Here is a 117797-nt window from a genome sequence, read left to right as displayed (position 1 = left end):
GCTTTTGCTATTGCAGGTAAACTGATCACTGAATCCACCCTAGAATTTCTTTCCATTTGAGATATAGCACAGAGTCCTAGAAGGAAATGAGTCAAGAGTTTTGAGTTTTGGGTACCAGGCATGCCACTACCTACCTAGGCAACCGGAATCAGGTCCTCAGCTGAGAAACTCTAAAGCGCCGTGATTCTTCTTCTTTTTAATCAATTCAAGTCATTAATTACGTAAACCTAGATGAAATATAGCTTCCCTTTTTGTTTCAGGAAGTAAATATTCATGGCTAAGATGATTAAACTGGGTTTTGTGTATGAATTAAACAGAATATGGATGTTATGACTGAGTTACATGACTCTTTGGTCTCCAGGAATGTTTTTCATTAGGAGCATGTATCAAATTCTTTGCGTATATTTATAATTTACATCAAAGTGGATTTTTAAGTGTAGAAAAGATTAATTTGCATAAATTAATATCAATTTTGATTAAAATTTGAATAGCTTTAGAAAACTAGAATATTTATTTAAGATCAGTTTAGGGAAACTGTATTTTTTTGCTTTTTGACCACGGCATTATACATGAATAAGAACTTGGTAAATAATGATAATTAATTATAATAGCTGCCAGGCAGTTTGAAAAGTGCGTTTTACACATTAACTCAGTTAAGACTTACAAGCACCCCATGAAGTAGGTACTGTTATTTCCTCCACTTTATAGATAAGGAATCTGGAATTCAGAGAGATTAAATAACTTGCTTAAGTCCTTGAGCCTAAATTTGATCCCAGGTTTATCTGACTCTGACTGGCTCATTATCAGTATTGCTTCCCTAGGGAAGAACGTTCTCATATGAGGTGGCTAAACACTGGCAGAAGAAATTGACAAGAGATTTGGGGAGAGTTTGGTGCATGTTGTGTGAAAGCAGGGATCTTGAGTAGATTACCTCAAGTGATTCCCATCTATCCCAAAGTTTGTACACCTGGAGCTGCCAGTTCTTACTTAAATTTAAAATATTATTTGTTGTAATTTATGTAACAAATGAATATCCATTAATCCTGACATTTGTGTTTTTATTTGCAAGAGAATCCTCAGTATGTCCTTCTGATCTCAGAAGATCATTCATTACAAGCCTATTCAAATAGTACATGCAAACTGCTATCAAAAAAACTAAAACTCAACTTTATTGTAACATAGCTTTTTGCCTTTACAATATGGTCCAAGAATATTATGCCTAAAGCACTTTTGATAACAATATTCCAATCTATTTCATTTGGATTTATGTATCACTTAGTGTTTTTATATATAAAGGTACTTATCTTTTCTCTTGCAAGTCATTATTACATAGCAATTTGTTAGTTCCAGGTTACTGAACACGGAGAAAAATTCTAACATTGCATGAGATATCTTATAATTTAAAAATTTTCACTGTTAGTTTCAATTAGTCTAAGAAGTGTTTTTTTACCCCCAATTAAATTTCAAGTAATATGCTGAATAGATTTCATTTAATAGTCACTCATGATTCAAAATTATAGTATGTTAGCCAGCATTAATTTATGTTCCCTCAACTTGGGCCTTTAAATAAAGATATGTTTTTAGACATTGACTACAGTATACAAAAGGAAATTGTCAATTAATATATCTGCTTTCTTGAGGTCAGTAGATCACATTAGTGTAATTTAGCCATAGAAACAAGTGTTATAAAAATAGTACAGTAAAATAAAGCAGCTCTATCATGAAACTGAGCCATGTTTGGCTTTTCTATAGAGTTCCAAATCAAGTAAGTCACAATGAGAGATTATTTCCGCATAGAAGAGAATTCTCACAAAAGTATTGCATGAAAGAAGAGCTGTGTCTTAAGTGTCTAAGATATAAGAATTCTGTAGGGAAGTAAATAGGGATGTGGACTGAAGGGCCAGGGAATAATTCATGTACAAATAATCAGCACAAAGCATCAACCCTGGACACGGGTTTTGGCCCAAGGCTGGCAGATTACCAAAATTGGTACAAGTGGACTGCAGGGAAGGGTTTGGGAGGAAATATGCCCTAGTGTCTGCTAGAAGCCATCTGGTGATAATAAGGGAAGCCGGTCTCTGATGACAGAGCCAAATTACGTGGGGGAAAAAGAGAGAAATTCACAAGGAAATGGAGCCAGAGTGTGACTGAACTGAACCTAGAGCCCTATCCACCTCTGGACTTCCATTTGTGTGAGTCAGTAAAATTCCTTCTTTTTAAGGTCTTTTGAGATAAGTTTCTGATACTTGCAGCTAAAACATCTTAAAGGAATTCTTGACATGTTAGGGATCTTTACCACCTTTTCATTATATGTGTTGTAAATATTTTCACTTCAGACCATAGATTATCTTTTGTTTACCTATCAGACTTTAAAATCTATTTAAAGTTATGAAGATTAAAACAAGTGTGGTATCAGGGTTCAACTAGGAAGACGGATCAGTGAAACAGAATATTTAACTCAAGAGACAGATTTAAGGATAGAAAATAATTTACATTAAGATAAAGTTGAAAAACGATGAATTTTTATTAGTGGTGCTTTGTGACTCATACTACAGCAAAATAAATTGCAATAGATTAAAGGTGTAAATGTCAAAAAGTAAAGCCATAAAAATGCTAAAATGAAAAATAAAATAACTTTATAATCCTGGCACAAGAAAGATCTTTCTAGGCCTGATGCAAAAGGTAAAAACCATACAGGAAAAGATATGATTACATTAAAATGTGTTCCATTTTTCTTGTTTAACATTTTTCAGTTGTGAAAGTAGTATATATTCATTGTGAATTCATTGTAAAAACATAAAAACATCAAGCAATACAGAGTTGTATAAAATAAATAGGGTCTCCTTCTTTTCTTCAATCCCTTACTTCATAGGTAACTATTTTTAATAATGTGGATTATGTATTTCCAGACCTTTATCAATACATATATACACATATAGTGTGTGTACCTAAATACATAACTTTTTCAAACCAAGAATCATTCTTAGTAATATTTTGCATCTAGTCTTTCTCCCTGAGCACTATATCATGGACATCTTTCTTTGTCAGCATATATAGAGCTACTTTACTGTTTTTAACATCTGCCTTGTATATTCCATTATATGAATGAACGATAACGTATTTAATCAACCACTTACTAATGTATATTTTGGATTTTTCTAGCTTGGGAAACTTCCTTACACAAAAGGTTGTAATAAATATATGAAGGTATACTATTATTAATATAACCATTTTTTTCAAATCAATAATAAAAATATAAGCAGCACATTTACATAAGAAATAACGTAAAATATGATATTTATATGGGAAAAATGGACAAAAACAATGCAGGACAATTCAGATGAATACAAACAGCAAATAAATATATACAAATATATGACAAATAAATATTTGCATTTACCGGTAATAGGGAAAAACACAAATTAAAACAGTGAGATATTACCTTTCATCCAGTAGATCAGCAAAGAGGAGGGGGGAAAAGGAATAAAAAAAGAGAAAGTAGTGGTGTTGGGAAAAAGGCATTTTTATAAACTAAAAGAGAAGTGTTAATTCGTAGTACTTTTAGCAGGGCAATTTGACAGTGTTTATTAAATGGCTTAAAAGTATGCATAACTTTTATCCAATGAGTCTATTTGCAGAAATTTTAACGAAGAAAGTAAGGCTACATCTTAGTTTTTAGTTAAGGTAATTACAGGATTGTTTAAATCCAATAGTTTAAAAATAATTTAAAATAGTAAATGTTCAACAACTTAATTGTAAAACGTCTATGAGATGGACTCCTATGCATCATATTAAGAATCATGTTGAAAATATATTTTTATATGGAAAAGTGCAGGCTAAAAAATAGTATGCACAGATGATTGCTTTTTAAATTAGTGGGAATATGCATACACGTATGCATAGAAAAACACTGCCACTGAGATTGGTGAGGTCGCGGAGAATTTATTTTCTTCCATTTGCTTAACTGTATTTTCAACGAACACATATTATAATCATCTAACAAAAGCTTAAAATGTTTAAATGAAGGCTATGTTAAAATATAAGTGTATCAGAAGTAGACTGTGAAGGAAACAAAAGCAAACGAGAACAGCAGGATTGCTATTGGTAAGAGAGGTTTGCTTACTTTTTAAGAGAACAGCAAATGACTCCCTGCCATACAAGGATGTGTTTTTGAGACTATTATCTCTTTATTCTCTTTGAGACTATCATCTCTTTTATTCTTTATTCTCAAACCAAGTGAAAAGAGACCAAAGCAATAGGAAGAAACTGGTAAGGGCCTTTCACTGATCTGGAGGGTAAGGGGTAGTAAGAAAATTAAACCTCAATTAACTCTTGAAGTAATTTTGTGTAGCAGGAGAATAGTATGGACTTCATTAAGCTGGAGAAAAACCTCACTGAGCTCTTGTTACCAGAGGAATTTTGAGACTAGTTTGGCCTGACGTGTGGGGACCATCTTGGCAGGAGACCTTTTATAAGACTTATATTCAGGGTCAATTAGAAAGAAGCCTTCCCACTTGGTCTGGGCGTAAACCAAAATATGATATATTTTGAAATGTGGTAAAAGTATTATATTTAGCTTATGTGTATGCTTTCAGTAAAATCTTGCCTGATAGGGGTATTATCTAAATAGAGTATTTAACAATAGCCCCTCTATGTTTCATATTAGAGAGAAGAGGGATGTAAAATGTGTTAATCTACCTCTTGGTTAATCATCCCTTCTCCTGAAGTCCAGTTTTTGGATTGTGTGGCCCTAATCAACATAACACCAAACATTATTTATAACCATGAAGCAAAGGAACAATGACCACAATGCTGAATTTGAAACCTGAAACTACATCAAACCCAGCAAAACTATTAAGCACATACATGATTAATGGGCAAGTGCCTTTTGCAAGTTGGGCTGTTATGTTTAGATTTTTGGCTATAGCTTGTTATAGCGTACAAATGGTAATTCTCTGTTTGATAAATCTACAAGCGATGACCTCTTTCAAGTGCGTCATGCAGTGTGTTCTACCTACAGACATCACAAATGAAAATTAATTCCCAGGACTTCCTCCTCAATATAATAATGTAAACAAATGTAAGGTCTACTAATTTATTTGCTTAACACTGTTTGCTAAATACCTATACTGGCTGATGTAATCCATGACATAGTCAGATGTCAAGGTTGGCTGCCAGATAGGAAACTTTGGCTTCATGAGAGATGAAGTGACCTCATCTCCCTCTAAACTTGCCAGATCCACTCACATAGGCAATTGTTTACATTTTTAACTCTCTGTAGAAAAATATACAGGAGCTTACTATTTGACACCAGTCTTCCCGTACTTTCTTTGTAGTCTGAATCTTACTGTTGCGTTTTTAGCCTTGGCACTGTGATTTATGACTTTAGCTTTGGATTCTGATTTTAGTTTATTTTGGATCCTACCTTTGTCATACTTTTTCATTTTTGTTCCTTCCTGACCTGGTATCTTAATTCAAATTTCTGAACTTGACAAGCTCCACCGACACACCTCTTAAACTGAGATATTATTTCCTAAGTCCTAGAGACTAAAACCACAGGGGAAATATTAGCTCAGCTAGAAAAGCATATGTCTTAGTCTCTAGATAGGATCTCTTCTTAGGTGGAGGGTCCTCACGTAAAAACCAAAATTTGTTAATCCAAAAAACATTGTGCAAGAATTATCTGTTTGTCCAGGCTTTTCCCCCAGGGAGACAAGAAGAACCTGCTAGACTAGTTGCCATCGCTCAATTAGAAAAGACGTTTACCACACACACTTGAAACCTGTCTGTCGTTCATTCAGCGCTCATCTCCTCATTTACTCTCCTGATACAGACACACTGGCCCACACAGCTTGTCTGGTTCTCCGTTTATTCGAAGGAACTAAGGTTTCCTTGTACCTTGGCTCTGTTCTGGTGTCATTTCACTGTTAAAAGTGTTCTGATTTTATCACCACCCATCACTCCAGAGAAATTTATATCTGTGAACACGTGAATAATAAAGCATCAGGTACATGGTTACTTGGTATGAATTTGGCTGAATCACTCTTAGCTTATTGTGAGTAAATGAATTTAATGTTAATTTGTTTGAATTATAATGTTAAATTATTAACACCCATAACATGGGCCTAGAGCTGTTTGGATTACTTAATAACTGAATATCTGAGAGTATCACTATAATGCTATCATATTGTAAATGTAAATGTCTTCTTTGGTACAATTTGAGAAAACCTTAAGGCCTTCAGTTTCCCACCAGCCTGTCACAAGGCATGAAATTCCACTGGAGGGACTCATTTCTTTAAGTCTTTGAAAGGAGCTCAAGACACCTAATAAAATGTATTTGTGTATGTATGTGTGTGTGCACGCCTGTGTATTTCAAAATGTTAACAATTATCTGGAGACAGTAGGATTATTATTGGTTATTTTCATCATATGTTTCCCTATTTTCAAAAATTTCTATATTGAATATGTACACTTTTACTATCAGAAAAAAAAAGCTATAAAAATGTTTACACATCCAAGGATGGTAAAAATCTAAAGCTACTCTCAGCAGGTAGCACCTAATTGAATATGTATTTCTCAAATCTTCTACATTAATGCCAGGTAGCTAGAAACCAGACTCCTTCAGAAATTGGTATAAGATCCCAAAGGAAGTAAATCTTGATATTGATAATGTTCTTGTTTTTAAGCGGAACACATATTCTTATAACACATTCTTTGGTATGTATCAAATGTCACACTAAAATATTTTTTAAGTTAAAAAAAATTCTGAGGGCTTCCCTGGTGGCGCAGTGGTTGAGAGTCCACCTGCCGATGCAGGGGACACGGGTTCGTGCCCTGGTCCAGGAAGATCCCACATGCCACGGAGTGGCTGGGCCCATAAGCCATGGCTGCTGATCCTACACGTCTGGAGCCTGTGCTCTGCATCGGGAGAGGCCACAACGGTGAGAGGCCCGCCTACCGCAAAAAAAAAGAAAAAGAAAAAAATTCTGAAAGGGTCAAATATAAACTTATTTTCCCAGTATTGCCTAGGACTGTCATGGCAGGATTCATGCAGATGGACTTCTTTATAGATAATGCTGCTATATAAGTAGCATTTATAAAAATATTTTAGAATGTGTAAGACCCATATTAGGCTAAAGTTTACCCCATTTTATGGTAAAGTTTAAACAACTGAAATTCAACTTAAAGTTGTGATGATAAGCATCATATGATATTTACTCACATCAGATTAATGCTCCTTTTCAATGTCAGGTAAATTGATCCTTGATTTCATGGGAATCCAAGGATTAAAGAAGGGCTAGGGCTTCCCTGGTGGCACAGTGGTTGGGAGTCTGCCTGCCGATGCAGGGGACACGAGTTCGTGCCCCGGTCCGGGAAGATCCCACATGCTGCAGAACGGCTGGGCCCGTGAGCCATGGACACTGAGCCTGCACATCCGGAGCCTGTGCTCCGCAATGGGAGAGGCTACAGCAGTGAAAGGCCCGCGTACCGCAAAAAAAAAAAAAAAGAAGGGGTAGTTTCCTCCAAGGGTAGCTAATTGTCTATTGCATTTTCACATATATTCATGGAAAATTTATTTGTCTTCCATTTACTTATTCATCCATTCATTTACTCATGTATTTCCCACAATGTGCTAGGCATATGCTAAATTTGTGCTAGGGATATTGTGGTGAATAAACCAGACGTGGGCCCTAACCTCAGTTTATAGTCTGGTGTTTCTGGCATGCCACTCTTACCAATTGTATCTTGGGTTTTTTGTGGGGGGTTTTGAGATATAATTCACATTTCATAAAATTTATCTTTAAAGTACTGATTGTGTCTTCATTCATTTATTCAACTCTTTATTTAGTGCTAGTTACATGTAAGGCAGTGTGTTAGATAAGTGAAATAGATATAGACCCAACCCTCAAGAGTCTTACAGGGAAGATTTACTAGATAGTAAGAATGCTAGAATTCCACTTCTTTATTTACAGTGATTAATCTTTTACCCCCCAGTTTTACTGAGATACTGACATAAATCACTGCATCAATTTAAGGTACGGCATAATGATTTGACTTACATATACTGTGAAATGATAACCGCAGTAAGTTTAGTTAGCATCTATCATCTCATATAGATACAATAAAAGGAGAAAGCAAAAAGAAAAAAACAAGTTTTTCCTTAGATGAGAACTCTTAGGATTGGTTAATCTTATATCATCTTTACCTATCACATACCAGGATTAATTAGAATTAATCTATGCTTATACTGACTTTCCCCAGAATTGATGGATGATTTTCGTCATTTTTGGCATGAAGTTTGTTTTTGTTTTTCTTTTTAACTTTTAGCCTTTTCTTTCTTAAGATTGATGGAACGCAGATCCAATAGTTTGAGTGCTCCACAGCTTTCCCTGTCACTAGGTATAGCCAGTATGGTTGATGTCTTTGTGAAGCTAGTACTCCAGCTATACCCAAGCTTTAAGGCACAGTCACCAGGGATCTTATTAAAATTTAGATTGTGATTCAGTAGCTGTGGGTTGGACCTGAGATTCTGCATTTCTAGTAAGTGCACTGGTGCTGCCCACACTGCTGGTTCGTGGACCCCACTTTGAGTACCAATGACTTAGACCACATTTCTAGGGCTAGATCTGCTGAGCCTCTTCCTCGGGTGTTTCTGTTTGAGGGCTGCCATGTTCCTCATTCAACACAGTCTCTCCCCATCTTGGCAGCACCTTAGCCCCACAATCCCTGCTCCAACTACCACCCCGACCCCGCCCCTGCCAACTCCTCAACTGGTTTCTTGTTCTTAGGACATCAAGTACTTACCTGTCTCACAGCTGTCTGACTAGAGGCCAGTTCCTAGTCTCAGTAGGAACCCCTTTGTTCTGCTTTTCCTTGAGGTGCTGTCACCTGAAAGAGAGGACTGTACTGCCTCCCTCCTTTCCTTCCTTCTTCCTGGGAGACGCAGATCCTCTGTTTGTATTTATGGCCCATTAACTACCTTTACCTAAGAGATAAGAAAGAGCAATGGAAACCAGCTGCCCTTTGTTCAGACCATATTCCACTGACTTTGATAGCTTTTCCCCTGCTCTCTATTTTCATCCAAAGTTTGCTGTTTATTTTATAGGTTTGGGAAAGGTGGGTATAGCTCAAGCCTTGTTTTGATCTCGGTTGGAAATCCTTAAGCTCTTGAGTGATTGGTAAACATTTCAGAAGCCAATAGCTACTAGACTTTGTGTTAGCTGTTTTAGAGTCACATAAACTTTGAGAATAGGAAGGCGCTTTCAAGTTTTACTTCAACCCCTTCACGTGACAGTTAGGAAGCAGAAGCCCATGGAGTTTCTGTACCTTAGCAAAGACTGGGATGCTGAATCCCCACACCATTATTATTATTATTTATTATTATTATTTTTTTGCGGTACGTGGGCCTCTTATGGTTGTGGCCTCTCCCGCTGCGGAGCACAGGCTCCAGACGTGCAGGCTCAGTGGCCATGGCTCACGGGCACAGCCGCTCCGCAGCATGTGGGATCTTCCCGGACCGGGGCACGAACCCCCGTCCCCTGCATCGGCAGGTGGACTCTCAACCACTGCACCACCAGGGAAGGCCCCTCCCACACCATTTAAATTGTGCTCCATGGTACTTAGATGTGGCTGTGCTGAGTTGCTTTTGTTTGGAGCAGTGGAGGCAAAGCCTTTCTTCCCTCCATACCTTAACTGAAGGAGCTCTATTTATGATACTTTCATCTGTTCCACATGCTAGACTTCCAGCTGATATCTTATTTGAAGAATGAGTTTTATATATAAAAAAATTTTAAACCATTTTATTTCACCATGCTACCTGCAAATTTATCTTATTTCACAGTCATATCTTTCTATTTTCATTTAATTGTAGAGTGTGAGCCAGATCTAAAATTCTACATCTGTAGAAAAGCTAAGGAAAGGAAGTCTGACACTTAGAACATTTAACTATAATATTAAATACTCCTTAGTAGTGGAATTTTATGTTAGTCATCAACTCATGCTATGAAACTATAAAATTTACACTTAGAAAGACAGAACTTGCATTACCCATTCAATCTCCATTATATTTTCATGATACTTTTCCAACCCTTACACTGGAAATTAAACATAGCCATTGACTGATTTTCTCTTGAATCTTGTTAAATTTAACAGCTTTATTGAGCTATAATTCATTCACCATATGGTTAAACTTATGCATCAACTTGACTGGGATAAAGGATGCCTAGATAGCTGGCAAAACTTTTCTGGTTGTGTCTGTCAGGGTGTTTCTGGAAGAGATTAGCATTGATTCAGTAGAATGAGGAACGTGGGTGGGCATCGCCAAAACCATTGAGGGCCAGAATAAAACACAAAAAAGAGAAAAGGGTGAATTCCCTTTGTCTTGAGCTGGGATGTCCAAACTAGGACCTACACCATTGACTCCCCTGATTGTCAGGCCTTCAGACTCAGACTGAATTACACCACTGGCTTTCCTGTTTCTTCAGCTTGCAGACAGCAGATTATGGGACTTCTCAGCCCTTGTGAGCCAATTCCTATAATAAATTGCCTCTTATGTATATCTTTATATATATCCTATTCTGTTTCTCTGGAAAATCCTGATTAATACACCATATAATTCATCAATTCAAAGTATACAACTCATGCCTTTTAGTGTATTCACAGAGTTGTGCAACCATCATCACTATGTAATTTCAGAACATTTTCATCACCCCAAAAAGAAATGCTGTATTCTCCATGCCCCTTTCCCCCAACCCCTGGAAACTACGAATCTAATTCCTGTCTCTGTGGATTGCCTATTTTGGATATTTCATATAAGTGGAATCATACAATATGTGGCTTTTTGTGTCTGGCTTCTTTCACTTAGCACGTTTACAAGGTTCATCCATGTTGTAGCATTTATCAGTGTTTCAGTCCTTTTGGTGGCTGAATAGTATTCTGTTGTATGGATATATCACATTTTATATATCTCTTCATCTGTTGATGGACATTTGAGTTGTTTCCACCTTTTGGCTAATGTGAATACTACTGCTATGAAGAATGGCATATAAGTATTTGTGTGAGTACTAGTTTTCAATTCTCTTGGGTGTATACCCAGGAGTAGAATTGCTAGGTCATATGATAATTCTATGTTTAACTTTTGAAGGAACTACCAAACTGTTTTGCATAGTGGCTGCACCATTTTACATTCCCAGTAACAGTGTACAAGATTTCCAGTTTTTCTACATTCTTGCCATATATCTAGAATATATGAAGTATGCCCTTATCAGATAATAAGATTTGCAAATATTTTCTTTCTTTCTATGGTTTGTCTTTTCACTTTCTTTCTTTCTTTTTTTAAATTGAAGTATAGTCAATTTACAATATTATATTAGTTTCAGGTATACAGCATAGTGATTCAGTATTTTTGCAGATTATACTCCACTATTGGTTATTACAAGATAATGGCTATAATTCCCTGTGCTATACAGTATAATCCTTGTTGCTTATCTATGTCTTTTCACTTTCTTGAAGGTGTCTTTTGAAGCAAAAAAGTTATACATTTTGTAATATCCAATATATCTATTTTTTCTTTAGTTGTTTGTGCTTTTGGTGTCATATCTAAAAACCATAGCCTAATCCAAGGTCCTGAAAATTTACACCTATGTTTTCTTCTAAGAGTTTTATTTAGCTCTTACGTTTAGGTCTATGATCCATTTTGAGTTAATTATTGTATATGTTGTAAAGTAGGGGTCCAACTTTACTCTTTTGCCTGTGACATCCATTTGTCCCAACATCACTTGTTGAAAAGACTTTTCTGTCGCCATTGAATTGTCTGACATCCTTGTTGAAAATCAGTTCATTGTAAATGTCAGGGTTTCTAGACTCTCAATTTTATTTCATTGATTTATGTGTCCATCCTTATGCCAGTACCCCACTGTTTGGATTATTATAGCTTTGTACTAAGTTTTGAAATCAGGATGTATGAGTCATCCAAATTTTTCTTCTTTTTCCAGATTATTTTGGCTATTCTTGATCCTATGCATTTCCATATTATTTTTAGGATCATCTTTTTGATTTCTACAAAGAAGACAGCTGGGATTTTGATAGGAGTTGTGTTGAATGTGTAGATCAGTTTGGGGAGTATTGCCATCTTGGCAATATTAAGTCTTCCAATCTATGAACATGGGATGTCTTTCCGTTTATTTGGGTCTTTTAACATTTCTTTCAACAATGTTTGTAGTTTTCAGAGTACACAATTTGCATTTCTTTTGTTAAATGTATTCCTAACTATTTTATTTTTTGATGCTATGATCAATGCAATTGTTTTCTTAATTTCATTTTTGGCTTATTCCTTACTAGTATATAGAAATATGATTTTTAAAATTTATTTTGTCCCCTACAACCTTGATGAACTTATTTATTAGTTCTAATAGTTTTGTGGATTTCTTAGGATTTTCTATATGCAAGATCATGTCATCTGCAAACAGAAATTGTGTTCATTTTTTTCTTTTTATTGCCTAGTTGCCCTTGCTGGAACTTCCAATTCAATGTTGAATAGCAGTGGCAAGGGAATTCCCTGGTGGTCCAGTAGTTAGGACTCCCCGCTTTCACTGCTAAGGGCCTGGGTTCAATTTAACCTTCAATGAACTGAGAAGCTAACAGGAATCCTTAGAGTGGTAGTTCCTCAGCTTGGCCAAGCAGAGTTATCTGGGAAACTTCATAAAAATACAAATTCCCAAGTGCTATCCAAGGAATTCTGACTGAGGAGGGTTTGTCCTTGGCATCTGTGTTTTTAGAAACTATAGTAATTTGTTTCTCTGACCCCTTTGATCTGTACCTCTGTTCTGAATAATCAGTTTGCTTTGAAAACCTGTTTGTCTTCAGAGAGGAGGTAATACACTGACTCTTGAAGCATTACTGAGTTGCAGGTGAAGTTTCACCCAGTCAGCCAAACTATAGAGTCATTGAAGTCATCTAAGAGGATGGCCTCTCTCATATCCCTGTTATCTAATTGGTTGCCCAATCTTGTCAGTCACACTTCAGGAATATCTCTCAAGCCCATCTCCTCCAATTTTCCCACTTCTTAAGGTATTCATCCTCCTGTACCTGGTCTATATCAGTTTATCTATTTGTTCTCTATTTTTTCTCTGTAGCTGTCTCCACGCTGCCACCAAAATTATCTCTTATCTATCACATTATATCTTTGTTGAAAAACCTTCAATTGCTCTCTTTGGTCATAAGATGAAATCCAGACTCCTTTGTTTGGTGTAAATACCCTTCACTCCCTGACTCTAGCGCACTTTCCCAACATCAGCTCATGACACCTTTCTCCTTGTACCCCACAGTCTTTCACTACTACTGACTTCTTTGTCCCCATTTCTTGCATAATAATCTCTGACATTCTTCAAGATCCAGCTTAGATGTCCTTCTCTGTGATGTTGCCCCCAATGGTCCTCACTGACTTACTAACTTATTCCTTTGTAACTATAACAGTGCCTGCAGAATGACCAGTGTGATCCCTGATAGGTACAGAAAGAAAAAATTAGAAATTTAAAAATATATCTGTGTGTGTGTGTGTGTGTGTGTGTGTGTGTGTGTAAGTTTTTAAATGCAAAGGCAGGGCAGTTCAGTGGTTAAGAAAACAGGTTCTGGAGCTAAACTGCCTGGGCTTAAATCTTGATTCTGCTACTTGCTAGCTGTCTTTGATTTGGACAAATTACTGAACCATTCTGTGTCTTGGGGACTTCCCTGGCAGTCCAGTGGTTAAGATTTCACACTTCCACTGCAGGCAGTGCGGATTAGATCCCTGGTCGGGGAACTAAGATCCCGCATGCTGCGAGACGTGCCCCCCCCCCCCCAAAAAAATTCTGTGTCTCAGTTTTCTCATCTGTAAAGTGAATATCGTTCCAATCATTGATTGCTGCATTACCAACCACTCTAAAGGTTGGTAACTTAAAACACCTCTTCATTATTATCTTCCAAAATCTAGGGGGATGACTGAACTCACTGGGTGGTTCTCATTTGGGAATCTGTCATATGCTTGTAGTCATATGGTGACTGGGAATGGAATTATCTGTAGGCTTCTTCACTCTTGAATCTCACATCTGGGCTAGGAGGGCTGTAATAGCTGGGGCTCCTCTGGTATTTCTCTCTCCACGTGTCTAACTTGGGCTTCTTCTCTTGGCATCTGGCTTCCCCCAGAACACAGTATTTAATAATAGAACATCAGAAGTCCCAGAACATTACTTCTGCTTCATTATATTAACCAAGTAAGTGACTAAGGTCAGGTCAGCTTCAAAGGACGAGGAATTAGATCTCCTGATGGGAAGTATGTCAAAGAATTTGCAGCCATTTTAAATCCATCGTGAATATAATAATAGTGCCTACTTCAAGGTTGTTATGAGGATTAATTGAGTTAATGTTTGTATAGTGCTTAGAATAATGCTTGGCACTTAGCAGTGTCATATAGTTTTAGCTCTTTATTATTATGAACATGAGTGTAATTGATAGATGTAATATATTTGGTTGTATACTCAATTTTCTTTTCTATGATGGAAGACATATAACATTTGAGGACTGCTCTGAGATATCATTTACCAAGTTTTTTTGTTGAGTATTAGTGTCCTTCTGAACGTAATACTGTGTGAATCACTCAGGGTCAGGGACTTTGTCAAAGTATTTCTTTATTCTCCAGTGCTTCGTACAGTGCCCAGCACATGATAACTGCTCAGTGATTTTTTTTTTTTTTTAATAAATGGGTGGAAAGAATGAATGGAATATGGTAACATTGCCTGGGATCAGTGGGGTTTCCAGGACATAGAACTTTCAGCGCTAAAACCAAGAAACTCTCAGGGAAACCAGGGCAAATGGGTCACATTAGGAATAAATGAATGAATGCATTTTCAAAGAGACCAAAGTTGAAACTTAATGGTGGAGTGAGGTTACTTAGGCCAGTCCACCAAAGCTTGGCAAACTCATAAATCAAGTTGAAACTTTTTTTAAGCATTGGAGTTTTTTGGTTGGTTTGTTTTTCTTTATATGAAAACTTACTTGAGCACAGTACATATTAAACAAACTGGGCCCTGGTTGACGTGCAGGACAGGGCACCTAGAGCTTTGGCTTTGGCCTTTTTTTCCCTTCCCTCGCTCCCTTTAGAGGCCCTTAGAGCATCTCCGAAAAATCCTGGGGCATTACTTTGAAAGCCACTTATGTCGTAAATCATAGCTCCAGGGCCTCTTGAAGTCCCTGAAATCTGATCATTTGGCTCCTGTTAAACTTATATTCTGCAGCCTGGATCCTCCACCTGGCAGGAGGGGTAGGAGATGGGTAAGGCAGGTGGACAGCTCCAGGGCAACAAAGGGGTAGAAGAGGAGCTTTCTAGAACAAGAAAAGAAGCTGGGCCAGACCTTTACAGGCTCTCCCTGAAACAGGAACAGGGCCATTTATGAAAGGGAAGCAGTATCAGCACCAGGAGAGCTCAGGGGCAAGAAGGGTGAAACAAAAGGGGCCAGTTGTTTGTGCTGTCATTTGCAAGTCAGGAACTGATTGACTTCATAAACATTTTATCATACCTGACTATTTTATCATACCTGACTAGTTTTTGTGTATATTAAGATCCTTGTACAAGTGAATAATCTTTTTTTTTTTTTTGGCCACACAGCGCAGCTTGCAGGATCTCAGTTCCCGACCAGGGATCAAACCCGGGCCACGGCAGTGAAAACCCAGAATCCTAACCACTAGACCACCAGGGAACTCTCAAGGAAATAATCTTTGTCACAGTAATTCCACTTCTAATAATTTCCACTGAGGATACAATCACAAATGTGTGCAAAGAAAAAAAGATATATACAAGGATATTCATTGCAGTTTTATAAAAGTAAGGTACTCCGAGAAGAAGAGATATGTGAGTTGAACATTAAAAGGTGAATACGAATTAACCAGGCCCTTTGGGCCAAGAATAGAAAGAAGACAAGGTGGTCCATTTAGGGGAAACAGCATGTACCAAGGTATAAAGATGTGACGGGTTTGGTATTGGAGAACTTTAAGAAATTGGGAATTATTGGAGCAAAGGATACACTGTGAATGGGGGAGAGGATGAGGCTGAAAGGGAGGAAAATGTCAGAGGCAGAACAAAATTATAATTCATATTTTAAAAAATCACAGTAATTTTACTCTTTGAGTGAAAAACAGGTTCTTTAGGTTGGCATGTGTACACAGAGAAATAAGAAAATCTAACCCTGTGTGTAGGAAATTCAAACCAAGGAAAGTAGTGAACTACCCTTGAGTTTAAATGTTGTTTGAAACAATAAAGTAAGGAAGATTCATGAGTCACGGTACTTTGATGTCAGATACAATCATCTCTATGTATGATACATTGGTCAAAGTTCAAGCACTGGTTATCTTTATAAAGATATTGCTCTTCTGTTTACAAAGTCTTCTCAACAGTTCTAGAATTATTTGGCTAATGTTTTGTTTCTCATGCAAAAAGTTATGCTTTTAACCAAGTTGATTGTAAAACAAAAATTTGCCTATTGTTAATAGATTTATGCTATTTGCATAATAAAAATTGCTCCAAATTTACCATTATCATATTGACTCAATCATACTACACTGTTGCTGTCACTGGCCTGTTTTTAAACTCCTCTTATAGGAGTTTAACAGGCAAAATCAACATCTTTTTGCTACTTCTACTACTAAATAATCTTCTCAACGTTTTTTGTCTCACCTCTTCTCACCACCTTATTGTTCTCTAACTACAAAGCACTCACCCAGGGGCTTCTCTGGGGCTTCCCTGGTGGTGCAGTGGTTAAGAATCCGCCTGCCAATGCACGAGACACGGGTTCGATCCTTAGTCGGAGAAGTTCTCACATGCTGCGGAGCAACTAAGCCCGTGCGCCACAACTACTGAAGCCTGCAAGCCTAGAGCCCATGCTCTGCAGCAAGAGAAGCCACCACAATGAGAAGCCTGGGCACTGCAATGAAGAGTAGTCCCCACTCACTGCAAATAGCCAAAAGCCCGAGTGCAGCAGTGAAGACCCAACACAGCCAACAAATAAATAAAGTAATTAATTAATTAAAAGAGAAAAAAAGCTCTATAAAAGAAAAAAAAAGCACTCACCCACCACCACACCACTTATTGCATCAACAGACACTGGGTCAATGTCAGTCCTTGATCATAGGTGGAAGGTAATCAGACTCACCTGACTGGTGAATTGAAACAATTGCATCTTAAAATCTCCCTCTGTAGACCTCAAATATTTAAGTCTCAGAGGAATGCAACTGGTTCTGAAGGAACAATTTATGGTGGAAAAACCTGTCTCACCACTTGGAATCCTAAGACTATAGAATTTTAAGGTGCACACGAGCCTGCATTTCAGAAATTATCCAGCTCCTTACAGATGAAGTAATTGAAGCCTAGGAAGACAACATAGTAACTGTGTGACCTTGGGCAATTTACTTATTTTCTCTTGCCTTACTTTTCTTATCTATTAAATCAATCTTAGAGTGTGGAGAAAAGGGAACCCTCCTACACTTTTGGTGGAAATATTAATTGATAGAGCCACTATGGAGAACAGCATGGAGGTTCCTTAAAAAACTAGAAATAGAGTTGCCATGTGATCCAGCAATCCCACCACTGGGTATATATCTGGAAAAGACAAAAACTCTAATTTGAAAAGATACATGTACCCCAATGTTCATAGCAGCACTATTTACAATAGCCAAGACATGGAAGCAACCTAAATGTCCATCAACAGATGAATAGAGGACTTCCCTGGTGGTTCAGTGGTTAAGACTCCGACTTCCAATGCAGGGGCTTGCAGGTTCGATCCCTGGTCAGAGAGCAAAGATCCCACATGCCTGGCAGCCAAAAAACCCAAAGCATAAAAAAGAAGCAATATTGTAACAAATTCAATAAAAGACTTTAAAAATGGTCCACATCAAAAAAAAAATCTTAAAAAAAACCCAGATGAATGGATAAAGAAGATGTGGTATATACATATACAATGGAGTATTACTCAGCCATAAAAAGGAATGAAATCATGTCATTTGTAGCAACATGGATGAACTTAGAGATTATGATACTGAGTGAAGTCAGACAGAGGAAGACAAATATATGATAGCACTTATATGTGGAATCTAAAAAAATGATACAAATGAACTTATTTACAAAACAGAAATAGACTCACAGACATAGAAAATAAATTACAGTTACCAAAGGGAAAGGGGGAGAGGATAAATTAAAAGTATGGGATTAACAGATACACACCACTATGTATAAAAGATAAACCACAAGGATTTACTGTATAGCACAGGGAATTATATTCAATATCTTATAATAACCTATAATGGAAAAGAGTCTGAAAAAGAATATGTGTGTGTGTGTATACCTGAAACATGGTGAATCAACTATACTTCAATTAAAATAAATAAATAAATAAGTAGATCTTAGCAGTACCTATACCGCAGAGGTTTATTATAGGGAATAAATGAAACAATGCAAGTGAAGAATTTAAAGCAGTGCTTAGCCCAAATATAACATTCAATAAGTATTGTTATGATTATGGATAAAACAATGAACAAGGGGTCCTGAATCTGCTATTCATTTGCAATGAACTCAGAAAGTTCCTGAGTTTTCCCCATCTGTGAAATGAGGTTAGACTAAGTCAGTGTCCAAGTTGTGCTGTAGAGGACTGCTAAGGTTTTCCTGAAGGACTGCAGGGGAGAGGATGGAAGACCAGCTGGCAGACATTCAACACTCACCCTCCTTCAACCAAAACTGTTTAGCTTTCATCTTACTTCTTATATTTTTGTTTTAATAAAAGAGTTCTGCTTAAAAAAAATGAATAACTACTTAATGAGATCATCTTTAAGGTTGTTTCAGCTCAAGATTCTATGACTTGGCAACAATCTCATTGTGTTCCCCTGTCATTCTGGTTTCAAAATAAAGACAAGGGTTTTAAAGTTTTGAGGATAAGATCAACATATGACTATAGCACAGAGCCAGGACAGAACTCTAGGTTTCCTGACAGTAAGGAAGAGACATGATAATCTCTTGAGGTTGATGTGAAGGAGATACTCAAATGATTAATGCTCAGTAATGGTTATGGACATTCTTGTATCTTGTTTATGGGGAAACAAATTCTTCATTTTTCCTTCTTAGTTTCTTCTTGAATTGTTCAAGGGATACATATTCTTTTGAACAGTGTTGATGACTATCTACTCTATGATTACCACATTTATTACCCAATCCTTTTCTGGACAACTAAAGATTCAAGTTTGCTGAATTAAACTTTACTGAAGGGCTTCCCTGGTGGCACAGTGGTTAAAAATCCACCTGCCAATGTAAGGGACACGGGTTCGAGCCCTGGTCCAGGAAGATCGCACATGCCACGGAGCAACTAAGCCCGTGCACCACAACTGCTGAGCCTGCGCTCTAGAGCCCGTGTGCCACAACTTCTGAGCCCACATGCCACAACTACTGAAGCTCAAGCACCTAGAGCCTGTGCTCTGCAACAAAAGAAGCCACTGCAATGAGAAGCCCGCGCGCCGCAACTAGAGAAAGCCGGCGTGCAGCAATGAAGACCCAACGCAGTCAAAAATAAATTAAATAAATTTAAAAAAATTAAAAACTTTACTGAAAAAGAGAAACTTAAGGAGAGATTTCACTATCACTTTTTAATTTTAAATTTTTATTGGGGAATAGTTTATTTACAATGTTATGTTAGTTTCAGGTGTACAGCAAAGTGAATCTGTTATACATATACGTATATCCACTCTTTTTTAGATTCTTTTCCCATACAGGCCATTACAGAGTGTTGAGTAGAGCTCCCTGTGCTATACAGTACGTTCTTATTAGTTATCTATTTTATATATAGTGGTGTGTATTCACCATCACTTCTATTCAGATTTATTTTTTTTAAAGCTTATTGAGTGGTTATTGCTGTACTATTGAAACATCCAGGTGAGGATTTATACATTTCAGATGCAATTCTCTGATAGAGTTCTAACTTTCAAAGACCCTCACCCCAATTTCAAAGGTCTAAGCAAAAAAGAGGTTGTAGGTGTATCAAAATATTAAATAAATGAAATTTGTTGGTGTGCAATAAGCTTATGATATATTTTCTATTGGATTAACTATTACAATAGTCTTGTTTTCAGACTTTCTCCGGATAAAAAGTGTTTAGATTTACATGTACTGACTGTATCAGATTCCAGTATAAAAATTCCATACTGTTCTTTCTATTTTGCCTTTTCAAGGGTCTTTGAACTAATGTTTCCATTGTATAAAAAAGTTCAAGGGCATTGATTTTCATCAGATGAGAAATGTAACTCCACCCCAATGTTCATAGCAGCACTATTTACAATAATTGAGTGCCCATCAACCCAACTGCCCATCAATAGATTATTGGCTTAAGAAGATGTGGTGTATATATATATATATATATATATATATATATATAATGGAATATTAGTCATAAAAGAGTGAAATATTGCCATGTACAGCAAAATGGACCTAGAGAATATTATGCTTAGTGAAATAAGTCAGACAGAGAAAGATAAATATTATATGATATCACTTAAATGTGGAATCTAAAAAATAATACAAATGAATTTATTTACAAAACAGAAACAGGGGCTTCCCTGGTGGCATAGTGGTTAAGAATCTGCCTGCCAATGCAGGGGACATGGGTTCGAGCCATGGTCCGGGAAGATCCCACATGCTGCAGAGCAACTAAGTCACAACTACTGAGCCTGAACTCCAGAGCCTGCGAGCCACAACTCCTGAAGCCCAGGCGCCTAGAGCCCATGCTCCGCAACAAGAGAAGCCACCGCAATGAGAAGCCCGTGCACGGCAACAAAGAGTAGCCCCTGCTCACCGCAACTAGAGAAAGCCTGCGTGCAGCAACAAAGACCCAATGCAGCCAAAAATTAAAAAATTAAATAAATTAAAGAAGAAAAACAAACGGAAACAGACCCACAGATGCGGAAAACAAATTTATGGTTACCAAAGGGGAGGGGGGCAGATAAATTAGGAGTATGGGATTAACAGATACACACCACTATATATAAAATAGATAAACAATAGGACCTACTGTGTAGCACAGGGAACTATATTCAATATCTTGGAATAACCTTTAACGGAAAAAAATCTGAAAAAATGTATAACTGAATCACTTTGCTGTATACGTGAATCTAACACAATACTGTAAATCAACTATACTTCAATTGAAAAAATAAGAGAGAGAGAAAGAAATGTAACTCTAAAAGATATGCAGTTTTCTACTGTGTAATTTTTTAAAATTTATTTATTTATTTATTTATTATTTTTTGGCTGCAATGCGTGGCATGCGGGGATCTTAGTTCCCCGACCAGGGATCAAACCCGCATTCTCTGCATTGGAAGTGTGGAGTCTCAACCACTGAACCACCAGGGAAGTTCCTCTACTGTGTAATTTTTTTTTTTTTTTTTTTTTGCGGTACGCGGGCCTCTCACTGTTGTGGCCTCTCCCATTGCGGAGCACAGGCTCCGGACGCGCAGGCTCAGCGGCCATGGCTCATGGGCCTAGCCTCTCCGCAGCATGTGGGATCTTCCCAGACCGGGGCACGAACCTGCATCCCCTGCATCGGCAGGCGGACTCCCAACCACTGAGCCACCAGGGAAGCCCTCTACTGTGTAATTTTAATTCTCCTGTAAAACACACCGAGTTCAGACTCTGTTACAAGGCATTGCAGTCAACACAACAGATCTGAATGTAAATGAAATAACATGCTTCTGAATTTTCATGAAGATTTTATTAAAGCCTAAATTTCATACCAATATTCTTACATATGCATTATTTTCATATGATGGAAAGTACTGTATATACAATGAAAAGGAAATCTTTTGCCTAGCCCTGACTCCTGTCTCTGGGTTCCCCTACCCAGGGATGACAATTAGTCCCAGTTTCTTATCTATACTTTCAGAGATATTTAATGCATTTTTCTGCTATAAGAAAGCAAAACTTCAATACACATTATTTTATTTGATCCTTACAAAAATTCTGTAAGGTAGACAGAAGAGGTTTTCTTCCCGATCACAGAAATGAAAATGCAGGCTCAGAGATGTAAATCAATTATTATAACTCTGTTCTACAGCTAATAATTTGATCACATAGTCAGGTCTTTATTAAGCACCTCTTGAATCCAGGCACTGGGCTGAGGGATAGAGATAGGATGCCACGTTCAAATGCATTATACCTCAATGTTGTTTCTATTACTTGGAGTGGTTCTTGAATGCTTCAGTGCAAAAGACTGAACGTTTTAAAATTTGGGGGAGGTTTTCATACAATGTAAGCATGATTAATAGAGAAATCTTAATTCATGAGTATAATATACCCAGCACTATTCTGCAAGAGCTGAGGCCAGAGGAAAGAGAAAAGTAAATGCTGGCTTTTCTAACTATAGTATTTGCCTGCCTAGGCATCTGGGTTTTCATTTTAAAGATCTCTTAGGAAACCCCAACTGTTACAAGGAAGTGTTGCTTTTGGTTTAATGTTTATCCTGCTAGCGCACTCCACCCTTAAATGATCTTAGTGACTAATAGGACTGGAACCGGTTCTCATTTACCAGATGCAAATTCCACTTACCAGCTTGTTTTTTGTGCCTTCTGCTGATTTGCGGTCATAGGCAAAACTAGACTAAAGAACTTCTTAAGATAAATGAGAATAGGCAACGATGCAGTTGGTCTTTAATTTTGAAATTGGCCTGGCGCAGTGGCCTCACCTAAAAGTCATAGGGTCAGTTGGTCTGTCGGTTGGTCTTCTGTTCCCTGACAGTTAGAGGGTCCTCCCTGGCCACCCGCAGTGACTCAGAAGGCAGCTGCAGAGAACAGGAAAGCCTGAGATTCATGTGACAAACCATCGGCCTTCACCAGGGCCAACAAAGCAGGTGGGTGTCATCTACCCCACCCCCTGCCCCCCTCCCCTGCCCCTCAGCTTTATGTTGCATTTCTGGATTTTTTTTTTTTTTCTGTCTCAAACAGCTCTGAATTTTCTCCTTGACCTAGTTTCATCTGTGGAAAAATTCTGTCCGAAAGGGACTGCTGAGATGTTGTCTGGGCCTGCATCCCTGAAGAAGGCCGACAATCTGTTTGCACACAAAGAATGGAAAAAATGTTTCCGTGCTTTAAAGATTACTGAACACACTCTTTCCAAAATGAATCAACTTCTTCCAGCAGGGATCATTTTCACTAATCGGGAAAACAAAGCTGTCCATATTCAGTAGCCAACCTCTTGATTTCAAAAGAGACCACATGTCCTGATAGTTTTTTGCAGTTTTTCTTGGCCAGGTTTAAGTCTGTTTCCCAAAGTGTGGCCTGAGGGCCACCTACATTAGAATCACGAAGGTTAAGGAATCATTATCGCTAGAGAAGGATCCAGTAATCTATGATTTTTTAACAAGCACTGCAACTCATTTTTATGCATGAAATTAACTCAGCTAAATCAGAGTTCATAAGCCTTCACTGGTAACATCAAATGAGACAGTCCTGGGGAAGAGGGTTGTTAATACCTCCCCTGTTCTTACCTCTCTATTTCCCCCTATCCCTGCCAAAATGCCATTTCTGATAATATTGCATGGTCACTATAGAAGGAAATGGAGGAAAGAAGAGCTAAGGAACCAGCAGTATTCTCACTCGATTGTGCTGGTGTAGGAATATTTCTGTCGACTTAAGAAAAACCTCATAATCTAAAAGTTGTGAGTTAAGTTTTATTCCAGGACCTTACTGAAGACTATAGCCTGGGAGACAACCTCTCAGATAGCTCTCAGGAACTGCTCTGAAGCGGTAAGAGAGGAGCCAGGATATTTAGGAGGTTTTTTTGCTGGAAAAAAAGAAACCATGTAGTTGAACATCAAAAGATTACTGCTAATCACAAAGAACAGACATCTCAAGTTAATGATTTTTGTGCTTTTCTATGAATCTATGTATGGGAAGATGCAAGCATCTGGGTTCATTGATATTATTTCTTAGATATGCATCTTAACTAAGTCCAGTATCCAAAGCACAGAATGCTTCCTGTTTTTCTCTATCCTGAATTCCCCTCAGGGCGCACTGTCCTTAGTAGGTGGCTGAAGTGGCTGATGGCCTGATCCTTGTAGAACTGGGATGGTAAGCAACATTTTGTGTTTATTGGAATGGTAGACAACATTCCCTGTCCACAGTTCCCTGGCCTGTGCTGGGAATGTGAGAGGTCAGATTCCCAAGGTGGCCAAACAGGAGAAAAAGAAGACAAGCAGTACATCCAGCACTTTGTCTATGTTGTGCCCACCTTTGGCAAGAAGAAGGGCTCCAATGCCAGTTCAAGTCCTTTGTAATCCTGGTGTTCTCTAATAAAGCCCCTTAGTCCAGTCAAAGAAAATGAATGATTTCACAAATGCCTTAAAAATAGGCATTTCTAAAAGGACTAATTTTAGAAAGCAAAGGACCAGAATGCTTAAGAATCGTCCACAAAGCCTGTTAAAAAATGCACATCTGGGCTTCCCTGGTGGCGCAGTGGTTGGGAGTCCGCCTGCCGATGCAGGGGACACGGGTTTGTGCCCCAGTCCGGGAGGATCCCACATGCCGCGGAGCGGCTGGGCCCGTGAGCCATGGCCGCTGAGCCTGCGCGTCTGGAGCCTGTGCTCCGCAACGGGAGAGGCCACAACAGTGAGAGGCCCGCGTAGTGCAAAAAAAAAAAGCGAATCTCCCCTTCTCCCTATTCTAATTAAGTACATAAGGTGTGGGGTCTGGGAACCTGCATTTACTAAAGCACCTAAAATGATTCTAATGTAAATTGATCTGGGGGCACATTAGGATATCCCTTGTTTAATTTCCTGGAGCAAAAATAGACCGGAAAAGAAAGACATTTGCAGTGTCCACAGGAGATTTCATAACTAGAACAGCAGTTTTCAAAGTGTGGTCTCAGACCCATGGAGTCTCTGAGAATTTTCAGGAAGTTTGAAAGATCAAAAATGTTTTTATAATAATACAAAGATTTTATTTGCCTTTTTCCTGTGTTGACTTTTGCACCCAGTGTCCAAAATCAATGTTGGGTAAAACTGATGGCCTAGGTAACCTACTGAATTTACTGATAGAAAACATAGGAAGAATAGCCTAAGGGGAAGGGAAGACTTTGATGTGGGATGTATTGATTTTGAGGAGCCTATTGGACATCCAGATGGAGTTGGTCTGTAGGCATTTATGGACCTGGAGCTCAGCAGAGAGTTCTGAACTGGACATATATGCAATGGATAGTAATTACTCTTTACATACACCCTAAGTCTCCTGACTAGGTTAAATCTCCATGACATTCTCTTTTTGTCCAAGGATACACAGCCAGGGATACACTTATCTGTCTATGTAACCTTGGGCAAGTTAAAAAAAACTCTCTGTTTCTCAATTTTCTCATCCATAAAATGAGGATAAAGAACTTGTATTATAGGATTGCTGTGAGGATTAAAGAACTTAATAGTGTTAAATGCTAAGAATAGTGCATGGTACGCTTGAAAATAAAATACTGAAAATGCAGACTGCTTTTTTCTATTTGACCATTAGATGTCGCTCAATATCCATGAAATGTAAGAAACCAGCTGTGCATTATTAAGTTCCTGCTTGGTCCTCCAGGGCTTGCCCCTCCAGGGCTTGCCCCTCTCACTGTCTGAATCTGCAGTTTGCTTAGTCATGTACTGGTATCTGTGCGTCAGTTGTCTTGCTGTATATAGCCAGAAATCCCCTCAACCATCCAGAAAATGTGTTATGCAAATGTCCAATTTTGCCAGTTAGGTCAGCATACAGTAGTTGAGCCTTTGGTTTATGACATACCAGGATGAAAGCACTCCGTGGCAGAATTCCCACTCATCTTTCAAGGTCCTGCTCGAATGCTACCTCCTCTGTGGAGCCTTATCTGACCCTCTTCCTTAACCCAGAGCACTGCAGGAAAATCTCTGTCACGATACTTTTGTTATTGTGTTTGTTTACAAATGTCTCCCCAAATTCTAGAAAAGATTCCAAATCTCCTTCTTAATAAAAGAAGTGCACACTAAAACTACAAAGAAAAAGCCATTTTCACGTAGGAGATTGGCAGATAGCCACAAATTTGATAATATATTTGGTTTAGGGTAACAGGCAAACCCATACATTCTTAGTGGAAGTGTACACTTGTTTATACTTTCTGGAAGACAATTTGGCAATCTGTCAAAATTTTAAACACAGCAATTCTTTTTCTAGACGTTTTTACTAAAGGTGTATAGTACTTGCACACATGCACAAATATCAGTGTAAGGAGATATTCACTGCACGATTGTTTGTGGTAGCAAAAGGCTAGAGGTGACCTAAATGTCCATCAACAGGCACTGGTTAACTTGTACATCTTACAATGAATTACCAAGCAGCTGTTAAAAGAAGGGAGTATGTTTATAGGAACTGATACAAAATCATCTGCAAGATGTATTATTAGAAAATTGCTAGGTGGGGAAAAGTGAAGAAGTTGTAACAGTTAACGTTTATTGAGCACTTTATTTATTTGATTTTTTTTGTGGCCATGCAGCATGCAGGATCTTAGTTCCCTGACCAGGGATCAAACCCGTGCCCCCTGCACTGGGAGTGCAGAGTCTTAACCACTGGGCCACCAAGGAAATCCCTGTTGAGCACTTTAAAATGGAGTTTCTCATTTAATCTTCATAGAAACCCTCAGAGGTTGGAACTTATCACCACGTTATAGATGAGGAAACAGAGCAAAGTTAAATCATGTGTCCAAATTCTGGCTATTGCTTGGAAGAATTGTTACTTAAACCCCAGTAGCCTGGCTTTCAGGGCCCTTGCTCTTAATCAGTGTACCACATTTATGTGCAGGGGATATATATAGGTGCCATGTTTTCTAAAGGCAGGGTGTGTGTATGCGCCAAGTGGATTCACAACAGCCTGTTGCAACTGCATCCGGCAGGAGAACTGAGGGCCAATGGATGAAGAGTGGAAGGGAGAGTTTTTTCCCATTCTACACAAGTGGTTCTCAGCCTTGGTTGCATATTAAAATCACCTGGAGAACTTTTAAAACTACTGTTCCCTTTGCCCACTTTAGGTCAATTAAGTGAGAAACTGGAAGAAGGGCCCTGTCACTGGCATTGTTTTCAAAGCTTCCCAGTTGATTCTAATGTGAAGTTGGCATTAAGAACCACTTTCTAAACCCTCTTGTACCATTTGAATTTTTTGTTAACAATATTAATTGTTACTTTAAAAAGAATCTCAGGGCTTCCCGGTGGTGCAGTGGTTAAGAATCCGCCTGCCAATGCAGGAGACACGGGTTCGAGCCCTGGTCTGGGAAGATCCCACATGCCGCAGAGCAACTAAGCCCGTGCGCCACAACTACTGAGTCTGTGCTCTAGAGCCCGTGAGCCACAACTACCGAAGCCCGCGCTCCTAGAGCCCGTGCTCCGCAACAAGAGAAGCCACCGCAATGAGAAGCCCGGGCACCGCAACGAAGAGTAGTCCCTGCACGCCGCAACTAATGAAAGTGTGTGCACAGCAACAATAGAGCCAACATAGCCAAAAATAAATAAATAAATTTATAAAAAGAATCTCACAAGGGAGCATTGTGTCTTATGACACAGGTCTCAGGAGAACAGATCTCAGGTTGACACATTTCTATATTGTGCTAAAAATTCTCTCTCTAAAAGATGACATATGAGACTGGTTAATTTAGCAAAAACAAAACATAGTTTTTGGGAGTTCCCTAGCAGCCTAGTGGTTAGGATTCTGGGGTTTCACTGCTGTGGCCTGGATTCAATCCCTGGTCAGGGAACTGAGATCCCACAACCTATGTGACACAACCAAAAAAAAAAAAAAAAAAAAAAAAAAAATATATATATATATATAGTTTTTACCAAAATCCTTAATATGTATACTTCAGTTGACAGATTAGCTATGACCTGATATAATCTTTGAGTGTATTCTGTTTCCTTATAATAATATGAAAAGCTTTCTGGCCTCATATGACCTTAATACATTGTAGATTTGTCAGCTATATCTGTTTCTTGCTAAAAGAGTGGCCAATGAAATTATTTAAATATATTTCATTTTTATGTTCCTGACATTTTCATTCCTCCCTCCTTCATCATATCACTTCTCCGCGAAAGCATCTTTGTGACGTCATCGTGCAAAAGAGCTGATATTCCATAACTCTGAGAAGTTAGCAATTTTCACATAAAACACTTTCAGAAATGAGTTAAGTTCATCACTAACAATTGCGGTCTCTGTTTTATTGACATACAACAGCTAAAGATGGGCTTTCCAGAAAACTCCAGTGAAAGCTTTACTAGGGGTAGAGTAGAACACACACCCTGATACCCAGGAGAAGAAAAGTTCATGCCTGGCCAATGATTAATAGGTCGTGCGTTAATAAACTGATAAGGCTTGGGATGAGGCGGAGTAACAGTGGCATATGATGCATTTTGGGCTGACTTGAGAAGGGGAAGGGAAACGTTGGCCTGAGGGAAGAGGGGTGGAGCTGAGTATGACAGCTGGCAGGTAGGTGATCAAAGGCCCACTTACACTGCCCCAGACGCGTGGGTGTTTCCCCCCAAACCGCACAGCAGGTGACTTCTTGAGCATTATATAGGCATCCTCTGTCATATTTCTTTCTCCCCTTGGGGAAAAAAAGTCCCGGCATTCACCAGCCCCTGTTCCCATCTTTCTTGAGAAGTGCTTTATTTTCTTTTTTGGCTTCGTAGTGCAGGTTTCGGGGATCTTAGTTCCCCACTAGGGATTGAACCTGGCCCCAGCAGCGAAAGCTGCGGAGTCCTAACCACCAGGCCGCCAGGGAATTCCTAAGAAGTGCTTTAAAATCACTTTTCATTGGTTGTGTATTTCACAACCTGCGCAGGGGAACTGAGGCACAGTTAAGAGACTTTCCCACGCCGTAAGTGTTCTGGCTTAGCACCACAGTTCAGTATAGAACGTTGAGTGTAATCCTGGTTTCATAGTGAACTTTGGTGTCATCAGATGAAGACTGAATTTTATTTAGCCACAAGTGGATTACTTGACCCACTTAATATTTGTTCTCATTTTTACACATTAAAAAAGCCCTTTGGTGAAAGGCTCTCATTTGCCTCTCACATGGTCATTGCCGAAAAATGAGAAACTCAATTACATCCTGAAATTCCTTGCTGACTCAACAATAGACCTAAAACAATAGTACGCTAAAATAAAAATAGAATTATGAAAAAAATGCTATGTGAATTTAGCACAGAATACTTATAACCAATTTATTTGTATACATTGCCAGAGCGGCTAGACATTTATTTAAGAAACAGTTATTGAATACCTGGCCTTTCCTTTTTTTTAGCCACCCCTGGAGGCTTGCGGGATCTTAGTTCCCTGACCACCAGGGATCGAAGCCATGCTTCCTGCAGCGGAAGTGCAGACCTCCAGGGAATTCCCTCCTTTAATTTTCCTCTTGATTTATAGTTAATAAATATATTTGGATCCTATGCACCCTTTGCGCCAGTCACTGTTGTAGGCACTTATACATCACCTCATTTAAGCTTTCATTTAAGTGGCTTCCCACTCGGATTCCCCTCCTCCTGACTGCCTTTTTCCTTCTTGTAGCCCATGTTTTGCCTTTTCTCTATTATTTACTCTGCTGCCATTATTCTTCTCTCTGTTATCACACTCTGTCCTTGGAAAACCTGCTATTTTTTTCTGTAGCACTCCAATCTTTTTCCTTTTTGCCTGTCTTTCGTATATGTTGCTCAATGTGAAGAACATGCAGTGGGAACACACAAATAGGTTTCCTTAAAATACTTTAAAGTTCTAATTACCACTAACAATGTATGGATTTTTGGTGCTTCACATCCTCACCATTAGCTGTTCTGGTAGGTATGTGGTGGTATAACATTTGGTTTGAGGTTGTATTTCCCCGATCACTAATGACGTTGAGCATCTTTTCCTGTGCTACTGGCCACTCACTTACCTTCTTTGTTGAAGTGTCCATTCAACTCTTTTGCCCATTATTTTTCAAAGAGTTGGGTTTTTGTTGTTGTTATTATTCCGTTGTAGGAATTCCTTATATACCCTAGATACCTGACCTTTATCTGATATATATTTTGTTAATATTTTCCCCCAGTGTGTGGCTTACCTTTTCATTTCCTTAAGGGTGACGTTTGACGACCAGAAGTTTTTAATATTGATGAAGTCCACTTTATAAGTTTTTCTTTTGTGGTCATTGCTTTTTGTGTTTAATCTAAGAAATTTTGCCTAATCCCAAGTCATGAAGACATTTTCATGTTTTCCTCTAAAAGCTTTATGATTTTAGCTTTTACATTTAGGCTTGTGATCCATCTTAAGTTTTGCGTATGCTGCGACGTAAGGGTTAGGATTCATTTTTTTCCTTATGAATATTCAGTTATTTCAGCATAATATATTGAAATAACTTTACTTCTTGGATTGCTTTGGTGCCTTTCTTGAAAAATCAAAGGCCATATAAGGATGGGTGACTTGTATTTTTAAGTTATTTTTTGTTATTGATTTTTCATTTTATCATATTGTGATTTTTCTTAATTAACTTATTTTATTTATTTTTGGTTGCATTGGGTCTTCGTTGCTGTGTGGGCTTTCTCTAGTTGTGGCGAGCGGGGCTACTCTTCGTTGCGGTGCGCAGGCTTCTCATTGCGGTGGCTTCTCTTGTTGCAGAGCACGGGCTCTAGGCATGCAAGCTTCAGTAGTTGTGGCACGCAGGCTCAGTAGTTGTGGCTCTCGGGTTCTAAAGTGCAGGCTCAGTAGTTGAGGTGCACGGGCTTAGTTGCTCCGCGGCATGTGGGATCTTCCTGGACCAGGGCTTGGACCCATGTCCCCTGCATTGGCAGGTGGATTCTTAACCACTGCACCACCTGGGAAGCCCTTATATTGTGATTTGAGGATCTGGTTTATATAATATAGTAAGTCTCCTACATATGAACAAGTTCCATTCTGAGAGTGCATTTGTAAGTCCAACAAAGTTAGCCTAGGTATCCACCTAACACAATTGGCTATATAGTACTGAACTGTAATAGGTTTATAATACTTTTCACACAAATAATACATTAAAACCAAACACAAAAAAGTATAGAAAACATTTTTAATCTTACAGTACAGTACCTTGAAAAGTACAGTAGTACCAGCTACATCACCACTGCTTTTATGCTTGCTTCTGGACATCCTGGGCTTGAAATAAAGATACTGTACTCCTGTACTCTATACAGTACTGTAGAGTAAAGTACACAAAAGCACAACCATTTGTAGAGGATGTACGCAGGTGACAATGTACGCCAGACATGTGAAGTAACTTACATTATTGGACATGCGAACACATGTTCGCATCTTCGAAAGCTCTAAACTTGAAGGCTCATATGTAGGGGACTTACTGTATTGATTTTTTATTTTTGGACACTGTCTTTGGCTTAGTACATTGTCAGTTTTATTAAATGATCCTCCTGTGCTTAAAAAATATAATTTTTCTCTCATTGTTGGTTGCAGAGTTCTATATCAATCATTTGAATAAGTGTTTTTTGTTGTACAAATTTCATACTCTTGTGGGATGGCAAGAAGGCCAGTGTGTGGTTCAAACGGTAAGAAGAGTAGGAGTTAAGATCAAAGAAGCAGCAGGGCCAGATCATGTCTTAAAGTCTTGGGATTTTATTACAAGCGAGTTGAGTCTTTGAAGGGTTGTGAGCAGAGGATCACATTGATGCTGTAATGAGAATAGCCTAGGAGGGTGTGGAGATGGGGCTTCCATAAGGGACAGGTTAAGAGACTATTGTAGAAGGCCGGGCAAGATAAGCTGATGGCTTGGACCAGGGTAGTATGGAAGAAAGAGGTGACAAGGGTCTGGATTCTGGAAATATTTTGAAGATAATGCCAACAGATTTTGTTAATAGTTTAAATGTGGATTGTGAGAAAAAGAGAGGATACAAAGATGACTCCAAGGGGACTTCCCTGATGGTCCAGTGGTTAACACTCCATGCTCCCAATGCAGGGAGCTAAAATGTGATCCGTGGTCAGGGAACTAGGTCCCACATGCTGCAACTAGGAGCCCACATACTGCAGCTAAAAGATCCCACATGCGGCAACGAAGATCCCTTGTACCACAACTAAGACCAAGCGCAGCTAAATAAATATTAAAAAAAAAAAAGGATGACTGCAAGACTTTTGGTCTGAACTGTTGGAAAAATGGAGTTACTCGGGGGGGGGGGAGTATGTATATATATATATTTTTTTTTTTTTTTTTTGAGCTCCTTACAGGCATAGCCAGAGTCTTCTGTTTCTTTGCCATCTCTCAATAGTGACTTCATAAGCAGAGTCCCAACAAATATAATGTTAATAGCTAATATATACCTAGTACTTTTGTGCCAGGCATGGTACCACTAAATGTAAATTTAATCATTTGATGTACATTTATAGTTAACCATTTAATCCTTATACAAACCTAGGTGATAGGATCTATTGTTATCCCCACTTATACACAGGGACATTGAGCTCTACAGAAGTTAAATAACTTGTTCAAGGTTGTATAACTAGTATAAAGGAAAACTGGGATTCTTTTTTTCCTTTTTGTAAGTTTTCTCCAAATATATATAGTGCCTTACTCTTTGTATACAAACCATTGTTTTAATTTTTGAACATGTGACAGAATCACATAGTTTACAATTGAAAGAACAAGTTTCTCTTTCCACCTTTTTCTCAGCCATCCACTTCCCCTCCCATAGGCAATCAGTCTTATTACTTTCTTGAACATTCTTCCAGAGACATTTTACTTCATAAACAAACAGATATAAAGTAGGAAGTATTTTCCTTCTTTTAGTTTTTTCACAAAGGGTACATACTTTATACACTGCTAAAATTTATGTATTTTTCCATTTGGATAACTTTCTACATGGTTATTACCATAATTTATTTAGTCTCCCACTAGTGGACACTTAGTATATTTCTAGTCATTTGTTGTTATAAACAGTGCTGAAATGAATTGCCAGGTTCATAGGCCATTTGCAGAGGAAGAAATTGACACTATAACTGAGGTCTGTCTGACTTTAAAACTACTTCTACATTGATCTGCCTCCCCATGCCATTGATTTGAGAAGATGATTCTCATTAAGCCCTCTCAATTTTATGAGAATACTTCAGGCCTTTGCCCCTGTGATTCCTGGCTCACAGCTCCAGGTGTAGCCACTCTTAACCTCTTAAGTTCATAAACACTCAATCTCCTCAGGGGATCTTCGGGGAGAACCTCATCTATACTCATATGACCCTGATTACAGACTCTAGAAAAAGGGAATGATAAACTCAGAGCACTTGAGACATTTTTTTTCTTTGCTTGTTGGTTTAAGGTAAATGTACTTTGGGAAGTAACCCAGAAGGTAAAAGTGTCTAGGGCAAATGGAAAGCTTTTCTAAAGTGAGAGGATGATCTGACTCTTGCAAAGACTGATTGCATAGAGTATCTTGAGCAGTATATCAGCACATCCTGCGTGACACTTAACACTCATCATTTTTGCCTTGCACAACTTTTCATTGGGTACAGGACGAACTTTGCTCTAGATTTGAATAATTTCCTGTTGAGCGTCCACTTTGTGGTGCTAAAAGGTTCATGATAAGATGAACGAAAACCTTAGCAACTCTATCTAGCTCTGAACTTTGGCCTAGTTTGTGTTGCAATAACACATATTCTTCCGTGAACTTTCACCTAGATATGTGATTCCCTGAAACTATTAATAGTATTGCAGTGAGCCTAATAAATTTTTAATGTATTGATATTTGAGATCTCTAAATACATCAGAAATATTAGCACATACATTTAAAGGTAAAACCGCTCTTCCATCTCAGCCATAGAAAACAGCACTTGCCTTTCTTTTTCATCCTGTGGTAATAATGATAATTAATATGTATTTAACCCTTACTACATGTTAGGTATTATTGTCAGCCCTTTAGGGTTACTCACAAGAGGTGGGTTCTATTATGATTATCTCCATTTTATAAAAGCAAGAAAACTGAAGCACGGAGAGGTTAAGTAATTTGCTTAAGGTAATACTGGAGGGCTGTTTAATAGGAAAACTGGGATTTAGACCTCCTGCAGCCTGGCTTTGGAGCCCATACCGTTAACCACTATGCCATGAACTTGTTAGAACACAAAGCCCTCCATCTACAGTAAGTCCCCTACATATGAACATTCAAGTTGTGAGCTTTGAAAGATGCGAACGTGCATTCCATCAACGTCAGGTGTGAGTGAAATTGCAGCCTGCCCTCCGTCTCCTATTGCTGACGATCCTTCAGCTCTACCATCTCCCACCTCCTCTCCGTCCTCCAGTCAGCAGCTCTTCTTGCCTGTTCACTCGATGTGCCCCTGTATGCCAGCTGTTGTACCATAGTACTGTACTTTTCAAGGCACTGTACTGTAAGTTTAAAAATATTTTCTTTAGTTCTTGTTTGTTTTCTATGTATGATTTGTGTGAAAAGTATTATAAGCCTATTACAGTACAGTACCATATAGCCGACTGTGTTAGTTGGGTACCTAGGCTAACTTTGTTGGATTTACGAACAAATTGGACTTAAGAATGCGCTCTTGGAACGGAAGTCGTTCCTATGTAGGGGACTTACCGTATCTTACTGCTACTGCCATTTCCTACCTGCCCTTCTCGTCTTTCTGTCCTACTTATCACCATCCCTACCCTCCACTGTCTTAGCCAAACACTGGCAAAGCTGAGTTGGAGAACCAGCTGTTAGAACACAGTAACCCAATTTAATGACTGTTGGGCTGCACCCCACAGGCCTACAAGGCCTGTGCTTGCCCAGCTTCAAGACGGCAGAAAGAGCCGGGGGTCAGCAACAGAGACATCAGTGGTTTAATGGTTGAGGGAGCTTACACGTCTGAAACAAGGTCCTGGAGTGACACCCCACCATGGGAGGCGCTGGGCAGGCAGGACATGGTGGCATGGTCTTCGCTGGGGGTGCGGATGGGGAATTACCAGTTAAAGGGGAATTGACGTCAGGTGGGCTCATTAGTTACCAGGGAAACCAGTAGAGGGGCACGCCCCTCACCGCCCCTCTGATAAGCTATCACCAGCTGGGGCCAGGGACAAGTACGTAGGAAGGTGGGTCCTGTGAGTAGGTGTGGGTGAAGCGGGCACTGGTCAGGCAGGCGACGTACAGGGAGCAAGAGAGCAGCCATCTTGACCACACACTCTACCCCTACATACCCTGCACAACCCTTACATCTTGGTCCTCCCCTCTTCTGCGGGGTCAGGTATGCAGGGGGCACTGCAACCAGATACCACAAATTCAGTACAGACAGCAGCAGTCAGAGTATCAAGAATAAGATACCTAGTATGTTCAGGACAGTCATTTGCCCGGATATGGGCAAATTTTGGAGCTTACCGAGTCAATGGAACGGGAGTCAACAGCAGCAGTGCCCTGTCCACTTATAAGGAAGGTAAGGCCACCTCTGTTTCTCACAAACCCAGATCCACCCCCATGAGGAGGGGAAGGCCTGGCTTTGAAAGAAATATTCTGGTGGCCTAGCCACCAGACAGACTGTGTTGGTCACAGTACAGATCTGTCACCCCATGTAATGTGGAGTGCCATTAGGGGTGGACCCATTGCGGTACACGGGCCTCTCACTGCTGTGGCCTCTCCCGTTGCGGAGCACAGGCTCCGGACGCGCAGGCTCAGTGGCCATGGCTCACGGGCCCAGCTGCTCCGCGGCATGTGGGATCTTCCTGGACCGGGGCACGAACCCGCGTCCCCTGCATCGGCAGGCGGACTGTCAACCACTGCGCCACCAGGGAAGCCCAGAGGTGGACCCATTAGGTCTTTCCAAACAAAACCCGGTTAATCCCACTAGTTGGACTTGTGTGTCCAGAAGCCAGCCTATTCCATTCCACACAGCATAGTCTGGGGGGACTCAAGGGCAGTCAGTTGTACAGTAACGTTTACCAGTGGGGGTCCTTCTGATGTACTGGCTTGTGGGACAGGAAGATGGTGAGAATCTTTCTCCCCCATGGTCAGTAGTCCCCACAGTCACAGTAGCCGGGTCAGTTTCTCGTGGAAGTCCAGCGGAGGACAGCAATGGCATCTCGCTGTAGACCCAGCAATTAGACTCATTCCACAGTGAGGCCCGTGTTGCTGCTCCGTCCTTGAATAGATTTCCTCCCTCAGGCTAGGGAGGGAATGTAAGACATATAACAGGCACAGCACAGGGAAAATTATGACAATTAAGCAACATACAAGCAGTAACCACATTCTGAGATAATACCACATCCACCTATGGTTTTTGTCCTCTTCTGCAATACAGTTCAGAAAACTCAAGTTTTCAGTAATACAGGAATGTGCCCCAAATCATGTACACAATGGCCACCTAGTTTTATCTTGGATGTCTGAACCACAGCTACTCCATTTTGACTTTCAAATCCATCCCCTTCCTCAATGGCCAAAGCAGATGTACAATGCATGTCTGAAAGGCCACAAAACAGGCTGCTCTGATCAGTAAAATTCAAGTTAAACCATGTATAAACCTTCTGACTTCCTCAGACCTCAACATGTGCAGATTTTTCCATCATTTCCCCCCCCCCCTTTTTTTTTTTTTTTGTGGTACGCGGGCCTCTCACTGTTGTGGCCTCTCCCGTTGTGGAGCACAGGCTCCGGACGCGCAGGCTCAGTGGCCATGGCTCCCGGGCCCAGCCACTCCGCGGCATGTGGGGTCTTCCCGGACTGGGGCACGAACCCATGTCCCATGCATCGGCAGGCGGACTCTCTACCACTGTGCCACCAGGGAAGCCCTCATTTCCCCTTTTGACTGCAAATCTTTCAATAGAAAGCATTGATGATCAAAATATCCATCCCTCCGTGCTGATTCCTACCTCAGTGCTGATTCCTACCCTCGGTTCAGATCATGCCCCTCCACGCTAGGCCTCCTTTATATTTGCCTAGTCATTCACTTTGGGGGAAGACTAACCAGATCTCATGAACAGGCTCAGAGGTATGTTAATGGGGAAACACTTTATGGGCTATACATTTTATCACTTATACCTCATTGTGATGCAAGCATTGTACACGTGCTTTTAGCAGCAGACTTAAAACAAGCAGTGTCACAGTTCATGAGTAGTTATACTCTGTGACAATTTCACTAGATAATTTTTTTTCCATCCGGAGCATCAGGGCAAAAGTATGGATAACATAATAACTTTCATAAATACAGACCTCAATGAACAGAACTAGAATTTAACATCCACTGAAACATAATATTGTTCTCTCTAAAATTACCCTCATCTCCACCAAATACAGCCAAATCAAGACTAATTTGTTTGCAAAACAAGTCTGGTCGGTTGATCATATAGGCTCCTCCAAACTGGCTGAGGTAGAACTCCCCAGGAGTCTCAGACTGAATTCCCAACAGGCTTCTCAAGGCCAGGAAAGTCAAGCCCAAGGCCTGACATCAGGCTCTGCCTCAGTGGATTTCTCAGTCCCCCAAATATTGAGATTCTTGCACATGCCAGAAAGACATGCCAGTCCTTCCCATTCACCTGATTAGGCTGCTCAGAACTGGAGTTCCCAATTTCTGGAGGGACCAGGCAAAGAGAAAAGAAAAACGTTTTAATTCTACCCACAAGAGTAATTTACCAAATTGCTATAAATCATAACCAACTTGAGGTGAAGGGCTTCCCTCTATCTGGAAAACACAGATAAAAACCAGTAACATTCCAGACAAAACGCATAAAAATTATAACCATATTTACCAGTCCACTCAATAACTAATCCTTTTGTTATCTCTTTATGAAGCCATAAGATTTTCCGTTAGGTTGCTTTAATTTCTTACCCTGTTCAGCGGTATAATCTGACATTTATCAGGGACGTGTTATTGTCAAAAGGTTCTTCCTATGGATCTTCTTGAAGATGAAGCACTTCTGCAAAAGCATCAGAATACAACAATAACTGTCTATAGATGACAAGACTTAAAAGGCACGGTTAAGCACCTGATTACAATGTAATCGATAAAGAACCTTGGTTACAATAACTAGAATTCTGACTGATAATAATCATAGCCCTTCAAAACCTTAATCTCTGGCAAAAACCAAGGAGCAAGTAACTGTGCATTTCCTAATTGGAAACTTATGCTTTAGTCTTCCTCTCCTAAGAAGGCGAGGGTAGGTAAACTCAGACCCGCCCAGCAATTAATGTTCCAGTATTTTATCCTATTTGAATTGACCCAGATAGTCGAATTCTCATTTAACTTTGTTTAGTTTCAAGTTACCAAAATCTGGAGAGACTATTTTACATAGACATTCCCCAAACATAATTTATTTCTGTAGAGTTTACCTAAAAGCTCTCTTTTCTCCTTTACTCTTAGAGATCACATAAGATTAAAGTTCCAGGGACTTCCCTGGTGGCACAGTGGTTACGAATCCGCCTGCCAATGCAGGGGACGTGGGTTCGAGCCCTGGTCTGGGAAGATCCCACATGCCGCGGAGCAACTAAGCCCGTGCGCCACAACTACTGAGCCTGTGCTCTAGAGCCCACGAGCCACAACTACGGAGTCCACGTGCCACAACTACTGAAGCTCCCATGCCTAGAGCCCGTGCTTCACAACAAGAGAAGCCACCGCAATGAGAAGCCCGGGCACTGCATCGAAGAGTAGCCCCCACACTCGCCACAACTAGAGAAAGCCTGCGCACAGGAACGAAGACCCAACACAGCCTAAAATAAATACACTTAAACCTTAGAAAAAAAAGATGATTTGTCTTCTACCATTCTCCATCTCCACTATTCATTGCCCTTATTAACACTCTGGGGTTTATTTTACGCTGGCCAGCCTAGAGATTCTCGGAATTTACACAGGCCAGAAGAACTACCTACCATTTGCAGGATGCCCTTATGGTTTGGCAGGGAATATAATAAAACCACAGATGCTAGTCTAAAGGGGAAGCTGTTTAAGTCTGTGGAAATGGTGTCACCAGGAGAATGGCGACATTGTAAGCTGTGAGCAGGAGCCCATTTAACATGGGGGGTGGGTGAGGAGGCAGAGGAACCAGCAGGCGCTTACTTGGTTCTTCCTGGAGTTGGCTGGCAGCAAGCTGGCTGGCTGTTCGCACAGGTTTCCAGGACGCCATCAAGAGTTTATTCTGAATACACAGAAAGTTTCGTCAGAATAATCAGGGCTTCCTTCAGTGTGTGCTTGACTGGGAAAGAAAGCAGGAACCCCTTAGTGGCCAATATTCTGGGAGTGGTTGACCCTGGAGTGATGCATGGAGGAAGGGCTACAAAGTAAGGATGGTGGAGAGGATTTTGAAACAACTCGAAAGAATAGAGTCTTGTGGAAGAAACCCCCAGAGGCAGCAGACTGGAGCATTGTAATGCTCACCTGCTCACGTGGCCCTATGGAGACAGGAAGGGTGGCTGGAGAGTCGGAGGAGAACCAAAGCCAGAAAGGCCAAAAGAAAGTGAGAACTCGAGCAGCAGTACTTGATTTGGTGAAGAAATGAAGAATGTTGTTAAGGAACTGTGTATGTATGTGAGCAGACTGGTGATTAGCAGGAATCAGTACCTTATGTGTGCAAGTGCGTGCACAGAGAGAGAGACAATGAGAGAGAAGGAACGACGTTACCTTGCCTCTTTCCAATAGTCAGAATCCTCAGATTTTAACTATATTTAGGTCTCTTCGAGAGTAGGAGGCACGAATTTTCCTTCTGTTGCGTCTGTTACATGGCAGGGCCTCCTTGAATTCAGCGTATTGTACTTTGGGCATCATGGAAAATGGGTTCTTGGCTTCCTGGAAGTATGCACTGCTAAGAGCACCCAGAGCTCTTAGCACAAGAGCACGAAAGTTCCTCACCTCACTTCCAGCATTCTTCACGCACACATTTTGAGAGCTCTACCTAACAGTCCAGTTCTAACACATGTCTTTGACTAAGCATGAAGTTTGTTGTTGCTAAGAGTCCATTTAGATGAAACCCCTATGACCATTAGCCATTTTCTGAGTAGCCTGGGGAATCAAATGTAAACAAAAGGTGGGGGATGAAGAGTGGGGTGCGAGGACCTAAAGGGAAACTGCCCGTTCTGACAGGTGAAGACAGTGCCTGCAGACTCAAGAGAAGGAGTCACAGGAAGAGGAAGCCCAGGGGGCTTCTACTCTTTCCAAGATTTATATCTGCACAATTTCCTAATCAGATGATTGGTAAGAAGCTGCCAGATCTTCTCACGGACTCCCACAGCTGCTTGGAGATTATATTAGGGCTTCTCAGTGACAGGCAGGACTGTCACAAGAAAGCATGAAACTAGTGATGGTAATGTGGGATCCATCACTAAGGGATGTGCTGCTGCTTTTTGTATATTAGCCTTGTATCTTGCAATAATCTTAGCTATAATCACTTATTCGTTCCAGGAATTCTTTTAGATTTTCTACATAGACTATCATGTAGAAATGTCACCTGTGAATAAAGATGGTTTTATTTCTTCCTTCCCAATCTGTATACCTTTTATCGTTTTACTGCATTGGTTAAAACTTCCAATATAATGTTGAGAAGGATTGGTGAGAGGGGACATCTTTGTCTTGTACCTGATCTTAGTGGGAAAGCTCAAGTTTCTCACACTACATATGATGCTTTTTGTTTTTAAATTGTCTCTTATGCTTTCTGCTTACAAAGTTGGAACTACAGCTCGTTAAACATTTTCAAATGTTGTAGTAAATATATATGAAAATAGAAGTTTTCTACAATCTCTGCATGCCTACCCCAAATTGCCATTGCCAATTATTTGATATGTCTCTCTCAAGATGATATATTTTGTGATTTTGAAGTAGATCGTGTCTTTTATTTTTTCTTTTTCTATGTTCTAGTTTCTGTAACAGTTCTTTTTTCTTTTTCATTCAATAATTCATTTTTCATTTTTTTATTGAAGTATAGTTGATGTATTATATGTTACAGGTGTACAATATAGTGATTCACAATTTTTAAAGGTTATACACCACTTATAGTTATTATAAAATATTGACTATGTTCCTTGTGTTGTACAATATACCCTTAGAGTTTATTTTATTCATAATATAGTTTGTACCTCTTAATCCCCTACCCCTATATTGCTTCTCCCCTCTTCTCTCTCGCCACTAGTAATCACTAATTTGTTCTCTATATCTGTGAGTCTGTTTCTTTTTTCTTACATTCATTAGTTTGTTGTATTTTTGAGGTTCCACATATAAGTGATACCATACAGAATTTATCTTTCTCTGAAAGATTGTGTCTTAATATACAGTATCTCCGACCAAAAAAAAAAAAAAAAATTGAACCCACTTCAAACTGACATTCCTTGACAGTTTGGGGTATACATAACCAGGCTGTGTGTATGTATGTAAAAGAGAGAGACGGCCAGCCAGAATGTGATGAAATTGCCCCTGCTCCATTTCTGGGAAATGCTCCTGATTTTTATCTTTTATAGGAAACAGTGTTATGAATTAGGTAGCCACATCATTTATTTAACGTGAATATGTTAAAATTTAGTTCAGTCACAGAATGCCCTAATCAGAATTAACCCAATGAATAAATGAATGAATGAATAAATGGAGTGGTTATGAGCTATGAGCCACATATGTGCTCACCTGTTGGAGAGCTGTCAAGAACCTGGTGGCCTAGATGTGATTTCCACCCAAGGATTCCTGAAGTTCTTATGAGCATGTGAGGGAAGGGGCAATGTCTTAGATCCCTAGCAAGGATATCCTGGAGTGATGGCTTGAGGAGAAGTCCTTTTGTAAATGGTTGTTTGGGAACCCACAGTTTTTGTTTGTTTGTTTTGTTTTTTTTGCGGTATGCGGGCCTCTCACTGTTGTGGCCTCTCCCATTGCGGAGCACAGGCTCTGGGCGCGCAGGCTCAGCGGCCATGGCTCACGGGCCTAGCTGCTCCGCGGCATGTGGGATCTTCCCAGACCGGGGCACGAACCCGTGTCCCCTGCATCGGCAGGCGGACTCTCAACCACTGCGCCACCAGGGAAGCCCGGGAACCCACAGTTTTAACTAAGACACCCTCATGGACCTGAAACCATGGGCCTTTAGGGATGCACCACCCACCAAGCAGTTCCAGAGATTGGTGCTGGACAGTTGGGGATATATGTTGCTTGGAACAGGTAGGTGTAGAGGCCTAAGAGGCCTCTAGGAATGGGTCCTGTGATACTGCGGCTGCCTCTGCTCAGTCTATGCTCCCACATCCACACCCACACTTTTCTAGAACATTTGAGAGAATATGTCTTAGTTTATGAATTAGACTTGTAATTTTGAATCTCCCTAACTGGCCATCTCCAAGGAGCTGTGGGAGTTCCTCACTCAGCTATGTGTGTGAATGCTCACAGTTGGATTTTCTGGAACAAGTGAGCCGTACTCAGTTACTGGCTTTCTGTAATCAAGTTGCTAGATAAAATTTAGCAATCATTGGTGACTCCTCTGGCTAATCATTTTGTTTTTGAGCATTAAGTATAACCTAATAAAAAACTTATTTATGAAAAGACCTTTTCTGCCACAAATAATAGATATTCATTTTAGAGAATAGAGGTAAGCACTAAAAAAACAATGAGCAGTAATCCTCCTACAAATGGTAACTATAACATTTTGGCATATTTTCTTCGAAAATCTTCTTGCTTTAATAAGCTTTCAATAAATAGATGTTATATAGTTGTATGAGAAAATTTTCCTTTCTCCTTTTATTTCAACTTAGGGATAACTATGATGTTTTTCTTTTTTCTTCACAGAAATGCTTTATCATCTGTATTTTTCAAAAACATTTGACCATGAATTATTTTTATTCAATCCTGGTGGCAAGCTTGAGGGTTTTAGATATCTGTAATCCTTATCTTCTGTATAAAGACACGTAGAGCTGTGATGTTTCTTTATGAAGATATGAAAATACATTCTGTTAATACAGATTGTGAAGGAGATAATAAATTAGTTTGCTTTGCTTATTTAAATACACATTCTGTCAAATGGCATTCTTTTTTACTTACATTTTTTGAGGAAATTTGTTTTTTAAAAAGACCTTTATATTGATCCACAGAGCAAAGTCCTTGGACCTTGATTAGCACTGCTTTAGTTTGATCCTCAAATGGGCTATGACATTTCTAGCCTCAGAATTTCAAACCAAGTTGTTTCTGTATTTCCTCCTGTGTTTGTAAGTATTTTGTCTTCAGAGATATATCCAATCTAAGTCATGTTGCTTAGATTGGAGTCATGTGGGTGACTGGGTAAACAGCCACCCTGTACGCACAGTTGTAGAATATCTATTTATTTATTTTAGGCCGCGCAGTATGTGGGATCTTAGTTCCCTGACAAGGGATCGAACCCATGCCCCCTGCAGTGGAAGCGCAGAAGAGTCTTAACCACTGGACTGCCAGGGAAGTCCCCAGTTGCAGAATATTTAATGTTCGTGATATATTTAGTGAAAAAAGTAAGCTACAGAATAATATTAGTAATATAAACCCACTTTTATGAAAATGAAAGTTAGATAAATATACCTACATAGAAAAAATACAGATCTGTTAAAGTAATATCAGGACTACTCCTATCAGTATAGTCTTAAATTTTAGAAGATCGATTCTGAATTCTTGATGAATTTTATAACGTTTATAGTAGTGTGGCTGTGCATGTCTGCTGAACTTTGGATCCTGATATAACCCTGTCTTTACTTAGTGAAGCTTTTTGGATTTTTCTTTAATGAAACATTAAATCAAATGTGGCACTTTGGTTAATAGGCTCAGAAAAAAGGAATGACTCATACTTGGATGACAAAATGTATCCTGACCTTGAGGGTTTCATTCTGCAGCTCAGAGAGTGGGAGGATTCTCGAAATGGCAGTGACCTTTGTGGGTAAAGTCATGTTTCCCGCAATTTCCTCCTCATTTTTTTGTTGAGTCATTGAGGACTGCTAGTATTGGCTCTGTCAGAAGCCAACCTAGTAAAAGCATCTTTGCCAAATCTAATTCCAGAGCTAGAATGTGGAGGTTGACAGTGAATATAATAGCTGTCATTCCCAAAACTTTTGGCTCAGTCATCTTTCCAAAATTAGCATACTTGAGCAAGAAACAAAAATCACTCCTCTCCTACCCCTACTTCTCACCTTGCCCTCGACCAATAGAGAGCTCAGAGAAATGGAGGGATCAGGCATCTTTTCAAAGATGAAGCGAGGCTCAAAGGACCACTTTCCAAGGGTAGCTGGCCCACAGCTTTTGCCTCCAAGAAAACTGCTGAAGAAGCCATCCCAGGAGAAGGTGCTTGTTTGAAGATCTGTGCCCCAAACAATTTTCATCCATGAAGATGAACATAAAGACCCACTGGATTAGATAATCAGTAGACTCTCTTCCTGCTCTAAAATTCTAGGGTTATCATCTGGGCTTGGTGGCCCAAAGTTAAAATGACCTATGATACTTAATTCCTGAGAAAGAACAAAAAAGAAATAAACATTTTATCCACAGGCCTGATGTCTTTTGGGAACTGATCAAACCTGGGGAATGACACATAGGTAGTGTATGGAAGGCAGTGTGCGCCTGTGTGTCTGTTTGGGGCAGGCTTTCGTAATTTCACAAAGCCTTCTTCCCCATCTACCAAGAACAATTCCTTTCTAGTTCCCTGAGGAAATGCCCCTGATCTTTTTTTTTTATCCTCTTCCTTTCTTACTACCTCATTCCCTCTTGCTCTTTATTTGAATATTCATTCAACAAACACTTACTGGGGACCTTTGACGTTTATTCTTCAGAGATAGCATGATATAGCTGAAAGGTTGTAGACAGGATCTTTGACTTAACTTTACTGCTTACAAACCTAATAAGTGGTTTGGACAAGTGACTTTGAGTCAGAGCACAGAATAGGCATAGCATATCCTTCCTACCTCACATGTGAATATATTTCATAAATTGTTAAAAAAAATAGGTTTTTAGGGGCTTTTTAGTGTTGGGGCTGGCCAGTAAGCTCGGTTTAGAGTTTAAATCAATAAACATATGTTATAAAGGGCAATTCTTCATGCCAAGATGATTTCATAAAACGGTCTTATTGTTGAGTTGTATTTTTGTGTACATGGCGGAAAGGTTATGGAGTCGGACACCTCACATTCTAGTTTCGATTCTGCCTGCTGCGGTGCCTTAGGCAGATCCCCCAGCCTCTTGGTCTCTCAGAAGAGTGTGGTTTGAATGCAGTTTTCTTTTTTAAAAAATTTATTTTATTGAAGTATAGCTGATGTACAATGTTGTGTTCATTTTTATTGTACTTCAAAGTGATTCATTTATATATATATATATATAGTCTTTTTCATATTCCTTTTCATATTCTTTTCCATTATGGTTTATCACAGGATACTGAATATAGCTCCCTGTGCTATACAGTAGGATCTTGTTGTTTATCCCTTCTATATATAATACTGTAATTGAATGCAATTTTCTTTTTCTTTCTCTCTCTCTCTTTTTTTTTTAGTTGGCCGCACGGAGAGGCATGCAGGATCTTAGTTCCCCGACCAGGGGTCAAACCCATGCACCTGCAGTGGAAGTACAGAGTCTTAACCACTGGACCACCAAGGAAGTCCCAAATGCAGTTTTCTTAAAGTATAGTTCTTGGATTACCTGCATCAGAATGACCCGGGCTACTTTTTAAACATTTCTGGACTATTTCCTGAATGAGGTGAATCAGAATCTCTGGGTATGAAACCGAGTTCCCCTCCCGAGTTTATGATGAACCTCTCTATCCAAAACTGTATTCCATTCCCTTCCTTGTCCTGCCTCTGTTCCCCTCAGGATTGAGGAGAATCAAAGAAGAGGGGGGATTGAAACGGACCAGGACCCTGTGGGGCCCTCCCAGGTACTAAAGCCCCTCCCTTTCCCCCCGTTTCTTGTTGGTAACAAAAAAAAGGCTTTAGTCTCCCAGGCCTTCCCTGAGTTCCAGAGAGCAGGCAAAGCAGTTGCTAATTAGGGAAATGAGAGAATACAGAAACAAAGAAAAAGCAGCTAAGCAAGAAAAGTAATGACAATAGTTCAGCAATAAAACAGAGTCCTAGCTCCTCCTCAAGGGATACGACTAACCAGATTAAGATTCCTGGGCTTCCCTGGTGGCTCCGCCTGCCATTGCAGGGGACACAGGTTCGAGCCCTGGTCCAGGAAGATCCCACATGCCATGGAGCAACTAAGCCCGTGTGCCACAACTACTGAGCCTGTGCGCCAGAGCTACTGAAGCCCGCCTGCCTAGAGCCCATGCTTCGTAACAAGTGAAGCCACCGCAATGAGAAGCCTGCACACCACAACGAAGAGTAGACCCCGCTCGCCGCAACTAGAGAAAGCCTGCGCAGAGCAACAAAGACCCAATGCAGCCAAAAATAAATTAAAAAAAAAAGGGACATTGTAAAGCTATACACAAGGTAAGGTATTGTTATTTTTTTGAGTTAACATAATACAGCTAGAAGGAACCCTAGATATCATCTAACTCCTTCATCTTACAGGCACTGAGGGTCAAGTGTATTTACTGCCTAAGAGCACACACCAAGTAATAATAAACAGTGTAGACTCTAGAGTCAAACATACCTGGTTGCAGGCCCAGTCCTACTACTCACTAGTGATCTGGGAGCTGAGGGCCTCACAGAAGTGGAGAGCTGAGTAGTACAGAGTGAGTAGAGTTTGCCAATTGGGCAGGCACTCCAGGCAGAGGCAACAAGGGTTTGTCCAGAGATCGAGGTCTGTGAGGGAGTGAGCGCTGCATGAAGGCAGGGATACAGGAGGATGTAGCTGGTGCATACAGTGCTCTTGTGGAAGGGAAGAAAAAAGGATAAGGTCTGGGGAAGGAGGCAGTTGCCCTACCTCTGGAAGAGGAAACTTCAAGTCAGATTTTCTTTTTCTTGCTATTTTACTATTACTTTGTATCAATAATACACCCAGGTTGAGTTGCTACGAACTCTAAGAAATGTGTCTCTGTCAACAGAGTCTCTCATACTTTGTAGTCCAGGAAGGAAGATCAGGTGGGACCTGGGATATGGCCCGTTCCCTGGAGCTGCTTCTGCTTCCCCTGTAAGCAAGGCTCTCTTGGGCAAAAAGGCTCTGGGTGTGGTTAGAAAACACTAATAATAGCTACCATTTCCTTGGGTCATTTGTAGAGACGTGGATGGACCTAGAGACTGTCATACAGAGTGAAGTAAGTCAGGAAGAGAAAAACAAATATCGTTTATTAACGCATATATGTGGAACCTAGAAAAATGGTACAGATGCACCGGTTTGCAGGGCAGAAATAGAGACACAGATGTAGAGAACAAACGTTTGGACACCACAGGGGGAAAGTGGCGGGGTGGTGGTGGTGGTGGTGGGATGAATTGGGAGATTGGGATTGACATGTATACACTGATGTGTATAAAATAGATAACTAATAAGAACCTGCTGTATAAAAAATAAATAAAATAAAATTCAAAAGTTCAAAAAACCCCACAAATAATAGGTACCATTTCCGTGTGCCTGGCATTATTCTGTTGAATGTATTGATTCATTTACTCCTCACAAAAACCTTATGAAGTAAGCACCGCTATTTTCTGCTCTTCTCAACTTTTCAAAACTTTTAAAAAGAGAAGTATAGCATGCATATAAAAAATAAAGTGTATAGTTTAATGAACTTTCACAAGAAGAGCAGACACATGTAACTAGCACCCAGAACAAGAAAATTACTCTCACACAAAAGGCCCCTTGTGGCCCCAACCAGTTACTAGCCCTCCCCTCCCTCAAAAGCAACTACCAAGCCTTACTTCTGACAACAGAGCTTAGTTTGCTTGTTTTGTCCAGCACTATTTGTATGCGGCTTCTTTCACTTACACGGCACGTAGTTATAGGTCTGTTCATTCTCTCTCATTGTTGGGTAGTACCCTCAACCTTTTATTATGAAACATTTAAAGCCCCAGAAAAGTTGAAAAACTAGTACATGAAATGAATAACCATATACCCTTTACCTAGAAGATAAAGGACTGTTATTATTTCCAGTTTTTAAATGAAGGAACTAAGGCAAAGAGCAACTAGGTAACTAGCTCAGGTTATGTCCCCAGGATCTAGTCTCACCTAGCTTGCTACTTAGTCAGTCATGACTGTGGGCAGAATCACCTCATGCCTCTGACACTGTTTCTCATTATTAAAATGGGAGTGATAATCCCTATTGCACTGAGTTCCCAGATTGTTGGGAGGCTCAAACAATGAGGAACATGTGAAAGTGCTTTGTGAAGAGTAAAGTGGTGTTACTAAAGAAAGTATTTTTAAAAATGTAGGCTCCTGGGCCTTACCCCCTGTAGCTCCTAACTCAGTAGGGCTTGGGTAGGAGACAGAATGTTTAACAAGCACCCTAGGTGATTCTGATGCACTAGTCCCAAGACCAACTATGAAAAATCACCTCTGTAAAACAAAGGTTCTCAAACGTTAGAGACCAACAGAATCACCTGGAGGACTTGGGTGTTATTGTTGCCACTAGCTCCATGTTGTCCCAGACTCATGAAGATGAAAGAAAAGCAGGTGCAGAATATGGTGTGCTTTATCCTCTGGGGACTTGGAAAGTCTAGACCCCAACATGAGTCTCTGGAGCCCTCTCCTTCTCAGGTATAGAAACACAGAAGGAAGCTTGCTTATCCTTAAAGAGGGCAAGTGACTCACAGGTTTAAAACAAGTGAAAGCATGGAGGCATTTACAGGTGAAAGGGCAAGAGCCTTCTGTTGCAAAATAAGAGGCCAAAGCAGTGAGAAGTTTAAAAAAAAAACAAAAACCCTCACCATCATCACTCAAACTCCTGTCGTTTTAGATTAGGGTGGTGACATTAACAATAGGCACACTAAACATCTGCTCAGAGCACCAACAAAGACAGAAGAGCAAAAAGAAGAGAAAAAAATAATTTGATTGCTTAAAGCATTGAAGATGTCAACATAGGAGGAAAAAACCCATACATTTTTGGACTTCCTAACAGTTATTTTATGGAAGTACTGCATTTTGTTTTGAATGACCTGGTGTGTGTAGGCGGGGCGGGAAGACACAATATTTGGTTTTTCTTGCTGGGGGCCTCCAGATGTCTTCCGTCGTGTATAAAGGATACATTTTTTAATGGGTCGGTTTGGAGCTCTAAATATGCACAGGATCTCTGTGCATGCAACACTAGTTACGTAATTAAGGTAAATGCCTTTGAGGGTTTCCCACAGTTCAAACTCTGTAGCTTGACAAAGCCCGCCGCCAGGTTCCTGCGTCCTCCCTGCCTCCGCTTGCTCCCAATTCCGGAGGCCGAGGACCCGGCGCCAGTTCCCCCTCGCACCTCCCACCTGTGCTTTCTTGTTTACCTTCCCTGAGAGGGAGCAGGGAGGCCGAGGCCCTCGGCGATGTCATCAGATCCCAGGCCACTCACTCAGGGAGCGGTCCACAGAGCTCCTACCCGGGATGGGGCAGTTGCACAATTTGTTTGCTCACATAATCTGGTTCAAATCCTGAATTTTACACAAGAAGAGACTGGGACTCAGACGTTGATTTGTTTCTTAGAAAAAAAAAAATGCCATCTTGCATAGTAATCATAGGCAGCTATCATCCCGGAGTGATTTGGGTTTAAGTCTCGCTGAAACAAACCAACAAACAAAACCAACAAACGGTATTCTCAAAAAAAATTCCCTGTTTTGGAAATTCCGATTCAACCTTAAATCAGACCGATGTTTGAGGAACTGACTTTAAAGTCAAAAGAACAGCAAAACAGCCATCTCTACACGTCCGTCATCATTTAGAATTTCACAAAACTTAAGAAGTTGTTATAAATAACAGTCCAGACGTCACTGCTTCCATTTTTAAAGACAATTCTATTCTGAGGACTGGTGGAAATCAACAGGTTAGTTACTGTTCGTCTGTCCGCGCGACTCATCTACTGCCTTTTGCAAAACTACAAATCCAGCGTGGGCGCCGGCCGCATTTTTGTCGGGGGAACCCCAGCACCCCTGACCCAGGTAGGGCCCCCCCCGCCACGCCCACCCCGAAAGGGGCCCCCACCCCTGGAGGCGGCCCTGCAGTTGGGGGAGGTGGCGGGACTCGGCCCGGCTTCTGGGGGTCGGGTGTCAGGGAGCCGCCAGTCACGTGGCGCGGGGGCGGGCGCGGGGGCGGGCGCGGGAGGGGGCGGGGTATATAGCCCAGCGCCCGCGGGCCGGGTCTTGTGAACGCCACGCGGACCCGCTGGATCCTGGACTCTGCGCTGCTGCCAGCCGGTGGGTACGCGTCACCTCTGCGGTACCGGTCCATCGCGGCTCGGCCCCCCGCGGGCTCCAGGCTGGACGCTGGCGGCCTCGTGGCGGTTTCCGGGCCCCGGCTGGGAAGGGGCTGTCTGCTGGGCCTGCGCTTTGCAACCTCGCTTTTGTTCCTTGATTCAGGCTACTTTTCTGCCCGCTGCCTTAGTGCGGTTGTAGCTTCTTGGCTTGGTTGCGGGTAACAGTTTCCAGTCGTCCCGAAAGGACGTTATTTAAAAGGAAACGCGTGAGAAAATCGTCTTGAAACAGAATTTTGTGGGGTACGCAGTGACAGACGGGCTATTGGTGCTGGCGTCTGATTTCCGCCTTTAGCGTAGTTCTCATTTCTTGTAAAAGTGGGACCCTTGGCCGGAGGGTGAACTGGTTGGCTCCGAAGTGGTGGGTTCTTAACTTTCCAGCTCTGCTGCTTAGCATTGAGGCTGTTTTGTGTGGCTGTGGGTCGTTGGGGACACTAAATTGACATTTTAAAGCGTCCGGAAAAGTTTCTCATTTCCGCGGAGCACCTCCTTTCTCGTGTGTTTAGTGTCCCCTGAACTAGTTTCAGTTCTTTGACAAAGAAGGAGTAACCACCGCCCCCCACCAAAGTGCTCCGTCTTGATCGTCCTGACTGTACAAGATGTCTTCTACTTGGAATATCTCTTTAGTTTTACCACGGGTTTTAAGTTGATTAGCATTTTTGTGGACAGATATTTATCTTCAAAAGGCATCTCTAATGTTCTGGTGGGGAAAACGAATTGAACATTTTAAGTGGGTGACTTGTACACGTGAGCTTTAAAAACCTTCTTTCAGTTTGCCCAGAGGAAAGCTCTGAGAGCCAGAGGGTGGGAAGAAATGCAGACTAAACTTGAATTTTGCTCTACTTGAAATTAGCATTTGCTTCGGTTGGAGAATGAATTTGGGAGTCTTATTACAGTGTCCTGAACCAAGTTTCTCTTCTGCAGATTTCTTTCTCCAGAAGAAAAATGGCATCTGTTGCAGTTGAACCACAGCCGGTATGATTTATAAATAGCAGTTTCTTGATTCCTTTTCCTCCCCAGTGTGTTTTGGAAGTTAAGCTCTCCCTCCTCCTTGGTTGCAGAGTGTGGTGACAAGGGTGGCCAACCTACCCTTGGTGAGCTCCACATATGACCTCGTCTCCTCGGCTTACATCAGTACGAAGGATCAGTATCCCTACTTGAAGTCTGTGTGTGAGATGGCAGAGAAGGGCGTGAAGACCATCACCTCTGTGGCCGTGATGAGTGCTCTGCCAATCATCCAAAAGCTAGAGCCACAAAGTGAGTTTTGATTTCCCCCTCAAAATTTAGTCCTATGTACTCATCAGGAGTGAGCCCGGAAGCTGGCTTGAATATGGTGAATGCCAGTGTTATGCCTTAAGCACGCATCAGGAATCCTCAGCCTTTCCTGAGACACATGCTGCCTTTCCCGAGAAACTGCCAGGTGACCCTCATTGTTATAGAAGGCCTGCTTCATAACAATGGCAGATGTTATGATATTACAAAAAAAAATCCCCCAGAGATGCTTCTGTGTTGGCAAGTGAGGTCATATGGGGAAAGAGTGAGTGAACTGAAATAGCTGACTTCCTTGGGACTACACAGTATATGTGAACTGCTTTAAGAAAAGAAATAAATAATATCAGCATACAATTCAGTGGCTTTTAATATATTCACAGAGTTGTGTAGGCATCACCATAATCAATTTTAGAACATCTTCATCACCCCGGAAAGAAACCTCGTACCACTTTCTGTTTGGGATGATGAAAAAGTCCTGAAAATGATAGTGGTAATGGTTGCACAATATTGTGAATGAACAGTATCGTGAATGCCTGTGAATTGTACACTTATACTCATTCACAGTCACTCCCCGTCCCCCTCCCCCCACCTTAGGCAACTAGTAATCTACTTTCTGTCTTCATAGATTTGCACATCCTGGACGTGTAATGTAAATTGAATCATAAAATATGTGGTCTTTTGTGACTGGCTAGTTTTCACTTAGCATAATGTTTCCAAGGTTCATCCAAATTGTAGCGTCATATCAGTATTTCATTCCTTTTTAATATGGAATAATTTAATATTTTATTGCAAGGATATATCATATTTTATTCATCAGTTGATGTTCGGGTTGCTTCTACTTTATGCCTATTATGAATAATGAATGCTACTGTGAACACTTGTGCCCAAGTTTTTGTGTGCACATATGTTCTGAATTCTCTCGGGTATATACCTAGGAGTGGAATCTTCAATTTCTCCACATTATGAACTACTTTTGAATATGGGTTTAAATCATTCCCCCAAGTGGTTATGTCGTGGACTTTTAGGATTATAAGAAACCTTTTAGAGATCAGTTTTCCAACTCTGCTACTTCCCAAATGAGTATAGTAGTAGTTCTAGGCTTGGTCATTGCTGGGAGGTGGGGGGAGCTTGGACTAAAATCCGGGTCTTTTTAGGGAGATCCAGGGTGCTGTTAACATACTGTTTCCTGGTGATAACCCAAAGTACACTGCCACCTACTGAATTAAGTGTAGGTGAGGGTTAAACTAGCATGGAGATGCTAATTTTGAGAGTTTTCATATACCTCGTTCCCTGAATGAGGGTTCAGGTGAAGCCTGGCTTCTCCTGGCATTAACCTTAGGGGACAGTTGGTGAGTAAGAGGCTTCTTGGCCAGCATCCTGCTTGGCCTGTCGCTGTCTCTGCTTGCTGCTCCCCCCACCCTTCCCACACCCATATCCTTATTTCCCTGTCAGTAGAAGAAAGTTGCCAGAAACCTGGCAAGAATCTTCTTTCTGAACTAGAGAAACCAGGCAAAGTATTGCATGGTAAATTAAAATGAACATTTTTGCTGTTTTTTTATAGTAAGAATGAAGGCTCAGGATATATATTCACTCTTACCCAGACTGTTAACATTTTCATCGTTTGTGATTCTTCTAGTTGCCGTTGCCAATACCTACGCCTGTAAGGGGCTAGACAGGATTGAGGAGAAACTGCCTATTCTGAATCAGCCGACAAACCAGGTGAGCTTGGACAAGAGTGCTGGGGCTTGCCACCTGGCATTTTTAAGTTTTATCTGTTTAACACAGGCTGTGCAGACCATAAACAGGTAATACTTGTTTGTCCCCTCAACCTTGGATATATTTTTGAAAGAGTAATGATCACTCCCTTACCTCCTGAACTGTTGTCAGGTTGTCTTAAGAAGCAGAGATGAACTATCCACCTTTGGGCTAGAATACCTGTAGTCTGATCTCTACTAAATTTGTGGCTTCATCTCTGTAGGTGAAATGGCTTTCTCAAATCACTGATTCCCATGTGGTACTGGATAAATGCAGAGGTGGTAAATAGAGCCTTTTCTCACTTGGTACCTGAGAGCACATCTAGTAGGATGGAGAACTGACACCTCTACCTGTGTTTTGGCTTGGGGCTGTGTGCATAGGGCCAGGTGTGCACGATACCTATATCTATACTTACAGGCATGCATGAGGGGCTCAGTATAAGCATGTCAGTGTGGAAAATGCCATTTTCTCTAGAGTACTCCTTGTGCCTTAATTACTATAGGTTCATCTAGTGTAAAACAAAAACCAAAAAAACCTTGGGCTTCCCTGGTGGCACAGTGGTTAAGAATCCACCTGCCAATGCAGGGGACACGGGTTCAAGCCCTCGTCCGGGAAGATTCCACATGCTGTGGACCAACTAAGCCCGTGCGCCACAACTACTGAGCTCGTGCGCCACAACTACTGAAGCCCATGTGGCTAGAGCCCGTGCTCTGCAACAAGAGAAGCCACCGCAGTGAGAAGCCCGTGCACTGCAACGAAGAGTAACCCCCGTTTGCCGCAACTAGAGAAAGCCCACGTGCAGCAACGAAGACCCAACGCAGCCAAAAATAAAATAAATTTTAAAAATAAATAAATAAATTAAGAAAAAAAACTTGACAAATTGACAGATTTTTTATGTTTCCCTCATTTGGTCCTCCAACAACCCTTGAGTGGTGGCAAGTAGGGTACGTATACCTGATAAGGAAATTGAGGCTCATCAACTCTCAGTGGCTTGTCTAAGACCTACAACTAGAAAGTAAAAGGGCCAGATTCATTCTTTAACTCTTCAACTATGCTACCTTAGTTAAGAACTTAACTAGGTTTTTATGCTTCTCACCAGCCAAATGATCTGCCTTTTTCCCTGTAGGTTGTGGCCAATGCCAAAGGAGCTATGACTGGGGCAAAAGATGCTGTGACGACTACTATGACTGGGGCCAAGGATTCTGTGGCCAACACAATCACTGGGGTGGTGGACAAGACCAAAGGAACAGTGACTGGCAGTGTGGAGAAGACCAAATCCGTGGTCAGTGGCGGCATTAACATAGTCCTAGGAAGTCGGATGATGCAGCTGGTGAGCAGTGGAGTAGAAAATGCGCTCACCAAATCAGAGCTGCTGGTAGACCAGTACCTCCCTCTCACCAAGGATGAACTAGGTAATTGGATTTTTTTTCTTGAAATAATGTTTTACATTTTTTTTTTTTTTTTGTCTCTGCCATGCAGCTTGTGGGCTCTCAGTTCCCCGACCAGGGATTGAGCCCGGGCCATGGCAGTGGAAGCCCAGAATCCTAACCACTAGGCCACCAGGGAACTCCCAATGTTTTATATCTTAAAGCAATCTTTCTAAACAGCTTTATTGAGATATACTTTTATATACCAAAAAATTCACCTTTTTTCATTCTAAATTTACAGTTACATAACCATCATAATCCAGTTATACAATTTCTATCACCCCCAAAGATAAAAGATCCTTCATGCCTGTTGGCAGTCAGTCTCCATCCCCCCACCACCCCCACTGTCTGAGCAACCACTAATCTTTCTGTCCCTATAGTTTTCCTTCTTAAGTCACTCTTAAGTTTCACACTGAGTTGTACGTAGTAAGTCTTGAAACTTCGGGAGAGATTAGCCTAGAGAAATACTTTCTATAAATGGATTGTCCTTAATGGGCTGCTGTATAGAATCATTAAAGATTTAGTGCTCACTCTGTGCCAGGTAAGAAGCTCTAGTGGGAAGAGACCTGTGTAGGTGACATGTGTCACATATAGGGATGTGTTCTGGGCTGCTAAGCCCAGCAGCAGACATGAGGCATCTTGGGAAGAGGGGTGCATGATTGCTAGATGGGTGAGTGGAATCAACAAAGTCAAGATCCAGGTTAGATTCCAGGCCTTGTCACTTAGAGCTGTGATCCTGGACCTTTTTTTTTTTTTGGTCACTTCTATGTAACTTCAGAAAAAGAAGCCAAAAAAGTGGAAGGATTTGATCCTGTTCAGAAGCCAAGTTATTATATCAGACTGGGATCCCTGTCCACCAAGCTCCGCTCATGGGCCTACCAGCAGGCCCTCAGCAGGGTTAAAGAAGCTAAGCAGAAAAGCCAAGAGACCATTTCTCAGCTCCATTCCACTGTCAACCTGGTGAGTACAACTTCCTTTAAAGGTATCTGAAGTGAGTTCATTTATCTCGAGGATTGGGAGTAGACATATCATGAAATGCAAGAATTTTAATCTTACCACATGAACAATCCAATAGAAAAATGGGCAAAGAGTATCCAGAAAACTCGCAGAAAAAAGAAAGTATAAATAGCTGAAATATCAATATATGCAGTGGCATTAATCTTACTCAGAGGGGTCAAATTACTGATTCCGGTTTTGTCCAATGGCACTGGCAAAGTTAGATGCTGTGGGCGATGGTGTAGAGAAAGAGCAGTACTTGTGTTTTTGTACTTCCAGAGGATTCAAGGGGCTCTTGTAGGAAAGTTACAGACACACCTATGCCTGGAGCAGCTTTCCTTCTAGAAACCTATCTTACAGATAAGTATATTTGCTCAGAATTGCAAAAGAGTATAAACAGTGCACATCAACTAATAGGGGACTGATTACATTGATACATCACAAAAGACTACTGTGTAGCCATTAAGGATTACCAAGTTACAGAACAGTATGTATTGTATGGCCATTAGAAACCAGTTTATTCTTGGAAGGGGAAGTAGGTGGCTGGCAACAGGGAAGAGGAAGTTCGAGTTCCTTTCTCTTTTGTAATTTTATATTTTACACGTATTGAATTTCAGTTGCCTTGCCTATGTTAAACTGGAGGTAAATTGGAGACAGTGGTTTAATAATTAAATAAAAGGCGATAAGTACTATGACTGCTTGGTTGACTTACACATATTGATAACAAATAACAATGCTATCAGGGATAGGTCTCCTTAAAAACCAAGAATTTCTGTAAGAGCTGATGTTGGCTGATTTACATCATGGATCTGAGAACAGGCTAACAAGAAGGTCTGACTAGTTTGTTCCTTTGTCTTCTTTCAACGTGTTGTAGATTGAATTTGCCAGGAAGAATGTGCATGATGCCAACCAGAAAATTCAGGGTGCTCAGGATAAGCTCTATCTGTCCTGGCTGGAGTGGAAGAGAAGCATCGGATATGACGATACAGATGAGTCCCACTGTGCTGAGGTGAGACAACTGGGACAGAGTCATCCACTACAGCTTCTGAAGACGTTCTTACTATTAAAACTTCTTATTAGAAACTTACTAATAAGTTTCTTATTATTCCTCTTAGAATACTCTATCAAAAGTTTGAACAATACAGTATACATAGGTTGCCTGTTATGTGACCGAAAAGCAAAAATGTGCAACTTTATCTAACAATTTACAGATAGGCATATTGTCCCTATCAGGATACAACTAATTGAGAAACACGAGCATTGCCCTTACAATGGCTATAGACTAAGTGAATATAGGCATCTTTACTGTCATAGTGGTTTTTTGATAGCATAAATATAGTTGCTATGAGAATACTACATAGGAAGGGTACTAACTCAACCTTGGAGTGAGGATGGGTGAGTCAGATGGTTTGCTGGAAGAGATGAGTGGTAAGCTGAGACCTAAGGGGTGAATAAACTAGGTGAAAAGGCAATAAGGGGATGAATGTTCCAGACAGAAGAAATAGCATATTGTAGCCCTAGAACGTGGTCCTTTGCATTCCAAAAGCTAGTATGCATTTGCCCTTGAAATCAATATTAACTGTTTGTTCATATCATATCTCACTTGAGGAGAGAATATCTAAGTTGCCCTACTAATATGGAGTGTATTTTCCTTCTGTCCGGTCTCCCCTGTTAGGTTTCTTCAGCTTAAGACCATGAACTTTGAAGACTCAGGCACTAGTTCAAATCCACACTCCAGCTGTTAACTGGGGCATGTTATTTCAACTCTAAGCTTATGTTCATGTTTATGAAATGCGAAATAATGCTGCTTCACTCAGGGTTGTTATGAGGATTTTAAAAAGTTAAAGAATCCACATGTGTGGTGGATGTATAACCAGCTGACTGTAAGTGAACTAATTCATACATAGGACTGTTGGATCCACTGCTAATTCTTAAACTTGTCTTATTTGCAGCACATAGAGTCACGTACTCTTGCTATTGCCCGAAACCTGACTCAGCAGCTCCAGACCACATGCCACACCCTCCTGTCCAACATCCAAGGGTTACCACAGAACATCCAAGATCAGGCCAACCACTTGGGGGTGATGGCTGGTGACATCTACTCAGTGTTTCGCAACGTTGCCTCCTTTAAGGAAGTGTCTGACGGCCTCCTCGCTTCCAGCAAGGGGCAGCTGCAGAAAATGAAGGAGTCTTTAGATGATGTGATGGATTATCTTGTTAACAACACACCCCTCAACTGGCTGGTAGGTCCCTTTTATCCTCAGGTGGCTGAGTCTCAGAGTGCTCAGGCCCAAGGTACAGCCAGGAGGCCCGGCAGCCTGAGCGCAACACACATTACACCTGTCCCTGTCAGCAGTGCACAGGGCAGCCAGCCAGATGACCCCTCCTCTTACGTTGAAACCTGCTAGACAACTCTGAAGTGGGAAAGCAGCTATCGAGAAAAAAAGGTCCTCTATTGTAGTCATTGCCAACTGGATTAAGAGCTTTAAAGTTTCTACTTTAACGGATGAGTTCTGTTGTTTACTTGGCTGGAAAGAAAAGAATGATAGACTGTTCAGAGCCTATCCAGAACTCACAAAATGTCCCAGTGCATTTATGGCCTCATTCTGTTGCCACTGTTGCTGTCTGTTTGTATTGAATAAAAACACCTTTATGTGGGCTGTTGTATGAACTGGTGTCTGCTCTGGTTTGGTCTGAGCAGGCCTCAGCACTGGTTTGTCTCACAATGCATGCTTGTGCACCCTGAGTTTTTTATTTTTCATAAAGGAATGCCCCCTTTGAATTCAATAAAATTCACTGCAGAATAGATCACTTTTATGCTGTGTGTTACATGTGCTTTTAGTGTGGCTTTCTTGGAACTGCTTTGCCTGCATGACAGGGTTATTAATACACATGAATTCAAATGGGCTGTTGGGGAATTTGTAATAACATTGGAAGACTAATGTTAAAAATGGAATGTTTGATAACAGGTTTTAAACAAATTAAAAGCTAATGTTCCTGTAAGAATTTTATTAGGTGGTGGTGGTTCCTTTCATTTGCCCATTTACTGGACCCCTGAGAACAGGTTTTTAAACTAGCAGAAGGAGCCACTTATGACTGACTGCCTTGCTGAAGTGAAATCAGAGCTGAGAGGAAGCAGTGACTCTTTGCAGCAGTCTCACGTAAAGATAGCAATATTTCTTGCCAAGGGGCCATCTAACGTGTAAGGAATGAGATTGTTCAGTGTCCAGTCTCAGCTGGACTTAAGGTACCATGTTGTCACATTGGGAGAAATCACTAACCTCAGTTGTGGGTGAAATGCCTTTAGAAGACCACATGAGAATAATTAGAAAAAAAAGACTTCGGACCCCCTGTAGAAAAGGGTTCTTCCTACCTCCTACCTAGGGTGTCCAGACTTCTAATCCCCTTAATGTGGGTTAATTATTTAGGAAATACGGATCTCCTCATGACAAAGCTGCAGTATGCCAAACCTTTTCAAAAAAGCCAGTCTTAGAACTCGTGAAATAGAGCTGCCTGCTTCTACGTGTCCTGCCCTTCAGCAGAACTGAAGTCTAAGTCAAATTTGTCTCCTCTTTCTACCCTGCTTCACCCCTGTCTCCCCATGAAAACGAGGAAGCAGCGTATAACTTTACATGGACTTCTGTGAATAAACTTATCAAAGCTTACTAAGTTAGAGAAATAAATTTTTTCCCCTTGAGGTAGCTCCAGGAATCAGTAAACATGTGAGCTCAGTTGGAGGGACTCCCTGAGATACTTGAAGCTAAGGAACCTCTGGTTTCTGGGACGGTGGACTGTCAATGATTTATGGGCTTCCAGGGTGGAACCAATCCATGCACTGGCCTGCCCATCCCTAGTGACTGGTTTTTCTAGAGACTCTGCCTCTTAAAAAAAATTTTTTTTTATTCGTCCTAATTGGATGTGATCCTGCTGTCATTTGCCTCAAAACTTCAAGGCTGGTATTTTGTGGTTGATTCTAAATGGTTGGAAAATTTATATACTACAGCTGTACACAGACTTTCTTATACTGAACATAAACCTTTGTGTTTCCCCTTCATAAGAGTTATAGTACCTACTGAATTGCTTACGAAAAAGAGACTGTTCTCAAAGCTGTTCTTCATGAGCGAGACAGAATATAAAGAGACCTTAGTTTCTAGAAGAATACCACTGCCCTTGGTTTTGTCTGTCTGACTCTGTGTCTCAAGTTTGTGCCTACACGCATTTCATTTTGTTGTCAACATGTCTCAGAATTTGTGGTGTCCTCGTTTTATTGTTGCATAAACTGGCAGTTTTAGTTTAACAAACTTTTTCCCAAAGAGGACAATTATTTAGAGGGGAAAAAAGCTGACTAAGCCTAGCACAGTCTATAATTACGGCAGGTTCTTGAATATTTGGCTACATGAAGCCTGGCATAGTGTGCCTGAGTGTACAAACCTACTTCTTTCCTTTGCATGTAATTATAATGTGAACTTTCTAATTAGTTCTGGGCAAAAAAAGGAACATGGTATATATTAGCCATTAATGTCTTAGCCTTAGTTTTATCATCTGTAAAGTAAAATTAGTGATGTTTTTCAACAGATGGAAGTGAAGTGTTTGAGGATGGGGTGTCTTTCTATTTTGCACTAGTCATGAGGATACCTTCTGTGGGACAGTGACACATAGTGTTTTTAACTGGCCAGTTCCAGAGTGAGTAGTGAGTATATAATATCAGATCATGATTGGGAAAATATATCCACTTTGATAAGGCATGATAGATATTGAAGGAATAATGAAGTGAAACAGGAAAAACTGAAATTTGGTTTACCTGAGATATCTCTTTTAGAGTATCATTTAGCTCATGGAGATGACTGGTGAGGGAAGGAGGAATAAGGAGAAGGATAGATATTTGTGCACAGATCTAAGAAATGGCATCTAAATGATGCCTGGGGGAGCAGGTGGGGGATGGAAAGGAGGACTCTTGCCAGCCTGACCTTCCTGGGCTCTCGTGGACTTGAGACTGGGCCAGCTGGGCCTCAGTCCTGATCCAGCTCCAGGAGTGACGTAGCACAGAGGCCTGCATGGGTGATGGTCTTGTGAGATGTCCCTGCCTTATAAACCAAGGTATTTGTTGCTTGTATCTCAAAGGGCAATACCTTCATGCTGTAAGTGTCCACCTTCCCCAAAGATATCCTATAATGTAGGATATCCTATCATATTTTCACAGTTGCTATTTAGTAAGGAAAAGATGCTGGATAATTCCACTGTTGGATGTCTAAGTTCCCAGGCTATCCTGGAGCAGCCTACTTCATCTGAAAGATGGAGAAACTGGAAAGGAAATAGTATCGGACTATTGGCAGAGAAGGAGAAGAATAAGAAGTCATATCAGGCTTGAGGTCAACTTAGACCAAAGAAAGATGTTTTATGGTATCTTTCCTGTTCCCCTTGCTTACCTTTTGAGATTCTGATGCCATACCCTCATGTTTGAGAAGCTACCAATTGCTAGAAGAAAGTGTGTCAACTGGACCCTTACTGGGATAGGTTCAGGTCGTATTTTTAGGGCTGGTTGGGGTTGAGGCCTTCTTGTTCACTATCCAGGGGTTGCTGAGCAGAGGCTGGGTGCTCAAGTGGAAAAGGCAGACTAGGAATATCACACCCTCAATTGATGATAAGGTAGTAAGAGGCAGGCAGCCCATGGCCCTGTTGAATTTGACAGGTGAGATTGCTGATTAACACAACGCATCTTTAGTTGTTAAGATTGTCAGGAAGATGGCTAAGTGGAATGATAGGGTGGCAGTGTGAAAGCACAGTGTTTGGGGGAGGGGAGACAATTGCCTGGGATTTCTCCTCCATGCTTAACTTGGTTAAACTGGGCCTACAGATTAGAGAGAAATGGGATATAATGAAAGGTTTTAAGTCTCACAGAGGAGCCTCGTCTTGTTGTAGAATAGACCTAGGTTGTTTAGTTTGGTACAGATTTTATGAAAGTGCTGTTTGAGAGAGCCATATTAACGACATGAGAGCCATATCATAATATCTATGTTTTTGGCTAACACTGAAAAAAATGTTTTCTAGAATTTAAGAAAGTGAGGAAGGTAGTAGATAGTGTTGTTAATTGATATTTTACAGGAGTAATGAATAGTTTAAATGGTGCTTTTGTGTAAATGTCAGTGATGAAGAAATGGTTACCATGTAAATTATTTTTTCATTTCTCTTGGGTATATACCTAGGAGTAGAATTACTAGTGGGTCATATGGTCACTCTATGTTTAATTGTTTGAGGAACTGCCAGACTGTTTTCCGAAGTGGCTGCACCATCTTACTTTCCCACCAGTAGTACATGAGGGTTTTGATTTCTCCATATCCTCGCCTACACCTGTTATCTGACTTTTTGATTCTAGCCGACCATTTTTTTTCTTTATTTTTTTCTAGCCAACCAGTTAAATTATAACTTAGCATTAATAGGAGTAGATGTTGAATAGTATGAATCAAGCACTTTTCCCTTTTTGTTGTCTACTCAGGTTAGAGCACAGGACAACTCAGTAAGGAGGTAGCTAATGTATCTATCAGACTGACTCCCTTGTATGAAATGGCCCTAGTGAGCTCTCAGCATGGATAAAACCATGCCGTCTGTCAGTGAGCATTCCTCTGCCCTCTTTATCTATGCCAGGGATTATCAACTGGGGACACTGATGAAATGCAGATTCCTGGGTTCCACCCCTACAGAATCTGGTTAGTAGGTCTGGAGGTAGTACCAGGCATCTGCACTTTAAAAAAGCATCGCTTAAAAAAAAAGAAAAAAAAGACATCCTAGGTGATTCTAATGCAGGTGGTCCAACGATCATACTTTCAGAAATGAAGGAAACAGGAAACAAATGATTTTAATCTGAAACAAAGATAGGGCTAGGGTTACCAACAGTCCTACTCTTTCCAAACAAGAAATCTGGTGTGGGCTCCATAAAATGTCTTACTTTAAAAAGAGCTGCACGACTTCCCTGGTGGCACAGTGGTTAAGACTCTGCACTCCCAAGGCAGGGGGCCTGGGTTTGATCCCTGGCCAGGGAACTAGATCCCACATGCATGGTGCAACTTGCATGCCACAACTAAGGATCCCACATGCTGCAACTAAGGAGCCCACGTGCTGCAACTAAGGAGCCCGCCTGCCACAACTAAGACCTGACGCAACCAAAATAAATAAATTAATTAATAAATTTAAAAAAAAGAGCTACTCTTAATTTACTTTAGTTAACAAGACCCTTGGGAATTCCCTGGTGGTCCAGTGGTTAGGACTCTGCACTTTCACTGCTGAGCCTGGTCAGGGAGCTAAGATCCCACAAGCCACGCAATGTGGCCCAAAAAAAATAATAATAAAAACAAAATTTAACAAGACCCTTGGTGTAGACTCCATAAAATGTCATTTTAGAAAGACCTACTCTAATTTACCTTAATTTTAAAAATTTTGTATTGAAGTATAGTTTACAATATTAGTTTCAGGTGTACAACATAGTGATTCGAAGTTTTTGTACATTACACACCATACAAAGTTATTATAAAACATTGACTATATTCCCTGTGATGTACATTATATCCCTGTGACTTATTTATTTTATAACTGCTAGTTTGTACCTCTTAATCCCCTTCATCCCTCTCCCCTCTGGCAACCACTGGTTTGTTCTCTTTATCTGTTTCTGTTTTGTTACATTTGTTCATTTATTTTATAGATTCTACATATAAGTGATATCATGCAGTATTTGTCTTTCTCTGTCTGACTTACTTCACTTAGCATAATACCCTCCAGGTCTATCCATGTTGTTGCAGATGGCAAGATTTCATACTTCTTTTTTATGGCTAATATTCCATTGTGTGTGTGTGTGTGTCTATCCATTCATCTGTTGATGGGCACTTAGGTCGCTTCCATATCTTGGCTATTGTAAATAATGCTGCTATGAACATTGGGATGCATATATATTTTCATTTTATTCAGATAAATACCCAGAGGTGGAATTTCAGGATGTATGGTAGTTCAATTGTTAATTAAAAAAAAATATTTATTTATTTGGCCACGTTGGGTCTTAGTTGCGGCAGGCGGGATCTTCCTTGCAGCATGTGGGATCTTTTTAGTTGTGGCATGTAGGATCTAGTTCCCTGACTAGGGATCGAACCCAGGCCCCTGCATTGGGAGCAAGGAGTCTTAACCACTGGACCATGAGGAGAGTCCCTAATTGTTAATTTTTTGAGTAATCTCCATACTGTTTTCCATAGTGGCTGCACCAGTTTACATTCTCTTCAACAGGGCATGAGGGGTCCCTTTTCTTCACATCTTTGCCAACACTTGTTATTTTTTGTCTTTTTGATGATAACTATTCTGACAGGTGTGAAGTGATACCTCATTGTGGTTTTTCTTTTTAATAAATTTATTTCTTTTTAATTTATTTTATTTTTGGCTGCACTGGGCCTTCGTTGCTGCCAGCAGGCTTTCTCTAATTGCAGCGAGCAGGGGCTACTCTTCCCCTTGCGGTGCGCAGGCTTCTCATTGTGGTGGCTTCTCTTGTTGCAGAGCACAGGCTCCAGGCGTGCGGGCTTCAGTAGTTGTGGCATGCTGGCTCAGTAGTTGTGGCTCGTGGGCTCTAGAGCACAGGCTCAGTAGTTGTGGCGCACGGGCTTAGTTGCTCTGCGGCATGTGGGATCTTCCCAGACCAGGGCTCGATGCCGTGTCCCCTGCATTGACAGGCAGATTCTTAACCACTGCGCCAGCAGGGAAGCTCTCTCATTGTGGTTTTGATTTGCATTTCTCTGATGGTTAATGATGTTGAGCACTTTTTCCTACACCTGTTGGCCATCTGTATGTCTTTGGGAAAATGCCAATTCAGGGCCTCTGCCCATTTCTTAATTGGATTTTTGGCTTTTTGATATTGAGTTACTGTCTGAGTTTTTCCTGTATTTTGGATATTAACCCCTATGGGACATATCATTTGTAAGTATCTTCTCCCATTCAGCAGGTTGCCTTTTCATTTTGTTGAAGGTTTCCTTCACTGTGCAGAAGCTTTTTAGTTTGATTTGGTCCCATTTATTTTTGCTTTTGTTGTCCTTGCCTGAGGAGACAGATAAAAAAATATATATATTACTGAGACTAATGTCAAGGAGTGTGTATTGCCTATGTTTTCTTCTGGGAGTTTTATGCAAATTAGAAAATGGCACCTTATCCTCAACACTTGTAGTGCCACCTTCTGGAAAATTGTCATAATAAATACAGGAATCAGTGAAGTTTATGAATGAGTGGTGCCCCCTTATGGTTGTATGGTGAACAACCTGCAAAAATTATGCAACTCCCTGGAACCCTGGCATGGTCACTTGGTTTTCTTGAAAAGAGTGTCCTTGCAGGGAGGGACTATGGTTATTTCAGCAAGCATGTGATTCTGAGTTTGGCCTCAGAATGCCTCATGGGCATTCTTAGCAAGAGACTCCTTACACTCTTTCTTTGATGGTCCAAACTATTGTTGTTTATGTCAATGGAAAAGGAATTTATCTTACAAATCTGTGAAGTGATTTCTCTTGTGCCACATTTCTAAAAACCCTATGAAGATGGTCAGGCACAACCACTACATTTTAAATTAAACTCACCACGGAAACTTGATAGACTGTGGCTACTTCTTAGCTGCTCCACCCTCCCCTATTTCCTTCCCAGCCCCCCAAATAGGTTTTGGTGATGGTCCTGAATAATGAAAATTATATACTCTGATTCATTCTGGATATATGGAAGATGAATTATCCATATGGCTCTCCTAAATCATCTCAAGGACTAGAGCTACATTTTTGATGGTTGGTGAGGCTTTTTTCCTAAATCCTAAGTGTGGAATCTCCAATCTTCTGCAAAGAACTCTACTTTACGCCAGTAGTTACCTGATCTATAGGCGATTTTGGAGGTTTGTGTGTGTAAGAGGGTGGTATTTAAGAAACTGAAGAGAATGAAATTTATTGAGCACCTTTTACAAGCTAGGCGTATACTATCTTTACTCCTCATTTGCAATGCAATCAATTTGGTATTTTCCTCACTTGACAGGTGAGGAAACGGAGGTTGAAAAGAGTTAAGTAGAAGAGTGGGGATTTAGTCCAATGTCTTACTGATGTCAAAGTGCTTATTTTTTCCTTTCTAGCCACTGATAGGAGACAACTGCTGCTTGCTTCCTTATCTGGGATCCAGAAAATCCCTCTCTCTATATCTTCTTGTGTTATAGCTTCCTGTTCTATTTTACATTTATTAAAAACAGAGTGATAATGGATGTTAAAATATACATTTAATAGAAATAGATCCGAACAGAGAGCTAAGCAAGGTACATCTTTTAACTTAAAAAGGCTAAAATTGCAATAGTTGACTTGCCTGGGTAATGCCCTGAATCAATTTATATAAGCAGTGTTGGCTTTTGTGGATGTCAGATTGGGTATAATCTTTGAAAAGTGAACATTCATGAAGATCTAGAATGTAGGTTGATCTCCCCAAATAGAAAGCTCAGGAATAAATAGTGGAAGTGTTTACCTCAGACCAGACAGTCCTCTGAGCTCCTGAGTTCTTACGGAAAAGTGCAATAACGGCCACAAACAGCCAGGTAAGGGGCCCAAGAAAAAGCAAGATTCTCGCTTCGTGTTTTGTTTTGTTTTTTAACTGTTTTTAAAAATTGTGGTCAAATATACATACCATCAAGGGTACCATTTTAGCCATCTTCTTAAGCGTACATTTGTAGTGTTGTGCAGCCATCACCACTATCCATTTCCAGAACTTTATTAGCATCCCAAGCATAAACCCATTAGACAATAATTCCTCATTTTCCCTTCTGTCTATTTTTCGATGGATATTTTTTGTTGTTGTTACTGTTAGTTTTTTTGCCTCTATCAGGTAATCAGCTAATTTTTTCCTCTGCTATCAAGATTCAGCCTTCAGTAACTTGTTATACCTTACTAATTTTCTGCTTCTAATCTTCTGTTGGTTAAGAAATATTACTTGGCTTATCAAAATGGTATGCAAAGTAACGGTTAATAGAACTTCTTATCCCTAAAAGCCTTTCCTATGCAGAGAAGAGCTAGGGCTTTGTGATGGCTCTTTCAACTATTCAAAGACCTTTTTGCTTCCTTAGTTCCTAGACACTTCCCAAAGGGTTTATAGGATGGAAAATCAAACTTATGGAAAAGAGGAGTATTATTGGTTTTAAGAGAATAATAGATAAATAGACAGATGAATAACCAGAAATGCTTTATAGCTTGTAGTTTCAAAAGCTTTCATATAATTCCTTCTACCACTAGTTGGTTTCCTTTTAAAGAGAAGTTTCCTTAGTGCTTTTATAATATGAGTGAATTGTGGAAATAAGACTATAAACATATCGAAGACAGCATAGTTATGGACAAAGTGAGGTTCATGCACATGCAGTAATTTATGTTTCTAAGAGCTCACCTGGACTTGACAACTCACTTCATTAGTGTTTGTTTTAATATCCAAGATTCTTCTTTTACAGGTACTAGATTTCAGTGTCACAGACTTGACATCTGAGACTGATGAAATTCCAGATATTATAGCTTTGGAAGAGGAGGATGGACCAAGTCATTCACATGCCAATTGCCCTCAGCCTTCTCAGGGCAAAATGTTGAATAACTAATAAGAAAAATCTCCTTTTGCTGAATACACAGTTTGTGTCACATTAAATTTCATGTTTGCTCATGTGTTTATTCCTGTGGCTTTGGGGATTAATCTATTGGGAGTTAATCTGTTTTTTGGCTACTTGGTCTTAATTGGTAATGAAACTCTGATTGACCCAAACTTCTGTAAAAGAGTCTCGTTCTGCATCATATATTATTTTATATAATTCTTCAAAGTTTAATCTTTGAAATGCCTATAATAAAAATGGGCTTATAATCTTGAATCAGAGTGTTTTTTTTAAACACTGATATAGTGGACTTCTTTTTTCCTCCCAGGATTCATTCCTGTTTCTTCTGGTAACAGCACCTTTATGTTTTTTTTGGGGATGTGGTCTCAGTGCATCTGCTAGTCAAGGTCTTTTTGCTTTCCCCTGGCCTAGGGGGTAGGCATATGACTAAAAAACAGGTCACTTGGGAGGAAGCATATCATGATGGGTAAAGGTTCAGACTCTGGATTCCAATCTTGGCTCTTCTACTTTCTAGTTATGTTACTTTAAACAAATAACTTAGTTTCTCTGTACCTCAATTTCCTCATCTGTAAAATAAGGATAATAGTAGGTTTGTTATGAAGAATAAATAAACATTTATAAAATCTTAGAGCAATGCCTGGCACAGAACAACATTAAATAAGTATTAGTTAAATAAATTGTAGAAACAATGGCCAAACCAGTATTGAGGAGCACCCCCAGTGTCCAGATTGTAATTCTTTTTCATTTGTCAGAAAGAGGTATTGTAATACCTTTTCCCACTAAAAGAAATCAGTGCTTCTTGGAGAAATGGCTGATTCCAGGTGTGAGGCAGGAAATGTACAAAATGAGCCTTGAACTTCTTGCTATTTCAGATAGAAAAGAAGCTGATTTATTGGGAGAGTTTCCATTAATTGGTTCCATTAATTGGAAGAGGTTCCAATTAACTAAGGATGGGACAATCTGAACTTCAATAGGGATAATAATTGCAATAGATTGAACCCCATCAAATATGAACCCCATCAAAATCTAAATATATCTCTATCTATATAAACAACCTAATTGGTCACTTTCAGGGGATGATAGCAAACCAATTATTATCTTGAAAACTGGTAAATAAAATGAAAGAATCGGGACTTCCCTGGTGGTGCAGTGGTTGAGACTCCGCACTCCCAATGCAGGGGGCCCGTGTTCATTCCTTGGTCCAGGAACTAGATCCCACATGCATGCCACAACTAAGAGTTTGCATGCTGCAACTAAGGGTTCGCATGCCACAACTAAGGGGCCCTCGAGCTGCAACTAAGGAGTCCACCTGCTGCAACTAAGACCTGATGCAACCAAATAAATAAATAAATAAATAAACAAATATATAAAAAAAGAAAAGATTAGGGCTGGAGGTACAGTTTAAAAAAAAATAAAATGAAAGAATCAAGAATTTATCCTTTTTGGGAATTCCCTGGCAGTCCAGTGGTTAGGACTCTGTACTTCCACTGCAGGGGGTGCAGGTTCCAGGAACTAGGATCCTGCAAGCCGCACATGGTGTGGCAAAAAAAATTAAAAAAGAATTTATCCTTCTTTATGTCTTCATCACTAGGTAAACAAATAGTAAATGAGGAAAAATCTCTCTCATAAAAGTATTCCTTCTGACAAATGAAAAAGACATGATATCTTAGTCAGTTAGGACTGCTATAACCAATTACCTTAGACTGAGTGGTTTAAACAACAAACATTTATTTCTCACAGTTCTGGAGGCTGGAAGTCTGAGATCAGGGTGCCGGCAGAGTCAGGTTTTGGTGAGGGCCCCCTTCTGGGTTGCAGAGAGTTGACTTCTCTTTGTATCATCACATGGTGAAAAGAGCAGAGAGAGGAAGCAAACCCTCTTGTGACTCTTATAGTTCTATGCATGAGGGCTTCACCCTTATGACTGCATCTAATCCTAATTACCTCCCAAAGACCCAACCTTCTAATACCATCACATTGAGCAATAGGGTTTCAACATATGAATTTGGCGGGGGGGGGGACACAAACATTCAGCCCATAACAAATGACAAATGAGAATTTCAACATTTTGCAATCACCTGTGAATAATGGATCTAAGCACTTAGCATTATTGCTTGTCAATGGCATAAACAGAGATATTACATATTTCCTGATGAAAAAGCATATACCAACCATCATCTAATCTTGCCAAAGTGATCATACATGAGTCCAATCAATCCTCTGGATCCAGGTGCCAATTTGAACAAAGTACAGAGGACAGGGACAGTGGAACATGTTGAACTGTACCATGAGGATGCAATCAGTGAAACCCAGACTAGGGGATATTATTCAGGTCAAATAGCCCTGGTTCTTCAACAGATTAATTGTAAGAAAAAGGGGAGGGGGAATGAGAAAAATGTGTAATTAAATTATATTATTAAAAACAAACAAAAAGATACATGCACTCCAATGTTTATTGCAACACTATTTACAGTAGCCAGGACATGGAAGCAACCTAAATGTCCATCAACAGAGGAATGGATAAAGAAAATATGGTACTTGGGGCTTCCCTGGTGGCGCAGTGGTTGGGAGTCCGCCTGCCAATGCAAGGGACACGGGTTCGAGCCCTGGTCTGGGAGGATCCCACATGCTGCAGAGCGGCTGGGCCTATGTGCCACGTCTACTGAGCCTGTGCTCTAGAGCCTGCGTGCCCCAACTGCTGAGGCCCACGCACCTGGAGCCTGTGCTCCACAATGGGAGAAGCCACCGCAGTGAGAAGCCCGCACACTGCAACAGAGAGTAGCCCCCGCTCATCACAACTAAAGAATAGACCACGTGCAGGAATTAGGACCCAAAATAACCAAAAATAAATAAATAAATTTTTTAAAAAAATAAGATATGGTACATATATACAATGGAATATTACTCAGCCATAAAAAAGAACAAAATAATGCCTTTTGCAGCAACATGGATGGACCTAGAGATTGTCATACTGAGTGAAGTAAGTCAGACACAGAAAGACAAATATCATATGATATCGCTTATATGTGGTATCTAAAAAGAAGGGTACAAATGCACTTATTTACAAAACAGAAGTAGAATCACGGATGTAGAAAACTTATGTTTACCACGGGTCGTGGGGAGGGCTAAATTGGGGGATTGGGATTGACATATAGACACTACTATATATAAACTAGATAACTAATAAGAACCTGTTGTACAGCACAGGGAACCCTATTCAATACTCTGTAATGGCCTAAATGAGAAAAGAGTTTAAAAAAAGTGGCTACATGTATGTGTATAACGGAATCATTTTGTGTGTATAACCATGTGTGTATAATCATGTGTATAACCTGAAACTAACACAACATTGTGAATCAACTATACTCCAATAAAAACTTAAAACAAACAAACAAACCCAGGAAAGACTAAAAAAAAAAAAAAAAGAGGCAAGACCAAAAAAAAAAAAAAGCAAGACTAAACTATAGTGTCTAGGGAAGCATACTTGGGTGGTCAAACTACAAGACAATGCAAGGAAGTTGTTATTATTATCTTTTAAATATAAATTTATTTATTTATTTATTTATTTATTTTTGGCTGTGTTGGGTCTTCATTGCTGTGCATGGGCTTTCTCTAGCTGCAGTGAGTAAGGGCTACACTTCATTGCAGTGTGCGGGCTTCTCATTGCGGTGATTTCATTTGTTGCGGAGCATGAGCTCTAGGCGCATGGGCTTCAGTAGTTGTGATGTGCAGGCTTCAGTAGTTGTGGCACGTGGGCTCAGTAGTTGTGGCTTGCGGGCTCTAGAGCTCAGGCTCAGTAGTTGTGGCGCATGGGCTTCGTTGCTCTGCGGCATGTGGGATCTTCCTGGACAAGGGATCAAACCCGTGTTCCCTTCATTGACAGGCAGATTCTTAACCACTGTGCCACCAGGGAAGTCCCGGAAGTTATTATTATAAAAGTGAGGATGGTGGTTATCTTTCGGGAAAAGAGAGGTTTCTGGAATGGATGGAGAACTTTTATTTCTTGTTCTGGGTGATAGTTATGATGATGTTCACTTATAATGATACATTAAGCTATTTTTAAAAAGTAAATTGGAGTGCCTAGGGTATAAATCTTGAGTCGAGTGGCACATGGGCCTGCTGTTTCCTGAGCCTTATTATCTGGCCTTTCCGTTCTTTATTGATGCTATTCAGGACAGTTTTGCTGTCAGTTTTGCAAGTCAGTTTTGCTGCTTGCAATCAAAGAATGCTAATTGATTCAAGTGGCTTTGGAAAGTTACCACTAGCAGTAAGGTGGATATAGACAACTTTTTGGAGAAGTTTTGCTATGAAGAGAAATGGACTGATAGCTAGAAAGGCATTGGGGTCAAAGGATTTTTTTTTTAATGATGGAAGATATTACATCATGTTTATATACTGATGGGAAGAACTGATGATGCTGCAGGAGAGAGTAGAGGACAAATGCTGGAGCAAACTCCTTGTGTGTGAGAAAGGGAATACAGTCCATCGAATGTGTGAGAGGACTGGTCTTAGGTAGGCACACCCTGATTCACCCCGATTAACGAAAGACAAGGAAGACTATATGGGCAAAGATATAGGCAGGTTGGTAAACTGTTGGTGGAGGTTCTTTTTTGGAAGCATCTATCAATTAAGAACAAAGGACATCATTGAGAGTGAGGAGGAAGAAGTGGGTATTGGAAGTTTAAAGGAGGGAAGAATATACATGTAATTGTAAGGAGAGTGAGATTTGGGGGAAATAGTAGGGTGGAGAGGGCAGGCCTAAGAGTCTACTTCAGTTGTCATGAATTTTGGGTAATGCCAGGCATCATAATTGCATTTAGCTGCTAAGCTGCAGGTACGGAGTAGACAGAGAATTGATATAATAGCCATTTGGATTCTGCCAGATAAATCTGGCAAAGACAGAAAGCGGCCAGGGTGCTCAAAAGAGTTCGAGGAACTGAGAGGCCAGGGCATTGGAAAGATTACCTACATGGATACTGAAATCATCAAAAATTATTCCAGGAGTAATGTTGGGAGAGACAGAGAATTAAGGGCTAAATCTCAGAATGAGGTCCAGCAACCTGGAGATCTTACACTTGACCTCCACAAGGAAGACTTGTGGGTGATAGCATACTTATCAAATGAGCTGGTGGTTTTAGTGTGGCAATAATTGCGTAAAGTGTTAATGAGAAATAAGTAGGCTATCCTCCCCATTTCCAGGTTCTGCTGTATATGGCATGTGGAGGAGAAAGTAGTCATCAATTGACAGGGTTGCAGGGGAAAGGTGTATGCGTAGGGGAGAGCCAGATTTCTTAGAGCAAGGAGATGAAAGGAACATTCATCACTTGAGGGCAAACAAGATTTTACTAATAATAGATCCCAGGCTCAGAAGTTACGCGACTTGCTCAGGGTTACACATGTAGTGAGAACAGCTGAGGAAATCCAATGCTTTTCTACTACAGTGAACAGCTTATGGTTTTTATCTGACGCAATAGGCATATACGAGAAAAGGAACTACAAAGATAAGAAAAAAAGGATCAGAAAACGCGAAGCCGCAAGACGCCAGCAAAACCCCAAGACGCCAGCAAAACCCCGCAATCACGAGGAACTTCGCCAGCCCCGCAATGCCTTGTGGGTCTTGTATGCTCTCGGCTGGTCTTAACCGGAAAAGACCGAGGCAAGGGTGCATTGCATGGCGGGAGACGGTCCTCTAAAGAAGCCCCTCCTCCTCCGGAAGCCGGGTAGCGCCGGCGCAAACCGTTCTTCTGGAGGCGCGGACGCTTCTTTTGTGGTGACTTCGCTTAGGCCGCTGTGCCGTACAACCGGTAGAGGCTCTGTTTCCCTGAAACTTTAGAGTCTCAGGCCATTTGAGGCATTTGAGGCCATTTGAGGCGAAATGGTTCCGGACGAGAGAGGATCAGGCGGTGGCAATACAGGGGCCGCCGCCATCTCAGGCTGCCCGTAGGGAAAAAGCCTGAGGGGCCCTCGCAGTCGTTGGAGCCTGCGCTTTCTTCCTTTGCTGGGCCCTGCCTACTGCGAAGATGAGTTCGGCCTGGGTCCCTTCTTTCGAGAAGGAGCATCTCTGGATGTATCTGCAGGCGCTCGGCTTCGAGCCGGGCTCGGCGACCGTAGCCGGTGGAAAGATCGTGTCGCACACGCACCTCGGAGTGTAAGGAGGCCGGGGCCGACGGGGCGGGGGAGTCTGAGCCTGGCCGTGCTGGCGTGACCCGCCTTGTTGCGGACCTCGTAGGTTGATGAATTAAGTAGTCGGTTACTGGGGCCCGGCACTGGCTGCAGAGTTCCTGCTTCCAGTGGCAGCCAGCCTGGTGGCAGGAGACTGTCTGTTATGGGACCTTGCCGGGAGCTCCTTGTAGGGGAGTAGAGTCTGCAGTTGGGGCGAAACTGAAGGGGCGGCTTATTCCTGCGTTGGTAGTGAAGCTGGGTGGTCTGTGAAGTCGAGGGAGAGGTGGCGGTTTGGTAACGGAGGGACTTGGGAACGCCTTCCGTTAGGTGCAAACGCCTTTAGGACTCGAGGGAGACTTTCAAGGTAGTTGATCTTTAGTTTATAATTTTCACTAACTGAAATAGCAGGCTGAAGCCTGCCACAGTTAGCAAAAAACTAGTAGAGAGTGGTATTAAGATGAAAAGTGAAAAAAAGCCCCTTCCTGCCTTGCTACAGATGTTACAGATCTCATCATAAAACTTAATGCTTGGGCTTCCCTGGTGGCGCAGTGGTTGAGAGTCCGCCTGCCGATGCAGGGGATGTGGGTTCGTGCCCCGGTCCGGTCCGGGAAGATCCCACATGCCGCGGAGCGGCTGGGCCCGTGAGCCATGGCCGCCGAGCCTGCGCGTCCGGAGCCTGTGCTCCGCAACGGGAGAGGCCACAACAGTGAGAGGCCCGCGTACCGGAAAAAAACAAAAAACTTAATGCTTTGTTTATATTTCTATGTCTTAACTTATCAACTTTAGACAGTCTCTATTATTTTGGCCACTATAGGCCAAGGAAAATTTGGGATACATAGGCTATCTCCTGTTCTCAATCTTCTTGACTTTTGTAATTACGTTATTTCCGTTTTTCTTCTGGCGGTATTTAAATGATGTGCTTAGACCTCTGTTTCTTGGTGTATCAATCTCAAAAGTATCTCTGGATTCCCCACGATGTAATTTCACAGTGAAGGCTGCTATTTATACGATAATTAGCGCACCTACACTTACCTACCCTCTGCCTTCTCCCTCTTGACTTTTTTCAGCTGTATTAGAACTGTTTTACTGTCAAGGTTTAGAGCTGTAATTAAGTTTTGTTTGGTAACTGTTTGGAAGTTACTACTATTTATATGTAGAAAGGTTTTGTCTAGAAGTCTAGTCTAAAAATTGACAACCAGTGGGTAGCATTTTTCAGGTTATGATTATATATTAATAAATGTGCCACCTATCTCACATGATTTGATGCCCCACCATATGGCAGAAAAACTTAAAGCTTCTCCCAGGCCTCCACTGAGGATGGTTCCCATTGCCACTGCATCCTCTCTATTGTTTTGGCAATCTTAGTTTTCTCTGCTCTGGCTTATTCAATTGCAGTCTTCTTTCTGCCTTTGAAAATTAAATAAAATCTGCCAAGTTCTGGTTCAGTGATGATAGTTTTTTTTTTAAACATTGTTATAGATTCACTGCCCCCCTCCCATGTCTTTAGAGTTGTCTCGGTTAGTGGGAGGGATATACTAAAACAGATGTCCCCTTTAAAATGCTTTAAGCAAGAATGTGGCATCAAATTTACTTCAAAATTAAAACATTTTTTTGATTCACTTATGTTTACATATGTTAGAATTCATTCTTTTTGGTGTGCAGTTGTATGTGTTTCTAGTTTCTGTGAGCATGTAATTGTGTAGCCACTTTTCTTATAAAGTTAAATGTACATTTAACATATGATCCAGCAATTCCATTCCTAGGCATCTGCCCAAAAGATTTGCATTTTGGAAAAATCATTCTGGTTGCATTACAGAGAATGGATTAGAGGGGGAATCAGGGCTTTGCAGTTAGGTAGACATAAACTAAGGAGTCAGTGGGAATGGAAAGGAAAGGTGATTCATTCATTTGTAGGTTTTTTTTTTGCTTGGAAGGTGATTCACTTTTATTTATTTTGCCAGTGAATGTGTAAGAGCAACATATACATTCTTTTGTCATCTATTTAGGAAAAATTTTGAAAGCTGAAGGATAATGTCGAGCCATATTCACTATGAGATATAAGCCTAAACAAAGTTTCTATTCCAAGGAAGAAAAAAAAATCCAGTTTTCCCAAAGGAAAACTTTGTCTGCTTTCCTTACATTGAAATGCAAGTATTGCTGAAAACCAGTTTTTAATCCTCCACCTGACACACGGCCTGAAGTGTAATTAGCTAAGTGTGCAAGAGGGGGTTATTTTGTTAGGGTCCAAGATGTGTCTTTATCACACATCATTGTGTTTGTTTATTTATTTATTTTGGCTGCGTTGGGTCTTTGTTGCTGCGCGCAGGCTTTCTCTAGTTGTGGTGTGCGGGTATCTCATTGCAGCGACCTCTCTTGTTGCAGAGCCTGGGCTCTAGGCACGCGGGCTTCAGTAGTTGTGGCACACGGGCTCAGTAGTTGTGGCTCGTGGGCTCTAGAGCGCAGGCTCAGTAGTTGTGATGCACGGGCTTAGTTGCTCTGCGGCATGTGGGATCTTCCTGGACCAGGGCTCGAACCCATGTCCCCTGCATTGGCAGGCGGATTCTTAACCACTGTGCCACCAGGGAAGTCCCGCAATGTGCTTTTTACAAGCAGACTTGTGGACCATGACTAAAGGACATGTACAGATTCCAGTTCAATACATGACAAGGCATTTAAGGGGCTGCCAATAGAGCTGACTTTTTGATTATTCTAGAAAGTAGAGACTCATCAACGAACACAGTAATCCCACTCTGCAAAGCTGGAGGCTGGCTAAAAGGAGCATTCCCACCAGACTTTCTGTGCCATAGCAAAGGAGATGCAGAGTCTGTAGCTGGGTACACTAAGACATTGTTAGACCTACTGTACAACTGTGCACTTCATAAGAGGGTAAAATTGCAGTAGTAAATTGTCTAACATTTTTCTGAGGTTATATTCCATAAGCTTAAAATTCAGATGTACTTATTTAAAGCATTCAAAACATTGGATTCTAAGAATGTTTATGCATAAGGTTAATATCTGCCCTATAGAGATTTATATATTTCTGCACAAATACCTCCAATTTATCTGAATGCATCGGTTTTGGACCAGCAGCTCCTGGCATTGGGAGAGCTGGGTTTCCAGAAATCAGCACAGGTACATTTGGTAAAAGTTTGGCAGGGACCAGGCCCATCCCAGGATGAGGTAAGTAGGGATTGAAAGCCATGGCAGGATTAGCTTCCAGGGATGGAGTCACAGGAAAAGAAGTAAGTGATGACATTTGAGCATTTTGGAGCATAAACTGCATCTGCTGGGTGAACATGGCTGCAGCAGTCTTTTGTTGAATCAGATTGTTCCGTCCATTAATTTCCAGCTGCATTTTTAAATGTGGAGGAGGGTGAAGGTACTTGCAGTTCTCTCTAGCACACCGACCCTTAAGGTCATAAGCAGCCCCCTCCATGGAATCAGCCCAGGCTCTACTAGGCCTTCAGTTGCCCGAAGCAAAGCAGAAGGCACTCTCAGCCCCCCATTCATTTGTTTATTCAACAGATATTAATTGAACACAGTATTGGACCTGGGTATACAGTGGTGAACAGAGCAAACGTGAACTTTTCCCTTATAAAATTTCAGTCCAGTGGGTGAGCAAACCTTTAACAAATATCTTTTTAAAAATTAGAAGTGTTGAAGAGAACAGGATACTCTATGAAGAAAATAGCAGGTTTGAGAGATGATAAGGAGGTAGGAACTTCATTTGTATTTGTTGAGGAATAGAAACATTCCAAGGATAAAACAGTTGTTTGACAAAAGGATAAGCATGGGAATTTTAATGTTAACTCTTTTTTCCAACTCAAAGCTTATTTCAGGAAAATAGCTTTATGTGTTCACGGGAGTACTCAGATCTATTTGTCATGTCATCTGTATTATGCAGATAATCCAACTGCTTTCTAATGTTGTTGGGATTAGATAAAATACTTCATGTTAAAGCTGCAAGCACAGCTATTAACTTCATATGATTGCAGTGAAGATTAGATGAGTTGCTGCTTGTAAAAGGCTTAATTAAAATAATATCTGATAAATAATAAACTCAATAAATATTTAGCTGTTTTTATTGTCAGAAAATGTTGGTGGGTATCATCATTTTCACCATATTTTAGACCATGGTTTTCTCTCTACCTAATTAGTCTTTCCTTTTCTTTTTGTAGAATGTTTTCATTGCAGTAAAGCCAATTCTTCTAGTTTTCTTCTAATCGATCTATATTTTCAGAATGAAAACAAAAACTTGTATGTGTTTAATTGAATGAATGAATTAGAAAAATGAATTTGCCTTGACCTCTTGAACAGAATGAAAAATATTAATAGGCCAGACTCTTAAACAGCTTTTGATGATGCTTAGTTTTATTAACCTTTTTCTTTTTTCTTTTTTTTTTTCCTACTTCTATTTCTTTTTAAACCATTAGGAACATGTTTGACAAGTTGAACCGTGATGCCTTTCAGATAGTTTCTTATTTTTTGTTTCAAACGCTTGACCAGTCTCTCACTAAAGAAGTTTTCAAGTGAGTAAAAGTTATTTCATTTTCTTTTTGTAGGGGATTTAAAAAGGGATTAAGACTTTATTTCAACTTTGGACTTCAACTATTATTTTGAATGGATGTTATAAAAATTAGGCTTGAGTCTTACAAGTTTAGTACTTAACCTTTATAAATCTGAGTGATTTTTTTTGTAAAATTATTGTAAATTAAAATAAAAATATAAAAATGTGAATATTCACTAGCCTTGGTTCTAAGTTATTTTGCATGTGATTTGGGTTTCATCTATAAGAAAAAGTGTTCAAATTTGTTTTAATATTTATATTGTGCCCTCATCCTCTTATATAGTAAGTCCATTGTTTAGGGCATTGTTTTTATTTGTGATAATTTATTTTTAATATTTTGCCTTCAGTTAAAGTTGTGAGTGACCAGGAGAACAAGTGTATTTGAAACATATTTTCGAAATCCCTATCATTAAGGTATAGGGCTTCCTCTGTTCAAATAAAAATAGATTTTTTGATTTTTTTTTCTAGATTATAAACAAAATACAGCTTACTTTAACCAGTTCAGCAAATACAGAAAACGTTAAAGAAGGAAGTAAAAATTATTCCTAAACCCAACTAGAGAATATCACTGTTGACATTCCAGCTTTTTAGTCTTTTTTTCTTTGCATACTTAATTTTTTTCTATGAATATAGCATGTAAGTTATGCTACAGAAATACAAAAAAAAATGGAGCCCTAATCAAATAATTGCCTCATAATAAAAATTTAGACAAAACATTATAAGGAGAAAGCAATAGGCAAATTTTAAAGTTCATTATTTTTGACTAAAACTGAATTTTTAATAATTTCATATCTTGTTTGTCCACAAAACAGTAGCACCCCTGACTGTAATATAGGTTATCTCTAGGGGTCATGATCTCTTATGCCATTCTTTCTGTGCTTTTCATGTGTAACCATGTGTTTTTCTCTTTTTCCCTAGGCATTAATTATTATCCTAATTTATTTATACCATCTTTATGCATTAGTCCAGTGAATTCATTGAGAGTGTTGTCTTCTTTAGCTGATTTTCAGTAATTTTAATAGTGATTCTCCCTATATTTAACTTATATATTCATTGATAATTTGCACTAAACTGAATTCAACTCTATAGATATTCATAAAGAAAAAGACCTAATTTCTTACAGGTTGGTGTTTCTCTTTAGTTGAAATTTATGAATGTTAGCCTTGATTTAGCATTAATATTTCTAGTATAGGAGATAATTTTGATGTTTTAAAGTTTTGCTGAGTTTGCTTTTTTATTCATAATTCTAATTTTTATTTTTGTTTTAAAGACTTTGTTGGCCTCCATTTGACCAAAAAAGTGATACTGAATTCCGAAAACATTGCTGTGAATGGTTAAAAAAGATTTCTGTAAGTATTTTCTTTCTGAAAGGTGCAAACGTTAAAAGGTAATTTTTTTTCAGGCTTTATTGAGGTACATTAATTTTTTTAGAGATGAAATCTTTTTAGTGCTTTTATGCTAACAGTATAAGCAAGAAATACTAATCAGGATAATACTTTCTGGTGGTTTTTGGTTGGGATTCTATATTTCTGGGAAGCCAGCTTTTTTGGCTAAGTGCATTAGAAATAGGTTTTTGAGTTCCTGGGAATTTATATCACAGTTTTTGTTTAAAGAAAATTTTTTTTTACCATAGATTATTTTAGCTTATGTCCCCAAATAGTGTCAATAATTGTGGCTTTAAATTTTAATTGCTTTTTGTGACTGAGTCCACCAAGAGTTTAGAAGGATTCAAAAATTCAACTTGTGGTTCAAATGGAATAATTCTGGTAAACCTGTTATGCTTCAAAACAGTGTGATGTAAATATAAAGGTTGTTGTTGTTAAGGTCTTCAAATCATCTTGTTTCTTTTTTCCATAGGCTGAATGTGGAAGTAGCTTCCCTCAAGTTGTTGGTTCACTATTTCTTTCTCCTGGTGGTCCTAAGTTTATTCATCTGATGTATCACTTTGCAAGATTTGTTGCAATAAATTATATAAAAACCCATTCTAAAAGTAAGTTAAGCTCACAGTAGGAGTTTTTTTTGTTTTGATTCTTAAGTTTTTATTATTTTTTATAATTTGTAAATCATTAAGAGATTTTAATAAAATAAAGTAAGATAAAAATATTACTTTACCTCAAAAGGCAAATGGTTAATATTTTACTGGAACTGTAGTTTGAAATCCTCTTGTAATGAACATAGGTAGCAATACAGATTATTTTCTTATGTTCTAATACAGGGGTTGGGAAACATTTTCTGTGTAAGGCCTGACAGTAAATATTTTATACTTTGTGAACCACATAAGAGTGTCTGTCACATATACCTGTTTGTGAGGGTTGTTAAATTTTTATTTTTTGTAATATAACCCCTTAAAATGTAGAAAGCAGTTCTAGCTTTCTGATCTCAGAAAAACAGCCAGTGGGCCAGGTTAGACCTGCAGGTTATAGTTTGCCTATAATTCATTGTATTAAATGTTGTGTTGAATTTGTTAGAAATTTATTTTGGCTACTGGCAATGTGTTGGAATATTTTGGTTCACAATTGCTGTTTTAAAGGGATTTGATCTATTTGCTAAATTATAGAAACAAAATATTGGATTTTTCACCTAAGACTTAAAAGAATGCTATTTGTAGCTTACTAAGTATGCTGCTCAGTTTAATTGAGTTATGCTCATAAAACATGGGAGGTAAAAGCTGGAAAAGTTGATGCAATAATAGCCCATCTTCCAATTTCTAGAGACAACCATTGCTTATATTTTCATTTGTTTTCTTTTAGGTGTTTTTGTTGTTGTTGTTTTTTTAAATGCACATATTATATGTTTTAATTATTTTGAATAAATGATAGATTCTCATGATTCAAAAATCAGGAAGTGAAAAGTGTGTCTTCCATCTCTAACTACCTAGTTTCCCTTCCCAGAAGCAACCATTGTAATGAATAATACTAGCAAATGTGTATATATTTCTGTTTTTTAAACCCTAAATGGTGACATACATCTGTGTTTGAATCTTGTGGTTTTATGCAGCAGTGTCTATTGGAGATCATCCCATGTCAGTTCATGGATTTTCCTTACTCTGTCTCTCTCTTAAGAACTGCATATTTGAATGGATGTGTCATAGTGTATTTAATCACACATTTGTTCTGAAATCAGCTCTGCTGACAGACAGTTGTCTTTTTTCCTAATCTTTTGCTATAAAAATAATGCTACAGTGACAAACTTTATACATATATCATTTTGTGTATGTACAAGTATATATTTTATGTGTGTGTGTGTATACATATATATGTATATATGCACTCAAACACATACCTTTTTTCCAGTTTATCTTCTGTGCGTGATTTTTTAAAACATGTACATGTGATCTTGCTTTATAAGCATTTACATATTTTATTTATTTATTTTTTAATTTTTTTTATTTATTTATTTTTTGTGGTACGCGGGCCTCTCACTGTTGTGGCCTCTCCCGTTGTGGAGCACAGGCTCTGGACGCGCAGGCTCAGCAGCCATGGCTCATGGGCCCAGCCACTCCGCGGCATGTGGGATCTTCCTGGACCGGGGCACGAACCCGTGTCCCCCGCATCGGCAGGCGGACTCTCAACCACTGCGCCACCAGGGAAGCCCTACGTATTTTAAATTTAATGTAACATAAGCATTTTACCAGCTTTTCTGTTAGATTTATTCCAGTTACATGTAACCCAAACTATTTTATATGAATTATGTGTATTTGGATTTGGCAAGATTTATTGTACATAAGGCTTTTAAGCATGGGTTGTCATATTTCTCATTTAAAGCAGTTTCATTCAACATATTCAGTCTCTAGGTGACTTCTACATCCAGCGGACTCATCCCCTGTTAAATATTTAGGCGTTTTGGTTATTTCTTTGCGGGTAATCTAGGACCTGGATTTACAATGTTAAGTATGGTGTGGGGTCACTCTTTTCCAGAATATCCATCTTTATTGTATTGAGCCATCTTAAAGTAGGATTTATTACATTTTATTACAGGTGAAAACCTGGACTCTCAAATGTTTAGATGGATTGTTGTCAGGGTCTGCTTTGATCATTAGTAACATAGCCAAGAATTACTTGAGAAATAGAGATTGGTTTTATTTGGTTGTCTTGTCCTGTTGATCTTACTAGAAAGAAAAGTACGCTGATGGCAGCAATGAAGGTGATGTGATCTCACCTCATCTCTTTTAATTGATTTTCTTCCTTTGTTGTTAAAAGATCAGTTGAGAAGTTGCTTATGTGTGATGATGTATTTGTTCATGGATGTATCATGCTGTGATAATAAGAATTACTTGGGGCACATGGACTCTGAGAATTTTTAATTATGTAAAATAACTCAACTTCAGATATCCTTTTTTATTGCCTCATTTAAAAATAGGTCATCCTTGCTTTTGCTGAAATTAGTTGTATCTTTTTGTGTGTGTGGCATGCCAGCTCTTAAGGAGTTGTTAGTTAAATGAGGTTGTTAATCTCTCAGTAATCTCACACTTTTATATTTATTAGCTTGTACGTCTAAGTTTTGTGTATTTTATTTGTGTTCTGTGTAGATTCTTCTGTACATTTTACAGAGACATTTAACATAAAGCCACAAGATTTGCACAAGTGCATTGCCAGATGCCACGTAGCACGTAACAGATTTTTACAAATTTTGCAAAGAGAAGATTATGTTACCCGAAAATACCAGGAAAATGCACAGTAAGTAATACTTTGATAGTTAGAAAATGTAAATTCCTTTCTTTATGAACAAATGTCATCAGTATCCTTTCTTTTTTTTAACCCATTGGTGTATGCACTTTATTTTTAATTCTATCAATATATATTTATTTATTTAATTTATTTTTGGCTGCGTTGGGTCTTCGTTGCTGTGCGCGGGCTTTCTCTAGTTGCGGTGAGTGGGGGCTACTCTTCATTGTGGTGCACGGGCTGTTCATTGCGGTGGCTTCTCTTGTTGTGGAGCATGGGTTCTAGGCGTGCGGGCTTCAGTAGTTGTGGCATGTGGGCTCAGTAGTTGTGGCACATGGGCTTAGTTGCTCCGCAGCATGTGGGATCATCCCGGACCAGGGCTCGAACCCGTGTCCCCTCCACTGGCAGGCAGATTCTTAACCACTGCGCCACCAGGGAAGTCCCTCATCAGTATTCTTTCAATGGCAATAATTCATGTCTACCTCAAAACCCCCTGGCTGTTATCTTTCCTTTTTTTTTTTTTTTTTTTCCCCTCGGTACGCGGGCCTCTCACTGTTGTGGCCTCTCCCGTTGCAGAGCACAGGCTCTGGACGCGCAGGCTCAGCAGCCATGGCTCATGGGCCCAGCTGCTCCGCGGCATGTGGGATCTTCGTAGACCAGGGCATGAACCCGAGTCCCCTGCATCGGTAGGCAGACTCTCAACCACTGTGCTGCCAGGGAAGCCCCTATCTTTCCATTTTAAAGCCTGATAACTTCTGAATAAAGTGTTTTATGACTTTAGGCATACTGTAAATGAAAATTTAGAGAAAAGGAAGATATCATTTTAGTTCAAAAACTCAATTTCTTTAGGTGCTTTTTCTTTTAAACATGGAAATAAATTTTTAAGCTGTAATTATAGTGCTCATTCTATTTTGTATCCTTTTTTCTCTTAATATTTCATTCTATAAATTTTTCCATACTGCCATAATGTATTACTTTTAATTTCTACTTAGTGTCTTAGTTGAAGAGGTATTCCATAGTTTCTTTAGCCATTTTATACTGTCTTACATTTACATTCATCTATTCAGCACTTTTCTTTCTTGAGTTACTTCTGTGTGCTGGATATTGGTTATACACTAGTCCTACAGCATTAAACAAGACAAGCAAGGTTCTTACTCTCTAGACATAAATTGTGTCCAATTTTTTACAATTATAAACAACTATAGTAAGATAACTTTTTAAATGCTGTTTTCTATTCCCAAAGCTACAGAATCCTTTGACATCTCCTTAAAACTACAATGTTGCCTGTTTTAGGTAACATTTAAAATTATCCCCATGGTATGTGAGATAAGGATAAGAGAGCAGAGTAGTCTTAACTGACTTCCAACATTTTTACTTGAAGTCAGAGAGTATATGAGCCAAGAAGTCCTGGTCCATTTCAATAGCCGCGTATATGTTAGACCACTCCTGTAAGTCTTAAAGGGAGTCTGGAGTCCCTTTATGACTGTCTGCTGGGTATAATTGGAAGAGTAGTCCTCAGAGGCCTTGAGCAAAGATATGAAATGAGGGAAAATATCAAAGCGGGCTATACTAGTTAGTTGTAATAGATTTACAGTTGTCATTTTGTATGTTTTCTTCCAGATTATCAGTTAAACAAATACAGAATTTGAGATCAGAATGTATAGGACAGCAAAACGAGATAAAAAAGTAAGTGACTTTTAGAGTTGAAAGTTCCTTGAGATACTAGTTTAGCTTCCTGCATGTTACGGGTAAGGAAACTGAGATTAGTTAAAATAACATATCAATAGCTAGTTGATAATAGGATGAGAACATAATTCTGATTCCTAGTCCAGTTCTTCTAATAAGTTGTGATAGCTTTGAGCTTGAATTTTATTTTTGCTTTTAATAGGTGGTTGTTAGCAGGTGGGTTTGCAGATTAATTAGCTCTTTGGATGGTAAATTACCATATGGTTTTTTTATTGACTAATGAGATTATTTAATTTTTAACTAGAATGGAACCCTATGATGACCAAAGTAATATACAAGAGAAAATTCAAAAGGTGAGACTTTTTTTTTGAATTTTATTTTATTTATTTTTTATACAACACGTTCTTATTAGTTATGTATTTTATACATATAGTGTATATATGTCAATCCCTATCTCCCAGTTCATCGCACCCCACCCCCCATTCCCCCCTTGGTGTCCATATGTTTGTTCTCTACATCTGTGTCTCTATTTCTGCCTTGCATACTGGTTCATCTGTACCATTTTTCTAGATTCCACATGTATGTGTTAATGTATATTTGTTTTTCTCTTTCTGGCTTACTTCACTCCGTGTAAGACAGTCTCTACATCCTTCCACGTCTCTACAAATGACCCAGTTTCGTTCCTTTTTATGGCTGAGTAATAATTCATTGTATATATGTACCACATCTTCTTTATCCATTCATCTGTTGATGGGCGTTTAGGTTGCTTCCATGACCTGGCTATTGTAAATAGTGCTGCAGTGAACATTGGGGTGCATGTGTCTTTTTGAATTATGGTTTTCTCTGAGTATATGCCCAGTAGTGGGATTGCTGGGTCATATGGTAATTCTGTTTTTAGTTTTTTAAGGAACCTCCATACTGTTCTCCATAGTGGCTGTATCATTTTACATTCCCACCAACAGTGCAAGAGGGTTCCCTTTTCTCCACACCCTCTCCAGCACTTATTGTTTATAGATTTTCTGATGATGCCCATTCTAACCGGTGTGAAGTGATACTTCATTGTAGTTTTGATTTACATTTCTCTAATAATTAGTGGTGTTGAGCAGCTTTTCATGTGCCTCTTGGCCATCTGTATGTCTTCTTTGGAGAGATGTCTATTTAGGTCTTCTGCCCATTTTTTAATTGGGTTGTTTGTTTTTTTAATATTGAGCTGCATGAGCTGTATATATATTTTGGAGATTATTCCTTTGTCCATTAATTTGTTTGCACATATTTTCTCCCATTCTGAGGGTTGTCTTTTCGTCTTGTTTGTAGTTTCCTTTGCTGTGCAAGAGCTTTCAAGTTTCATTAGGTCCCATTTGTTTATTTTTGTTTTTATTTCCATTACTCTAGGAGGTGGGTCAAAAAAGATCTTGCTGTGGTTTATGTCAGAGTGTTCTTCCTGTTTAAGAGTTTTATAGTGTCTGGTCTCACATTTAGGTCTTTAATCCATTTTGAGTTTATTTTTGTGTATGGTGTTAGGCAGTGTTCTAATTTCATTCTTTTACATGTCCAGTTTTCCCAGCACCGTTTATTGAAGAGATTTGTCTTTTCTCCATTGTATATCCTTGCTTCCTTTGGCATAGATTATCTGACCGTAGGTTGAGTGGGTTTATCTGTGGGCTTTCTATCCTGTTCCATTGATCGATATTTCTCTTTTTGTGCCACTACCATATTGTCTTGATTACTGTAGCTTTGTAGTATAGTCTGAAGTCAGGGAGCCTGATTCCTCCAGGTCCATTTTTCTTTCTCAAGTTTGCTTTGGCTATTCGGAGTCTTTTGTGTTTCCATACAAATTGTAAACTTTTGTTCTAATTCTGTGAGAAGTGCTATTGGTAATTTGATAGGGATTGCATTGAATCTGTCAATTACTTTGGGTAGTATAGTCATTTTCACAATGTTGTTTCTTCCAATCCAAGAATATGGTATATCTCTTCATCTGTTTGTGTCATCTTTAATTTCTTTCATCAGTGTCTTATAGTTCTCTGAGTACAGTTCTTCTACCTTCTTAGGTAGGTTTATTCCTAGGTATTTTATTCTTTTTGTTGCAATGGTGAATGGGATTGTTTCCTTAATTTCTCTTTCTGAGAGACTTTTTTTTTTTTTTGGTGGTACGCGGGCCTCTCACTGTTGTGGCCTCTCCTGCCGCGGAGCACAGGCTCCGGACGCGCAGGCTCAGTGGCCATGGCTCACGGGCCCAGCCGCTCCGTGGCATGTGGGATCTTCCCGGACCGGGGAACGAACCCGTGTCCCCTGCATCCACAGGCAGACTCTCAACCACTGCGCCACCAGGGAAGCCCCAAGACAACTTTTGAAGGGAGGAATTTAATCTTTCTTTTGTGTTATGCGGTGTTTACTTAATTGAACTCGTATGTCTCTCTATGTAGCAGTGTTTTTGTTTGTTTTTCTTTTTTTTACTCATTATAAGTGACATATGTATAAAAGTATTAACAGGGTGCCTTTAGAACACTTGAATATAATGGAAAAATTAGCTTATAATCTATCAGACTAAATATATACAAAAGCAGTTTTAAATTAACTAGTTTAAATTTGGCTAATTTAAAATCTTTCATGCCAGCAGGGAAAATTCAGCTTGATTCTAACTTAATCAGTAATATTTATCTAATAAAATACATTACGTGAAGGCAGATGGCAAGTATGGAAGAACGATGAGAAGTCATGTTGAGGCTGACATGGCAGTAGAGAGGAATCTGGCAGATATAAATGATCTGAGGCTTTCAGAGGTTGGCTTTAACAAATGTGGGTAGGAGTGTTTTCTTATACCTTTGTGTTTGGATGAAATGTCTCTCAAGCTCTTTTGATTCCATGGTCACCAAGCTGCCTTGGGGTATTAATTTGGCTTTTTAGGCACTTTGTCACTGGAAAAGGTGAGTGCCCTCCTCAGGTAGTAATTATTCATTAATTCAGTGAATATTTATTGATCAACTGCCATTTGCTAGGCATTCTTCTAGATATTATGGACTAGAGCACTGAAGAAAACAGGCAGAGTCACTTCCTTTATGGAGCTTCCAGTTTAGTGAATATGAATATTCCTATCGCTGAATGTAGTATCTTTGATTGTAGGCTTAATAGGTTAGGTTGGTATGAAACCCGTTAAGAGTTTTCATAGCAGTCTCTCTTGAGTTTGGGTAATGTTCAGTTTTCCCTGAGTCCAGTCAACTTTGAGCCATTGAGAAGGTAAACTTTCTAGATTTGAAAAATCTGAGAACCAGATCCTGGATCTTTGTATGTTCACCAAGGAAATGCCATCCTATGAGATCTTTAGATGGCCAGCCAATGAGTCTTCCTTTGGGGAAACAACTTTACTTTGTACTGTGAGAAGACACAGACACTAACACAAATATAATTAGTGTATTTCCTCTCCTCTTTCCCACTTAAGTAAATTCTTTTGAGGCATAACATACATATAAAGACGTGCAAAAATCCTAAGTGTGAAGCTTGACAAAATTCACAAAGTGGACACATCTGTGTAACCAGCATCCAGTTAAAGAAACAGAATGTTACCGTCACCCCAGGAGCATTGAGCCCCCTTTCTTTCATGACCATTTCCTTCCAAGAGTAAACACTATCCTCACTTCTTTTTTTGTTTGTTTGTTTTTTTTGTTTGTTTGTTTGTTTTTTTAAAATTAATTTATTTTATTTATTTTTGGCTGTATTGGGTCCTCATTGCTGCATGCAGGCTTTCTCTAGTTGTGGCGAGTGGGGGCTACTCTTTGTTGTGATGTGTGGGCGTGGGCTTCTCATTGCGATGGCTTCTCTAGTTGCAGAGCATGGGCTCTAGGCACACAGGCTTCAGTAGTTGTGGCATGTGGGCTCAGTAGTTGTGGCTCACGGCCTCCAGAGTGCAGGCTCAGTAGTTGTGGCGCACGGGCTTAGTTGCTCTGCAGTATGTGGGATCTTCCTGGACCAGGGATCGAACCCGTGTCCCCTGCATTGACAGGCAGATTCTTAACCACTGCACCACCATGGAAGCTCTATCCTCACTTCCTATGCTAAAGATTAATTTTGCCCGTTCTTGAACTTTGTGTAAATGGGGAGTGTATAGAATATATTCTTTTGTGTTCGACTTCTTTCACTCATGCTGTTTTATCCATGCTGTTGTATGTGTTCATTCTCATTGCCGTATAATGTTCTATTTTATGATTAAAGGAAAGTATACTTTTTATTCAAGGTAGTTCTTTGGGTTGATTGCAGTTTTTGAGTATTACAAATAGTGCTGTGAACATTCTTTTATGTGATTTAATAAACATAGGTTAATGCATGGTTTTCAACATTTTAACTTTTTGAAACTTGAATGACTCTTAAAATTGATGTGAGTGTTTTTATTTTCTCCTGAAAATCTTTTATTTTCCCTGATGGCATCTCAGAATACAGGAAATGCTAATTGCATCTCCGTAGTATAAGGTTTCTTAGATATGTTTTGCAAATCATAGTGGGCTAGATTCTCCTGAGAAATTCTTTAAAGTGCCCTTGAAAGTAATATCAGTGCTTTTAGACTGTTAAAATAGTTACTTTTCTTACCAGAAGCCATTCCAGGAATACTTAATTTGTTCCTAGGAATGAGCATATATTTGTATTTTACATATCTTTATGTATAGATTATGTATAGACTTTAATAATTCCTTTGTCTCTGTTTTTGAAGGTTCGGTCTTTGTGGACTTCAGTGAATGAAACACTCATGGTTTTGGAAAAAGAGAGAGAAGTTGTTAGTTCAGTCCTTAGTGTTGTTAACCAGTATACTTTAGATGGAACTAATGTTGCTATCAATATTCCAAGGCTCTTACTTGACAAAATTGAGAAACAAATGTGTCAGGTAAGCATTTGATAATTAAGGGAGCTTTGAGAAAACTCCCTTCACAGAATTTTTTTATATGTTGTATATTGTTTTTCTCACAGTGTTTTTCTACTGTTTTCAGAATTTACCTTTGTGAATATATCTGGTAAGAGGGGTACTGTTAAAGGTGTTTATATTCACATCTATTGACCTTTATTCATTGTCCGAACGTTGTACGGCGCTACATCATATAGTGTAGAGAGTAGAAGGTACTTAGTAGGAAGATGATATGGTACTTAGTTTTTTATAAATTCTCAAAGAGAGCACCAATGATCTCCTGAATGCTAAATTTCTTTTAAAAAACTCTTCTCTCGTTTTTCTTTCGTCTTGATGGTATTAAATGTTTTAAAGTGTTTTCTTCCTTTAGCTTTTGTGACCTCAGTGTCGTTGTCTTCCTGTGGTGTTTCAGACTGCTGTCTCCAGTTTTCCACTGGTTCCTTTTTCTCTAACTTTTAAATGAACATGTTCCCCATGGTTCCTTTAATGGCCCCTTTTCTTTCCCACATTATAAATCCATCTGTATTTTCTTACCCAATTCCATGGCTTCATCAGCCTCCTATACAATAATATTACCAGATTGGTATTTCCAGTCTCTCCCCTTCAACTCAAACTACATCAAATTATTTCCACTTGCTTATGGGACATTTCCATCTGAATAGCCTACGTTTATTTTTCTTAGTAAACTTAAAATTTTTTGAGCATCTCCTATGTGCCAGGTATTATTATAGTGAAGGGGATATAAAGATAAAATATTGTTGTGACCCTGAAGAGTTTTCACTTTAATAGGTAACATGTCAGGCACTTCAAATTCAGAGTACATAAAAATCAGGATCTGTAAACTCAGATTCCTACAGGGGCTAGGCAGGTAATACTATATAGATGAAGTATGCTAATTATGTGTAACAATAGGGGTAAAGTAGGAAATGATGAGATCTTTGGGGTACTAATTTTGTGTGAAATCTGTGATTTTAAAAAATATTAGCAACTAATTCAGATGATTTTAAAACATTGGAACTGTGTAGGCCAAATAAACATGTCTTAAGTTTGGAATCAACGTTTAGGGGTCCTTTAATTTGCAACTTTTGGTACAACATGAATTCATGATCTTTCTCCAAACCTGATCTTTCTCCTCAGTCTTTATTTTGCTTTCCATTTATTTGCATTTCTTTTATTCTAGTTTCAGCTTTTTTGCATGATATACAAGTGTAGCATGGTGTGTTAATTCTTCCACAGTAGTTTTCTTTGGGCCAGAATTATTTACATAGTTTTATTTTTGGGTAGACAGTCGTTCTTTTTTTTCCACTCTTTTTTAAGGTAACCTTTTTATATAATAGTGAAAAATGTAAATATATTTTTGTAGCATTTTACTATGTTAACAATCTATAGTTCACTACTTTTTTTTTTCAGTTGCACATAGGAAATGTTTATGAGGCTGGAAAATTGAATCTCTTAACAGTTATTCAGTTATTAAATGAAGTCTTGAAAGTAATGAAATATGAACATTGTCAGGCTAACCAAGCAAGACTGACAATAGACCTTCACTTCCTTGAAAAAGAGACCAAAGTTCAGAGAGAAAGATTGTCAGATCTGAAGCATATGAGGTACACTAGAAAGATCTTCTGTTATTTCACTGGGGTAGGAGTAGGGTGGTTTTGATAATTTCTCAGCACAACTCTTGTTTAGTTAACAACTCAGTAGCTTTGGCAAACAAGTGTGAAAATTTTACTCGTACTCAAAAACCTTATGTCACCAACTTCTAGAGAGACACATGAAGTAGCAAGGAAAATTAATGTAGTTTTCTTTTGTCTGGAGTATATTATTTGCCCTGAGTGATAATTCTTTATCAAATAATTCTGACTTTTCTCTAGCTTTTCTTTTGTAGGGTCTACTAATAGAACTAGGTTTTAAAAAATTTGTTTATATTGAGCAGGGTGACCGGGAGGTATGGGTTCTCTTTAGAAATGGATAGAGAGTAGGAGTAGAATTTCAACTTGAGTTCAGAACCAGGAAAAAATTGTATGGGATTGGCCAAAAAGTTCGTTTGGGTAACATCTTAGGGAAAAACCCGAACGAACTTTTTGGCCAACCCAATATTTTTAAAGATAAATAGAGTACAGATGTATGATTGCTATTTGGTATTAAAAGGAAACAAGGTATTTTAGATTCTGAACTCTCAATGGGAGAGTTTATGCAATTTAGGTGTGCTGAATTGGTTGAACTTTCAGTTATACTTTCTGCCCTTTCTCTATGAGCTATAATATTCTTACTTCAACACTTTTTCTCAGTGCTTCTTTTTATATATTCATGTTTTGAATGAAGTTCTTTTTTATGCCATTACAGGTATAAAATAAAAGAAGATGTCTCAACTATAAAACATTCTATTGTTGAAAAACAAGAAGAATGGCATAAAAATTGGAAAGAATTTCTCGGCCTGTCTCCTTTCAGTCTAATAAAAGGTTGGACTCCAGTAAGTAATATTGACTTGACTTTTGGAGAGTAGTTTAATCTCTTGCAAACTCTTGATTTATCATGGTACAAATGACCTGGAAATGCTATATGTGTGTATGCTTCTCATCTTTGCATCTGAGCCTAAAGTTCAAATATTTCGGTTTCTGTGATTTTTCTAAATACATATTAGAATGTTCATTAAGCTGCTGTTGTGATATAGTTTATATTTTTAGATTCAGTGGATTGTATTAAAAAGAAAATGAGATCGGGGAGAAGCTGGCGCTGAGGCTCAAGTCGCCTGTGGGGGCTGAGCCTGCTGTCTACCTGTGGCCGCTGCCGGTCTACGACAAACCTCACGATGTTGCTCACGAAATCCTCGAGACCATCCGGCTCAAAGATTTGGAAAGAGATAGTTTAGCAGAAAAGGAATGCATGAAGGAGAAGTGGAATCTCTTGCATGAATTTCTGCAGACAGAAATAAAGAATCAGTTATGTGACTTGGAAACCAAATTACATAAAGAAGAATTATCAGAGGAGGGCTACCTGGCACAAGTCAAATACCTTTTTTTTTTTTTTTTTTTTTTTTTTGCGGTACGTGGGCCTCTCACTGTTGTGGCCTCTCCCATTGAGGAGCACAGGCTCTGGACGCGCATGCTCAGCGGCCATGGCTCACGGGCCCAGCCGCTCCGCGGCATGTGGGATCTTCCCAGACCGGGGCACAAACCCGCGTTCCCTGTATTGGCAGGCGGACTCTCAACCACTGCACCACCAGGGAAGCCCCAAATCCCTTTTAAATAAAGATTTGTCCTTGGAGAACGGAGCTCATGCTTTCAGTCGGGAAGTGAATGGATGTGTAGAAAACGGGAGCCAGACAAGTGGTGAGGACAACAGAGTGGAAATAGCAGAGAAGAACAAGTCCCCCAGACCTGTTTCCAAACTGCATGCCCAGGAGAAGCAAGTCCGATGGAGAAACAAAATCTGAAGTCTCATGTAGCCCCAGGATTACAAGGCAAACTACCAGGCAGACCACCGTCACATCTCATTTCACAGGGGGCCCTGCCAAACGGAAGCCTGAGGAAGACACTGAAAAAGCAAAATCAGATGATTCTGTCGATGAAGAAGAAAAAGACCAGGAGGAAAAGAGACGTAGAGTTACATCCAGAGAACAAGTTGCTGGACCGCTCCCTGCAGAAGAACCGGGAAGAGTAAGACCAGGAACACACGTAGAAGAAGAAGAAAGAGATGATAAAGTAAAGCCTGGTCACCTCCAGGAAGAAAAGAGACTCAGAAGTCAAACCGAAGGACTAACACCTAAACAGAAATCTAAGGAGGAGCCAGACAGAGATGCGAGGCCCAGAGGAGCTCAGGCTGAAACGAATGAAGGAGAAGACAAAGATGAAAAGAGGCACAAAAGTGAACCCAAACATCTAGCTAGCACACGGAGACCAGAAGTAAAAGAACCTGAAAGAGTAAAACCACAAGTTTCTGATGAGAAAGATGAGGATGAAAAGGTAACAAACGCACATGGTAAACACAGCAGTTCGACATGGTAAAGTTCTCCGTCAGAGCGAAGGGACCTGGACCGTATCCTCTGGGGGTCTGTGCATGCCCGAAGATGCAGAACATGAAGAACACTCAGTCCCCTGTGCAATCTAACAGCTCTAGTCCACATGTCTCACCCCAAACCCAGGACACTAGACCTACTAGAGCAGGAAGCAAAAATATGGTAGGACTCCTTGGAATGGCTGAGCCTTTGACCAAAGACCAAGCCCCACAGTCCCTATGAACACGTTGAGAATTTAGTTTGTTGCAAAGCAGTGCTCTGAGCTTCACAGCTATGGCGGGGGTGGGGGTGGGGGTGAGTCTCCATGGGACACACCCCGGCTAGAAGTCCCGAGTGGCATTTAATAAGTGACTCAAACAAGGACAATGTGCAATCCCCTTTTAATACTTCTGATCTCGGTGAAGAGTGAGTCTCACTTTGTTGCCAGTGCATCTCAAACCTTTCCATGCAGTTGGTTCATCTTTCAACAAAGACAACAAGATTTAGGTCCAGAGTTTTTGGCCAGTAACAGTAAGGATTATAATTTAAAAAAAAAGAAATTGAGACATTCCTCTTTATTTTAGGTACTATTACATTTGAGGCATAGTTGGAGGGCAAAGTAGTCCTCTTGTTCCTAATATCATACTCCTTAGTTTAAAAATAGTTACAGGATAATTTGTATGTTTGCTAATTCTTTCTTCGTTAGGGAAAAAAAAAAACCATCCATTCCTAGGTTTGCTTAGTATTGTTACTGTGGTACTGAGTAAAGTGTGTATATTTCAAAATAACAAATTCTGTGTTTTAAGGCTGTGGATCTTTTACCACCTATGTCTCCCCTTTCGTTTGATCCTGCCTCAGAAGAAGCATATGAGAAGAGTATTCTTTTGCAGTACCCTGCTTCACTTCCAGGTTGGTTATTTTTTCTCTTTTAAACTTCAATCTCATTAATATTTCTCACAGTGATAACAGTTCTTTTATAAACTTTCATGTTTTTTTTTTCCCAGTTATTTACTGTGGTGAAATGCACAAAGCATTTCAGTCATATGAGCCTCCGTTAACATAAGGCTTTTTGTGTCTCCTTTCTTTCAGTTGCACAGCTTTTTACTTTGCACAGTGTTTTCAAGGTTTATCCAAGTTGTAGCATGTATCGATACTTCATTACTTTGTTTGAATACATTCTGTTGTATGATTGAATCGAATTTTGTTGATCTGTTTGTCCTTTGATGGACATTTGGGTTATTTCCACCATCTGGCTATTATGAGTAATGCTGCTATAAATGTTCACTTACAAGTTTTGTGTAGAAGCCCACAATTTTTTAACATGAAAGAATAGTACAGTAATTACCTGAATACTTAACTGTTGCTTGTTTCAGCAGTTGAGATTTTTGCTTTAAATGTGTATGTTTGTTTGCTAAACCATGTAAGTCTGAGACCTTAACACTTCACTCTGTTTCAGCATGCATTCCCATGAAAATAAGGACTTTTTCCTCTTTAATTACCACACTAATGTTACACCTAAAATTAATAATTATCTCAGTTTCCTCAAATATCATACCATTATCACACCTAAAAAATTAATTTCTCTACAATATCTAATATCAATTTCATACTCAGTTTCACCAATTGCCTAGTATCTGTGTACAAGAAATTTTTATTGGGTTCAGTAAATGTAAGGTAGATAGGTGGAGGGATAAATGAATAAAAAATGTATGAATTATGTAGCCAATCTGGAGCAGGTAATAAGTATAGGCTACAGTTGAGTTTAGGCAGGCCATCGGTCATGGCAGCAGTTAGCACAGGACTTAGGAAGAAAAAGGATGAACACAGCTAGGATAGGTGATTGCTTTGGGAGTCAGGTGTATGTGGGGAGGACACTAGTTGGGAAAGATCATAGACCAGAGAGCAAGGGTCAAGGATAGGTGCCAGCAGAAGAGTAGACACAAAAGACTGCATAGTTTGATGAATGAAAAAGATTTTCAGATACAGAGCATTGCTTATGATGATAGAATTGCTTTGATAGTTCTTGGCATATTTGGTTGCCATTGTGTTCTCACTTCAGCATGGAAAGGGCCTTTGTACTCTTGGCATACTTAGTTTAGGCCCTGTGAAACCATGAAATTGTCCTCACGTCCATTTGGAGATTTCTATGTCGCCTTCAGAGTGAGGGAATATTTGTGTCTGTTTTTGAAGTTTAGTTAGAAGTCCACATTTTAAAAGTGTTTGATAGGCTCTTTGGGGGTAACCCTTTCCTTCACACATTGCACAGTTTGTACTCTTGGGATTCCTTTTTTTTTTTTTCCTCTAGAGCCTTTGTCTGGGCTGGGGAACCTCAACATTATTTTATACTTTTTGTAGTAAACCACTTTACTTTGCTTAAAGTACAACAGCTTTTTCCCTCCTATACCTTACATATTACATCTTGCTGGAAGTGATTTTTCTTTTCAGTAGTTTTAAAAAATTACATTTCAGCATTATTAAGTACAGGAATATTATAAATACCTGTTTACTGAACACTCTTGTCAAATCTTTGCAGTATTTGCTTTAGTTTTTTTAAAAAGTACACTTTTTTAAAAAAGTGTAGTTAACCCTTGAGTATCCACCCTTCCTTGAGTATTCTTTTTTTTTAAAATTGCAGTGTAGTTGATTTACAATATTTTAGTTTCAGGTGTGCAGAGCATAGTGATTTTGGTTTTTTTTTTTTCAGGTTATATTCCATTATAGGCTATTACATGATATTGGCTATAATTCCCTATGCTATACAGTAAATCCTGTTGCTTATCTATTTTATGTATTAAAGTAGTTTGTTATCTGTTAATCTCATACTCCTTTGTCCCTTCCCCCGCTTCCTTCTCCCCTTTGGTAACTGTAAGTTTGCTTTCTGTGTCTGTGAGTCTGTTTCTGTTTCGTATATAAATTCATTTGTATTATTTTTTAGATTTCACATATAAGTGATATCATATAGTGTTTTTCTCTGACTTATTTCACTAAGCATAATATTCTCTAGGTCCATCCATGTTGCTGCCAGTGGCAATATTTCACTTTTGTATGACTGAGAAATACCCATTGTGTGTGTATGTGTGTATATATATGCCACATCTTCTTAAGCTAATAATCTGTTGATGGCACTTGCGTTGCTTCCATGTCTTGACTATTGTAAATAGTGCTGCTATGAACATTGGAGTGCATGTGTTTTTTCAAATCAGAGTTTTCGTTTTTCCCGCCCATATACCCAGGAGTGGAATTGCTGGATCATATGGTAGTTCTATTTTTAAGGAACCTCCATACTGTTCTCCATAGTGGCTGCACCAATTTATATTCCCCCCAACAGTGCAGGAGGGTTCCCTTTTCTCCACATCCTCTCCAGCATTTATTATTTGTAGACTTTTTGATGAGGGCCGTTCTAACAAGTGTGAGGTTGATACCTCATTGTGGTTTTGATTTGCATTTCTCTAATAATTAGTGATGTTGAGCATCTTTTCATGTGCCTGTTGGCTATCTGTATGTCTTCTTTGGAGAAATGTCTCTTTAGATCTTCTGCCCTTTTTTTTTGTTTGTTTTTGTTTCTGTTTTGTGGTACATGGGCCTCTCACCGCTGTGGCCTCTCCCATTGTGGAGCACAGGCTCTGGACGCGCAGGCTCAGCGGCCATGGCTCACAGGCCTAGCCGCTCCACGGCATGTGGGATCTTCCCGGATAGGGGCACGAACCCATGTGCCCTGCATTGGCAGGCGGACTCTCAACCACTGCGCCACCAGGGAAGCCCTGCCCCTTTTTAAAAAAATATTTTATTTATTTATTTGGTTGTACCGGGTCTTAGTCGCAGCAGGCAGGCTCCTTAGTTATGGCACGTGTGCTCTTTAGTTGTGGCTGGTGGGCTCCTTAGTTGCAGCTGGTGGGCTCCTTAGTTATGGTTTGCGGGCTCCTTAGTTGTGGCATGTGAATTTTTAGTTGCGGCATGCATTGATTGGGTTTGTTTTTGTGATATTCATATGTATGAGCTGTTTGTATATTTTGGATATTAACCCCTTGGCCTTGACTGTTCATTCTGCATTTGCAGAGGTAACCACTATCCTAAATCTTAAGTTTATTCTGATGTATGTTTATAAAAATAATTTTACTTTGAATCTAACCATACGTATACTGTTCTGCTGTTCTTAAGTTTATAAATAAAACTTCTCTTATCCCCCAATATGTTTTTTGTAAATGTTTGTTTTTGAACCAGGATCCAAGGAGGATTCACTCACTGTATATGGTTGTTTTGTCCTCTTACTTTTATTCTAGGATAATGCCCTACCCGTTAAAAAAAGAATGACATTGATAGAAATTCTTTTTAACAATCATTGTGTGTGATTTACCAATATATTTACTGATTTTTTTGGTCAATATTACTTTTGTTCTATTCCTTCCTTTTGAGAGGTATACCTCGAAGTATATCTTTCACTTCTTCTAGTGACAGACCCTGAATAGTAAGATCTCTTAGTCTTTCTTTGAAAATATCTTTGTTTTTACTTATGAATGATAGTTTGGATTCAAGATCAACACTTATTTTTCCTTGGGACTTTAATAATATGATCTCATTGCTTTCTGCCTTCTTTTGTTTTCGAAACATTTGCTGTCTCTCTAATTGTCGTTCATTTGTAGGTAATTTTTGATCTCTGGTTGCTTTTAAGACTTATTTATTTTTGTATTATGCAGGTTCATTGAGCTGTGTCTAAATGTAGATTTGTTTTTATTTAGCCTGTTTGGAACTTGTGTGTGCTTATTCAGCGTGAAGGCTCATATCTTTCTTCAGTTCTGGAAACTTATTCACTAATATCTCTTGTAATATTACCCCCCTCTCTTATTCTTTTGGTCCTTTTCTTTTATCCCTCATATTATTGGGACTTCTAATTCTGTCCCCCATATCTCATAACTTCTCATTCATATTTATAACCTCTTTGTAACTCTGGACCTGCATTCTGGGTATTTTCTTTGTATCTCGCTATGGTTCACTAATTATCTCTTTATTTATGTTTAATCTCCTTTTTGACCTGTCCATTTAGTATTTAATTTTCATGAATGTATTTTTTATTTGCTTCTTTTTTCAAAACTACCCATTCTTTTTCATGGTGTCATCTTCTTTCATTATGGCCCCTGTTGTTTCTTTTTTGTTGATCATTTAAAATATACTGATTTTTATCTTTATCAATTTTCCCAGTATCTCTTCATTTTAGGTACTTCTCCGGTATGCTCTGCCTGCTGATGTTCTATTGAAATAATAATATTTAAATATTTGAATGAAATCTCAACTTCAGTGGGTTCCCCACCTCTGGAGGAGTCATGTGGGCCCAGGATTGCAGAAGGGTCTCTACAGAGTGGCCAAGAGTCCCAGGGATTTCTTTTGAACTAGAGCAGTTAATGTCTTTGGTTTGGGATTCCTAAAACAAGTAGCCAGTGTAATTATGGATTTCACACCTCCTTTTGAGTAGGCTAGGTTTTAGATATCTTTCCTTCCTTCCTTCTATACTTTTTTTTCACCAAGGAGTCCAGGTAGACAGCAGGCTTTCCCTGTCCAGTTGGCAGAATTTTTATAATCCCTTTTTAGAGGCAGAGCAGTCTTTGCAGTGTCTTGTCTTATGGTGGTCTCTCAGATCCCAGCCTGAGAGGCCTGAGATGATGTTTCTTGTTACCATGTAGGCATTTAAATCTCCTGTGTTCAGCCCCTGGAGCCTGCCTCATTGAGCCCTTGTTTCTCAGTTTAAGTTTACCTTGCTTGTTGTGCTTTCCGTCTTTGGTTCTGTCATGTGATGATTTTTATTCTTCTGGGCTTTCCTTTTTTCTTACATTTTATTTAGTAGTTGTAGTGTCTTTACAGTAGGAGTCAGTGTCTGCTTTAGTTTCGTTTGCTTTGTAGTGGTGAGTTTAGTTTGTTTTAACCTCCTAAATGCACTATTATGACTGTGCCCTCCTTTGCTATCTTTGCATCTTAAGTTTAGTTTTCATCATTTCTTGCATGTGATTGTGTTCTAACTAGGTACTCTGCCTCCAATAGTTTATCTGTTCTGTATTCCAAATGGCTATCAGTGATCTTCCTGTAATGTAAATATGATCCTTTTCATCTCTTGGTGTAATACCCACCAGTGACTTTTGATCACCTATCACCTTTGGAAAAGAGAAAAAGGCTCTAGATGCTTTTTCACTTAGCAGCTTTTACCTTACAGACTTTCTTTCATACCAGAACAAATGTGCATGAACTCTGCCTACCACCACCAGATGGTGTTTAAAGTTATGCATCATCATTTTTATTTTTAAAAAATCTTTAAATTTAAAATATTTAAAATTTAAAGTATAGTTGATTTACAATGTTTCAGGTGTACAGCAAAGTGATTCAGTGATCTGAAATGGAACATATATATATATATGTATACACACACATACACATATATATTTTTTTTCAGTTCTTTAACATTATAGGTTATAACAAGATGTTGAATATATCATCATCATTTTAGTTAATGGTTGTCTACTAAGCTTGTGGTATAGTTGTATTTGTGCTTACTTTTGGAATGTTTTATAAATAACAGTAACTCCATCATAATTAGTAGGTTCAAAAGCATAGGGTATTGAAAATGTTATGAGGTGGCATTATGATGAATTAAAAGGAAAACTTTACATAGTATACACATTGGCTTCTTATACAGTAACACTTTGGACACATGTATAAATAGTGTTTCAGAAGCTAACATGTTGAAAGAAGAGGAGCTCCTGGAATATCAAATCCTTTGAAATATAGCCATGGCTTTTGTCATCAATTTCATTGCCTATCATGCTTCCACTAGATATACCTTATGCTGTGGCACACGAAACATGCAACTTATTCTCTTAGTACTTTCATGGCTTCTTCATGTTCCCCACTCTGGGCCAGGTGCCTTTCTGCCTCCTTGCATTCTGTGCATACTTGTGTCATAATACTGTAGCAGTATACCATAATTCTGTACTGACTCCTTGAAGACAGGTCTCCATTTTTAATTTCTTTTTCCTATTGTTAGTGCAGTAATGACACATAGTTATTAAATGATATGTTGAAGAATAAATACATAGGTTGACTGATGTCATAGATGCTGGGCTAAAATATGCTAAGTAGTATAACTTTTTGGCTGGTTTATGTGGTAATTGCATTATCTGTGTACTTAAACAAGAAGCATGGCTATATAATACTTGAGAATTATGGATTGTCCCTTTTTGGGAAACTTTGTATGAGCTATCTTTCTAGAAAAGCCTATTGTACATATTCTCCATCACTGTCATGCATACTACTTTATACTTAATAATTGAATAATTGTCCTTTTCTTTAACATTTATTTTATTTTTCTGTTTTCTTCTGTTTAGAGGTTGTTGTATAACTTCAAGAGATCTCTGAATATTAGAATGTACAAACATAATTAAAGAGTAATTAATTTTTCTATTCCTTTAGATACACGTAAGCAACATACCCAGGAAGATGATTGCAGAAGGGCAAGTGATATACTGGAAACTAAATGTGATCTAGCCAACAGGTAAAAGAAATTTGATTTTCATATTGATTTTTTTTCTCTTAATTAATTTTAGTCCCATCTTCAGCCAGCTTTCAAGCTTCTCCACTGTGAGATAGCTCGTAACTTTCTTCTCTTAACCAGACAGTGTTTTTCTACTGCGGATCCACGTTTTCAGGAAAGATTCAACATTTCTGATGCAAGGGCATTTTTTTCCTCTATTCTTATCTAAATGTTGGGACTCATGAGGATTATGTAATTTTTGAAGAAAAAGACATATGTGAAAATTATTTAATGCAAGTTTAGGAATTTTTGCCTTTTTCTGTCTGTGAACGTCTTTGAAATCACTTGTGGCTGTTCGACTAAATCCAAGAGTTTAGGGACTTCTGAGATGATCTAGTTGGTAGTCTAGTTGGTAGTTTTCAGTCTGTGTTCTGCAGCACCGTCTGGTGCTGTGGATGAATCAAATTTAACCTGTGACTGTTCCAGCGTTTCCCACTTCAACCTAAGCAGCCTTCTGTTTTATCTGTACTATATATTGAGGCTTTATATGCCATTTGATAAAAAGAGTTCTGTACTTAAAAAAAATTTTTTTGGGAAGACTTCTGATTCAATCTAATCCCAAAATTTAGCATATGAAAAAACTGAACCTAGCTAGTTTGTTGTAACTAGGAGTATTCTTACTTTATTTATTGTCTTTTTTCCTCTATTATCCTATTTATCCCTTAAATAAACTGATGCCAGATTATAAAAGCAGAAATCTCTAAACTAAATGTGAATGTGTTTGTCCTTTATTGAAACTAAACATTATTAAGTAGCAGTCAAACACAGATATGCTAAATAGATTCCTTTATTATTTTGCTTTTTCTGATTAACCTTTGATTTAAATAGTCGATTTTCAGTTCAACTTCCCCATGTTAATGAGGCACAGATATGGAAACAAAATATTTAAGATAATTCTAAAAGAAAATTTTAAATGACTTGAGGCCCCCTTCATTCTGTATACTCTTAATAAGTTATTAAGTTGAAATACCGTAACTATTGTCAAAGCTTACATGTGAAATTATGCTATTGGCAGTTTCCTCTGCAAATTTTCTGGTTCATAGGAGGTCAGCACTACTTGTGGGAGAATTTTATTTTTGTTCTTAGATCTGGGTGTGATGTTGATTTTCTGAGTACCTAAAGAAATAGAATGAAATCTGCAGTGAAGACCTTGTAAAGTGAAGAAATTATAAAGTTATTGGGCTTGCTAATTTTACCCCCTTATCACAATTGTTCTTAAAGCATGCCTCTTAGAGGGAAATAGTTGGTGCTTCCCGATCTCAGTTATGTTTTTGGTCTGTCTTTCCTTGAGAGAACAGATTAAATATTTTGATTTAAGGTCTCTTGTTGGACTAAAGATTGATGGAGTTAGTAGATTAATTCACAAATCTGATTTTATTTATGAACTCCATTCAACCTCAAGATTCTTTCTTGAAGTAGAATTTTGTACTAAGATGTACTATCAGAATTCTACAGGAGCCAGATGCTCAGCCCCTAAGAATTTAATTCAAATAGAATTCTAATATAGGAAAAAGTTGAATTAAATAATTTTTTGTTTGTTTTTGTTTGTTTGTTTTTGCGGTACGCGGGCCTCTCACTGCTGTGGCCTCTCCCGTTGCGGAGCACAGGCTCCGGACGCGCAGGCTCAGCGGCCATCGCTCATGGGTCCAGCTGCTCCGCGGCATGTGGGATCCTCCCGGACCGGGGCACGAACCCGTGTCCCCTGCATCGGCAGGCGGACTCTCAACCATTGCACCACCAGGGAAGCCCCTGTATTAAATAATTTTGACTTCCACATTTATCCTTTTCTAAGCTTTTGGATCTTTTAACTGTCTTTTCACTCTTTATTTTACTTATATTTTGGGATATTGAAAGGAGGTAGAGGAAGGCTTTTGGTGATGAGGGATAAACGCTTAATGGGAAATGAAAGATTATGACTGCCTAATAAGAGAACAGAAGAGAGGTAAAGAGTTGAGTTACTGGGATATGGAAGTAAACATGTTGCTCAGAATTCTTTACTGTAAAAGGTATTTTGTAATAAAATGTTTCATGTGTAACGTGGAGAGACTGCACTTAAAGAAATACCGTTTTTGGCATGTAGTTCAGCTATTATACTAAATATTTTATTTTTAGTGGCATCATCTTACATCAGTATCAGTGTAGTTAATTGGGAAATTCATATGTGGATATGGTTAATATAATTATGCAGTTAAAAAGCATGAGATGAATGTAGTTTTTAGGGTAAGTGTGTTGTTTGCCCTTTCACGTGTGGTTTTCATTCACAAGTACTAAAGTATAAGTAGTCTTCTCCATAGATCTCCTGGCTTGATTTTGATCAGAGTGAGCTCATGGAGGCTGCACCATACTTACAATCAGAATTCAGTGATTGATGATGCCTTTGCTGTACACTGTGGGTACTACCTTTCTTTGCAGTGGTTTCTGGAAAGGAGGGTTCCATGATATTTCTAGTGGTGGTGATGCAGTTCTTCTAGACCTTTAACCTCTACGGTTTCTCCTTTACTACATTTCAGAGATAGGGCAGTATGATCTTGCATGCATTCCAAACAAACATCCTTAGTCTTAGAAATTGAATTCTAATCTCATTTTGTTATTTCCTTTCTCTTTTTTTTATTTCTCTGTTAATTGTAGACATATTATAACAACAACAACAAATGAAAATAAAAAATAATTAGCTAAAATTTCCAATTTCCAATAAATCACTTGTCAGATTCTTTCCGAAGTTCTTTTTTAGACTTTATTTCCAATTCCAAAGTCTTGTATTCTAAAATACAAAATTTTCTCAACATTAACATAGCATAAATGCAGTTTTTTTAAGTGTGTGTGTATATTTACTTAACATTATATTACCACTTAAAATAGCTTTTTAACATTTCATTTATTTTTAGACTTTAGGTTTTCCTCAAAATTTTTGCTGCTATAAAAAGCATGTCTTTTTTCTTTTGGTAGTGCTTTTAGGGTTAATTTCCACAGTGGGATCAATACCCTTTTTATCTGGATTTCATGGGCCTCAGTTTTGGCCTGGCAAGTGGGTAGAGAGTAAGGACTGAGCCAGGGCTGCTTTGAAGTTGACTTGAATTGAGATATTAACAAGGCTAGTAGCATGTTGCCAATTCAGAAACGAGAGAGAGGAGGTATAGAATGTGGTTCCATTTTTCTCTATTATGAGACTCTGCAAGAATGATTCAGATAGAAAAATTTGGTGGCATCTATAGAACCTCATCTTCAAGTGACATTTATTCATTGATCCATCGTGTGGCACTGCCAAGCGCCAGGCACTGTGTTAGGACTTGGGAATAGCCTTTGGTAAGACATAGTCATCATCCTCAAGGAGCTCACCAGTCTTTTGGTGGCATCTTAATGGCATTGGTCCATAGCTTGCTGGCCCTGCTTCAGAGGGCTTTCTGATCATTTTAACGTCAATTTTGGGGAAGAACGTGGATAAAATCACACTAGATAGTAATCACTAATCTTTTGCCTTAGATATCTAGATTATATCCTGTCGAAGCGAATTTGAAACTTGAGCGATTTCAGTGATTTTGAATTATGTTTGGAAGGTAGATTTCAAGAAGGGCATATTTGAAAAAGTTTGAAAGGCATATTTGCTATTATATAAAATATTTGCAAAGTTGTTAATTTTGTACTTTTCTGTCTGTGAACGGAAAGAAAAACACTGGCATGCTTGATGTTGAAGGTGGTTTCTGTGGTAATCCTGCCTCCATTTTACCTAGAGTAGAAAAGCTTTTGGTCAGTGAGCAGACCCAATCCATGATTGAATTTGAAGGCACTTTCAAGATGAAGATAAATAAAGTTATCATTACTTTGAAGGCTTAAAAAATTTAATAACTTACTTTGTAATTATAGTGAAAAGATGCATAAGGTTTTCACGTTAACCAAAAGGGGCAAGAGAATCTAAGAGATTAAGGAACACTATGTGTGGAATGCTGCAAATTCAAATTGAATAACCTCATGACTTTACTGTAAGTGTAATGTATTTGCTATGGAAAATTCAGCATAAGAGAAATTGATTTTGGACCTGAAATATCAAAAGAATCTTAGTCTCTGCTACAGTGCTTCTGTGGTCTGAAGCCTGAGGACATTGTAATAATGTGATTCTAGTTAATTGAATTTTTTTCTTTAATTTCTTTATTTTTATTTGTTTATTTTTGGCTGCATTGGGTCTTCGTTGCTGCGCATGGGCTTTCTCTAGTTGCGGCGAGCGGGGGCTACTCTTTGTTGCGGTGCGTGGGCTTATTGCGGCAGCTTCTCTTGCTGCAGAGCATGGGCTCTAGGTGCAGGGGCTTCAGTAGTTGTGGCACTCGGGCTCAGTAGTTGTGGCGCACGGGCTTGGTTGCTCTGCGGCACGTGGGATCTTCCCGAACCAGGGATCAAACCCATGTCCCCTGCATTGGCAGACAGATTCTTAACCCCTGCGCCACCAGGGAAGTCCCTAATTGAATTTGTTTTTACCTTGTACTCAAGTTTTTGAGTGTTCATCAAGTCATCCAACCCTTGTAAAAAATGCTGTTGACTTAAAATACATACTGGGTAAGGAAAATGTTCATTAGTTTGGGAGGCTGATACACAAATTGGGCTGAAGTACTGCTCTAATTGTCACTATACTTCCCTAGAATAATAAACTGCCTTTTGATGACCGGGACGAATTGAGTGAAATCGTAACGGACAGATACGGGGCAGACAGTTTCCTTAGAATATTCAGATACATCAAGTGAATGGAATTCTTTCTTACTCATAACTTGGATTTATTAATTTTTTTTCCTTTTAGCCCTGCTTCTTTCCTGTTGCAGCCCATTTCACCATCAGATAGAAACAGTGTTACACTACTTGAAAAGGTACATTTTAAAACAATTTAAAATTAATTCTGACCATACTCACATATGATAAAAATATTCTTTACTTTTGTTGATATCCCAATTAAATTTCTATTTTCACATTTCCTAGTATGTGCACATTATCTACCATTCCTGTTTACACATTAGTTATTACTTCTAAATGGGAATACTGGAATTTTTAAACTGTGCCAGTGAACATTTAATTTTACAATAATGTTAACCTTTTATAGATTAACATTAATGAAGATCAGGTACAATGAAGATCAGGTACAATTATTAACATTTTAACATTACATGTCTATCTTATTCAGGACACGAAGTTGATGACTCCTAGAGAGAAAAATGAAACAGTTCCTAAGAAAACATCAGAATTTGAAGCGGAAGACTCTTCATCATCAAATATTGCAAAGAGTAGTGCATTTGGAGGGTCTCTGCCAGCTAAAAAAAGTGATCCATTCCAAAAAGAGCAAGATCATCTGGTAGAAGAGGTTAGAAAGAGATTATAATAAGTATACTGAAATGTCATTTTCTAAATGGTGTTGGGATTATAAGTGAAGTACAGTTAATTATTGATTAGGTGTAATTTGGGAAGGAGGTCACAGACAATAAAAATCATGGTTAAAGCAGAATTGGTCCTCCCCAAAAGTAGAAACAGATATAAAATAAACTTATTTAGTTAAGATTATATCCGTGGTTTAGAACCCATGTCCCGTTCTATAACTATCCAAAAGTATAAAAATAATACATGTATAATATTTTTGGAATTAACCATTACATAAATTGTTGGATAAATACACCCAATGATTATACTTATTAAAATACTCTGCGAATGTTATCTGTTGCTTAGCTGAGCTTCCTCTTTTTTTGAATTTTAGAACAAAGACTATACAGTATATTATCACCAAGTGAAGGTTTTGTCCTTCTGCTTTTTAAATATTTCAAAAGTGAATAAATACATGATTGTTTATGATCTTGGTTTTCTTAACCAGCTCTGTTCCTTAATAATTTTCTACTTTTCACTGGCAACTGACCACATAATACGACTATTGCTGAGTATTACAGAACTCGGTTTATACAAATGAAATGGTCAGGCCATTCTTTAATGTTATTTTTATTACATATTTCCCATTGTTTGAATTTGGATTATCTGCCAGAAACAGAAACAGCCAGAAAATAAATCAGCTGTTTTACATTCCTGAGAGACTGAAAGAAAAGTTTGGTTTAGTGCATATTGATTCAGGTATTGGAGTTCCCTCCTTTATCTTGATCGTGAAAAAAGTTAATAAATATTGTCCAAATAAGAGAGCTGGCTGTCAGTCATTTTTCTTGTTTGCAACTTGAGGAAGTTGGACCAGTTTCATGGTCTCTAAATATTTTTAAATCTCTAAAGTTCTGTTGTTTCTCTGTATTAGTTGATTGACTCTATACTAAAGAAAAGATGATTAGTCATTCTTTTTTTCTTTCCTGATATGGGAGGAAAGGCACATTTTCTGGTTAAAAGAATTTACAGTAGCAGTGGAATGAGATAGGATGGAAGAGGAGAGCCCTAAAATCTCATAAAACTCTGAAAGTAAAGTGAAATTAATTCTCTTTAATAGTGTTTATGACAAGGAATATTTAGTGTTAGAATTCTAAGAAGCCCTCTATTTTTATGGAGGAGGAGTCAGTTTGATTATGGTTGTAGGCAGTTTCTTTTTTTCAGGATTTCAGGGTGCAGAGATTTTAATTTGCTTGTTTTTTGCTTTCTGGTTTTATTAAAATGTTAATACAGAGTGCTATTTCCATATTGTACACTTTCTTTTCTCTATTTTAGAAATGTATCCCTATGTTTTCATTAATTTATGTCTGATGATGAGGTTTCTGGCAAAGAAGTTTGTTGTCAGAATGTACTCTGTTTATTAGTAGAGGTGTTACTGTGCGGTGGATTATAATTAAGAAGAACCTGCATGCTTTAGAACCAGTCATTTTAGCAGATATGGAATTGTGAAGCTCAAGTGTGGCAGATAGTAATTCAGATCACTGCAGTCAGAACTATATCTAAATCTTTCCAAGTGTAAAGATTTCTTATCTTTTCTCTCCTGTGTAACAGGATATCCATTTAAGATAAGGGAGGAAACAGGGTTTGGGTTTGATTTCACCTTAATAGGATTGTGCCTGGAGAGTCTATATGGAGTGCCTGGGAGCTACATTGTTGAGTTTATTTTTGTGCTTATTGTTCTTATCAGGGCCTTTGTTGCATTCTACCAGTGGGCTTGGTAATTTTTGCTTTACTTTTTCTTTTCTGTTTTAGGTTGCAAGGGCAGTTTTATCTGATTCACCACAGCCTTCTAAAGGAAAAGAAGTAATATTAGAGGAACTAATTGACTCTCTAGCTTCCAACCCATTCTTAACAAGGAATCAAATTCCCCGAACTCCAGAAAACTTGAGTAAGTTAATAATGTTTTTTGTCACTATTTTCTTTCTTAGACATTACTACTATTAGAACCATGGTCTGACAAATCTTTTGGAAGCTCACTTTAAAACTTTTTTTCTGTATCTTTCAATTTAGTGGCATTGGCTCTATTTGTTTTCATGTGGGGGACTTTTATTGAAATATCAACTGTGGGCACTGTCACCTATATGGCAGTCCTTCAGCAGTATTATTTTGCCCTGGAACTGTACAGTTTTGTTTTTGTTGTTTTACTTGGCTTTTTCGTGGAAAATATTTTAGTTGATCACTTCAGAAATATCCTCTGCCTCCACACCTGATCTGTGATCAACATTTATAGAGTATGGAGGCTGTATTCTTCCAGTCAACAACCAGCAGCATCAGCCAAAAACTCTGTACAGAGATCTTACCTACCTCTCCCAAGCTAATCAGACTCCCCAGTACTTTCTTCTTACAACCTGTATTGTGTGGGCAAAGTTCGGATATTCTTGTCCTCATGTAGGCACATCATGCTGGGTAAGTGATTAGATATATAATTTCCATTTTGCTACTAGAAATGACATATCCAAAGTTAAATGGATTCAGTTCAGGTTGAACCTAGCCACTGTATAGATTGGTGGTTGGCAAACTACATCTTGCAAACCAAATCTGGCCCACCCTATGTGTTTTTGTACATAAAGTTGCATTGAACACAACCTTGTTCATTTGTCAGCATATCGTTTATGGCTACTTTCACATTACAGTGGCTGAGTAGTTACCACAGATAAGATGGCCTGCAATACCTGAAGTATTACTATCTGGCCCTTTATAGAAAAAGTGTGTGTTGTGTGTGTGTGTGTGTGTGTGTATACTGTATATATATAAGTATATAAATAAATATATATATATATGCATGCCAAACCCTGGCCTAGATGGGCAAGAAAATATCTTTTTTTCCATTTATTTGTTTGTTTATTTATTTATAAATAACATCTTTATTGGAGTATAATTGCTTTACAATGGTGTGTTAGTTTCTGCTATATAACAAAGTGAATCAGCTATACATATACATATATCCCCATATCTCCTCCCTCTTGCGTCTCCCTCCCACCCTCCCTATCCCACCCCTCTAGGCGGTCACAAAGCACCGAGCTGATCTCCCTGTGCTGTGTGGCTGCTTCCCACTAGCTATGCTATCTATTTTACATTTGATAGTATATATAAGTCCATGCCACTCTCTCATTTCGTCCCAGCTTACTCTTCCCCCTCCCTGTGTCCTCAAGTCCATTCTCTACGTCTGCATCTTTATTCCTGTCCTGCCCCTAGGTTCTTCAGAACCATTTTTTTTTTTTAAGATTCCATATATGTGTGTTAGCATACGGTATTTGATTTTCTCTTTCTGACTTACTTCACTGTGTATGACAGACTCTAGGTCCATCCACCTCACTACAGATAACACGATTTCATTTCTTTTTATGGCTGAGTAATATTCCATTGTATATATGTGCCACATCTTCTTTATGCATTCATCTGTCGATGGACACTTAGGTTGCTTCCATGTCCTGGCTATTGTAAACAGAGCTGCAATGAATATTGTGGTACATGACTCTTTGAGTTATGGTTAAGAAAATATCTCTTTAATACATGTGATTTGTATGTGCTGTGTGAAAGTATATGCACATTTCAGGAACACGTTTCATTTTTTGTGTGTGGTCAGTTGGAGATGGAATTCTTTGATGTTGTTGGGCTTTGGTGTATTGTGGAGCCTTGTCATCCAACTGGCATATTTATGAACATGTACTGAGTCAGAAATTTTATCTTAAGCACTAGAAATGAAATGTTTAATTGCATGTTCTATTTGGGAATTTATTAATAACTTGTGTTATTTCCCCCTTCATTTAATCAGTAAGTGAAATTAGGAGCTCATGGAGAAAAGCTGTTAAAATAGAAGATAACAGAAGTGCAGAACCAATTCAGATGGATACTGAACATAGAGAAGTATTGCCAGAATCCTTACCTGTGGTGCATAATCAAAAAGAGCTTAACGTGGACAGTTTTTTCTCAGCAACTACTGTGTCCGATTCTAGCCATTCTCATTTGCCTGAAGAGAAAGTTGTTTCAGATTGCCTCAAGTGTGTGCTTCAGAAACCTGTGGTAACCAGTTGCATAGGTGAACCAACAACACAGAATGTGTCAGATTTGTTAAATAAGGACATAATTTGTAAGCAAGATTTGGAATGTACAGCTTTACAGAACAAGTTTTTAGAAACTAGCCAAATAGAGACATCCTCCCCTGCTGTAGGCAATAGGAGAGATGTGATAGGTAGCAGTGAAGAAGAGTATATTAAAATATCAGACCACTCGAAAGCTTCTTACAAAGATCTTTCCATGCATAAAAGTATGTTATGGAACTCTTTTCAGATATCAAGTGGAATTAGTTCCAGTTTTAAAGATAGTGATTTTGGCATATTACATGAAACTCTTCCAGAAGAAGTTGGTCACTTAAGTCTTAATAGCTCCAGTAGTACAGAGGCCAATTTTAAACTGGAACCAAATAGCCCTATGCACAGTGGCATTTTCCCAGAAGGTGCTGTGGGAGGAAGACAGAATACTCCAGAATCAGACTTTAATTTACAGGCTACTTGGAGTGGATATGAGGCTCTGAAGAAATCTGTGCCCAAGCAAAGGGAAGAAATTTGCCTCTCTAATTCTGAAACACTTGAAAGACACAAACCAGAATTGAGCCTTACTTCCCAATACATGCAAACTGATGATATGCTTAACTTTTGGGGCACTCATGATATGCACATTGACTGTACAAAACCAGCTTCACGCATGTCCCTTGGTGAAAGAAAACGGTCTCTTTCACCACTAATTAAGTTTTCTCCAGTGGAACAAAGATTGAGGACCACAATACCATGTAGTCTTGGAGAACGTCTACCTAATTTAACAGGTAAGATTTAACTAGATAATGTGCATATTAACCTGCTGAAGTTTTCTTTCACCTTCTCCTAAAAATAGCATGCAGTGAATGTTACATGATCTTTATTGTTAATATGACAAAATATGCTCCTTATTCCTTCAGCTAGGATGAGAAGAGTAAACCCATCATTTTTATGGGTACTTTCAGAATGTCTAGTGATTTTTTTTTTTTTTTTTTTGGCGGTACACGGGCCTCTCACTGTTGTGGCCTCTCCCATTGCGGAGCACGGGCTCTGGATGCGCAGGCTCAGTGGCCATGGCTCACAGGCCCAGCCGCTCTGTGGCATCTTCCCGGACCGGGGCACGAACCCGTGTCCCCTGCATCGGCAGGTGGACTCTCAACCACTGCGCCAACAGGGAAGCCCTTCTAGTGATTTAGCTTACAATTGGTATGGGACAGGGGTGGAAAACAAAACCAAAAACCTGAAACCTATTGCTTTTGTAATAGAAACTACTGAAAGTAAACCTTGTCAAAATCTTTTTGGCTAATGGAAGGTGGTTCTAAAGTTGAGAAACGCTATGTTAAATATCATTATAATATAGTGGGACTTCCCTGGTAGCAAGGTGGTTGAGAATCTGCCTGCCAATGCAGGAGACACAGGTTCGTTCCCTGGCCAGGAATATTCCACATGCCGCAGAGTAACTAAGCCCATGCACCACAACTACAGAGCCTGTGCTCTAGAGCCCACAAGCCACAGCTACTGAGCCCATGTGCCACAACTACTGAAGGCCATGCACCTAGAGCCCGTGCTCTGCAACAAGAGAAGCCACGGCAGTGAGAAGCCCACACACAGCGATAAGAGTAGCCCCTGCTCGACACAACTAGAAAAAGCCTGTGCGCAGCAACGAAGACCCAACACAGCCAAAAAATAAATAAATTTGAATTAAAAAATAAATAATATAGTATCTGTGGTTTCGTTTGAAATAATTTGATGGGGGTGCAGTGACAAAACAAGGTAGGTCATTGTTTTACTTTCCTAGGGCTGCCGTAACGACGTACCACAAACTGGGTGGCTGAAGACAACAGAAATTTTTTGTCTCTGGAGAAAACAAGTTCTGGAGGCTAGGATTGAGAATCAAGGTGTTGGCATGGCCGTGTTCCCTCTGAAGCCACTAGAGCAGCGGTCCCCAGCCTTTTTGGCACTGGGGACCAGTTTCGTGGAAGGCAGTTTTTCCATGGTGGGGGGTGGGGAGGTTCAGGTGGTAATGCGAGGGATGGGGAGTGGCAGATGAAGCTTTGCTCGCTCGCCTGTCACTCACCTGCTGTGCGGCCTGATTCCTAATAGGCTGCGGACGGGTAGTGGTCCACGGCCCGGGGGTTGGGTACCTCTGCACTAGAGGATGATCCTTCTTGATTCTTCTAGCTTCTGATAACCCCCAGGTGTTCTTTGGCTTGTGGCAGCATAACACATTTCTGCCTCCATCTTCACATGGCATTCTCCCCTTGTGTTCCGTGTACCTTCTTATAAGGACATCAGTCCTGTAGATTAAGGGCCCATCCTACTCCCATCTTACCTTTTTTTTTTTTTTTTTTTTAATTCTTTTTGGCTGAGTTGGGTCTTTGTTGCTGCGCGCGGGCTTTCTCTAGTTGCGGCGAGTGGGGGCTACTTTTTGTTGCGGTGCACAGGCTTCTCATTGTGGTGGCTTCTCGTTGCGGAGCACCGGCTCTATGCGTGCGGGCTTCAGTAGCTGTGGCTCGTGGGCTCTAGAGCGCAGGCTCAGTAGTTGTGGTGCACGGGCTTAGTTGCTCTGTGGCATGTGGGATATTCCCGGACCAGGGCACGAACCTGTGTCCCCTGCATTGGCAGGCAGATTCTTAACCACTGTGCCACCAGGGAAGTCCCAGAATAATGGTAATTTTATTGCAGTTACATATTTGCATGTGAACTTTTTACTGAAATTTGCTACTACTTGGGATTTGTCCTATTTTTTCTTTATAATGTTTGCTTATCCTTTTTTCTCTTTTTGAAGTCAATTTTGCAGAAGAAGAAATCTTGAATAAGAGCCTTGATGCCAAAGAATCTCCATCCGACTTGAAAGATGAAGTAGTAGCCCAGTCAACTTAACTATGATGAACTTAAGTTGAAGCAATGTCACAGGATAAAAACATTTGTAATTTAAATACACATTGGAAGTGTAACTTTTTCAGGGTCTAAAAAAGTCCTAAATAATGCTTTTTAGCCTTCTCTACTGATTTTAAGTAAGGAGAGTATGTTTGGATTTTCTCTCTCTGTATGGATATGGGGTTGAAATGTGAAGTATTTGGAAAGCAAACAAGTTATGAGAAGCCATTTTGGTTTCTTGGATAATCTTGTGGGCATGAAATGGCATAGTATTAGGTTTACTAATTCATTATGTTCTAATTTCAGTTAATTAACATAAGGATGAGTAGTTTTTAATGTGTTTTATTAAGTGGTTAACTTAATAGCCATTGGATATACTGATCTTTCTTTTTAGGGAAATATACAACTTTTATTGTTTCTTTTTACAACATTCTGGTACTAAACAAAAAAAGTGAGGAAAGTAATGCTTTGGGGTGTATAATCAAAATGACAAAGTTTAAGTTTGGGAAAGCTCTAAAGAGGCTTAATGATTATTCAGGTAGGTTGATCCTGGAAAATGATGTTTGATGGAATAAAGTGCATGTGATGATAATGAAGACTGGAGCAGAATGAATTTAGAAAAAAGGAAAAAGGCAGAAGATGACTAGATACTTTTGAGGGACATTATAAATCCATTCAGTGGGTTGTATAGCAGTTTTATATTTAGTCTAATTTAGACTTTGAGAATTTAACTCTAGTTTTTTATTTTAACAGAAAAAGTGTAAATTAAAAAATTAGTCTGTTTGGTTTTTTTTGGAGGGGCACTGTTTTTGGGGAAGGGAGCTAATTTTTTTTTCAATTTTTAAAAAATTTTTTTATTGGAGTATAATTGCTTTACAATGTTGTGTTAGTTTCTGCTGCACAGTGAAGTGAATCAGCTATACTCATACACACATCCCCTCCCTCTTGGACCTCCCTCCCCCTCACCCCCCATCCCACCCAACTAGGCCATCAAAGGGCACCAAGCTGAGCTCCCTGTGCTATACAGCAGGTTAAGGGAGCTAATTTTGATTGTTACTTTCCTCCTCAAAAACCATCAGTTCCTCACTGCCTACAGAATAGCTTCAGATTAACGAGAAAATTGAATTTGCGGTTAAATAACTTGTTCAGTGTTACACAGCTAAGTCAGTGGTGAAGCTAGGATTTGACCTTATTTTCCTTCCTTAATATACCAACAAGACCTCCTAGAAGTAACTAAAAGGCCAGGATTTAGGATATGGCTGCAGGAGTGGGCCTTCTGGACTCTAAATGGGAGTCAGATGTGAGGCCTCTTGTACAGTGTCCTGCCTCATGTAGTTAGACCCCCGGCCAAGAAAACGGCTTGTCTTTAGCATCCAAGTGATGAATACATGCCATTGCCCTCTGCGAACCAGGTTGTTAAGCACACACTGGAAGGGTGGTAGCACCTACAGCACCCCTGTGTCTAGCCTCAACTCTTAACCATCACAGCCTTGTCCAGTTTGCCAAGAAACTGGCAAGAAGAGGAGAAAAGTTGAAGAGTTCTGGAAGTGGATGGGCTTAATACTTCATCTTTCTTCACTCATTTTGGCTTACTTTCTGTGTTGCTTGTTTGATCCAAGTTTGAAGGCCAGTCTTTTTTTGTGAGAAAAGACAGAAGAAAAGCACAAATAACTGCCTTCTTTGCAGTGGAAAAGAAAGAGGAAGAGAAAAGCTTCTCCTAAGGTGCCATATCCTTTTATTAGTTAACAGAACAAATAGGGACTCTCTAAGTCTACTGGGAAACTGTCCTCTAGTCTTAAGAAACCTAGTATTGGTAAATCCAAAATTAACATGCTAAGGAGAAGGTATTAGCATCTACAAAGGGCCAGAGCTATTCCTGGATACTTAATATATCATTTAAGTCTTATACTTCTGTAAGATAGTGATATTGTACCTATTTTACAGGTAATGATACCGAAGCTAGGGAGCTTAAATGACTTGTCTAAGATGGACTTGAGGAATTACCTGGAATACATCTTAAAAAAACATATATTCTGTAGGTCTAAAGTGAGGATTAGAAATCTGCATTTTAAATAGCTGCCCTGGTAATTCTTAGGCTCAATAAATAGCTTGAGAGCCACTGCTAGTGGATAGAGATTCACATTTAGCCCTGGGGTATCTTAAAGAAGCTAGGTACACTATTACATTCTGCTTTAGAGATATGAGCTCTCTGATAAGGAAGCTGAAGTTCATCAATAAGTGTGGGCCCTGAATTAATGGGAATCACAAGACCAAAATATCTTTAGATATTAATAGATTTACAAAAACCACATCGTTGTTGAGTCACACCTGTGAAAGGCTGAGAGTTTTTGGCATTCTTCCCTGTCCTTTGTATGCCAGTAGTATAAACAAAAGTATATTAAATCTGTCACTTTCTCCTAAACCATTTTGATTATGACTCCTCTTCCTTATCCAATATTGCCTGCATTACCTGCCTTTTGACCTTAAGGGACTGCTTTGACCATATCACTTCTTTAAAATTCCATTAATGGTTCATTGTTAATTCCAGAAGTGAGTTCAAATTTAAAGGCATATAAGGTCTCCTCCATAGATTCCTCTTTTCCCTCTTCCACTATGATCTCCCCCCCACCTTTTTTTTAACTGAAATGCTTTGGTGGGCATGTGTCTTTAAAAATCTTAATGCACAGTTCTGAAGCTGGAATATCCTACCTTCATCTCCCAGCCTTTCAGTTATAGTTTGTCCTTTAGGGTTCAGAACAAATCTCACTTTCACCTTGAAGTCTTAATCTCTTATTCCTGGGACTCTCCCTTCTCTGAAATCTCCTATGGCTTATGTTAACTTTTATTCACTTAGTATTTTTCATTTATTGCTTTTATTGTATTTTTTCATGGTTGTGATTTCTCCAGTTGTATTGATTAAATACATACAGACATATACTTATGTAGATATGTGTGTGGGGTGTGTCCACACATACATATACTCCAAGGGCCATAGATCATCCTTAGCAGATACTGAAGTATTGGAATTGTTTTCTTTGCCTCTGTGTGATGGAATTAAAGTAATGGTAAAGACGGAGGGCTACTTTATTGCTGTAAGAGTACTTTTTCTCATTACATTCACAGCAGAATATACCTTGTTTTATTCACTATTCATAAGATGGTGTGTAAACTGACTTCTCTATCAGTTTGAAACTTTAGACAATGCCCTTATGTTCTAATTGTTTTAAATGTTTAAAGACAACAAGCATATAATGTTGCTTAACATGAAAAATGTTACCAAGTGGAATAAAGACTATTGGTTGTTAAAATCAATTTGGGGGAATTTAATTGAAAACAAAAATACAAGTATTTTGAAAGCATTCTTTACCATGTGTTTCTTAACCATGATCTATGGAGTCAATTTGATTTAAATTCTTGAGACCTGTATAAAAGGAAATCCTGTTTTTCCCCTACTCTGAGTATACTAAAATTAAAGAAGATAGGTTTAAGGACATTTTCCTTAATGTAAAGAAAGTATTTGCTAAAGTAAAGCTCTCTTTCACGTTAAGTTGCACATACATAGTTGATATACCTTTTGCGTTATGCACTGTGAATGTTGAATTTAAAATATTTGTGAGTCCTCCATGGGACTATCTGTAAATGTTTTACATACTAGTCTTGAATAAATGTTCAGTATTATACCACCTAGCTCTAGATTTATTAAATGTATTTTAAAATGATTTTTAAAAGTACATATATACCCTCAGAGTTCATTTGGAGTCTATACTAGCTTATTGCCAAAGGCCCTAATTAGACTAGTTTAATAACATATCTGAACAGCTTCTTGCTCTTCATGGGTAGGGATCTTGTCATCCACAGGTGCTGCTATAAAGGATTTAATAAATGTTAAATAACTTTATAAAGGTTTGGAAATTCCCTATCACTTATATTTAATGTCTGTAAATAGAGATAATGCCTCATTTGTAAAATGAGGTGAGAGGAGTTGATCAGAGGTGTTTTGGCTCTAAGATACTAGATTTCATTTAAAACAATATGAGGCGGCTGTAACGGGGCACTTTAGCTCTGTTTTTTGATTTCACTATACCACACTGCCAATTCAAAATAGGAACCTTAGAATTCTTCCCCCAAAGTATGTAATCTAAGAATCTGATTCAAAATTATCCAATTTCCAGACAAATACAGATGGGAAAGTGATCTTGCCCAAAGCAAAACACTATTCTTTGAGAAGTCATTTAACTTCCTGGCTTCAGTTTACTCAATCTATAAAATTGGGGAATTTATATGAAGGAATAATGTACAGCTAAAAAGCTAGGATTTTTATGATGAAGAGTTAGGAGAGGTTAGGAGAGGATCTGCAATTACACTGCCTAGGTTCAGCTGTATAACCTTAATAAGGTCATACCAGTTTTCTCATCTATTAACAGATAAAAGTGATCTACCTCACAGGTTGTGAGGATTAAGTAAGAAAATGCACATCAAGTATTTAAGAATACCTGGGATTTAGTAAGGGCTTAAATACTTAGCTAGGCTTCACATCCAGTAATTTGGGAGCGGGGAGGAAGAATGGCTCAGTGGGTGGTATTGACAGCTGACACATTACTGAGTCTGTGCCAGGTACC

General features: G+C 39.3%; 3 protein-coding genes and 1 non-coding gene across 5 annotated transcripts; all 4 read left to right on the top strand.

Moving 5' to 3' along the window:
• The first annotated feature begins 50119 nt into the window (after window positions 1-50119).
• PLIN2 (perilipin 2) lies at window positions 50120-67597 on the top strand. 2 transcript variants are annotated; one of them, XM_060155115.1, is made up of 9 exons: window positions 50120-50210; window positions 51191-51241; window positions 51328-51523; window positions 53175-53257; window positions 54420-54705; window positions 55499-55680; window positions 56591-56725; window positions 57669-57959; window positions 67193-67597. In XM_060155115.1, the coding sequence occupies exons 2-9, from the start codon at window positions 51212-51214 to the stop codon at window positions 67331-67333; spliced, it is 1344 nt and encodes a 447-aa protein (XP_060011098.1). In that variant the 5' UTR covers window positions 50120-50210; window positions 51191-51211; the 3' UTR covers window positions 67334-67597. The 2 variants fall into 2 exon arrangements, with proteins under 2 accessions (XP_060011098.1, XP_060011097.1); XM_060155114.1 differs by lacking the exon at window positions 67193-67597 and having other exon boundaries at window positions 57669-58727.
• A 5378-nt stretch (window positions 67598-72975) lies between these two features.
• On the top strand, window positions 72976-116250 carry HAUS6 (HAUS augmin like complex subunit 6). The gene is made up of 17 exons (XM_060155112.1): window positions 72976-73487; window positions 77935-78030; window positions 79339-79417; window positions 79926-80058; window positions 82597-82744; window positions 84353-84418; window positions 84723-84771; window positions 89121-89291; window positions 90720-90913; window positions 91653-91779; window positions 94110-94212; window positions 100756-100837; window positions 105660-105726; window positions 106038-106214; window positions 108017-108152; window positions 110040-111086; window positions 113087-116250. Exons 1-17 carry the CDS (start codon window positions 73360-73362, stop codon window positions 113179-113181), a joined length of 2898 nt encoding a protein of 965 aa, XP_060011095.1. The 5' UTR covers window positions 72976-73359; the 3' UTR covers window positions 113182-116250.
• LOC132523093 (DNA (cytosine-5)-methyltransferase 1-like) lies at window positions 91869-93729 on the top strand. Its single transcript, XM_060153651.1, is given in 4 exon segments — window positions 91869-91920; window positions 92017-92306; window positions 92533-92702; window positions 92704-93729. Coding segments are annotated over 4 exon segments (1122 nt in total). The 3' UTR covers window positions 93314-93729.
• Window positions 105444-105577, top strand: LOC132523954 (small Cajal body-specific RNA 8). Its single transcript, XR_009541722.1, has one exon. It is a non-coding gene; the product is annotated as a small Cajal body-specific RNA 8 (non-coding RNA).
• Window positions 116251-117797: the final 1547 nt, after the last annotated feature.

Source organism: Lagenorhynchus albirostris, chromosome 7 (assembly GCF_949774975.1).
Source record: "Lagenorhynchus albirostris chromosome 7, mLagAlb1.1, whole genome shotgun sequence".
NCBI lineage: Eukaryota > Metazoa > Chordata > Mammalia > Artiodactyla > Delphinidae > Lagenorhynchus > Lagenorhynchus albirostris.
This window is presented reverse-complemented; position numbering and strand designations above follow the sequence as displayed.

Bases quoted from the DNA above. Each gene is read 5' to 3' on its own strand.
- PLIN2 (XM_060155114.1), top strand. From the start codon at position 51,212: ATGGCATCTGTTGCAGTTGAACCACAGCCG. The intron at 53,258-54,419 runs GTGAGCTTGGAC...TTTTCCCTGTAG, and splicing joins TGAATCAGCCGACAAACCAG to GTTGTGGCCAATGCCAAAGG. The intron at 55,681-56,590 runs GTGAGTACAACT...AACGTGTTGTAG, and splicing joins TCCATTCCACTGTCAACCTG to ATTGAATTTGCCAGGAAGAA.
- HAUS6 (XM_060155112.1), top strand. From the start codon at position 73,360: ATGAGTTCGGCCTGGGTCCCTTCTTTCGAGAAGGAGCATCTCTGGATG. The intron at 89,292-90,719 runs GTAAGCATTTGA...TTTTTTTTTCAG, and splicing joins TTGAGAAACAAATGTGTCAG to TTGCACATAGGAAATGTTTA. The intron at 100,838-105,659 runs GTAAAAGAAATT...TTTTCCTTTTAG, and splicing joins AAATGTGATCTAGCCAACAG to CCCTGCTTCTTTCCTGTTGC.